The sequence below is a fragment of the Schistocerca serialis genome, chromosome 2, assembly GCF_023864345.2.
Source record: "Schistocerca serialis cubense isolate TAMUIC-IGC-003099 chromosome 2, iqSchSeri2.2, whole genome shotgun sequence".
NCBI classification, from domain to species: Eukaryota; Metazoa; Arthropoda; class Insecta; order Orthoptera; family Acrididae; genus Schistocerca; species Schistocerca serialis.
Window position 1 is genome coordinate 557956843 of NC_064639.1, and position 144179 is coordinate 558101021.

Here is a 144179-nt window from a genome sequence, read left to right on the forward strand (position 1 = left end):
GAGGAGGGGAGAGGAAGAGTAGGGTCAGAGTTGGAAGGAAGGATAAATATCGGAACAAAGCTCATCATCTGGGAGACACTGAAAGTTTCTTCGGGAGAGGAGATGGAGGGTGTTGAGATACAGAGAAGGTGGGAGACATCGATAAAGGTGTGGCAACAGTTGGGAAGTGGATAAGAAAGGAGATACCAGGGGTTGAGGGGGACAGACACTGCAGATGGTGTAAAGCATGTGAATGTGTTTAAGGAAAAGGAGATCTGGGAAAGTGATGAGATCATAGAGGATCCTCAAGGGAACGGGAGATGGAGGTGGAAAGCGAGGCAGAGTGCATGGCATTCAAGGATTTGGAGGGCTTTATAGAATTTAGGAGGGCAGAGATCCAGGCGGCACTGGCGTAACAAAGGATGGGAGTGATCAACGATTTCTAGGTATGAAGGATGGTGGAAGAATGCAATCCCAATGCCCAGCCAGAGAGGAGCTTCAGGAGGCGGAGTCTGTTCTGGTGTTGCGTTGGATGATAAGGACATATGGATTCCACGTGATGCCAAGATATTTCAAGGTGAGAGAAAGTTGGATAGTATGGTAACAGACTGTGAGGGAGAAATCATGGAACTGGTAAGAGAGGGTGGTGTATCCTATGATGATTGCTTGGGTTTTTGGAGGACTGATCCAAAGATGTACCAACTGGTAAACTCGTCTTGGTGGCACTGTTGAAGGGTAGGACAGAGGGTAAAGCATAGGTGGGGACGGTTCGGCCATATCAGCGGTGTACAGGAGACAAAGGAGATGAAACAGGCTGTAGCCTTGGGGCACACCTGAAGTAGGGTCACGTGCTGCGACGTACGTACCACCGCCTGCCTTTCTCGTAGGCCTCAGCACGCGCCATCGTGATGTGGGCCTAATCCATCGAATCGGGTGCTGTTCTGTGGGTATAGAAGAGAGGGAACCTTCCCAGTTCACGACAGTTTTAGCCCCTGACGACGGTGATTTGGGGAGGGGGGGGGCGGGGGGGGGGGACGGTTATTATCGAAAGCTGGGAATTTTATCAGAATTTGAGGCGGCAAGTGAATTGAGAACTTCGTATGTAAGGATTTCGTTGCAAAAAACTTAGTTTCCATATTGATTCGTTCAATAACGTTCCTGAAGTCATTACACGTTGCCACCTCTCGCCATATGGGGGTACATCGATCCTTATCGAACATGATCGTTTTGACGGTCGATGTGTTGTGGTATAGAGAGGTATACCGTTGTGTGGGCGTACAGATATCAAAATCTTTGAACATACTCACCTCTTGACATTATTATGAAACTGTACTCCTTTCCCATGTGCATCTGTTCGGGGGTACATTCAGATCTGATTTAATTTTCGTGAATAACAATAAGTGACCTCATCGAACTGTCCCTTTGAACGAGATAATATCCGGAAAATGGACTGGCCTGCCTGTTCCCTGATTCAAAACTCATTGAGAAGATGTGGGCTGTGCTGTGGAAACGTACAGCAGCACATACACATTCACCAGCGACCTCCTAGCAGGTGTCAACCACGTTGGTTGAGAAATGGAACACCCTACCACAAAGACGCCTCACCAAAGTTATGGGCTGCAGATCATGCATTGCCACCTGTGGTGATCAAACACCATATAGATATGAAAATCGATGTCACACCTTTTGTAATACCCTGAGAACCATTATAAATTGCGTTGTCTTAGTGTACTTATTATCTTTGATTATAACTGACATTTCTGTATTTCTTTCAGTTACCTTCTGTACTACACTATAGCAGTCCTTTTCACCATAAGTATGGTCCAAGTTTCACTGAAGTATGTTACATGGCAGCGACACATCATGTAAGTTTTACTTTCGCCTTTACGTTCGTTGTACCAGTGTGAGCAAGCCAGATTTACATTTACAGTACACTTCCGTAACGAAAAATCGCTTACATGGTATGCTAAGTTACAATTTTTGTAACAAATTTATAAGGATCTATACTTAACTGGTTTTGATCCCTCTCTCCCTCTTTCTTTTAAATTTTTTACATATGCACAGTGATTTGTTACGAATTGTGTTCAGGCTCTTTGTACCTCTGGTAAACACGCACACCATACTACTACACAGTGAGAAATGTGTGGAAGTGGGAAAGCCGATACGATTTTGTGTTTGAAGTTAATTTTATTACATTAATGGATAGATGGTCAGTGGCAACGGCCTTGCCGCAGTGGATACACCGGTTCCCATCAGATCACCGAAGTAAAGCGCTGTCGGGAGTAGCCGGCACCTGGATGGGTTACCGTCCCGGCCGCCATGCGCTGTTGCCATTTTTCGGAGTGCATTCAGCTTCGTGATGCCAACTGAAGAGCTACTCGACCGAATAGTAGCGGCTCCGGTCAAAGAAAACCATCATAACGACCGGGATTTCGGTGTGCTGACCACACGCCCCTCCTATCCGCATCCTCAGCTGAGATTGACCCAGCGGTCGGATGGTCCCGATGCGCCACTTGTGGCCTGAAGACGGAGTGCTAGGTGGTCAAAGATTTTTACGGCTGCGCCGTGCTAAGGTTGAGTAACGGATACTGTAAATTATTTCTCCTTCGAACTGATATATTCATGATTGCTGCTGGTGCTTTCGAATTGTTATTGGCTTCTAATATCGATGTCGTGGAATATTCCCACTTCATCCCCTGGTTTCAAGCTATTCCGATAGGTGACGGCGCTATATGTAGCCTTGAAAATGGGGTCAGTAACGGAGATGCCATCCAAGGAGAGAGCTTTCATTGAATTTCTTTGACGGAAAACCAGAGCATCACAAATGCTAGTAGGCGGTTTCAGAATTTCTATGGAGACAAAAGCACGGTGCGTCGTTGAGCGAGGTGTCTGTCATCATCGCAATGAAGTCGCACAAACCTATTTGCTCTCCCGCGTGCCGGCGATGCGATGTTGGAACGTGAAAACATTTTCATTCGCGCTGATCGACAAAACACAGTGCAACACCTTCTGCTCAACTGTAGGTCTCTGTAGGTAGTGCTGATACACTCGTCCACCAGTTGCAACACTCCACGGCGTGTTCCCGCTATGTTCCCCGTCACCTAAAGGAAGACCATAAAGAGCAACGTAGGTACCATCTGTGCGGGATTGTTTGCGCGTTATGAAGCTGATCGTGACAGGGAATAAAAACATGGGTTCTTCACTTCAAACTGCTGACAAAACGGCACTCCATGGAATGACGCAACCTCACACGTCCTCAGAAGAAAAAGTTCAAAGGCGTACCCTCTGCCGTTAAAGTATTGACGACAGTCTTCTGGAACACAGAAAAGGTTATTCCGTTTGATGACCTCTCTCATGGTCCAGCAGTCGCCCCGTGAATGCAAACGAACTCCTCAAAGACAGCGCAAGGCCTTACACAGGTCTGCGTTCCCGAGAGGAGCTCACGAAACTTCACTGGACTGTTCTTCATCCGCCCTGCAGACCGGATCTCGCACCTAAAGAATTTGGTCCAATGAAGGATGCACCCTGCTGGAAGCAGTACGTGGATGATGGTGAGGTTATTGACGCGGCAAGACGTTGACTCCAACGTCAACCTCTAGAGTGGTACCATGCGGGTATATGTGACTTCCTAGTAACGTGGCATAAGAGTCACATTGAACGGAGATTATGTGGAAAAATAGGGTTTTGTAGCCAAGAGAGTGGAGAATAATATGGTATACTGGAATCTTGAATAAAACCAACCTACATTCCGAAAAAAAGTGTTGCTTTTCTTATTGATCGCTCCTCGTACATGAACTGCGAGCCTGTTACCATAGTGTCTAATTTTGTAAAGAGCTGTCCGCTATACGCGCTAAATGCTAATTTGGCATCTCTCACAGGGAACACATCATCATCATCAGCCGATTCAATCATTAAATGATGTGGCCTCTTCGAGTCGTGGATTCAGGTAGTCCTTCAGCAGTCTTCTCCAAGTGGGACGGTCTTGGGCAGTTCTCTGCCAGGTGTTACCAGCGATCTTCTTAATGTCTTTGTCCCATCTGTCCGATGGTCTTCCTCGAGGCCTCCAGTGCTCTCTCGGACTCCAGTACTAGCTTCGTCCAACTGTTGTCTTTTCTTCTTGCGACGTGGCCAGCCCACTGCCATTTCAAGGAACCTACTGTCTCTAAGATCTCGTTAACCTTGGTCACAGACCAGATGTCATCTGCCCTTTTCCTATCCTTTCTTGTATAGCTCAGCATTGATCTCTCCATGGCTCTCTGTGCTGTCCTAAGTTTCCCTTTTGTAAATGAGTTCAGTGTCCATGTCTCGCAGCCATACGTCATCACAGGAAGAATGCATTGATCAAATACTGCTTTCCTCCAATTTACTGGTATTTTTGATCTGAATACTGTTGAATTCTTCCCAAATGCTTGCTAGCCAAGCTTGATGCGTCGATAGATTTCTGGCCTTATATCTCCCTTCATACTTATAATCTGGCCAAGGTAGACATATTCACTGACGTCTTCTAATAGACTGTCCTTGACTTTCACATATCCAGCTGGGACCCATTTGTTGGACATTACTTTTGTTTTGGAAAGGTTCATTTTCAAGTTAACCAGCTGTCATTCCAATGCAAGATCTGTAACTAAGTTTTGGAGCTCTGCGAAGTCTTTGGCCAGTAAGGCAATATCATCAGCAAATCTCAAGTTGGTAAGCCTTCTTCCATTAATTCTAATTCCCTAGCCTTCCCAGCTCAGCTTCGACGTAGCCATTTCCAATACATCAGAGAACAGTTTTGGGTAGATGGGATCGCCTTGCTTGACACCCCTCATGATGCGGAATTCTTGAGTTGATTCGCCAATGTTAAGACAAGCTGAAGAATTCTCGTAGATTTTCCTGAGCACTTCAATGTATGCTGCTCCCACTCCTTGCTCACTCAAAGCTTGGAGGACAGCTACATGGCTAACGGAGTCAAACGCCTTTTCAAAGTCAACAAAGGCAATGCAGAGAGGCAGTTGGTATTCATTCGCTCTGCTTATCACTTCACTAACGGTCAGAATGTGGTCAGTAGTGCTAAAATTGCTTCGGAATCCTGCTTGTTCTATAGGTTGGGCTGAGTCTAGGGTGGAACTAATTCGGTTTAACAAGATCGTTGTGAAAATTTTGTACAAAATTGAGAGCAAGCTGATAGGACGGTAGTTTTTAATATTGTGAATACTTCCTTTCTTGTGTATCAAAATAAACTTAGCCTTGTTCCACGATAGTGGGATTGAAGCATAGTGCAGGCAGAAAGAAAATACTTTTGGCAAGTGATTTATTACTACCTCTCCTGCCAGTTTGAGGATGTCAACACTGAGCTCATCATCACCCGGCACTATTCCCTTCTTCATGCTATCTAAAGCACACTTGACTTCCGATGTACACTAGGTACATCATTTAATTTAGATACACTCAAAATTTCCCTTGGATTGCTATACAAATTGCTATAAAAGTCTCTGATGAACTTCAAAACCTCCTCCTTTTCAGTGATTCGACTGTCATTTCCATCGAGTGCGATAATCTTCTTTTTACCGATTGTGAGTTTGTGTTTGGCTGTTTTAAACTTGTCTTGTTCTCCAAGTTTGCTCGTAAGGTGTCTTCAGTGAATTTCTGTGTCAGTTTTCATTTCTCTTCGCACTGCCTTACATAGTTCGGAATACGTCACCATGTCATGATCGGTTTGGATTTTCATTTCTCTCCTCTGTTGTAAAAGGGTTTCAGTTTTGGCACTGAATTTCTTGGGTTGTTTATTTTTTTTGGCATAGGCCACCGACTTCTTGTGCACTTGAAACAATCAGGGAACACATGGAACAGACAAATAGGCAAAGTTCGTTAGGGCCACTTCCAGCTGCTCTCACAACCACCGCCAGGCTACAGAGCGCGTACAGTCTCTGGTAGCTACGCTACTGTCACGGCAGTAACAGTATTGGATAGCAACTGGCCTGACTGCGTGAAGCAAAAGGCGAGGATTGATGTGCCGCCTTAGGGCGAGGGTCGCGCAGAGGGCGGGCCAGCCGTGCGGCGAGCGTTCCGCCCTCACTTATTGGTGGCAGCCTGCTCGCATTTTTCATCGCGGGCGCTCGCGGCAGAGCGAAGGATCAGGTGCGTGCGAGCGAACCGTTTTAATACGCGGATCTCGGCTACCGAAATATTTGCTCAGCTTCATCGTTCGCTATGGTTTAAAAAGAGGAGTTCAACTGCTGCGATACTCCCCTGCGATTCATGCTCCAGTTCTTGTGTGTGTCGCTGCGCATCGTAAACTGCAAAATGAGTTTACATAACGTTATCAATATTCCCAGAATACAGGAAATGGGCTCCCTTAATTTCAAGACATCGAGAAGTCCGAATTGACCAAAGCAATAAATTGATTTAAGGGACCTTTTCTATCTGTTGCCCGAAAAAAGCATGTTCTTTGAGCATTTTTTTCTCGGGATGTGTTATAGATATCAATGTCAAATTTGATCAATATGTTTATTGATATTTCCTCTACAAACTGGAATTTTTTCGAGCGGAAATGTCGGAGAGCAAAGGCGGAAGTGCTGCCGGATCGAAACAAAATTTCGATGTAGACCTCCACGCGCGGTATGTCACAGGTCACCCGGCTCGTCTGAAATCAAAATTGAGTTGACGTTAGCGAAGTATATAAGATTCTTTAGGAGTTGTACCTCGCTTAAGTTGTTTGGACCACAGGAAACAAAATGGCAGCTATTTGAAAAAAAAAATTCGACTTTGTCGACCAAGTAAAAATATTTATAGTTGATGGATCGGAATAAAAGTGGTACAATTCCTAGACAATTTAGTTAGCTTCGTTGGAAACAAAGGATCATGCCAATCAGTTCAGTATATTTGAAGTTAACATACCACGCGATAAAAAAAGTCATTTCGAGAAAAACGCATTTGAACTTTTGACTGCATATAAATGCAATATTATGCAACTTACGATCAGTCTGCTGTTCCGGGTCCATAAACTAGTCCTTCCTCTTCCTCATAGAGGGCGTTCTAATCGATCTGGGCCATCCTGCGCTGCTCCAGAGCCGCTTGTACGGCTGGTGACAAGCGGTTTTCGGCCGCTTGAATCCGGTGGTCGTCCGAATGCTTGCGAACTGTATCGAATAGAGTCCCAGGGTGACATCCATCGTTGTCATGGACTTCAGAGTTTCTGAACACCCTTCGTTGAAGCTGCTAACTGCCAGGAAAGTCGCAATCTCCACAGTCTTCGCACCAGAATGCAAATGCTTGGGGGCTAGCTTCCAGACACATGCGTTCAAACTTTCATTTGAATTTTGTGTGTTTCCGCCCAAGCACCGGCACAATAACTCTTCCTCCGAAAGGGCCTCGTAGATGGGATGAATCACTTTTTGAACTTCTTTGGAGAGCGGCTGGTCGTGTTGATATTCGTCCAGATGTCCGATAGCCTCCGCAATGCGCCACTTGCACCAACTAGTTTCCCCAGCCGGACAATGTTGGTGTTGGTGGTCATCCGTCGAACGCTTGTCGAAATACGTTGCCCAAATTGCCTTCTTCATTTGTTCCACCGAATTGGAATGCCGTAGGATTGCCAAGCCGTAATACGTCGTAAGCTCCATGATCACTTTATCAGTTTTAGTAATGGGCAAGCACGTAGAATAATTTTCCGCGGCTACAAAGTCGAAATTCCCTAAAAAACTGGTGCGTGTAAAAGGCCGATTTCAGACATGTGTATTGTTTTGTTCAACCGCGGAAAACAAATATTTCCGTCCCGTATTCGGAAAAACCGTTTCAATGGTGGATTCTGAACACTTTCATGGATCCACAAATGCAATTTTTAAAAAAATCGAATTTTTGAAGCAAAAGATAGTAAACCTCCCCATAGTAAACCTCCCCTTAACGCTGCCCTCTTTCATTATTGTGTTCTCTCACAGTGACGCATGCTTCGGCTTCTATGCATATCACAACACAACGTCAATTTACTGTTACCAACTTTCCATCCGCTAGAAAACTGACTACATCATAGTGCCTCGGATTGTGAAATAACAACTGACAGGTTTTGTTAGTCTCTTTATGCCATTAACTCCTGCTATTCACAATTTCATTCAGTATTTCTTCATTAGTTATCTAATTTTTCCAATCTTTAGCATTCTTCTTCTGCACCATACTCAAAAATCTTCTATTCCCTTCTCGTCCAAACTGTTTATTGTAGATAGTTCATTTCAATATAAGGCTACAAAAACATTCTGAAAAAAATTCCTAACGATTAAATTGATATTATATGTTATTTCTATTTTCCTGAGCGGCCTTTATTGCTGACGTCAGACTGCATTTTACATCAAATCTACGTCGGCTGACGTAAATTATATTAGTGCCCAAACAGGAATATACATCAGCAACATTTAATGTCTCATTTCTTAATCTAATGCTCCCAGCATAATTTGACTGAATACGACTTCACTCCATTATCCCCGCTTAATTTTCGTTCTTGTTCCTCTTATAACCTCTTTTTAATGGACTATATATTCCGTTCAACAATCCAAAGAAGAGCGGTGCGTTTCGTCACAGGGTTATTTGGTAAGCCTGATAGCGTTACGGAGATGTTTAGAAAACTCAAGTGGCAGACTCTGCAAGAGAGGCGCTCTGCATCGCGGTGTAGCTTGCTGTCCCGGTTTCGAGAGAGTGCGTTTCTGGATGAGGTATCGAATATATTGGTTCCCCGTACTCATACCTCATACCTCCCGAGGAGATCACGAATGTAAAATTAGAGAGATTCTAGCGCGCACGGAGGCTTTCCGGCAGTCGTTCTTCCCGCGAACCATACGCGACTGGAACAGGAAAGGGAGGTAATGACAGTGGCACGTAGGGTGCCCTCCGTCACACACCGTTGGGTGGCTTGCGGAGTATGAGTGTAGATGTAAATGAACAGATACTGAAAGTCTTTTTCCGCATGTGCCAGAATAACTACGTCACTGACAAATTTAAAGTTTTTTCTCCTCTTTGTAGATTAATTCATTTTCCAAATTCGCTGTACTTTTTTTTACGGTTTCCTTAATGTAGAGACTGAAGTATCCTTTCTCACTCACTTCTCAATTACCGATTCCCTTTCATGTCTTTTGACTCTTGTAGTGACTGGAAGCCTTGCGTAGAATCTGCTAAGCAAGAATTTCAAAACTTACTTTAGACAACACCATCGAAAGCTTTCTCTACAAATACTTTACGCGGATGTTGACAACGTGACCACGTAACGAAACACGTTAGCACTTTTCAACTACGTACATTCAAATGCGCTCCATTTAATTGTTTCTCTTATATGGATCCTTGTTTTTCATAGTTTAATCCACCTACACTACATCTATCGGAATAAGAAGAGTTCTATCGTCAATGAGCGAGCAGTTTCAGATTGCAAAGATACGATGAAGTGACAGGTTTTTATGTCCCTAGCCTAGTTTCGTAACTGTAAGAACAGTTCGTAAGCAGGTGTTTTATTTGGTAAGTAACAGTGTAGGATTTCTTAATGGAAGTTAAAGGACACTGCATCGACCTGAGTGCAGCTACGAAGCAACGTCGTTTTTTGTCTACTTTTCGTAAGAGTGGTCGAATTTAGCTTAGCCGAAAACTCTAAGGTATGGTCGACAGAAAAAAATGTGTGCTCTGTAAACATCGGAACTTCAGAAAAACTTAAGCCGAAGGACTTGGGCTTAATAGGCTCACAAAGTACCTTACAAGATTTAGTAGCTCGCTTATATCTTCAGCTTAATGCATTAAAAGTGTTCCCTCGTTCGAGAGACCCTTCTCAAATAGTTTGCAAATGCGAAACATTCGGTCTAAAGAAAAGTTAAATGAGGTGGAAACTTTCGGCGAGGCTGCACAGCGCAGCCTGTTCCGCCCTGCTCTGGCTGAAACAATGCCCAAAGTTTCGAACAAATTTAGATATAAGGAAATTTATTAGCAATCAGTGAAGAACTTCCTCTGTTCGGTAAAATATTGGAGACTTTATGAGAAAGCTTTAACATTGTTGCATTCATTGGAAACATATAGGGTATTAGGAAAAACATTGCCGTCTTTCTTCTTCCATGTTCAAGGCATACTTAGAGTTTCCGCAACTACAGTACATTCTTTGGAAGGAATTGTAGAAAATTTCAGAAGAAGAAGGAATACCTAAGCAGCTAATTTATATTCTACACAGTAAAATTACGCTTAAAATCATAACGAAACATACTTATTCAAATGATGGCAGAAATAACAGACGTATATGCCAAGGGTTAGCCTATCTCCAACACACATATTTATATACTTGTTAGCATCGTCATCAGCCATTTGAGATCTACTGGTGAGTAAGCACTTCCAGACTTCTCTTTGCAACACAGTCCTATGTCGTATCTACGGATCCATGTCGCTCCTTTTAATATCGTGCGCCTGCCTCCTTTTTCTCTGCCATCCAATTCGCTTCTTGTTATTTAAAGAAAAGTGTCTCATATTCCTGCAGCAGATAGTGTTTCTCAAAACTAGAAGAAAAGTTCCTACGATGTTACATGTCTTGGAACCAACATCTGTTGAGATGTGGGCTTTTTTACTTGTGGTGACTAATGTGGGGTATTCGGAGATGTACGCCATCTTACTGCTGGTTCTCTGCCCCACTCTCGAAGAATGTTATCCTTGCAGAAGGACGACGGCTGAGGCTTATGGACGACGGCGCACCACCTCATTTTGTACGGACCGTGCAACAGTGGTCACTGCCATGGGTGATGGATTGGTGAAGCGGTTCCCGTAACATGCCCTCCCTGTTCACCGGATCTGAATTCGTTGGATTTTTGACTATGAGCACATTAAAGGCACTATTGTATGTCCTATGCATCGACGACGTGCAGACATTACAGGAGCGAATGACCAATGCTTTTGACGCAGGCCAAATGGAGCCATGTACATTTGAAAGAATGCGTGATTCACTGTGAAGAAGGGTTGAAGGATGTGTCGGGATACAAGGTAATTACATGCAGCACTGCCTTTGGTGCCTACTACTGCGCAAGAAAGTCAGTTAGGAATGAGAGCACCAATATGACTGTATCTCAGCCGATATTGGTTTCCAGACGTATCAAAAATGGTTCAAATGGCTCTGAGCACTATGGGACTTAACATCTGAGGTCATCAGTCCCCTAGAACTTAGAACTAGTTAAACCTAACTAACCTAAGGACATCACACACATCCATGCCCGAGGCAGGATTCGAACCTGCGACCGTAACAGTCGCGCGGTTCCGGACTGAAGCGCTTAGAACCGCTCGGCCACCGCGGCCGGCCAGACGTATCGTTATAGGAACTGTTCTCCCAGTTTTGACCCATGCCACGTCCTATAGGAATACCTGGCACTTGTTTCAAACACCCTGTTTGTAAATAAAGCAACCGCAGAGAGACAGAATGAAGACGGCTAGTAACCGTCAACTAAATTAATTCGTGAAATCATGTTTATCTGAAAACGCCCAAGAAGATGTTTAATGTCTCGTTTTCTAATTATCGAAATATAGGGGAAGATTGGTTTGAATCGGACACGTAAGTCTTTTAGAAATTATAATTTTCTTCTGAAGATTATGTTGGAACACTCTTCAAACAAACAAAAAATACGGAGGTAAGTCAACAAATCAGTCAATACACGACGGAGTGTTGGAAAGTAATGCCTCCGAATTTTTTATGTGGAAACTCTTAAAACTTTTCTAAATGAAACAAACATTATTAACATTCCACAGATGTATTCTTCTGTCTACATACGAGTATTTGCCACACTCTGCCGCTAGAGGGCACTGAATTGTAAAGTGTAACATGGTGGTTTTGTAAAGTAACTATGTCGGTGTGTGAGGAACAATGTGCTGTAATCGAGTTTCGAATTCGAAGAGTTCGTCCACACATACAGCACCCTCTCCTTCAGCGTGACAATGGCCAGACCACACACGAGCGCTGCGACATCTGCAACAGTCAGACCCTTTGGCTCCACTGGCATCGAAGAGTCTCCGTAAAGTCCCGACTTGGCCTCAGCCGTTTTTCATATGTTTCCAAAACTTAAAGAATGCTTTTGAGGACTTCACTTTGATAGTGATGAAGCGGTGCGAGTAGAGATGAGGCTATGGCACCGCCAACGAAGTCACACTTTATACAGTGATAGTATCGCCAAACTGGTCTCTCGTTGGGAGAAATACGTACGTTGCCATGGTCATTATGTTGAAAAATAAAGATAAGATATGTCAGTAGCGTTTGTTTTATTTAAAAAGCTTAGAGAGTCTTAGTATTATTGTTACAGGTGACAAAGTTGTGAAGAGGGTCCCGATATTATTTTCCTCTGCACAAAAATCCTTTGTTGTTATAATGATTTTAAGAATATATTATTAGAAATCCACTCTCCTTAAGGAACTATATGGGTATTTTTTTTTTCTTTGGTAAACGACAGCTAGATCGAAAAAGGAGAACTAAAATGCCAAGAAATCTGTATTTCGTGTTACAAAGTCCGCTTTTCAATCTTCCTCCATTCAAATTCCTTCGTTTACCCTATATGCTTTGTGATCACTAATACAAGACCTCTGCTTGACAAACGAATCGGAAGTGTTTGATGGAACGCGTTCCCTGAAACGTTTTGCTGAAATCAATTAAGTTTCTTGAATAATTTGTAAATGATAAGACGCAAGTAGATTCTTTTCACGACTTCGCTTGACGTTGCACACGGTGGAACTGTGGTAAAGAGAGGCGCTGCCTGCTCTTAACAAAAAACACGGTAGCTTTCTAATCACCATGGAACATGACAGAACCTGCATTCCGTAAGATAGTTACTCAGATATGAAAAACAAATCAGGATTAATAATGGAAGGGTGGACTTTTAACAACCACGGGGACACGTATTAATATGAATGGAATATATCCAGCAAACAACTGAGAACGTAGGTTGCAAATGCTATTCCGAGATGAAGAGGTTGGGGCAGGAGAGGAATTCGTGGCGGGCAGTATGAGACCAGGAAGAAGACTGATGACTCAAAGGAAAAAAAATTGTTTTGAATGGAAACTTCCATTTCCTCCAAGATGTTCATTCTTTAACTTTTTCCGATTTTGTGCAAACTTTAGAAACTACCTTCGATTTTAAAAGGGTGGCCTGTGTCTCTAACGTGCGTTGCTACTACTTACTGATTTATTACATTTGTCAAGTGTGAAGCGATCTAAACGTTCTTTGAATCGAATTCTGAAATTTCTACCTGTTTGACCCATATAATATTTCTTATTTTGTAAATTCCAGATGCATCAAGATCTGTATCTGGTGGTTTTACGAGGGTGGGAACCTAAGAAGTGGCAACTACTTATTCACAACCGATACAAAAGATTTACAAGTTTTCTACTGTTACTGCCCTTCAGAGTAGTCGCCAGCGATATGGAAGGCGTAGTATGCCGTTAGTAGAGCCTGTTCTGTCGACGGTGCGAATGGAGTGGTCGAAAGTTATGGAGACTCCCGTGTACGACAGTGATGGTGTTATCCTAACGCATTACGTTCCTCCACGGCAGACCGTCAATGCACAGTATTACTGTTCTGTTGATGGAGCATCACCTACAGGTACGACCAGCTTTGCGAAAGAAGCGGCGACACTTTCTGCGCAACACACCCGTCATTTTGCACGACAGTGCGCGGGCGCATACAGCGCAAGCTGTGGCTGCTCTGTTCGGTCGATGGGACTGGGAAGTACTGTACCATCCACCATACTTCCCGGACTTAAGTCCTTGTGACTTTGAATTGATTCCGAAAATGAAGGAACCACTTAGTGGCTTACGCTTCAGAACTGTTCCAGAGATTCCACAGGCAGTACACGGCTCCATTCGCACCGTCAAAAGAACAGGCTCCGCTAACTGTATACTACGCCTTCCACATCACTGGCAACGGGTTCTACACAGCGCTGGTGACTACTTTGAAAGACAGCAACAGGTGCAAACATGTAACTCTTTTGTATCGGCTGTGAATAAATAGTTGCCACTATTTAAGTTCAGACCCTCGTATATTGTGAGGACGCTTTCTACTTAGGTTGTTCTTAGTGCAGATGGTTATTTCTACATATATGTTTTTGAATAGCCTGATAGCCTGGCTAATTTGTCAGAAATTGTATCAATGCATGGAGTTCTTACACATAACAGGATGTACGGAACTCTGTGATCAAACTTGCTAGGGATCCGTCCCCCCCCCCCCCCCATAAAAGCTTTAATGCAGACAGGTATTTAAAAAACTCGATAGTCTAACAACGGCCTTTCTTACTTTCTGAAATACTTGTTAATGAGAAGTAACATTTTGTGGATTCAGAAACTAAACGCTAGCAACATTACTTTACAACTGAATCTTATGCATTTACAAGAGCATTTATGCATCCACAGTAATGATTACCCGTATTTCGTGTGAATTGAAAATACACAGAAACAGTAGAAAATTTGTAAAAAACAAATAAAAACCAATTTTTTTTCGGTAATACCTTCTCCAGATGTGAATATCTGAAAATATTGTTACTTAATGTAAATATAGTTAAAATTGTTGTAAATGGTCAGCTTATGTTCACCGAGAAAATTATTATAATTCTAAAGCAGCGGCCATAATACCAGTACAGCTAGATGTTACAAACACACATATATTACTCAACTATCGAGAAAGAAACAGGCAATGAGCTGACGAGAGGGCCTAAAGATAGCTATTATTTTCTTGCCTGACTGTCAGTTGTTTGGAGATCGGAGTACCTTTCATATTATTTTCTTTTTCTTGTCAATCACACAAACTCTTGAGCGATTCTTCCAATTCTGGCTGTCCTGATGGAGTGCTTACACTCAAACGTTTTGAGGTTACACGACAGTTGCTGACATCCGTTGGTAACAGTAGCTTGTCTTTCTTGAAATGCAGACATCTCTACAGAAACATTCAGGGTATTACAATAGAGAAGCTCAATCGTGTGCGCATGGAACATTACTGAAAAGTCTAACGTGTTGCAAACTTGTCCTGAGGCATTTCTTGTTCTCTCGGCGAGGTTTTCATCCACAACCACTGATACAAACACCGTCACTAGGCTTCTAGGTCCTAATGAGGTTAAGCAGCATTCTGTGTCGGTACCGGAGAAACACTGCGCATTAAAAACTGAAAGCGGTGGACGTCAGCGGTGTTGCTCGCGGCCTGGCAAGCGAAGTTAATTACGAGATGGGTTAATTCTTCGCGCAGAGGCCGCACGTCGGCATTAATCAGGAGGACGGGCGGCGTGGCCGCAGATTTACGAGCAATCCCGCAAACCTGCGCTCGCTGCCATTCAGGCCAGCGCCGCATCCATCATCGCGGCAAATGGCTGGGATTTCCCGGCGACCACTCAAATTAACGCGTTCGTAATTTCGACAGCTCGTTCGTCCGTGCTGGCACATACACTTTACTTCATTTCGGGACTGGCATATCGATGCTATAGTGGACGTATATTGTAAAATCGGGGAAAACTTGAGAGCTATGCTGCCATGCTGCTGTCTTGACACTTGCAGGAATCGGATTCGTTTTCTGTGCTCCCATACAGTTGGTCACGGTGTTATTGGCTTGTGTTGTATGAAGTTTCGGTGGCCTGGAATAGAGACTTGACGTAATTTGTGCTACAAAAGAGCGAAGTTTCCAATGTTATCTCCCCTTGGCCCCCAAGCACTGTCGCCTCTAACGTTTCTTCATGTATTGCTCACTATTTAGGGTTGATCTTTAATGCTATCCATTTTTCGGGTGGGAGACATTGGGATCCCTACAACGTTAAGTTTTATGGGGTAGGCGCATACAATGAGGTGACAAGTCATGGGATAGCGACGTGCACATATACATATGGCGGGAGTATCGCGTACGCAGGGCACAAAATGGCAGTGCGTTGGCAGAGATGTCACTTGTACTCAGCTAATTCATGTGTAAAAGGTTTCTGACTTGGTTATGGCCACACGATGGGAAGCAACAGACTCTGAACGCGGAGTGGTAGTTGGAACTAGTTGCATGGGACATTCCATTGCGGAAATCGTCGAGAATTCAACATTCCGAGATCTACAGTGTCAAGAGGTTCAGAGAATACCATATTTTACTTATTATCTCTCACCACGAACAGCGCTATGGCAGACGGCCTTCATTTAAAGACTGAAAGCAGCGGCGTTTGCATGGGATTATCAAGCCAACAGACCCGCAACACTGCGTGAAATGAAACCAGTGTAGGACACGCAAGAAACATACCCGTTAGGACAGTATTGCAAAATTTGGTGATAATGGGCTGTGGCAATAGACGATAGCCGCGAGAGCCGTTGCTAACAGCACGACATCGCCTGCAGCGTCTCTCGTGGGGTCTTGACCACGTCCGTTGGACCCTAGACGACTGGAGAACGCTGGGCCGGTCAAATGACTCCGGCTTTCAAGGGTAAGAGCTAATAGTAGTGTCAGAGTGTAGCACATACCCCACGAAGTTATGGATCCAGATTGTCACTAAGGCACTGTGCAAGCAGGTGTTCGCTCCATAATGGTGTGCGCTGAGTTAACACGAAATTGACTTGATCCTCTGGTTCAACTGAACCTATCATTAACTAGAAATGGTTATGTTCGGCTACTTGGAGACCATTTGCAACCATTTATGGATGTCATGATCCTAGACAACAATGGTAATTTTATGGATGACAATGCACCACGTCTCGGGCGCACAGTTCTTCGCAATTTGTTTGGAGAACATTGTGGACAATTCGAGTCAATGATTCGGTCGCCCGGATCGCCCGACATGAATCCAATTGAACATTTGTGGGACATAATTGAGCGGTCAGTTTACGAACACAAACTCAAACTCCTGCGCCGGCAACACTTTAGCAATTATAGACTGCTATAGAAGCAAGTCGGATTAATATTTCTTCAGGTAACTTCCAAAGGCTTGTTGATTCCATGACACGTCGTATTGCTGGAATACGTCGGGAAAAAGGAGGTCCGAACGATATTAGGAGTTATCCCATAACTTTTGTCACCTCTTTGTAAAATCATTGCGTTTTGCGTAGTAGTATTTTAGTTGCTATTGGTTTATTTATCGATTGTCATTTTTTATTTGCAGTTCATTGTTTCTATTTTAGTTTCCATATTGTCATTCTGTCATTAGGAGATAGTGAGTAGAGCGGTGCGCGCTAGAAAATCGAACCCTAATTAGAGTTATTGGAGTATTTCCGACACATTCTTCTGATTGAGTTCAGTAGAGTGTTAACAGCAGCGGAAGCAGCGAGGAATATTTGCGCCGGGTTTGCGAATAATGCCATTGGGCAGTCCACTACAAGAAAATTGTTTTCTCGTTTTGAGAAGGATCGTTTTGACATTACTCTTCACGTTCAGGAAGACCTTCGCGGTTTGATGAAGATCGTTTAAAAGTACTGATCCAGAACGATCCAGTCAGTGTATTCGGGAACTGGCAAATGTGATGAACTGTGTTGTTTCCAACATCTCGCGACATTTGTATGCAAATGGGGAGGTTCAACAATCGGGTGCATGGGTACCGCACGCTCCAAGCCAAAATCACAAAAATGATCAGGTGGCGAAATGTGCATTTTTGCTTGCTCGTCGTCAGTTGGCTTGTGAGCAACGCCGACCATTCCTGTACTGTATCGTTACTGGTGACGAAAAATGTTGCCTTTATACTAACATAAGGAAAGGAAAGGAATGGTTGAGCCTAACCAAAGCAGCACCTACCCGTACAATGATCTACGTGCGTCCACAAAAGAAATAATGTCACGCACCTGGTGGAACAACGATTGTGTGGTGTATTACGGATTGCTTTCCCGAAGTGTAACCATCACTGATAACATTCGTTGTCAACAACTGCGACGTCTTGCTGATGTAGTCAAAGAACAACGACCAGGAAGCATGCATGGATGTCATGCTACTCCACGATAATGCCTGCCCGCTTTCTAACAGAGTGACAAAAAAACTGCGCAGGAGTTGGTTTGGGAATTATTCCGCAGCCATCGTATTCGCCTTATCTGGTTCCCTTAGGTTCCACCGTTCAGTTCTCTATCGAACAACCTTGAAGGAGCTTCCTATACGGATAAAAGTCAGCTCCGAACATGGCTCGACAAGTTCTTCACTTCAGAGCCACGTGATTTCTAAAGTCACATAATCGAAAAGTTACCACCGAGTAAGCATAATGTTGAAAATAGTGAAGGGGACTATAGTATTGATGACGAAACTCTGTTATGCGTATCAGTCGCGTTTATTAACTTATGGGAAAAGGCTAAGAACCTAAGCACCAACCAATACATTCGAAATAATGGTTCAGTCACGCGCACCTGCATTTCGGGCTCTGTGACTGACATTTTTAGTAATGACTTGCAAGTTTTAAAGTCTGACGAAACCGTAATGGCAAAAATGTCAGTTATAAATATTATAAACACGCAGCTACTTGTCTTACCCACCCAACCTCATTTAGGTATTATTCCAGCCGAACCTACCTCGTTGCCTTCAGACTGTTTGCTAGGATGTCTTTCTGCCATTAAACTATTCCACTAAACTCGTTAATTTTATCAGATCAACTCCAACTTTTAACAGTTATCAGGTAACATCTCAACTGCACTTAGCCTAATCGCTTGGGTGGAGTAACAATGGCCAACAAGTTCGCCAGACCGTACGCTATTAGAATTTTGTGTGAGTTTGGATGACGTCTGAGGTGTACAAACAGGTAAATACGCCAGATGAACTGCTTGGAAGCATCATTGACGCTGCTGTCCTCATAACAAACCTGCAGGGGCACTCAAGGAACACATGTTCTCGCAAGAGTGTACAAATGCACTCAAGTTGATGGTGGGGTATGCATATCAGGGATTTGATGAAGCAGTTATGGTACTAAAGCAAACTGATTACGCAAATACAGCAAAACTCAAGATCACTGACCACTCACAATGAGCGAAACCGATTCTGTTACTGAAAATGACGTCACGTAGAAAAGCTGCTCCTCAACGCCACCCGCTAGCCTAGCTAGGATCGAGGACATTCATGTTGTTCACACTCGATTCCCTGATTACTATGTTGTGTGAGCTAGATTCAACTTACATTTACATAAAATTCAAAACAGCAATTTCAACCAAGGAATAAAATTGAACAATAAATTACCAAAAGAGATTAAAGAAATGGCAAAAATATACTCATTTTAAAACGCAGCTAATTTTATGTATTGAAGGATTACTTAGATAAAACAGAGCAGGGGTATGTAAAAAAAGTTATACAAATAAATAATAATAATGATTATAAAACGTCGTACATTCCACATAACACCTTCACACTGTTTTTTTCCTTCTTTTTTCCTTTTCTAGAAAATCTTGCCCCCAAGCTATGCATAGCGCAATACTAACACCTTTTCCTCTTTCTAAGCTCAACGTCTCACTCATTATAGAGGGATGCTGATTCAGTTCTTCGGAATAGCAAATGGGAAGCTGCGGTACAGAAAATGGCCCAGTGAATACGAGTGTGTGTGTTTGTGCGTATAGTGAGTGAAGTGTTATGAAACACTATGTGTACAGTGTATGCAATGACTGATAGATATGAGTCAACAGTGTAGCATTACATTGTTTAATAAGTTATTTTACTTGAGAGTTAACGAGCATTTCACTCCCATTTAAGTATATGGCAGAAAGAGTCAGCCTTGAGGAATTGTGAAACGAATCCCGTCGTCCAGGACCGAATACCACAAAATCACAGATTCACCACGAGATGGGGAAACTCACAGGCGTCTATTGTCTATTGAGGCCGAAGCTCTGTAATGTGCGAGTGAGACAGACGAGAACCTATGTCACAGGGAAACCCTGTAGAAGGATTTTATGGCCAAGGAGACGTAGCAGTGTTAAATATGGCGGACCTAAGATCGGCCATAAAGAGAAATATTTATGAAAACTATTTAATACTATGGTAGTGCAGGGAATGAAGCCACAGTAATTTTAATCTGCCATCCTCAATAAAATTTCATTGTGATCCCAATAAAACTTGAATATTGATCAAATCTATAATAGTTCAGGATTTACTATTAAAGTGAAATTAACAAGTTTTGTAACAAAGACCTGAATGCTAAAATCTGAACGCTTTGGTCGATCTTAGCGATCGACATTTCATATAAAATAGCATGATTAAAATGACAAATGCTGTAAATATCAACTCTGTAACTCTGTGTTTAAAAGATATAGTAAATTTGAATTATTAGTATTTTCAGTTAAAAATCATATCATTATTTCCTCCACACAAAACACATTGAACGATGATAGCATGACACCTTATTGAACGATTAGGTAATAGAATATTTGCTGTAAAGGTTGGTGCATAATACTTACTTTTGTTCTTTATTTATTGATCAGAAAGCAAATTGGTGTAAGGCTACTGGTCGTGACATTCAAAGTTAAGAAGGAAACTGTATTGGTTTTACGTAAAAGAATTTAACATTTATTAAGTGATGGATATTATTGTTGCTTCATTTAGAACGTGAAACTGGTCAAGTTTTGATTATTTAAATATGTATTTAGAATAAGCTGTAGGCAATGAGATTGGCGGCCTCAGGAAAGGGAACGGCATAGTCAGTTGAGCCAGGATATTCGGAGCGCGGGAAAAATGCGGCCGGGGGCGGCCAGAGACAGTGCAGGTGCAGACGCAAAAGCGGAGATTTCGGCTCGAGATACCAAAGGGAGCAGTTGGGATTGAGCCACGAAAGCGGACAGTCGGTCTTTAGGTAGCTAGAAAGGGAAACGACTTAGAAAATTTCGCGTTGTGTGGTATCGCAGGACTTAGTCCGGGAGCGGTGAGCAGACGCGCTCCTGGTGTGAACTCTAACTTTTCACATAGTTAACGAGGTGGAATATTAGACCTGTATTTCGACATGAGATTGTGAATGATCGAATTGTCAAATGGATATGCACTCGAGTGTAATAGTAATTCTAAATACAACCACTTTCGCTATTAGTTGGCTTTCTGAATAAACATTATTCTAACCAAATCGCAAAAAAAAAAAAAAAAAAAAAAAAAAAAAAAAAAAAAAAAAAAAAAAAAAAAATTGGCTCTGAGCACTATGGGACTTAACTTCTGAAGTCATCAGTCCCCTAGAACTTAGAACTACTTAAACCTAACTAATCTAACGACATCACACACATCCATGCCCGAGGCAGGATTCGAACCTGCGACCGTAGCGGTCGCGCGGTTCCAGACTGTAGCGCCTAGAGCCGCTCGGCCACTGCAGCCGACACCAAATCGCAACTGTGTGGCCTACATCATTTATGGCCCGTTAATTTAGTTCCTAATGTTATTATTACTGTTATTATATGTTATGTTAACTCTGTATTTCGCAAACTTGCCATCAGCCAGACAATTTAACCAAAGGGTCACAAGTGTCTAACTTAGGGTGTGTAATGCGACATGTGCGCTTCAACAACTAGACGAATTTGAGCCAAGACATTCCGAAGAAGAGGAACCGCATGTGAGCCAGTACATCTATGGGATGTTACCTCGCATTCTACCACATCTTGCGTGAGATTGTTCCAGTACTGGTTTTCTTCTTGATACCTGATGGGATGACCACCGGTCTCTAGCCACAAATTAGCACAAACCATCATCCAGTACTGAACACACCACTGATGGTTAGTCCACGAGTCTACCAACACTATTCCAGTTCTGGGCGCCAACTGCTCTGAAACTTCTGCATTGTTCGCGTCAGATGGCTTACCGAACCAGTGAGCCAGGGTCAGTACTCAACAGGACATCGTGGCGTGTGACATGTTCTACCTGGTGGGATAGCATGTTCAGTTACATGAGAGGGACAGGTACTCTCAGGACAGCAAGTGAGCCAGACGCACACACTCCGTCTGCAGCAGCCTAGCCAACGGTTGGGGTTTCGTAACAAAATACATATCACTTTTCTGACAGTATATTAAAACTATACACAAAATGAGGAATCATTTTGTATATCATAAACGTCGATTAATATTCAGAAAATCGATTAAATTAATCTTCAATGTAACCATAACGAACTAATATTCCGTGGCAGTCAGATATCACCACAGGCTTGCCTAACCAGAGACTCGTTGTCTCGTAGGGGTGGAGAAATTTTCCGAGCCATGGCCTAAATAATCCTCGCAATTTGCAATTTTGCAAACAGCCCTAAAGGCTGTTCGAGTCGTTACTTTGAATTCCAGTCCACGGCTTCTTCGTGGCCGAGGGGCACCAGTCTCTCCCTCCCTTTTCGCCGAACTGTCACATCTCCTGGAGACCCAACCTCGGAACCGTGATATCGGGCCTTGTGGGCTGGAGAAAATCTGAACCGTCACTCTGGTTAGGTTGGCTACAGTATCCTATTTTTGTCGGTGGACGTTTTTGGGTTTCTATATGCAAGATTTTACGAGATTTGTATGACTTCTGGTCTGCAGAGTTCTACTGTTGCCTCCTACAACTCCTAAATTATCAGAAACCCCTGATAGAAGAGATGAGGTCCGATGCGGGCCACGGTCAGGACAGCAGTTTCCCTGTTAACTGGAAGTCGGAAGTCAGACAGACGTTTTAATTCCTACCTTCCCTATCGCCACGTTCATTTTTTTTGAAAAAGAAGCAACAGAAGTAGCAATGTCGAGAAAACAGCCTCTATCTTCAGAATTATTCGCTGTTAGATATTGAAGGCTTGCGTGAGGTAAGCAAGACTAGATTTAAGAGACGTTAATTGAGCCGTGACTTCCTGCCATGCTCTTGGCTGGATAGTTTCCCTGTCGAAGTTACGCGCTTTGCGGTGTCCTAGTTGGCTAGCGCCCTCTGTTTAGACGGCGCGGCTCGCCAGTTGAGACTCGGTCGGGGGCAGTGACAGAGGAAAGACAGCTGACGGAGCATTACGAGTAGTCAGTCGGCGCATGGTGTACTGCGAAGACGCACGGCGTTGACATTCCGGCGCCTTGGTCTGGCGGCGAGTGGAGCTGGAGAGCGGAAGCAGTCACCGGCCATCAGAGGCTCTGTTTAAGAGTCGTGTCTATCTCGAATCCTGAGGAGAGCGCCGGAGTTTACCCTGGGGTGCATGTTAACAGCGAGCTCCTGGACTAACTTTAAATGGTGAGCCATTTTGTGGTGGAACCTTTGGATGTCATTGCTCCGTGTAGCCACTCTGATTTTCGCTAGTCATTCCTGAAACCAATTTAACGTGAGTCCGGGATACTTGGTATTGCAATTCCATGCAACTGCGCTGTACCCTGGTACTGTTGCATTGCAAGTGTGGCCGATATTCGGCGATTCCTTTTTTATTTATTATTGCTAATATGTTAAGTGGTCAATTTTAGGAATCAAAGTTTATTCTCTGTATAAGACTTCAACTGTCAATTTAAATTGGAATTGCTAACTTCCTTTTTGTTGCCAGCTATAATAGTAGTAGTTTTGCACCGTCAAACGGTGCTTTAGTATTTAAGGTTGTGTACGGATTGCCTGGTCACTATCACCTTGAACTAGTTGCGGTTTTTAAATTTATCAAGTGAAATTTCAGTTCATTGGGGATTGTATAACGAACTATTGGTTTAGTAGTAACTGCGGTTGTCACACTACAACGTTTAACATCTCTTCCTGCATTTGGAGCCACCCAGTGCCTGGCTGTTGGTTTTATTATTTTAGTGAACTGTGTATTAATACTGGGTTTGTGTGTTCTAGAAGCCGTCTTGGTGTGCACAGGCCCTCCTGCCTGTTATCATTTGAGCTCTCGAGCACGGAATTCAGACGCGCGGCCGATGTGAACGCCTAACGTCGAGAATGTGCGATTGCTGTGTAGATCTTTCAGCCTAGAATAACATTACATAGCCGAAGTATTCCATAATAGTAATTCACCTGTTTATGACATTTTGGTATTTGAGCATTTTTTGAAACATAATAGCTTTTACAAATTGTTATTTTTCATATGGCTGGTTTAAATGGCTCTGAGCACTATGGGACTCAACATCTTAGGTCATAAGTTCCCTAGAACTTAGAACTACTTAAACCTAACTAACCTAAGGACATCACACACACCCACGCCCGAGGCAGGATTCGAATCTGCAACCGTAGCAGTCCCGCGGTTCCGGACTGCAGCGCCAGAACCGCTAGACCACCGCGGCCGGCTTATTTTTCATATTCACAAGGCCTAGCGAGCTCAGATCTGTAGTTATGTTAAGGTTATATTTGTGTAAAGTAATTTTGTATTAATTTAAATTTGGGGCCATAAGGCTGTTTTCTTTTAATTTTTTAAATTATTCTCATTGCTTTTGTACAATTGAATAATCGGTGTAGATCACCGCAATTTGCAAATACTAAATACACATTGTTTTGTTGCCAGCGCTCTGTTTTAATTAACGTGGTGAAAATAAATTTTTGGACCCTCAAATGCTGTTAGCATCCCACTCCGGCAGTCTATATGCCCTGCTTACCAATCCTAAACCTTACCAGAAAGTTATTTAAGTACCTTTCTGAGAAAGATATTGCATGAGGATGATTTATATCTTTTAATTTTGGAAAATATGTCGGAGAAAACAGGATATTTACTAAATAGAGGCGTATGAGAATTTCATCAAACCACTGACTAAAGCTTCTTGGAGGTTAAAGAAAGCAATATAAACATACAAAACAATGCAGGAAATTGATAGCTCTATTTTTTGTCTGACACTAAGACTTCCTCGTATGCTGGCCGTTGCAGGCAAGATTATTGTAATACAGAATGAACATCGAATTAACACGTAATAGCTTATTGTCCGCGTAACAAATCAAACTATATCCACAGCTTTCAATGTAAAATTTTACTGTGGCTGGTGCAAAACGATGTGATGACTAAAGTGAATTCGAAACTCTCCTATTCGCAATAACTGTGTGAAGGATTTTTGAGGTGGAAATGGAAGAACGTGCTAGGCATACCACTCTTAAAGTGCCCTAAAATAAATCGTGAGGTGTTTGCGTGGGCCATACTATATGACTACGTGTAAAAGAGAGATATTTTTATGCAGTTTCACCTACAACGACAATAGATATTCGACTTCCCTTTCTTTATGACATTGCAAAAGTTCTTAAGCATTGTAAGACACACAGTGCTAGGCAAAGAGAAACGAACATTCGTATTTTTCTTCCATTCCATTTCTGGGTTTGCATGTACAGCAAGTCTGTGGCTTTGATTTCAATAAAAATATTATTAGAGACGGAACGGGAGCCAAATAGTCGCGTGCGAGGTTCTGTTTGGAGGCAGAGCAGAACAGATAACACGCCTTATATTAAAGCTATCTCCATGCAGCATGGTTGCTGATAGATTGGATCGTGCGAAGCGGAATTTGACATTTCTGCAGCAATACAATGGTGACAGCGAAGAGATCTTCGACAAGATTGCGAAACTCTCATTTCATCCCGGAAAGCGAACTGAACTCGATACTCTGAAATCTTCTCAGTGGAGGGCAAATTCAGGAAGACTCAGTCAAAGTGGGGATAACTGAACCTCACTCGTTATCTTCCCTTCCAGGAGTTGGGACGGGTCACCACAAGAAGAGAGCGGACGCTCAGCACAAGTCCGGTGCATCAGGATGTTGGCCTGTCTACACGTAACACAACTTCTACAAATGTTGCACTGGGATATATTTGACCATCCATCCTGTCGTTTTGAATTCGTTCCCCATCTAAATAAATTACTATCCAGTCAGTGTTTCCTCAGGTAAACGGCGAATTATCAGACATAGGACGCAATTCCAAGTTCGTAACACTGGGTATCCAATCTTTACTCCACGGTATGCTAGTTGTCGTTTCTGATGGTTAGTAAAGAAGGAACTGTACTACACTTGTATCTTTCAGAAAAAAGGTTTAGAGGAGACTATATTTTCTGCCCATTTGCAGGGCTCACTAATCCTGTTTCCCAGATAACCCAGGTAGCAGCAGTGTCCTGTTACGTGGAACACAATGCTCACGTGCAGCACAATTGCTGCTAAACAGCTCCATAGCACATTCTCCAAAAGTGCATAGAAGTGTTCAGTGACTTCATTAACTTTATAACCGAGGAATTCGCCAGTATAACACTTCTGTTTGAAGTGCCAGCAAACCCACGAATCGTGTGAATCGGAATGACTGTTTAAGTAAGTTTGCTTAATAAGATACGCTATTGTTAATATTGCTAGTTATGATCATTTTGTTCGTCATTTTGAAGTGACTACCACACTTGTTACATCATAGAAAAGTACAAACTATGTAACGTTAAATGCCCGATCGTGTCGACGGACAATGTAGCACGCACTATTTCTGCATCTGAGGCCGCTAATAGTGTCTACAATACATTCATTCTGGTTCGTTCACTAGGTAATTTGGACAGCATCCGTCACAGTTTCGGCGTGGTGGTTGTGACGTGTCCTCGCCGTATCCATGAGCTCATCTTTCGACGAGGTAAAACAAGTCCGCAGGCCTGACCTTCGTCGATGCAAAGGATGTTGAGCTGACACCGGGGCCAGCGCTTTCATGCGGTCTCTCATCGAATGAAAACATCTGGCCGTGGGTCATCGACAGACTGGCATGTAACCACTTGCCAGTACTACGACTGATGAATTGACGCACCCTGTCAGATCAAGAACTTTTAGACTAACTAATGATAAATAGAGAAACGCTAAGATGGTTCTCTCAGTGTGTAAGGTGCTCTGCGTAGTCTCCCCCTATTTGAGTATGACGCACAGAACGTTCATGCAAGCCTGTGAAACGTCAGAAAAGTTATTCTTTGGAATTTTATTCAACTCACACGTCTATAATGGCATGAACGTCGGCTATGCCCTCATACTGTTGGTCCTTCACGTTAATTTCTGCGCTTTGTCGTTTTGCGGTAGGTTCGTGGTAACACCGAATCTCGTTACCTGTGGTGTTTCTTTCCAGAAAAGGATCTGCAAGAAGGACTAGGGTTGTCTAATCTGAAAGTATGTTAATTGGCCCTGATGTCTGGCATAAATTAATTACGTCCCCTCCAAAACAATGATTTAGCAATGCAGTGACTACAAAGAAACAAGATTCACAGTTAATTCGGTTTATTACATTAAAATGACTCAGAAATTATCTGATAAACAATAATAATTCTAAACTAAAACATCGGCACATCTAACAAGAGGGTCTGGCGCAAGATTCTAATAATCGCCTATAAAAACGAGTTATTGCGTTCGCGAAATTGTACCACGGTTGCCGTGATGTTAGTATAAAAGGCAGAGAGTACTAGAGAATGGAATGTGTTGCATCCGTGACTGGAGTTGAAAACAAACTGGTCATTCTAATCTGAAAGCCGAGTGAAGCCTGGGGTTACTGAAATTCTAGAAGACAGAGTTTACCATCCCTAGGGATCATCTCGCTGTTATGGCTCGATCTGACCGTGTGGATCTGTAGGTGGAACCTGAAGCACTTGCAGAATCAGTCACTGGCGACGCACCAAGACTCTCGCCTGCGCCTGAGTTCGCATCATCTCGAAATTTTTCTAAGTACTGCAAATCATCGGCTTGGAGATGGTGGGTGGCATTATTGCTGGCCAGTGGACAGGTCTGATGGTGAAGACTCCCAGACTTCAAGAAGGTGAAGAGTAGAAAGCCGAAAATCGAATGAGTCAGTGTGGTTCTCATAGCAGCAGCAGCGCATCAGAACACTGATACGACAAAGTTTCTCATAAGGAGAGACTTATTTTAAATTTCATCAGCTTCACCTTCCGTACTTCATGCGTGTCTGTGTATTTATGAAGCCGTCTCTGGTATAGATAGGAACTGTGATTGCTCTATTCAGATGTGAGGCAAGTTGGTGACCCCTTGCTCACAACTCCAGGGGGTGATGGCTTTTGTCACAAGGCTTGAGACTGTTGCCAATGGGCATAAATGTGAGGGGCCAGAGAGGGCTATGCAAGGGACTCAGGTGTACCTCGATCGGTCAACTACTGTTGAGACTCCAAGTGCTAACCTCACTGAGGTTGACTCGTCATCCATCATAGAGTGGCACTGGCTGTGGCTGAGAAGATCTCAGTTGACCTGTTCCAGAAGAAGCCTTTCGGCCCGCAGGTATGGGCATTCACAGAGGGTGGAAATTCTGGTAGTTGATAGCTCCAAGGTTAGGCGCATGATGGGGAACTTGCAGATACGGCCGCGTAGAAGGCGAAGGGTCGAATGCCGAAAATCGAATGAGTCAGTGGTACTTCTCGTAGCAGCAGCAGAAGCAGCACATGAGACTACCGTGAGATAATGCAGCTTCTCATAGCAACAAATTTATTTTAAATTTCTGTGTGCATACTGGAAGGAATGGGTGCTTCCAGATGCCATGAAGAGCACAGTTTGCACCTAAGTGGAGGTTGTGGCTGATGTTCGTACAAACGATGCGTGTCGTTTTGTACTGGAAGAGATTCTCTTTGGTTTATCTGACTAGCTGAAGTGGTAAAGACTGCCAGTCTTGCTTGTGAGGTAAAGGCGAAGCTCACCATCTGTAGCAACGTCGACAGAACCAATGGTGATCCTTTGGTATAGAGCCCAATGGAGGATCTGAATCAGTCTCAGACAGTTCCGCAACCGTGCACGTTGTCCGTGGGGTGCTGGGTTTCGGAGTTCCGCTAAATAGGTCAGACGTCCACTACATACAGGAAGTGGTTACACTGGTAGCAGTGACTGTGTTGTGGGGACTGGACGGTTGGAGGGTCTATGAAAGTGCAGAAAGTGCAGGACGAAAACAGGAAGATGGTAGACATACCAACAGTCAGTACTGTAGTTTGTAAACTCTTGCAGCTGTGTTGGGAAGGACCAGAACTCCAAACGCTAATAGATAGTCATGAATATCAAATCGTTATAGGTACGGAAGGTTGGCTAAAGCCGGAAATAGGTTCAGCCGAAATTTCCACAAAGGTTCTAACCGTGTTCAGAAAGGACAGATTAAGTACAGTTGGTGGTAGTGTTCATCGCTAAGAGAAATGGCTTACCTTATAGTGAAATTCAAGTAGACAGCTTCTGTAAGCCAATACGGATAGACATATCTGACAACGGGAATAAATTAGTTATTTGTTCAATTCACCGACCCATTGGCTCAGATGATACAGTTGTTGAACAGTTCAAAGGTAACTCGAGTTTCATTTCAAATACGTATTCCATTCAAGCAGTTGGTGGTGACTTCAAAATATCCTCGACATGTTTGCGAAAATACTCGTTTAAGGCCGGTGCTCGGGATAAAACGTCGTCCAAAATCGTCCTGAAGACTTTATCTAAAAATTATTTTGAACATTTACTTCAGAAGCCCACTCAAAGCGTAGATGGTTGCGAAAACATACTTAACATCTTAGCAACAAATAATCCTGACCAAACAGGAAACATCATGACGGAGATTAGTGACCACAAGGTTGCTGTAGCTAGTCTGAATACGTAACATCGAAATCCACTAAAAATTACCTCAAAATACATCTACTTAAAAAAATAGTTAAAAATTCTTTTTACACGTTCCTAACGGACAGTTCCACTCCTTCCAGTCTGACTACAGAAGTGATTTGAATTCGAAAGAATAGTATCAGTGGCAATTGAAATACATATACCAAATAAATTAATAGGAGATGGTACTGAACCTCCATGGTAAATAGAAAAAGTCACAACACTACTGCAGATGCAATGAAAGAAGCATGCCAAACTTAAATGAACGCAAAATCCTTAAGACTGGCGACGTTTAAGAGAAGCTCGAAATTTAGTACGAGCTTTAATGCGAGATGCTTTTAATAGTTTTCACAACAAAACTCTCTCTAGAAATTTGGCAAGAACCCAAAGATATTCTAGTCGTGTGTAAATACAACAGCGGCAAGACGAAATCGATATCTTCACTGAGCTATAACTATGGTGATGTTATTGATGACGGTGCCACTAAACCGGAATTAATAAACATGATTTTATGAAATTCCTTCACAGAAGGCAAAGTAAATATTCCAGAATTCGAATCAAGACAAATTTCTAACATGGGGGGGGGGGGGGGGGAAAGAGGGGGGTGGTGGTAACTTAGAAGTGGATATGCCTGGTGTTGCGAAGCAGTTTAAAACACTCCATAACGGCTAGGCTTCCTATCCAGGTTGAATATGTCAAATTCGCCCATTTTTGAGAAAACCACTCCTAAATTTCATGGTGGGCAGTCGTCTCAAAATTGATACAATCGATAGACTATTGAAAATTGAGCATTTTTCATCATCACTTATGGGGTTCACAAACATATGTTTTTCTAGAAACCGAGGAAGGAACTTTTAGAACTCTACCTTACATACCTGTAGGGTAGACCATGGTGAAGGAAAACGCCACTGGTGTAGTGACCAAGGCATTTGCCTAAGGAGCGGAGAATCAGTGTCCGATACCCAAACGAATTCTGCAGCTTTTTTTTTGTACTTGCTTTTGCATATGGAAATCACCAGCAGGAGGACGTTAAAAAAGGTAAGTAAATCGATAATAAATGGCGATAAGATAGGTATATACATTTTATCACACTCATTTAATCAGTAGAGAACCTAAATTTTAAACCTAATTGTATGAAAACAGTTCTGAATAAGACTGCTGCGAGGTTCTAATGCAGGACTAAACACATGCAACTGCACCATGCTTGTTTACAGTTAGGCACAGGGCAGAAATTTATTTCGAGGCTCCAAAATTGCAGTGTTTTTCTGGAAATCCAGCGGGGATTGCCCAACTGCGCGGACACAGTAACGACTCATAGCATAATTCATGATCAACTGTCAGCACTGATTTTCCCAGGGATGTTATCGTATGTCCGTTACGCATAAAAATCAGTTCCCGAAAAACAAATATTTTAAATGCTAACGAAGTCCGTTTTCCGCTAAATCTTGAGAAGGAACAAAACAGTTGCGTCAAGATAGCATTCATTAGATGTTCTCGATGCCGCTAGTATATTCGCTTTGAATGTTTGTAAGCGAACTTCCAGCCATGTAGATGTTCGAAGGAAAGTGAGGGCTTGTAACTGAGTGAGAGAGAGAGTCGTTGATTGACGACCAGGATTAAAATTTTTGTTCTTTACCAATCAAAGTCGTTTGAGAACATGTCTATTTGCGTATCTTGTTATTATTAGTTACTGTTTTACTTTACTTATTAACTCTCCTATTACTACAAAATTCGATAACGAAAAACACATTTTAAAAAACCCATCACAATTCGTGCAGGAATATGACACATTTCCTTCGCTCACCAGTGTGTACGAAATATGCACGTTAGGTTTACTGTTAAGTGTTTCTTTCGTCGATTTCTAGGAAGATACTCGTATGCGTTTGCGACCTTCATATATGATTACGAAAAATTCTAAATTTTCAATATCTATAAGATCTCCAATCCCACGATGAATCATGGACCTTGCCGTTGGTGGGAAGGCTTGGGTGCCTCAGCGATACAGATAGCCGTACCGTAGGTGCAACCAAAACGGAGGAGTATCTGTTGAGGGTTCAGACAAATGTTTGGTTCCTGAAGAGGGGCACCAGCCTTTTCAGTAGTTGCAGGGGCAACAGTCTGGATGATTGACTGATCTTGTGACATTAATCAAAACAGCTCTGCTGTGCTGTTACTGTAAACGGCTGAAAGCAAGGGGAAACTACAGCCGTTATTTTTCCCGAGGGCATGCAGCTTTACTGTATGGTTAAATGATGATGGCGTCCTCTTGGGTAAAATATTCCGGAGGCAAAGTAGTCCCCCATTCGGATCTCCGGGCGGGGACTACTCAGGAGCACGTCGTTATCAGGAGAAAGAAAACTGGAGTTCTACGTATCTGAGAGTGGAATGTCAGATCCCTTAATCGGGCAGGCAGGTTAGAAAATTTCCCCCCAGGGGGTCCACAACTCTTTAGTGGATATGTGCGTAGCGAGCACGGGACCCCGAGCTAATGTGGCCCTCCCTCCTTTCCGGGCTGCATACCCTCCCTTTCCACATCCTTCCCCGTCCCCCATCTTCGCCCCCCCCCCCTCACCCCTGGCTCTTTCCTTCCCTTTCTCCCCCTCTGGGAGTATGGTTTGTGCCTACGTCCGGAGACGGACGCTCGAAACTGTTACAAATCCTTGCTTTCTACACTTGCAAGTCTTCGTCCTTCCTCTGTCCTTCTCCTTTCCTTCCCTCTTCTCTTTGCCCTTTTCTCCGCTGCAGCGTTTGAGACCCCTCTTCTTTCCTTTCCCTTTCTCTGTTTTCCTCCCTGTGCGTGTCTGAAGGCCGACCCACGCACTTCCATGCATAGCCGGTGACAGGGTAACGCGTAATTCCCCGCCCCGGGTAGACAGGTAGGACACCTACGTACCCCCTGGTAACGGCCAGGCCCAGGGAGGGGTGGTTACCCGAGCTGATACCTTCCGAAAGTGCCGATTGGTCCCTCCATCCGTTTGTCGGGAGGTGTGACCTGAGGTGTGAACAATCACCTAAGGCAGGAGTGCCCTCAGAGAGGGCCCCCACAAGGGAGGAGCGAGCCATCGGAGACGCCGGTAATCATGGGGGATTCTTCCGCAATGGTTTCCTCACCTTCCACTATGTCTGATCACAAACGTAAGTTCACTGAGTCTCAGCCACAGACAGTTCTTCCATCGTTGCCACAGTTCCTTGTTGTTTCTCGGTCTGACGAAGGTCACGACTTCTCCACAGTCAACCCTTTCATTATTCAGTAAGGTGTCGACGCAATTGCAGGTCCTGTAAAGTCTTGTTCCAGATTACGGAATGGCACCCTGTTGTTAGAAACAGTCAGTGTCCCCCAGGCACAAAAATTGCTGCGTACCTCACCACTACACACCTTCCCTGGCCGGGTGGAACCGCACCATACTTTAAATTCCTCGCATGGAGTCATTTATACACGCTCCCTCGATGGATTGTCTGATGAAGAAATTCAGCACTACCTGTCTGACGAGGGCGTAACGGCTGTTCATAGAGTAATGAAAAGGGTTGACACGAACATCATTCCAACCCGCACTGTCTTCTTGACATTTGACAAAGTTCAACTCCCATCGAAAATCAAAGCAGGCTATGAGATAATTTCCGTTCGCCCTTACGTCCCAAACCCTACGCGTTGCTATCGGTGTCAGCGGTTCAATCACACCAGCCAGTCCTGTTCCAATCCGGCCAAGTGTGTTACGTGTGGCAAGGATGCCCATGAGGGTGCTTGTCCACCTCCATCCCCTCGCTGCATCAACTGTATGGGTGACCACGCTGCTTCCTCTCGAGATTGCCCCGTTTTTAAGGACGAAAAGCTCATCCAGGAAATTAGAGTGCAGGAAAAAGTGTCGACCTTTGCTGCTCGAAAATTATTCGCCAGTCGACAGCCCACCGTGCCTCAGACAGGAAAATACAGCACTGTCCTTGCTTCTCCTCGGCCAACAAAGGAGGCGGCCACGCAGACTTGCGACCTCACCTTTAGTGACACGGTCGTCAGATCGGCCAGCGCAAAGATCGCCCGTTCAACATCACCACTTTCGCCTGCCCACTCTCTGGCTCACCCTTCGTCGAGTTCTGCTAAATCTCGAGCCCAAAAGTCAGACACCAAGACTTCGAAAAAAGAGCATACTCGTGAAGAGTTCTTACGTACCTCAACCTCCCAACCGGCCGATCGCTGGTGGCAGGAGCTGCTCCTCACCGACCTATGGATCAAGATCTTCTGCCTTCGGCTGAATGCCATTCCATGCTGTCGGTCGCAAGCTCTGAGCAGTCGTTGAGTTGACAGCGACCTTGGTCACATTCCTTCATCTAAACATCATACTTCCAAGAAGGCTAATAAGAAACCCAGTTCCTCTCCTTCTCCGGCAAGGCGTGTCCCATCTACAGCACCACCTGGCGGAAATCGCCCTCGGCCGTCTTCTGTGTCGCCGAGGCGCACTGCTGGCGGCCGATCAACCGGCCGATCGCTGGTGGCAGGAGCTGCTCCTCACCAACCTATGGATCAAGATCTTCTGCCTTCGGCTGAATGCCATTATATGCTGTCGGTCGCAAGCTCTCAGCAGTCGTTGAGTTGACAGCGACCTTGGTCACATTCCTACATTTTCTGTTCACCCTACGTCCATTATCCACTGGAATATCCGCGGTATTCGAGCCAATCGGGATGAATTGTCGATCCTCTTACGATCCTACTCGTCGGTCATCTTCTGTCTTCAGGAAACAAAGCTGCGTCCCCATGACCGCTTTGTTCTCCCTCATTTTCAGTCTGTCTGATATGATCTCCCCTCTGTTGAAGGCACTCCAGCACATGGAGGACTCATGATTCTTCTCCATGAAACTGTCCATTATCACCCAATCCATTTAATCAATTCCTTCCAAGCTGTCGCCGTCCGTCTTTCCCTTTCCGAATACACGTTCTCTCTTTGTACTGTATACATTCCATCGTCCACACCAATGTCACGAGCTGATCTCCTTCATCTTCTTGGTCAGCTTCCACCCCCATATTTGCTGGTTGGGGACTTCAATGCCCACCACCCGCTTTGGGGATCTCCACATCCTTGTCCACGTGGCTCACTATTGCTAGACGTCTTCCACCAAGCAGATCTAGTTTGCCTCAACACTGGGGTCCCTACATTTATGTCTGCCTCCACGACAAATTTATCTCATTTGGACCTTGCGGTCGGTACTGTTCCGCTAGCTCGGCGCTTCGAATGGTTCGCCCTTGATGATACACACTCGAGTGACCACTTTCCATGTGTCCTTAGACTGCAGCCTCAACTGCCCTACATGCGCCCGCGACGCTGGAAGTTTGCCCAAGCTGATTGGACACTTTTTTCGTCTCTAGCGACATTCGATGACCGTCACTTCCCCAGCGTCGACGATGAGGTCACACATATTACCGACGTTATTCTTACAGCTGCGGAACATTCAATACCACGCACCTCCGAATTGCCCCGGTGCCCCCCAGTTCCTTGGTGGAACGAGGCATGCCGTGATGCAATACGTGAGCGGCGACGTGCTCTCCGCGTTTTCCGCCACCATCCTACTTTGGCCAACTGTATCCGCTATAAGCAGTTCCGAGCGCGATGCCGTCGTGTCATCCGCGATAGCAAGAAGGCAAGCTGGAAATTCTTTATTAGCTCATTTAACACCTTCACTCCCTCCTCGGAAGTTTGGAGTCGGCTTCGACGGTTCTCAGGCGCGCCTAGTTTCTCCCCGGTCTCTGGGCTCACTGTCGCGCATGACACATTAGTGGTCCCCGTCGCAATTTCTAACTCGTTGGGTCAGCACTTTGCTGAGATTTCGAGCTCTTCAAATTACCCGCCAGCGTTTCTCCCGAAGAAACGTGCAGCGGAAGTGCGACCTCTTGCTTTCTCCTCTCAAAATCGCGAAAGCTACAATACTGTTTTCTCCATGCGGGAACTCCAACATGCACGCTCTTCTTCTCGCTCCTCCGCCCCAGGACCGGATGGTATCCACGTCCAAATGTTGCTGCATTTGTCAACCCATAGTCTGCGTTACCTCCTTCGCCTTTATAATCGAATTTGGACCAACAGTACTTTTCCCAGACGATGGCGGGAAGCTATCGTCGTTCCTGTTCCGAAACCTGGAAAGGACAAACATCTCCCCTCTAGCTATCGCCCCATTTCTCTCATGAGTAGTGTCTGTAAGGTTTGGGAGCGTATGGTGAATTACCGTTTAGCGTGGTGGCTGGAATCCCGCAGTCTTTTAACACCTGCCCAATGCGGATTCCGAAAGCATCGTTCTGCAGTTGACCATCTTGTTGCTCTCTTCACTTATATCATGAACAATTTTCTCCGGAAACGCCAAACAGTAGCAATATTTTTTGATCTGGAGAGAACATACGATACCTGTTGGAGGACAGGCATCCTCCGCACACTGTTCTCTTGGGGCTTTCGAGGTCGGCTGTCCCTTTTTCTTCACGAATTTATGGCAGAGCACACATTTAGGGTGCGAGTGAACACTACTCTCTCCCGTACTTTCTCCCAAGACAACGGGGTACCCCAGGGCTCCGTGCTGAGTGTTGTACTGTTTGCCATTGCCATCAATCCAATTATGGATTGTCTCCTTCCTGATGTCTCGGGCTCCCTCTTTGTGGACGATTTTGCGATCTACTACAGCTCTCAACGGACCAGCCTTCTTGAACGACGTCTTCAAGGATGTCTCGATCGCCTCCACTCTTGGAGCATCGAAACCGGCTACCGTTTTTCTCTCAGTAAGACCGTTTGTGTTAATTTTTGGCGACGTAAGGAGTTTCTTCCGCCCTCCTTACATCTAGGTCCTGTCAACCTTCCGTTTTCAAACGTCGCTAAATTCTTGGGTCTTACGTTTGACAGAAAACTGTGCTGGTCCTCCCACGTTTCCTATCTTTCGGCTCGCTGTCTGCGATCCCTTAACACCCTCCGTGTCCTGAATGGTACCTCCTGGGGAGCGGACCGAGTGGTCCTTCTCCGCCTCTATCACGCCTTAGTGTGCTCGAAATTGGACTATGGAAGCATAGTCTACTCCTCTGCTCGGCCGTCTATTCTTCGTCGTCTCGACTCTATCCACCACCGTGGATTACGTTTAGTGTCTGGAGCTTTTTACACCAGCCCTGTGGAAAGCCTTTATGCTGAGACTGCTGAACCTCCGCTGTCCGATCGGCGAGCAGTCCTTCTGAGTCGTTATGCTAGCCATCTGTCTTCCATGCCTGCTAATCCAGCCCATGACCTTTTTCTCGACGCCTCCTTTGATGTAGGGTATGCAGGCCGCCCCTCCTCCCTACTACCACCGGGAGTCCGCTTCCGTCAACTGCTCCATTCTCTTTCCTTCCGCTTTCCTCAAACCTTCTTGACAACTTGGGGTACAGCACCGCCTTGGCTCTGTCCCCGGATCTGCCTGCTCCGTGACCTTTGTCGATTTCCCAAGGATGGTACCCCTTCACTTGTTTATCGTCGGGCATTTGCTGCTCTATGTGCACAAATGACGGACGCCACATTTATTTACACCGACGGCTTGAAAACATCGTTAGGTGTAGGGAGTGCCTATATTGTTGGCGACACCCCAAATCACTTTCGGCTTCCCGACCAGTGTTCGGTTTATACTGCGGAGCTTTACGCTGTTCTCCAGGCTGTCCACTACATCCGCCGCCATCAGCGGTTACAGTACGTTATCTGCTCAGATTCTCTCAGCTCTCTCCTCAGTCTCCAAGCTCTTTATCCTGTGCACCCTCTGGTCCACCGGATTCAGGACTGTCTGCGCTTGCTCCACCTGGGGGGCGTCTCGGTGGCGTTCCTCTGGCTCCCGGGACACATTGGTATCTGTGGAAATGAGGCGGCCGATATTGCAGCCAAGGCTGCAGTCTCTCTTCCTCGGCCAGCTATTCAATCGATTCCCTTCGCCGATCTACGGAGCGTTTTATGTCGACGTGTTGTTCATTTATGGCACACGCATTGGTCGACACTTACCCATAATAAATTGTGGGACGTGAAAGCTCTTCCTTGTGCTTGGACCTCTTCCTTCCGAACGCGTCGTCGGGAGGAGGTAATTTTAACTAGACTCCGGATAGGGCACTGTCTTTTTAGCCATCGACATCTTTTAAGCGGCGATCCTCCCCCACTCTGTCCCCACTGCTCTCAGCTGTGGACGGTAAGACACCTTTTAATTGAGTGCCCCTATTTTAATCCGTTACGCTCCGGTCTACAGCTATCGCCTGATATATCGTCGATTTTAGCAGATGACATGCGCTCAGCCGACCGCGTTCTCAAGTTTATTAGTGCCAGTGAAATGACGTCAGTCATTTGAAGCTTTTTTTGGGGACAACCAATCCCTTTCTGTAGTGGATTTTTAAGCCTTCCTTCTGCTTTTAGTTTCTCCAATTTTATGACTTTCGTTCCCATTGCTGCTGGTTTTCAATTTCGGTTTTTTACTGTTTCCTAAGCCACGGACCGGGCGCTAATGACCATAGCAGGTTTGCGCCCTAAAACCAAAACAAACAAAAAAAAAAGGTTAGAAAAATTAAAAAGGAAAATGGATATAGTGGGAACTTGTGAAGTTCTGTGGCAGGAGGAACACGACTTCTGGTCAGGTGAATACAGGGTCATAAATACAAAATTAAATATGGGTACTGCAAGAGTAGGTTTAATAATGAATAAAAAATAGGAGCGCGGGTAAGCTACTACAAACAACATTGTGATCGCATTATTGTAGCAAAGATAGACACGAAGCCCACGCCTACCACAGTACTACAAGTATTTATGCCAACTAGCTCCACAGATGACGAAGAGATCGATGAAATGTATGATGAGATAAAATAAATTATTTACTTAGTGAAGGGAGACGAAAATTTGATAGTCATGGGTGACTGGAATCCGATAGTAGGAAAAGAAAGAGAAGGAGAAGTAGGTGAATATGGAATGGGGATTAGGAATGAAAGAAGAAGCCGCCTGGCAGAATTTTGCCCAGAGCATAACTTAATCAAAGCTAACATTTGGTTCAAGAATCATGCAAGAATGTAGTATACATGGAAGAGGCCTGGAGACACTGGAAGGTTTCAGATATATTATTTAATGGTAATACAAAGATTTAGGAACAATGTTTTAAATCATAAGAACATAGGCTTCCGCGGCCGGTGTCGTAGTGATTAAAATTCTTCTGGGTATTATGCCGCGTCATTGCTATAAACTAACAACAATAATAAACTAAAACCGACGTTTCGGCCGAATTGCAACTGCCTTCCTCAGGGCACGACTGGTTTTGCATGGGGATAGGTGCTTCTATTTATTACAGACTCTCGATGTCTGACGTCACTATTGTAAAACTTTTAGTTGGCCCTCTAATATGATTGGCTAGTCATGACGTAAGGGAATATGGAAGGAAAGAGGCTATTCGTGGAAGTCCATGTCGTCAACGATTGGTAGCTGTCCGTCAATCAGCGTTCGGCTTCTGGTCGGCAAGTTTTCCTCCTGGTGTGCGCGGAGGTGGACTGACAGTTGCTCTACAGCTGTTTGTGCAGATACGCCCGTGTCCCGTGTAGTTGTTAGGTTTTAGCAATGACACGGCATAAAACCCAGAAGAATTTTAATCACTAAGGTTTTAAGTTGTAAGACGTTTTCAGGGGCAAATGTGGGCTCGGACCACAATCTATTGGCTGTGAACTGTAGATTAAAACTGAAGAAACTGCAAAAACGTGGGAATTTAAGGAGATGGGACCTGGATAAACTGAATGAACCAGAGGTTGTACAGAGTTTCAGGGAGAGCATTACGGAACGACAGACAAGGATGGGGGAAACAAATATAGTAGATGAAGAACGGATAGTTTTGAGAGATGAAATAGTGAAGGCAGCAGAGGATCCATTAGGTAAAAGGACGGGGGCTAGTAGAAATCCTTGGGTAACAGAGGATATACTGAATGTAATTGGTGAAAGGAGAAAATATGAAAACGCAGTAAATGAAGCAGGCAAAAAGGAATACAAACGTCTCACAAATGAGATGGACAGGAAGTGCAAAATGGCTAAGCACGGATGGATAGAGGACAAATGTAAGGATGTAGAGGGAATATCGCTAGGGGTAAGATAGATACTGCCTACAGGAAAATTAACGAGACCTTTGGAGAAAAGAGAACCACATGCATGAATATCAAGAGCTCAGATGAAAACCCAGTTCTAAGCAAAGAAGGGAAAGCGGAAAGTTGGAAGGAGTTTATAGAGGGTCTATACAAGGGCGATGAACTTGAGGACAATATTGTGTAAATGGAAGAGGACGTATATGGAGATGAAATGGGAGATATGATACTGCGTGAAGAGTTTGACAGAGCACTGAAAAACCTGAGTCGAAACAAGGCCCCAGGAGTAGACAATATTCCATTAGAAACACTGATATCCTTGGGGAACCAACCCTGACAAAACTCTACCATCTGGTGAGCAAGATGTATGAGACAGGCGAAATACCCTCAGACTTCAAGAAGGATATAATAATTCCAATCCTAATGAAATCAGGTGTTGACAGATCTGAAAATTACCGTGTCAGTTTAATAAGTCACGGCTGCAAAATACTAACATGAATTCTTTACAGACGAATTGAAAAACTGGTAGAAGCCGACATCGGAGAAGTCAATTTGGATTCCGTAGAAACGTTGGAACACGTGAAACAATACTGACCTTACGACTTACCTTAAAAGATAGTTTCAAGCATTTGCAGACTTAGAGAAAGCTTTTGACAATGTGGACTGGAATGCTCTTTTTCAAATTCTGAAGGTGTAGGGTCAAATACAGGGAGCGAAAGGCTGCGTACAATTTGCACTGAAACCAGAAGGCAGTTACAATAGTCGAGGGTCAAGAAAGGAAAGCAGTGGTTGGGAAGGGACTAAGACAGGGTTGCAGACTATCCCCGATGTTATTCAATCTGTATACTAAGCAAGCAGTAAAGGAAACAAAAGAAAAATTCGGAGTCGGAATTAAAATCCATGGAGAAGAAATAAGAACCTTGAGGTTCGCCGATGACGTTGTAGTTCTGCCAGAGACAGCAAAGGACCTGGAAGAGCAGCTGAATGGTATGAACAGTGTCTTGAAAGGAGAATATAAGATGAACATCAACAAAAGCAAAACGAGGATAATGGAATGAAGTGGAATTAAATCAGGTGATGCTGAGGGAATTAGATTAGGAAATGAGACACTGAAAGTAGTAGATGAGTGTTACTATTTGGGGAGCAAAATAACTGATGATGTTCGAAGTAGTGAGGATGTAAAATGTAGACTAGCAATGGCAAGGAAAGCGTTTCTGAGGAAGAGAAATTTGTTAACATCGAATATAGATGTCTTTTCTGTAAGTATTTGTATGGACTGTAGCCATGTCTGGAAGTGAAACATGGACGATAAATAGTTTAGGCAAGAGTACAATAGAAGCTTTCGAAATATGGTGCTGCAGAAGAATGCTGAAGATTAGATGGGTAGATCACATAAGTAATGAGGAGGTATTGAATAGGATTGGGGAGAAGAGAAGTTTGTGGCACAACTTGTCTAGAAGAAGCGATCGGTTGGTAGGACATGTTCTGAGGCATCAGGGGATCACCAATTTAGTACTGGAGGGCAGTGTGGAGCGTAAAAATCGTAGAGGGAGACCAAGAGATGAATACACTAAGCAAATTCAGAAGGATGTAGGCTGCAGTAGGTACTGGGAGATGAAGGAGCTTGCACAGGATAAAGTAGAATGGAGAGCTGCATCAAACCAGTCTCTGGATGAAGACCACAACAACAAGATCCCCAATACCTGTAAGATCCCCTTTTCTCAAAAATGCGAAGCGTTGAGCTATAACATCCTAAAGTTTATCATTTCAGGCTGCACACGAGCGATGTGCTCAGTATGAGCCGAGCCAGTTGGCCCTGTCTCGGGCCTTCCTCCTATAAGTAACAAGAATGACTGGAGGAGTTGTTGCCAGACGTGACAGCTAGGTGCAAAGTTCCACACCACGCATACTCTCCAAATCACCTACAAATTTAATCGTGTGTTGTGCTTTCTACTCTGCATACACAAATTTGCTTCGTTTTTTTACCATCGTTCCTGGACTTCCAAATATAATGGTCGACAGTGTACGTCCTTTTGTTACGCCGATTTCTTGTCTGTCTGTTCGGTACAAATTTGCAACTGGCTTTAAATTTCATTAGAACAAATAAGCCCTCGCTCACAAAAATTAAATCAAAATTGAACAGGTTTCGACGCTACTATGAGCGTCGTCTTCAGAATTAAACTAACTATTCTAAAACATAGTAGGTATATAAGACATTAACAAACTAAAGTGTGTTCACTCAGGTACGAGCAGCCCTTAGCGGCTTCCACTTTATCTAATTTACAACTTTTCATCTTTTCATGATGTCGCGTTTCCGGCTTAATTTTTATTTTTTTTATTTTTTTTTAGAATGTGACTTGTAAGTATTGCATCTCTTTCAAGTCAGTACACACTTCAGTTTATTAATGTCTTATATACCTATTATGTTTTAGAACAGTTAGTTTAATTCTGAAGACGACGCTAACGTCGAAACTTGGTCAATTTTGTCTTAATATTTGTGACCGACGGCTTATTTGTCCTAATGTAATTCTGACACAGTCACTGAACCTTAGCAGCTATGTCAAAAGTTTTATGGTTTTAGACTAACTTCCCGATGAGCTCGATACTTGGAACTTTCAACATACGCCGGAGCTGGACGGCGCCGCGATATTAACTCGCTTTCGTGTGCGGAATGTGGCGGAGGGTACTTTGCTTCTCTGTCTGTATGTGCTAGTATTTTATAGACTCGAAATTTTCAACACAGGTCCTAAGTGGATGATAATGCAATATTAACTCGCTTTTCTGTCTGTTGTGTGCGGAGAGTAACACTGCTATATTCCTGGTTTCATGTTCCAGCCGTGAGAGCTTTGTGATAAGAATAATTGCTGGTATGCCACTGTATGATCTTAAATTCCTCTATTTTTTTACCGGCATGTTCTTTTCACGAGCTTTGTATAGGAGGAAGCAGTGTATTGTTTGACTCAGACGTAGAGAAAGTGGAATAAACTTGGAATTTAGCACGTGTCTCTGTTGCCTCATCAAAAAGTTTTAAATGTCATAGACACACAAGGATAAAAAGCAGAAAATTATTATTAAAAAAACTAATTCTGACATATTCTTTAATACAGAAATGAAATGATAATACACAATAATGAGTGCAGAGAGTATCTGGTAACTGTGGCTGAGAAATATCGTACTCAATATCATTTATCAATGCAATAAAGTTGTTAGTGACTTTGGTGTGCTTTTCATGCATCAGTTATCTACCTGTGGTGACAAAAAGTTATGGAACACCTCCTAATATGGTGTCGAACCTTCTTTTCCAGGGTGTAGAGCAGCAAATCGATGTGACGTGGCAACAAGTCGTTGGAAGTCCGTCCATAAATAGTGAGCAATACTGCCTCTACTGCCGTCCACAACTGCGGAAGTTTCGCCGGTGCAGGATTTTGTGCACTAAGCGAACTCTCGATTATGTCCCAGATTCATGTCTGGAGATCTGAGTGGCTAAATCATTCTCTTCAGTTGTTCAGAATGTTCTTGATTGGCATCCATAAAGTTTTCATCGCCGTTTCGGAACATGAAATCCGTGCGTGGCAGGTAGCCGAACATAACCGTTTCCCGTCAATTATCGTTTCAATAGGACCGACGGAACCAGTCCGTTCCATGTAAACACCGTCAACACTATTATGCAGCCACCACAAACTTGCGCAGTGCCTCGTTTAACAACTTGCGTCGAAGGGCTCGTGGGGTCTGCGCCACGGTCGAACCCTACCACCGGCTCTTACCAACTGAAACTGGGACTCATCTGACCAGGTCACGGTTTTACAGGCGTCTGGGTTTCATTCGATATGGTCACCAACCCAGGATTGGAGCTGCAGGTGACGTCATACTGTTAAAAAAGGCACTCGCGTCGTCGTTTGCTTCCATAGCCCATTAACGCCATATTTCGCCGCACTGTTCTAACGGAAACGTTCGTCATACGTCCGACATTGATTACTATGGTGATTTCACGTTGATTGTCTGCTTGTACTGACAACTCTAGACAAACGCCGCTGCTCTCGGTCGTTAAGCGAAGGCCTTCGGCCACTGCGTTATCGTGATGAGAGGTACTGCCTGAAATTTTCTGTTCTGGGCACACTCCTGAGACACTGAATTCCCTAAAGATTTTCGAAATGGAATGTTCCATGCGTCTTGTAACAACTACTATTTCGCGTTAAGTCTGTTGACTCCCGTCGGCCTGTGTGGCTGAGCGGTTCTAGGCGCTACAGTCTGGAACCGCGAGACCGCTACGATCGCAGGTTCGAGTCCTGCCTCGGGCATGGATGTGTGTGATGTCCTTCGGTTAGTTAGGTTTAAGTAGTTCTAAGTTCTAGGGGACTGATGACCTCACAAGGCAAGTGCCATAGTGCTCAGAGCCATTTTTTTTGTTGACTCCCGTCGTGTGACCACAATCGCGTCGGAAACGTTTTCACGTGAATCACCTGAGTACAAATGACAGATCCGCCTGTGCACTGCCCTTTCACACCTAGTCTACGTATTACTTCTTTTTCATACTTAGTTGACACAGTACTTATCTTTTCCCCTCAGTGCTTTGGACGTGACCCACAAGTTTCGTTTTAAACTCTGCAAGTATCTTCATAGCTGTCAAAAATTCACAAGCAGAAATTTTTAGGTGTATGTGTATGGGATCAGAAATCTATAATTGGGTATGTGAAATTATTTTATACTTTTTACTTCGCTTTAAAATGTATTCCATTACAAAGTTTTTATTTATGTAATAGTAATGTACTATAGATAAAGGTTAGAACGTTGTTTCCGTCTCCTCCGCCAGAAGCCGTATCGTATTCAAATGCCACCTTGTGTCCTGCTGAGTGCTTCGCTTTTGTTTTCTGTGGCAGTGAGCGGCTTCCAGCTTGCTGACCGCGCAGCGGCGGCGCCTGCTGGAAACCCCGGCCCCCGGTCCCGCATTTGTCTCCCGCTTAAAACGTGGTCGCTGGTGGCTGGTGGCTGGTGGCTGGTAGCTGGTAGGTGGTAGGCCGGTGTCCGGCGCTCGCGGGCAGCCAGGCGCAGCCGGCGGCGTTTAATCGCCGACCTGCCGGAAGGCCGCAAATCCCTGTGCGCTGGCCCGCGCGCCTCTCGACAAGGCCGACAACCCTCGCCGATAAATTTCCCTCTGCGGCCCGGCGCCGCTCGCAGCTTCCAGAGTACGCTTCGGCCGTTGGCGTCGGAGCAGAGACGAAGGTAGGCGGCCTCGCTGACGTCGCGGAGTGAAGCATACACAGGGCACGGAGCAGTTCCTACATCACAGACCAGTCTGTATTAACTCACTATCTTCGTCCTTTTCCAGTTGTTACAGTTTCAGCAAGTGGCGAGTGAAAGGGGTAGGATGAAGTGGGTGTGACATTTAAGACAACATCCATTTATTACAATATTAAAAGTCAACAAACATTTCGTAAAGATAATTTTCAAACGTTTTAAAATCTCAACATTCTCAGAAAGTTTATTGTTAAGGTGACGACGAACGAATCGTCGCCAATGTGAATGACTGGTGGTCAGTGCTAAATAGTCTCTTTTTTGCTTATGCAGCAGGTTTGTCTGCATGCAGCAGCTGTTTGCATGGTCTACAACGACTAAAATAATTAGAAGTCGTTAGTAAAAAAATAATATATTGTACTTAATTGGTGGTACAGGAGTGTTCATAGTCAGGAGGAATATAATTACAAACAGAGAGCTATAGAGACATCACATAGGCCATACTTCAACTAAGCGCCTTGTTAGAGGTTGCTTCCTATCAGCTGAAGGCAATACTACTTTCCTACTTGACGTCCCGAGCAAGATTCGCCGAGTGCACGCTAGACACTTGTTGCAAGCCGCGGAGCGACGCTAGTCTAGACTCGCGGGTCCAGCGATACTAGTACGGACCGCGGTCGATAACCGCAACCCCTAACAAGTGTAATATCGAACGTTGATACCACGCTAATGATCCCTCACGCAATAATAATAACGAATTTGCGAATATTTCAAATAACTTCTCACTCAATAATATCAATAATAAGGCAGAATAGAATTATTAACTACAAATAATGTCTCACACAATTATAGCGATGTAGAATTTCTAACACTTACTTCGAACCAAAAGAAACTCTGATATAAATTTATGACGTAGGTTTGCATGCTGGCACAGAACATTAATGATTTTGAGAGCGCACCCCTTTTCAAATGAAAATTTTTAATTGAACGGTACATAGCCATATACGCAGTTTATGAAGAACGTGCCTGGATAACCATTCTGCAAGGCACACAGCTAACACTGCCGATCTACTTTACCAAAAGAGAAAACGTCATAACACCACTTTCACAGCGACCAAAATGTGTTCTTCCACAGCAATTTCTAGCATCTACAATCCAGTCAACATTACTTGCTTCATGGTAACATAACCAGCACAAAGGCTGCACGGACACATCGGCAACGTCGTTTAAGCTTTCTTGACCGTGGTTATCGGCTCGTACACCAACGACAAGCGCGACTGTGGCCGTCACTGTTACCGATACCGATCAAGTCGACAAGCTGCGTCAGTGTAGCCAACGGCGTGCTGCAGGGAGAGCGAGGCGATAGTTATAAATATATTTGTTCTAACAATTAAATTTAATTAAAAATAATAGATACTCAAATAACCTGAAATTCACTAAAATTTCATGCACGCACACATGGTTTTTTAATTGTATTACCTCTCAAATGCCACATAAATTAAAAATGACCAAAGACAATAATGGATTTAGTTGGTGGAACTGTGTATGTAGCCGGCCGCTGTGGCCGAGCAGTTCTAGGCTTATCACCGCTTGCAGACTCCATCCAGACGTCAACTCCCGCGATGTGTCCGGTAAACTACAGCTGCAGCTGGGCGGCGCCACACACTGCAGCGCAGCGAACTCAGTTGAGAAAATGAAATCCCTACAGCCGTCCTTATGATTTTATTTACTTCGTAGCCGCGAGTTTCGGCGCTTCAGGCTGCAGTTGATGCTGAAGCAGTTCACATGATCCCTATACAGGGTGATTCAAAAATGCATGTAAATATTTTAAGGGTGTATTTGTGAGGTAAATATAAGACAAAAATGTTCTATAAATGTTTTTCCATAAACGTTTAATTCCAGAGTTATCGTTAAATACGAAAGTCATGTCCGTATCAAAACGACGACAGTGCAAGCAGCAGGATGCCATATTCTGGTACGTAATTCACATACGTATCTCCCAACAGTTGATTCGAAACTGCATGAATAGTGTTTGTTTTTGTTTGCACGTGATGTTTACTTCTACTGTACGGAAGATGGCGCTGATGTTGTTGGTAACGGAAAAGTACGTCCTGTCGTTCATTCATCGTCGGAAGGCTAAAGGTTTCGTGCACATGATGTACTCAAACAGTGAGTATGCTGATATGCACCTTGTGTATGGTGCAGCAGATGGTAATGCACTTGCAGCAAGACGAAGGTACAGTGAGCTGTTTCCAGGAAGACGGTTACCAAGTCATCAGACGTTTGTATCTGTGGACAGACGTATGCGGGAGTATGGCATTCGTCCTGGGCCACATTCAGGTCGACCACTTGAGCATGCAGTGAACGTCGAGGAACATGTTTTGGACCTGGTAGACCAAGATCCATCTATCAGTACGAGACAAATTAGTGCAGCTGTACGACTTCCACAATCTACTGTATGGCGGCTGCTTCGGAGACAACAGTTGCATCCATTTCACCTGCAAAAAGTGCACGAATTGACACCTGAAGACTATCCTCGCCGTCAGCAATTCTGCCAGTGGTTACAAGAGCGTCATTTGAATGATCCAATGTTCATTCGGCGGATATTATTCACAGATGAGGCCATGTTTACTCGTGCGGGTGTAATCAATTCGCATAATATGCACCAGTGGGCTGTCGAGAATCCTGGCGCGAGAATTGTGCGTGGATATCAACATCAATTCTCCATAAACATTTGGTGTGGTATTGTGGGGAATTACTTACTCGGACCTCATGTTCTGCCTCCAAGGCTGAATGGGCACGCGTACTGTGAAGTTTTGGAGGGAGAATTGCCTGGATTGCTACAGGATGTCCCTCTTGCAACACGAGCCACCATGTGGTTTATGCACGATGGTGCTCCCGCCCATTACAGCCGCAACGTAAGGGCGTACCTCAATTCTGCGTATCCACATCGATGGATAGGTCGCGGAGGACCAATTGCTTGGCCAGCCAGATCACCTGACCTGAACCCTTTAGACTTTTATGTATGGGGCCGACTAAAGACATTGGTGTATTCTTCTGCAGTACCGAACAGAGAAGTGCTACAACAAAGAATTGAAGGTGGTTGTGAAATTATTCGTGGAGAGTTGAACGGACTGTGTAATGTGCAGAGATCATTGATGCGACGAGCACGGGTCTGTCTGCAAGTTCAGGGACAGCATTTTGAACATGCATTGCATTAAGATTTGTGCAAATACAGTACAGTACAGTACAGTCTGTAAAATGCTTCAATTTTCCTTAGTTATTGTGCATTGCTGTAGTTCAATCAACAGGACCTAAATTAATACAGTGTTCGCGAGGAATTGTTTCAGTTTGTTACGTCACGTTTATTTATCAGTTTGCGTTGTTAGTCCAAATGCACTGTAATTAAACTGTGAACTCTGGGAATTAAATACCTTACGTTGTATTGAATGTATTATCCTGTTTTGTTCATAACTCTGTAATAAGCCAAGTATGGAAAAAATTGTATAGAACATTTTTGTCTTATATTTACCTCACAAATACACCCTTGAAATATTTACATGCATTTTTGAATCACCCTGTATACAGGGTGAGTCACCTAACATTACCGCTGGATATATTTCGTAAACCACATCAAATATTGACGATTCGATTCCACAGACCGAACGTGAGGAGAAGGGCTAGTGTAATTGATTAATACAAACCATACAAAAATGCACGGAAGTATGTTTTTTAACACAAACCTTCGTTTTTAAAATGGAACCCCGTTAGTTTTGTTAGCACATCTGAACATATAAACAAATACGCAATCATTGCCGTTTGTTGCATTGTAAAATGTTAATTACATTCGGAGATATTGTAACCTAAAGTTGACGTTCGAGTACCACTCCTCCGCTGTTCGATCGTATGTATCGGAGAGCACCGAATTACGTAGGGATCCAAAGGGAACGGTGATGGACCTTAAGTACAGAAGAGACTGGAACAGTACATTACGTCCACATGCTAACACCTTTTTATTGGTCTTTTTCACTGACGCACATGTACATTACCATGAGGGGTGAGGTACACGTACACACGTGGTTTCCGTTTTCAATTACGGAGTGGAATAGAGTGTGTCCCGACATGTCAGGCCAATAGATGTTCAATGTAGTGGCCATCATTTGCTGCACACAATTGCAATCTCTGGAGCAATGAATGTCGTACACGCTGCAGTACATCTGGTGTAATGTCGCCGCAGGCTGCCACAGTACGTTGTTTCATATCCTCTGGGGTTGTAGGCACATCACGGTACACATTCTCCTTTAACGTACCCCACAGAAAGAAGTCCAGAGGTGTAAGATCAGGAGAACGGGCTGGCCAATTTATGCGTCCTCCACGTCCTATGAAACGCCCGTCGAACATCCTGTCAAAGGTCAGCCTAGTGTTAATTGCGGAATGTGCAGGTGCACCATCATGCTGATACCACATACGTCGACGCGTTTCCAGTGGGACATTTTCGAGCAACGTTGGCAGATCATTCTGTAGAAACGCGATATATGTTGCAGCTGTTTGGGCCCCTGCAATGAAGTGAGGACCAATGAGGCGGTCGCCAATGATTCCGCACCATACATTTACAGTCCACGGTCGCTGTCGCTCTACCTGTCTGAGCCAGCGAGGATTGTCCACGGACCAGTAATGTATGTTCCGTAGATTCACTGCCCCGTGGTTTGTGAAACCCGCTTCATCGGTAAACAGGTAGAACTGCAACGCATTCTCTGTTAATGTCCATTGACAGAATTGCACTCGATGATTAAAGTCATCACCATGTAATTGCTGATGTAGCGACACATGAAACGGGTGAAAGCGGTGACGATGCAGTATGCGCATGACACTACTTTGACTCAGTCCACCGGCTCTCGCAATGTCCCGTGTACTCATGTGTGGGTTCATGGCAACAGCAACTAACACACCAACTGCACCCGTTTCTCCTGTGACGGCCCTGTTACGGACCCGTTTGCGTGCTACGACCATACCTGTTGCATACAGTTGGCGGTAGATGTTTTGCAATGTGCGGCACGTTGGATGCTCTCTGTCCGGGTAGCGTTTTGCATACACCCTGCAGGCTTCAGCTTCATTTCGTCGACACTCGCCATAGATGAGCATCATCTCCGCCTTTTCAGAGTTCGAATACACCATGGTCACAATTCCTACAACACTACACTATCACAGACGTCTGGTAACACTGTGTACTACAGTTGGTCTGCGTGCGGAGACGAATGCAGAATAACAATAGCAGCAAGCGCTACATGCGACATTGCGACAACTAGACCAAACCACAACAGTGCACTACAGCCACACTCGTAAACATGGTCGTCATCGTAAACATGTCCCTGCAGATGCTGCTCGCCGACTGTGGCCAGTGTTTGTTACAACACGCAACCGAACGTCGGAGGTTTCAAGCGTCAACTTTAGGTTACAATATCTCCGGATGTAATTAACATTTTACAATGCAACAAACAGCACTGATTACGTATTTGTTTATATGTTCAGATGTGCTAACAAAACTAACGTGGTTCCATTTAAAAAAACCTAGGTTTGTGTTAAAAAACATACTCCGTGCATTTTTGTATGGTTTGTATTAAACAATTACACTAGCCCCTCTCCTCACGTTCGGTCTGTGGAATCAGTTCGTCAGTATTTGATGTGGTTTACGAAATATATCCAGCGGTAACGTTAGGTGACTCACCCTGTATACCGCATCAGTGGTCAACATAACTGATTACGCAGACTGTCATAACTGCGAAACGAGTTATGTTGGCCACTGATGCGGTATATAGAGGGATCGTGTTACTATTATTTACGACGACCGTCGTCCCCAAGATCTCCTATCAAAAGGATGGACATACAGAAAGGACGACAACGGCTGGCACACCAATAACATGTACCTCTTCCTTTGCCTTAATTAAGATCTAACTTAAATGTAGATATAAAGTTAACCGTTAACTTGCCGCGTCAGATTATACGAATTTGATGCGCAAGTTAACTGGGAACTTTCCATTCAAGGACCCCATCGCGAAAGACTTCGCCACCAAAGTTCAACATCTGAAAAAATAATCAGGCGTTTCATTCACACTCGCAAACAGGAGCCACAACCTGATTGAAAACCCAGCTGCTCCACGTAATGAAGTTTACCTTTCCCAGGAAAAACGTTTTTACATGGTTCAGCTTTCCCACGTGATAACTGCTAACTTCATCTGAGTTTGTGAGAATTATTAAGCAATGTACAGAACAATTTTTAACTGCCGTTTTGTTTTATTTGAATTTGACAATAAACATAATTTGATATAAATACATACAAACATACTTACATAATGTAGACTGTAGTGTTATACATTTGGTACAGTAGGAATTTAAGGGTACAGATGAAGTAAATCTCACTTACAGACTTTATGACATGAAAACGAATAAGAATTTGATACCTCTGAACCCTACAGCTCTAATTCCCAAGGAAATTTCATAAAACAGTTATTTTTTCACGATTCGAAAGTGCGCATTACACTTCTCACAGTAAGTGAGACCCTTTCATTTACTTTCAGCGTTTTGCATCTGCCTCTCTTCTCGGACACAACTAGCCAAGACATGAAAATGTATTCGCAGATGAAAATGTGAAGCACTTCCAGCTATATAACGGAATGACAACACTGAAAATTCGTGCCGGACCAGCACGGAGTTTCAATGTCTCATTCCATTATAGTTCTGCATGTGGTTTATATTCGCAACTGCTAATACATCTCATGTCTTTCATTGAAGCTGCAGCCTCAGTGCATGTTGCTTTGAACATTACATCATACTTATTCACAACACAGGCCTTACAATTTGTTACATATGCCCAACATCACACATTGTCCTGGGGTACACCGTGGTTCTGGAAGTTACGGGAAACGTCCACAGATCGATACCATTCGAAATCTGCTACTAAAGAAACGGCTGTGCACATTGTTGCAGTATTAGTCAAGAGTTAAAAGCTAAAACCTTAACATCTTCAGATATGCCTGATGCTCCATCCTACGTTATTGGCATACAGTCATCATATCACCAGGTGCTTCACTCACGCAACTTTAATCATTCTGTCACGTGACCGAATAGTTTCTTTTTTCCACAGGCCTACATTTTCAGGATAACACTATGCGTTTCTTCATGTTCTTGTCGATGATTTGTTAAAACAATTAAATTTAATTAAAAACAATAAATACTCAAATAACCTGAAATTCACTGAAAATTCATGCACGCACACATGGTTTTTTAATTATATTACCTCTCAAATGTCACATAAGTTAAATATGACCATTGATAAAAAAACTAGATTAAAACACATGTTTGAGTGAGAGTCGAACGGTCGCCTCATACACGTTCGTCTTCCATAGCTAAGCACTTTCTCTCTTTTCTAGTCTCATTTTGTTGTTATTGTTCGCTCTGTTTGTTCGGGACGGACGCCCCATGACGCTTGTTGAAGTTCATCGTTGATCAATTAACTCAGTAATTTATTTATTTATTTCTCAGATGGTAGTTAGTCCTCTGACCGAACACGGTCAGCTACCGCGCCGGAACCCACGTGCCGACAAGGAACTCTAACAGACATTGTAAGAGGTCCATGACTAAGGTATTTATTTCTAGCGCACTCGACCAGATGTAATTTCGATGGATTGCTCACGCGCTGCCTGCGATATGTAAGCTACAGTAGAATCGCAGACCAGAGGGCAGTGTCGGCTGCAGTAGGTTATTATTGCGAGGTTACACAATAATAAACTGTTGGGAGGTTACAACATCTCCTACGCACAGATATATCCGGTACACAATAGACGCGCAAAACTTCTCTTGCGATTTTCTCGGAAGTGCCAGAGTACTGCACCTTACTACTTACACAGTATGTTGCTTTAATGGCGTACTAATATTGTACAAAGTTTGAAGTATATCTATGATCTCAACGTCGTGGCCCCCCTTGAGAGTCATTTTCCGTAGGTATTTTATAGGACAAAGACGTATCGAGGGTTACTCCTAGATATTTACGGTACGTACTGTGCCTTGAGATGACTCCTTCGGAGTATATTCTGAGTCGAACATAGGCTTGTATGCTATTCAGACGCAAGGCTGAAACTTCTGTTCCATTCAGATTTGCATTACGTCCACATTTTCTAAAATATTGATCTATTATTTAGAGGTTTTGCTTGAGTGTGTTCTTTGTTTTGACTAAATGCGCCCTTTGTATGACTATGGTTATATCACCTAAATACATAAACTTTCGCTACGTTATGGTTGGGACATCAATGGGTAGATGTTGAAAAATAAGTGGTGCCAGGACGAAGTCGGGACGAAAGCCGTTCTGCAGGCTTCGAAACTTGTGTTTGCTTCCGTTTAACATTACTTGAACGGTTCTGTCACTGTTTTTTTTTCAGTCACAAGCTGGAGGAAAGGCTTTTAGGGAACTGGGTTGTAGAGTTCTACCAATAGGGCGTCCTTAAAGACCGTTTCGTAGTTGCAAGTGAAGTCAATGAAAGGTACCACTTTCCTGAGCTTCTTCTGAGAACCATTTTCTACGTGAGTTGTCAGATACGGTAGTTGGTCGCAACAATTTCCTCTAGCATAGAGCCGAACTGTTTGGTGGGAGCACACTTTTCAGTGAAGGGTCTCGCGCAGAGTTCTCTTTCCAGTATCTTGTTTCACACGCCATGGAGAGCGATTGGAGTGTAGCTTTCAGAGAGCACAACATCTTTCCCTGGTTTGGCAATAACTATAACTTTGCTATTTTAAACAGAAATGGAAGTTTTTGCGTCGTAATTACGTCGCTGTAAAAATAAACAAGCGACAAGTGCGCTTTGGGGCCAGTACGTCTTGCGAATTCGGGGAATATGTAGTCATAATAGCTGTTATCTGAGACTTCTTTCAGGGCATCGTCCAGTTGTTTGGCTTGGATAAGGTGCATAATTGATAGTGTTTGTTACTGACTTCACTGAGCTGGTAAGTGCCGTGCCTTTAGTGCTTCTTGTCGATCGTCGGCTTTGAGAGCGGTTTTGTTCGTTTAGCTATGGCTTCCGGTCCGGAAATGCAACCCTGCTTTGTACAGGTTGTACACCACGAATCTAATTATCTGGGAAAGCTGCCAGTCATTCCGTTGTTGTGGGTGAAATTCAAATTCTCAGAGTTTCCTTCCATCTGGATATTCTGTTGTTGGTTAGTACTTCTAAGAGTTGTACTCCACCATCCGGTTCTGCCTTTCTTTCATATTCGGGGCGCAGCTCCTTACATTCCTCCCTCCAACATGGTTAGATTTTCTGACACCACGGGGTGCGTAATTCTTTGCTGTGATAATAACTAGGGCAGTGATCCAGGAATAGATTTTTAGCTTTTGGTTCTATAGACCGATTGCTACCACGAGTGAAAGTGAAGAAGAATTACAGGATTTGTAGAATGGAATGAACAGTCTAATGAGTACGGAATATTGATTGTGAGTAAACGGAAGAAAGACTAAATGAGTGAGAAATAGTAGAAATGTGAACAGTGACAAACTTAACAATAGCATTGGGGATCACGAGGCAGACGAAGTTAAGGATTTCTCCTACCTAAGCGGCAAAATACACTTCTGGAAATTGAAATAAGAACACCGTGAATTCATTGTCCCAGGAAGGGGAAACTTTATTGACACATTCCTGGGGTCAGATACATCACATGATCACACTGACAGAACCACAGGCACATAGACACAGGCAACAGAGCATGCACAATGTCGGCACTAGTACAGTGTATATCCACCTTTCGCAGCAATGCAGGCTGCTATTCTCCCATGGAGACGATCGTAGAGATGCTGGATGTAGTCCTGTGGAACGGCTTGCCATGCCATTTCCACCTGGCGCCTCAGTTGGACCAGCGTTCGTGCTGGACGTGCAGACCGCGTGAGACGACGCTTCATCCAGTCCCAAACATGCTCAATGGGGGACAGATCCGGAGATCTTGCTGGCCAGGGTAGTTGACTTACACCTTCTAGAGCACGTTGGGTGGCACGGGATACATGCGGACGTGCATTGTCCTGTTGGAACAGCAAGTTCCCTTGCCGGTCTAGGAATGGTAGAACGATGGGTTCGATGACGGTTTGGATGTACCGTGCACTATTCAGTGTCCCCTCGACGATCACCAGTGGTGTACGGCCAGTGTAGGAGATCGCTCCCCACACCATGATGCCGGGTGTTGGCCCTGTGTGCCTCGGTCGTATGCAGTCCTGATTGTGGCGCTCACCTGCAAGGCGCCAAACACGCATACGACCATCATTGGCACCAAGGCAGAAGCGACTCTCATCGCTGAAGACGACACGTCTCCATTCGTCCCTCCATTCACGCCTGTCGCGACACCACTGGAGGCGGGCTGCACGATGTTGGGGCGTGAGCGGAAGACGGCCTAACGGTGTGCGGGACCGTAGCCCAGCTTCATGGAGACGGTTGCGAATGGTCCTCGCCGATACCCCAGGAGCAACAGTGTCCCTAATTTGCTGGGCAGTGGCGGTGCGGTCCCCTACGGCACTGCGTAGGATCCTACGGTCTTGGCGTGCATCCGTGCGTCGCTGCGGTCCGGTCCCAGGTCGACGGGCACGTGCACCTTCCGCCGACCACTGGCGACAACATCGATGTACTGTGGAGACCTCACGCCCCACGTGTTGAGCAATTCGGCGGTATGTCCACCCGGCCTCCCGCATGCCCACTATACGCCCTCGCTCAAAGTCCGTCAACTGCACATACGATTCACGTCCACGCTGTCGCGGCATGCTACCAGTGTTAAAGACTGCGATGGAGCTCCGTATGCCACGGCAAACTGGCTGACACTGACGGCGGCGGTGCACAAATGCTGCGCAGCTAGCGCCATTCGACGGCCAACACCGCGGTTCCTGGTGTGTCCGCTGTGCCGTGCGTGTGATCATTGCTTGTACAGCCCTCTCGCAGTGTCCGGAGCAAGTATGGTGGGTCTGACACACCGGTGTCAATGTGTTCTTTTTTCCATTTCCAGGAGTGTAACTCATGATGGAGAGAGCAAGGAGTGAGAATGTACGGTTGGAGCACACCATTGCATGGTAGTGAAACATGGACTGTGGGAAAATCGTAAAAGAGGAGAATCGAAGTATTTGAAATGTGGCTACAGAAAAATATTGAAAATTAGGTGGACAGAGAAAATAAGGAATGAGGAGGTTCTCCGCAGAATCGAAGAAAGAAATACGTGGAGAACACTGATAAGAAGAAGGAACAGGATGACAGGACATCTTTTAAGGCATCATGGTAGTTGAGGGAGCTGTAGAGGATAAAAGCTGTAGAAGCAGACAGATATTGGAATACATCATAGTATCATGGTCTAATTGTGTGTTAAACTGTTGTTACTTGGATTTTCTATAATTCCATGTGGTGAGAGGAAGTATGTGGGTTATAGGAACATTTGTGCCAACGACGGTGATCACTGGTCCATGTGGTGCTTTTAGAAGCGGTGAGGGACTTCTCTAGGAGCATTGACTCTGCTGGAGGTGGTGAATATGAAAATACGATCCAGGTTGTACCCTCTATTCCATCTCGCAGAGTGGAAGGTGGACTTTCGTTTTGTGTCGTAGAAGAAACATCAGTTCTGCTTTCTGCCAGTCTTCATCGCTTTAGTTGTAGCTCCAGAGCCGGCCGGTGTGGCAGAGCGGTTCTCGATCGCTACGATCGCAGTTTCGAATCCTGCCTCGGGCATGGATGTGTGTGATGTCCTTAGGTTAGTTAGGTTTAAGTTCTATGGGACTGATGACCTCAGATGTTAAGTCCCATAGTGCTCAGAGCCATTTGAACCATTATGTAACTCCAATTCAGGGTATGGGAGTTCAACTTTCCAGTATAAATACACAGGTGTGAAAACGTGGGGGGCTTGTCTGTACGCCATCTTGTTTTCGGAGACTTCTATATATTCACAAAAGTTACTGCTTTCACTTTCACTGTGTAACTGAAAATTCCTTGGGCTGAGAGAGAGTGAATGGTCCAGATATATGCGACTTCAGCTCTCGTGCATTCAGCGATTCCATATTGTGGGTAGTTGATGGAAACGGCAAGTTTGTACCCTGGCATTTTGCCTCTGGATTAGAATTCATGGTCGTCTGATGTGTGGCCCTTCTGGATTGTGACATCGTCAGTTTTTTGATCTGCTTCAAGTTTTCCAAGAGATTAATATTTACTACAGCTTATGCCTTTTATTTTTGTTTGGCATATTGGGATATTTGTACCGATTGTCAAAGGGGTTGGAGGACAACCGTCGTTCAAACGAGTCAACTGCCTTTCTCAGGGATTTATCATCGCAAAAATATGGTTCAAATGTCTCTGAGCACTATGGGACTTAACATCTGAGATCATCAGTCCCCTAGACTTAGAACTACTTAAACCTAACTAACCAAAGGACATCACACACATTTATGCTCGAGGCAGGATTCGAACCTGCGACCGTAGCAGCAGCGTGGTTTCGGACTGAAGTGCCTAGAACCGCTCTGCCACAATGGTCGGCCCTTTATTATCGCAGTGCGTACGCAAAGGGATACATGTAGAAGAAATTTATTCATATCTCCATGTAACAGAAGACCACAGCATAACTTCAGGTGCCAGTCATAGAAACTGGTAAATTAAAGAAAAAGATCTGTGTGAACCAATGAGAAGGTTACACATGAAACTCCTTTCTAAAAGCATTATCGTAGCTACAGTATGTTTATTATATTATTCTATGATATGAGATAAAATTCTGTCCCATGTGACGTACGCTACAGATTAAAGAAGACTCCACACACAAAAATCCTTGGCCTTCAGACCAGGTGATTTTGGAGGCCACTGTGCTGTTCTTCCCCTCCCAATTCGTCTTTGGCCTTATCGGCGCCTCAGACGTCTCAACTACCGCAGCAAAATGTTCCCGTGCTCAGTCATGCGTATACCACAATGCCTGACGTTTCCCTAAGGGACCTCCTCAAACAATCCTGCAGGATGATTTTGCACAAACAGAAGGTAATTCCGTCCGATGAGTCTGTTTGTCAATATTTACGGGACAATAAGACGATCAGCTAGTACTTCTAATCATACATATAACAATAAACGTCTCTGATGCGGTGACTTATACATATCATGTGTGTTATTGCCTAGCTGAATTCAAACGTGAGAACTGTGATAATTAAACACACCACCACAAGTCAACCTTGTTACTGCCAAACGTAAGATTGTCCACAGCTTATCGTTGCATCCACTGACAGAACGTTAATCCAGGACCAAAGTCTACCTCACTAAGATACTGAATTCAATTGCGGTGTTATGGATACATTGTACTGCGATGCATTTTTCTCAAAACACTACTGTGGTTCGTTCGAGGAATTTGTGGGGCAAGTCTCCTCGTCGACATTCCTGGAGAGTGCGACTGTTTCCAGCATCACATCTTCAAGTACAGGTGTAATTCTTGCAGGCCTACCCACTCCCACAGCTTCCGCAAAGCTACCAGTTTGTTGGAGACGTTGGCGGACCATTGTAAACATTCGACTCATGGGCTACCTTTGGGCAGAGTAGGCTTCTTGGTACAAGCGCACGGCCTCCCGTGCATTGCCGTGAACCCTGCCATAGATGACATTTACACCCGCATACTCCCTGATACTGTAATGTTTCATTTTACCAACAATACTCTTACAATACAACCGACGCTCCGCAAACATCCGACATAAGTGGCACTCCGAATGTGTACTGCACTGTCGTATCCATTCTGTTTACAACTCAAAGTCTCGAAAATATAAACAAAGATCACACCACGGATCGGGATGCGGTGTTTACAAAGAATCACAACAAAGTCACAATTATATCGCAAACAGTTCGTTTGCGGACCAGTGTTCAGTGACACGTTTTGTTTCTAGTATCGTGTACTTCAGACTGTACGCGTTTACGCAATTAATTATGATGCAGGTAGAATAAGCATATTAAAGTGTTTCTGGGTGAAGTTGACGTTACCTTCAAAACCAGCCATCGCCAATCACTGCTTTTTGTGTCTCGTTCTGCCTCTGCTTTCCTCACTGTGTCCTACAGTGCTCGTGCGGCGGTAGCTGTTGTCGTTGCGGAGATGTGGGCTGTCGCCATCAGATTATGGCGGTAATCAGGTCAATCGAAATGTTTCTACAATGTTCTCGAACTTTTACGAATGTTCTCGAATGTTCTGAAATGGTCTCGAATAATCAAAATACATGTTGCAAAGGACACAAATGGCACTGATGCACACCCCGGCTAAATCGTGCCACATAGAGAAGGCAGGGGAAGAACTCTTCGAAATAGGGAAGGTGGGTTTGTGTGAGCGAACAATTTTGGGAACAAAACAGTGAATTAATTCCACAAACAAATGAGAGAATACAGAATATGACACCAGTGGCATAAGAAGTTAAACCCTATACAATGATGAAACCGTAAACTTCTTCAGGAAACTCCTAAAACGTCACAGTGTTCCTCCTGTTACGCTGAAAAAAAAGTTACTGAGCTACATCATACAAGCGAAAATATTAAACGGAGGGGGGCCGTTAAAGATCACATATTCATGTTTGTCTTGAATAATTCGAAATCACGGCTTCTGCCGAAAACTTTTCAAAGCAGAAAATTAAACTACGTTACATTTCCTCCAAAAAAAGTCCAAAATTTTGCTGAAGGGCTAATACTTTCTGCATTGCAGGGGAGAGGAAAATCGCAGATAATTAAAAATAGTGCTTTAATGATATAAAATTCACTTTTATTATTAAATAAAGTAGCTTAAGAACGAATATTAATTGTGCGCACCACGTCTGAATGAAGTAGAGCCATATTAAGAAATAAATTTGTTCTGGAGGAGTAACATGTTAAAGGGGCGATGGAAGACAAAAGTGTAAGGGAACGTCGGTCGCCGGATTGTGGTCATGCTCTTCTGGCCTTCATAGTCCTCCAGACTGAAGTGCCCCACTCCATCTACTCCACTGCTTCACAAGAAGCAACGACAGGGTGTTTCACAAAGTTGTACCAGGCCTCCGACTTCGCCTTATAACTCGCTGGCGACACGGTGTACAGACATGAGAGGGTGATGTTTATTTTCGACATAATACGTTACCACTACTGGGGATACGGATAGCAGTTACTAATAATACTGGTAATAGAAACGCATATTGACAGATTCGAGGTAAATCTTTACACGCTGTCCCACGCTGCTAGATGGGAAACTGATTTTCAGCCATCCAGTATGGCAGTTGTGTCGTTCTTCCGCAAAGGCAACATTCCCCTCCATGAGCGCTGCTCGTTTTTCAGCTTACAAACTATACCTCCCCAGCATTTCGTGTCCAGTAACCTAATGAGAGTAGATTGTAAACTTTACTGAGGACGTATTTATACGAGGGTTTCCCAGAAAGTAATGCACCGTATTTTTTCTCTTAGTCGAAAACAATACTACGAATGCGAAACGTTGCGTATGTGTTATTTGAAATCTTCTGAGTCAGCGCGCCAAGTTTCCGTCGCTTCCGACAGACAGCGTAGTTGCAGGACATTTTCAAAATGGCGTCTGTAGGTGATGTACGTTACAAGCAACGTGACGTCATTGAATTTCTCACAGCAGATCAAGAAATGTTCACAAACGCGTGTGCCAAGTCTACGGAGCATCTGCTGTCGAGAGAAGTACAGTTAGTCGCTGAGCACGTATGGTGAGGTCACCAGAAGGCGGTTCGGCGGAGCTCCATGATTTGCAGCGGTCAGGGTGACCATCCACGGCTGTCAAAGCTGACACGCCTGACCTAGCCCCCTCGGACTTTCAGCTGGTTGGGGCATTAAAGGATGCCATTCGTGGAAGACATTTTGAGGACGATGAGGTGGTGACTCACACAGTGAAGCACTGGCTCCGCCACCAGGACAAGGATTGGTAGCGACAGGGCATACACCCCCGTGTATTGTGCTGGGAGAAAGCCATCGAGCGGGATGGAGATTACGTGGAAAAATAGGGTGTGTAGATAAAACTCCATTCTTTCGTGTGTGTAATCCTCATTATGTTCAATAAAGAAGTGTTGAAGGAAAAAAATGCGGTGCATTACTTTCTGGCAACGATCGTAAATTAAGGCACTCAAATGATAACGTGGTAGATGGAAAAAAGTAAGTAAACTTTATTTTTCAAAAGCAATCGCAGTAACTCTTAATACGCTTATCTCACTGTGAAACGTTATGGTGAAGACATTCACGAAAAAATTTTAACGTTACGGAAACATTATTGCAACCAGGCGTGCACCTCTTCGCCAGAAGAGAGTTGACGGCCGGGAATACCTTTCTTTAGTGTTCCAGATTTATGAAAATCGGATGGGGTGAGTTCGGAACTATGTGGAGAATGCGTAGGAGCTTCCCAGCGAAACTTCTGTGTTGTAATCGAAAAGGCATCATTCTGTTGCGGGAAAATGCCCACCCACATGTTGTCGAGGTTGTTACGACTACACTGCAGTATTTCTCTGGGAAATCCTTGCACATCCTCCACATTGTTCTGATCCCTCCCATGCGATTAATATATTTTTGATGCCATGAAGAAAGACATTCGTGGCGGTCGGTTTCCTTCGGGTGAAGAGGTGGAACCCTGGGTACCATCACGGTTCCGTAAGGAAACGCAAAGACTTTTCCATTACGGTATTGACCGTCTTGTCTCCAATGGCATAAATGTTTTAACAGTTATGGTGATTACTTTTGAATAGTAAACAGTTTACTCACTTTTTTCCAACTGCCACGATTTCATTTGGCTGCCCCTTATTGTAATTATCAGTTCATTAAATGAGTATTAATTTCCAGTTGTTAAGTGAGCCTCAGTTATATGAGTTGAGGGGCATGAATGGGAGGCAGTGGTTGGGAAGGGAGTGAGACAGGGTTGTAGCCTCTCCCCGATGTTATTCAATCTGTATATTGAGCAAGCAGTGAAGGAAACAAAAGAAAAAATCGGAGTAGGTATTAAAATCCATGGAGAAGAAATAAAAACTTTGAGGTTCGCCGATGACATTGTAGTTCTGTCAGAGACTGCAAAGGACTTGGAAGAGAAGTTGAACGGAATGGATAGTGTCTTGAAGAGAGGATATAAGATGAACATCAACAAAAGCAAAACGAGGATATTGGAATGTAGTCGAATTAAGTCGGGTGATGTTGAGGGTATTAGGTTAGGAAATGAGACACTTAAAGTAGTAAAGGAGTTTTGCTATTTGGGGAGCGAAATAACTGATGATGGTCGAAGTAGAGAGGATATAAAATGTAGACTGGCAATGGGAAGAAAAGCGTTTCTGAAGAAGAGAAATTTGTTAACACCGAGTATAGATTTAAATGTCAGGATGTCGTTTCTAAAAGTATTTGTATGGAGTGTAGCCATGTATGGAAGTGAAACGTGGACGATAAATAGTTTGGACAAGAAGAGAATAGAAGCTTTCGAAATGTGGTGCAACAGAAAAATGCTGAAGATTAGATGGGTAGATCACATAACTAATGAGGAGTTGTTGAATAGGACTGACGAGAAGAGAAGTTTGTGGCACAAATTGACTAGAAGAAGAGATTGGTTGGTAGGACATGTTCTGAGGCATCAAGAGATCACCAATTTAGTATCGGAGGGCAGCGTGGAGGGTAAAAATCGTAGAGGGAGACCAAGAGATGAATACACCAAGAAGGATGTAGGTTGCAGTAGGTACTGGGAGATGAAGAAGCTTGCGCAGGATAGAGTAGCATGGGGAGCTGCATCAAACCAGTCTCAGGACTGCAGACCACAACAACAACAACAACAACAAGTGAGCCTCTTTGTAAAATACGTTCCTTTAAGACATGGCTGAAAAGTGTTTAATTTGGAAGTGTAATGTTTTTGGTGACTTACGTAATGCTGGTGGGAAAGGGATTGAGTCGGTAAATGTCGGTAAATGTGGCATCTTGCTGCTGTCTATCGCTGACAGCGAAATAAAAACTCCTGTTATTGTGTTATAGTCACTTGGTGGTGAAATAATGAATAACCAGAAAGTTACTGCACTTCTCTCAGCATTAATTGTGTTACTGGTAGATAGTGTAAATGTCTTCCATTGCTGGCATTTGTAGAGTGGGCTGCAATGAGTGGAACCACTTAGCACACATCCACAATACATTTTGTAAGATGTATGTGACTGTGTCTGATGTAATTCATTACTTACGTTGAAATATCTCAAGTTCCATAGCAGCTAGATGACGTCCTTCCGTTGCAGAGGGAGGCAATTTAAGCTAATGGGCCTCTTCAGATGTTGGGAGAGCTAAGGTTGGGATGATGCATTTGATACCCCTCAAGTTGGGAAAAGTATTCCAAGGAGTGACGGTGGAGACAATGAAATAAGCGTTGTCGAATGCTTACTGACAGGGTTTCACACGTGGGAAACGCTCTACAGTGTGCTAGACAATTGATAGTTCCAGCTGTTAAGCTTGTTTACATTATACAGTAGCTCAATTAAGAACTGCAAGTAAGTACTGAATAAACTTAAAACAACTCCACTACTTAAACAGGAGCTCATTGAAGTATCTTTGGCTACTCACATGAGAGATGGAACAGAATGTGCTGGCGAGGTATAGTTTGTCTGTAAATGGAAAAGTGACCAGCGCTCGTGGTGGGGAATTTGTCTTTCTCGGAAGAATGATACAGCTGCCATACAAGATAACTAACAATCAGTTTCCCCTCAAGCAGTGTGGAACTGTGGGCAGGCATTTTCACAGATTCTCTCCATCTGCGTTTCTTGCGCTAGTATTGTCAGTAACTCACATCTGCTTTCACTGCAGTGTTAACGCATTTTGTGGAAACTAAGCACCACCCGCGGATGTCTGTGCATTGCGTCGCCAATGATTCATCAGGCGCGGTGTCAAGATTCGGGTTAACTTAGCCTAACACACTGTAAGTGCTTCTTGTGACGTAGAGAGGTAGATAGGTGTAGGAATCACACAAGTTATTCTTCAATTTACAGAATTATGAAGGAGGGATCTGGCAACATACCTTCCCTTCTGCTTCCAGCCTCTATCCCCATCCACCCTGTTACACGCCAGAACACAGTTTAGCTCTTAAACCTGCTATACTGCACTTAGACTTGAGACACAAATTTAATATTTGTTCTCATCCCAGTTAATTTAACAATAATTATAATTTTATACCATTATAACGTTATTTACACAACTGGTCATTAAAATTACTACACCAAGAAGAAATGCAGATGATAAACGGATAAACGGGTATTCATTGGACAGATATATTTTGCTAGAACTGACATGTGATTACATTTTCACGCAATTTGGGTGCCTAGATCCTGAGAAACCAGTACCCAGAACAACCACGTCTTGCCGCAATAACGGCCTTCATACGCCTGGGCATTGAGTCAAGCTTGGATGGCGTGTACAGGTACAGCTGCCCATGCAGCTTCAAAACGATACAACAGTTCATCAGGAGTAGTGACTGGGGTGTTGTGACGAGCCAGTTACTCGGCCACCATTGACCAGACGCTTTCAATTGGTGAGAGATCTGGACAATCTGCTGGCCAGGGCAGCAGTCGAACATTTTCTGTATCCAGAAAGGCCCGTACAGGACCTGCAACATGCAGTCGTGCATTATCCTACTGAAATGTAGGGTTTCGCAGGGATCGAATGAAGGGTAGAGCCACTGTCGTAACACACCTGAAATGCAACGTCCACTGTTCAAAGTGCCGTCAATGCGAACAAGAGGTGACCGAGGCGTGTAACCAATGGCACCCCATACCATCACGCCGGCTGATACGCCAGTATGGCGATGACGAATACACGCTTCCAATGTGCATTCATCGCGATGTCGCCAAACACGGATGCGACCATCATGATGCTGTAAACAGAACCTGGATTCATCCGAAAAAATAACGTTTTGCCATTCGTGCACCCAGGTTCGTCGCTCAGGACACCATCGCGGGCGCTCCTGTCTGTGATGCAGCGTTAAGGGTAACCGCAGCCATGGTCACCGAGCTGATAGTCCATGCTGCTGAAAACGTCGTCGAACTATTCGTGCTGATGGTTGTTGTCTTGCAAACGTCCCCATCTGTTGACTCAGGGATCGAGACGTGGCTGCACGATCCGTTACAGCCATGCGGATAAGATTCCTGTCACGTCGACTGCTAGTCATACGAGGCCGTTGGGGTCCAGCACGGCGTTCCGTATTACCCTCCTGAACCCACTGATGCCATATCCTGCTAACAGTCATTCGATCTCGACCAACGCGAGCAGCATTGTCGCCATACGATAAACCGCAATCGCGATAGGCCACAATCCGACCCTTATCAAAGTCGGAAACATGATGGTACGCATTTCTCCTCCTTACACGAGGCATCACATCAACGTTTCACCAGGCAACGCCGGTCAACTGCTGTTTGTGTATGAGAAATCGGTTGGAAACTTTCCTCATGTCAGCAAGTTGCAGGTGTCGCCACCGGTGCCAACCTTGTGTGAATTCTCTGGAAAGCTAATCATTTGCATATCACAGCATTTTCTTCTTTTCGGTTAAATTTCGCATCTGTAGCACGTCATCTTCGTGGTGTAGCAATTTTAATGGCCAGTAGTGTATATTAATCTGCGATTTTCCAACCCCTGCAATGCGGGAACTGTTAGTCCTAGGGAAAAAGCAAACAAGACGTTTCTTGGAGAAAATTTAATCTTGCTCATTTTTGTAAAAGATGGTGCTACTTAAATATTCTTTTTAAGCTCAAATTCCATAGATCGATGAACAGTGCATTTACAGTGAATCAGATACTACAAATATGTGTTAAACGATCTCGAAAAATTTCATTTTGGTACAACATCTCAAATTTGCTACAAAATTCTCCATTATTCTCGTCGGGGGAAGCAACTGAGTCGCAAAGAAATGTTGGAAATCCACAAATTCCTGAATCAGTCTGACAAGACAGGTCGCCCGAGAACATGTTACATGGTATATTTCTTGCAAGACACTTCATGGAAATAAATCACCTTCTCTCAGTTTGATGCTCTTTTAGTAGGTTCATTAAATGTTGAGGAATACATTACTCTCAAATTCAGTATTCCTCTTCAGTTTATCGGTTCCGAAACGCCCAACACAAGTGCAAGCGTGCCGAAGGTGACTGACATACACGATACATTCGTGTGAGGTTTTCTTTTTATAGCTTTTGAGTGACTGTAGGTGGCGGTTAAGTTGGGTTTTATCTGCAGCTTAGTTCGCGCCACGTGCGGTAAGTCACTACGCTCCGTAAACACGCTCCCTATAATTTCCTGTTGTACAATTTGTAATCAAACACTTGTTCAGCACGCTCAGCTATTGGTCGTCTGGAGCAGTAATTCTAATCCACATGTTATGACGCCACTAAGAACAGGTCCTACTTTTGTTTCATTTCGATGTTCTTCTCGAGTGAATGGCACATGGAAGCTAGCTAAAATATTGACAGCATTCGCTGGTTTTTGCCAGTCACAATATTAAATATAATTCTCTCTTAAACTTCTAGTCGCTTCAACTGCTTTAATATAGAGTGGCGCGTTTCTCTCGGGATCGTTTAGCCGGCACGAGAGCAGTACAAATATGTTCAACAAACTCCTGTGGCGGACTTATAAGAGAGGTAACACAACGTGTTAGCCGAGAGGTTCTAGGCGCTACAGTCTGGAGCTGCGCGGCCGCTTCGGTCGCAGGTTCGAATCCTGCCTCGGGCATGGATGTGTGTGATGTCCTTAGGTTAGATACGTTGTTGGGCGCTTCCGGAGATGCGGTGTGCAGCCATGATCTCAGCATTGTGGTTGGCTACAATCTTCTAAGTTCTATGGGACTGCTGACCTCAGAAGTTAGGTCCCATAGTGCTCAGAGCCATCTGAACCATTTTGAACAACGTGTTACTTTCCTCCTCGAACATCTCTCGAAAAGACCAGGACGGAAAACTTCAAGACATTGGAGCTAATATAGAGACTTACCGACAATCATCCTTCGCAGGCGATATTCGAGAGTGGAAGAGGGAAGGGAGGATCAGTTAGTGGTACCAGATGTACCCTTTACTACACACCGGTAAGTGACTTGCGGAGCATGATGTAGATGTAAGTAAGGGATGTTTTAATCGCAAGACAACCGCATCCAGTTCTATCTTCTGATGACCGTGTCCAAAGTTGTGTTTAACCGTAAGCTGCCGTCTTTATTGAGAGTGTTGTCAGAATTTTTTCTCTCGATCACTTCTTTCATAAAGCTCTCCGACAGACCATTTGTCTGTTTAACTCTATATGTGTCGTCGAATGCATTCAGGTGACCATTTTCTAGCTTATTTTCTGCTACCGTTGATTGCTCACGATGCCGTAGGCGGAAACATCTCTCGTGTTCTATACAGCGCTGCCCAACAGCGCGCACGATCTGCTCAGTATAAAACTGCCCACACCCACAAGGTGTTCTGTGTAATACTAGCTTCCTGAGACCTACATCAACTTTCGTATACCTCACGAATTTTGCCGGGTGGCCGAAGACTGAATAGACTTCATGCCTCTTTTAGAATCGGCTAATCTTTCATCTTACTGAGCCAGAGCAAGTACGTTGGTGTCCTCCGAGGGGGATATCTACTTACGAGTCTTCGGTGAAATAGCTTGCAAAATTTGTTAATCTTTGCACACTTTTCTTAAGCAGTTCAGTTCTTTCCAATCGATACACTTAGGTCCTCGGAACAGAACGTTTGTATGCTGGGCGGTGTACCAGTCCATGTCGGTGAGTTTTAGATAAACACTGGGGCTGAGGAATTCGTTTGCGTTTCGCCGGGCAAGGACTTGAAATAATGCCAAGACACCTCCACCGTGAACTTGATGCCGTCGTGAATGTTACTGATGAGGTCCAAGAGCTCTCGTCCACGACGCCATACAATCAATGTGCCATCGACGTAACGATAAATGCAACTAGACTTCGCAGGACCCATAACCAGGACGACGTCCTGATACTCCATTAACAGGCTCGCTATATCTGGAGCTAATGGGCTTCCCATTGCGAAGCCGTCCTTCAGTCCGTCTTTCTCCATCACGCAGAAATTACGATGACGTTTGATTGTGATTTTTGGTTTGTATGTGTGTGTGTGTTTATGTATGGTAGAAGGGGGGGGGGGGGGGCGGAGAGAGCGGAGGATGCAGGTTCCGCTAGCGTGTGTGCACACCCTACCGACCGCCCAACAAGCAAAATCGGTCTGTCGGTTGCCGCACAGGCCTACCGATATACAATTTGTACCTCGGCTGATAAATCACAGCGTTCGTAGATCCGTTTGTACAAACTACTTGCAACTAGTACCTCCTTCTCCCGCCAGGCAGCGGTTAATGCTGCGATAGCCCTACCTATTGACATACGCAACAGAAGCGAATATCTCGACAGGTTGGTCGACGTACACTGCCTGAAAAAAAAGAAGAAAAATGCAACATCCACAATAGGAAAAGGAAGCGAAACGGACTTCACGGGCGGAGGTGATACGTCATGTTTGTTCAGCTATTACAAAACTGAGTCTAATGTACATTGAAGTTGGCAGTATGTGTTGCATTCCTTCTGCCCTGGATTAATACACTTATTCGTTTGGGAGGGTTGTAATAAACCCGTTGTATTCTCTCTTGAAGCAAACTGGTCGACAACAAATTCAACTGACCCTTGGTACCATGGATCTATGGAATGGGATGGCGTAGACTTGCAAGTTGGTCCAGCTCATATTCTGCTGGGAGCAGTTATGAAGATCTCGCTGGACAAGGAACACCCTAGCATCAAGCAGACAGTTCAGTGCCGCGTCTGGAATGGCATTGTCCTGCTGAAAAATATCACTATTTTATTAGAACAAATAAGCCCTCGGTCACAAATATTAAGTCAAAATTGACCAGGTTTCGACGCTACTATGAAAGTCGTCTTCAGAATTAAACTAACTGTTCTAAAACATAATAGGTATATAAAACATTAATAAACTAAAGTGTGTACTGACTGGAGAGAGATGCAGTACTTACAAGTCACATCCTAAAAAAATCTAAACGGGAAGGCGACGTCATGAAAAGTTGTAAATAAAATAAGATGGCGAGCCGCTAAGGGCTGTTGATGTGTAACCTCCCCATTCCTAATTGGCCAACTGGATAGCGATATAACTGACCATGATCGCATATGCCTAATGATAGCGTGTGCCTAATGAAATTTTAGAGTGAATAGGCCATCGTTACCGAAGGAAAATAACACTGGTTAGTTGGAGGAAAGTGTTCAACAGAATCCATTCTAAACCTAATGTAAATACTGATGGTAATCTGGAAATGCTAGGCATATACTGCAATCGCTCACGAACCACACGGAGTGGTGGGGGGATGGAGGGGGGTACTGATAATACAAAGAATTAAAGGGGATAACTAAACGGTCGCCAGCCTGCTAGGGCAATGGATCTTTAGAATCTTAACAAAAGTAATGGCAAAGAATTTGAAGCAAATAATCACTGGCGTGGGAGTGAAAACAGTTCACGAGAAAATGAATGAAACAGAAAACACTGAGACTCCAGTTACTTATTCTGAAATACTAAATTTTGAGTAGAGTAAAGGAATAACTGGCTTAAATAAAACTTTGTTATGAAAAAAATGACTTTCAGTAACCTCAGAGTTGCATAATGCAAAATTTATAAAAAGGCAACTAATTTACTTTTGATTATTGAAAGGTTGAATTGAATTTACTTTAAGCAAATGAGCAACTGATCTTAATATGTCGAAAATCCGCCTCAGTTGTGAAATGTTACTGGTCTTTAACCGGGTTTCAGCTAGAGTAATCTAGCCTTCTACAGAAGCAATAAATAAATACTCGTGCTGAAACGTGGGTCAAGACCAGTAACATTTAGCAACTGAGGCGGATTTTTGACATATTTGTTTATCACAGTTGCTGACAGGGCTGCAACATGTTAAAAATTCTCAACTGATTTTACTTTTGAAGTAACAGCAACAAAATACATATCAAGCCAGCAGAAGTGGCTCGCTAAGCTAAATACAGAATAGATGAAATTGCACACTTTGAATTTGTTCTGCATGTTGAGTTATTAGTTTTGCAAGTGAAATTTTACGTTAATTTAAGAGAATGAAGTTAATACACAAATTGCAAATTAGTTCAGCCTCTGTTATGAAATACAAGAAGGAACAGTTACCGAGGCAGAAAATTTAGATCTAAAATAGTCATTAACAAACATAAAAAACTGGCAGTAAATAGTTAATCAATTTTCATATTCTTACTACACTCGGTGATTGCATGAAAACGGAAGGGACCCTTCCTGGTAATAATGTCTGAGGATAATCACAACAAAGGGGCCCTGCAAATTTTAAGTGTTGCAGGCTATTATTCAAGTTAGTCATACTTCGTGAAAGAAATGCAACTGGGTAAAGCCTCTACAGTACTAAATCTGTCAGTTAACGGTACGATGTTATAGCTGTGCGGACGACGAAGATTGTAGCCGACCACAATGCTGAGATCATAGCTGCACACCGCATCTCTGGAAGCGCCCAACGAACACACACTGTTTCGTCACTCAAGCTGCTCTCCTTGCTCTCTGCTCCCGACGCAACAGAGACCCTCCTTAGGCAAAGATAAACAACGGCACAGTTACTGCCATTTCGTTGTTTCTATCAATACATCTAAATAAAGTTCCTTCTGCTATTACCCAGCAATTTACAATATTTTCTAATAATTACGATCAATTATATACAGTCAGACATAAACACACTATTAGATCCATTAAGTATTAAATATAATTACGTATTACGTATTAAATATAATAAAGCTTACAGATTAAGAATTAGAAGTACAGTACATGTTATCAACAGATAATAAACGGCGAAAATTTTGGATGGTGCAGAAGGTGTTTTTCAGCATTTTCGATGTTACACATGGAGAGCGTGAAGCGTAGTCAAGGATGGAAAGGCGTCACGAGAGTTTGCAATCATGCATTTAATGTATGGTGCGACAGGATATAGTGACCAGAAAGCAGTACGAATGTACAGAGAATGCTTTCGTAACAGGCGTCATCCTAATTGGAAGATGTTAATTTCAATGGATACCAACTTATGACGGAGAAGATCGTCCATGCCACAGATAGCCAGCCAAGGTTCCCGCCAAACAAATGTCCGAACTGAGTCTTTGAGAAGATGATGTTGGATTGTGGCTGACCATCGGGCAGTAAGCAACCGTCAACTTGCCCGTGAAATGCGCTATTCGAAGGGTACAGTGTGGGGAGACTGGTGGAACAGGTACTATTCGACCCTACCATACAGAATGTGTTGAAGCACTGGGACCATCGGATTTCGAGCCCCGCGCTTACTTCTCTCAGTGGATTATCCACTACACTGCTGTAGTGCCGAATTCCCACAGTTTGTTTAGTTCACGGATGGGACCTCATTCACCCGCGATGGTGTTTTCAACAGCCGCAACAGCAATGGCTGGAGTGAGGACAATCCACACATCACCCACATCGTTGTCTCTGCGGGATTTGCTGCCACAGTTCTTGGACATTGCACCCCTTGTCCATGAAAGGATGCGGTTTCAACACGGTGGCCAACCGTCCCACTTCACTGTTAATGTCGGCCAACACCTGTACAACACATACACTCACTGTAAGATGGTTCAAATGGCTCTGAGCACTATGCGACTCAACTTCTGAGGTCATCAGTCACCTAGAACTTAGAACTAATTAAACCTAACTAACCTAAGGACATCACACACATCCATGCCCGAGGCAGGATTCGAACCTGCGACCGTAGCGGTCACGCGGTTCCAGACTGAAGCGCCTTTAACCGCACGGTCACACCGGCCGGCACACTGTAAGATCCATGTGCTGTAGCCGCGTGGTATAGGACGTCTTTCTACGGATCACGCACCTTCCCCCGTCGGAGCTTCGAGTCCTCCCTCGGGCATAAGTGTGTGTGTTGTCCTTAGTGTAAGTTAGATTAAATAATGTGTAAGCTTCGGGACCGCTGACCTCAACAGTTTGGTCCCATAGGAACTTACCACGAATTTCCAAATTTTTGCACTGTTGCATTGGAAGGGAAGTCTTGTCCCATGACCAATGTGATCGCTAGATATCACAGCTGTGAACTTTTACCCTCTGGGCTTGCGTCAAGATGTTTGTGTGAAACATCCATAGTAATGGATGTGGACGAGCCTGCCTCCTGGTACAATAGACACCAGAGATCTTTGAGAAAGTGCGGCAGAACTTTTTGTGCCCTTGCCATACATGCATTGTGCGTCGTCACTTTCAATGGTTGCTAGAGATTAGTGCTTAACTTCCTGCTAATACGAGATCAGTACACACGAAGCACAAGCCCGGACTAGAGAAGGACGGAGAAGGAACTTGGCCATCCCTTTTCAAAGGAACCATCCCAGCATTTGCTAGAAGCGACTCAAGGAAATCATGGAAAACCAGAATTAGGATGGCCGGACGCGGGTTGGAACCGTCGTCCTCCAGAATGCGAGTGCAGTGCGCTAATCACTGCGCCACCTTCCTCGGTGCTGTGTACGTCGATAACGCAATAAATAGGCATTTCCGACCAAAGGTTTCCTACCGCCATAAAATCGTTTATGGACCCTCTATCACCTATTTCAATTTGACCCAAAACACTTGAGATATCGTGTAGAAGGGGAATGTCCTCAAGAGAGATGTATTCATGCGAGTGAAGCAAACACAGCGGCACACGAGCGCATCTGAAATATTACGTGTCCAAGATCCGCAAAACATCTCTTTGCGTCGCTTTGTGGCCACTGTCCGGGAGACAAATTTCAGCGTCTGCTTCTGTTGTGGATACACCAGACAGCAGCAGGCAGCGGGCGGGGCTGGGCCGTATCGCCAGCAGAGCGAGGTCAAATAAAGGGAGACGGGGCGGCCATCTGCAGGCGCGGCCGCTGCGTAAACAAAGAAAAGCGAAAAATGTCTCGGTCGTGGAGACCCGACGGCAGAATTCCATTAGCAGCCACAGCGGGCCATAAGCCAGGCCTGCAGGCGGATGGGATGCGTCCGAGAGGAGCCGCCGCATAGCCACAGCCAGTTCGAGGCGTGATAGGCGGCAGCCTCTGGAACCGCTCCTGCCGAAAGAAACCAACACCTTACTCGAACGGCAGCGCTGTTTTAATGCTGAATACTGTTGAGTTGGCGGAAGAGCGAACACCGTGTTATGAGTGGAAGTCGAAATGCACGCGTTTTTTTAGCACACGCAGGCTGGCGTGAAGAGGGAAGAACTATACTGACGTGAGGTCTGGAACATGACAATGAATGAGAATTCAGAAAGCGGACATAATTAGTTTGATACTTAACTTTAATCCATTAATGATGAACGTAGCTCTTGACAGTATATGATTCACAATATTAACCTGTTCAGAATACATTCTTGAAGAATATGGCTCCTTGCTAGGTCGTAGCAAATGACGTAGCTGAAGGCTATGCTAAACTGTCGTCTCTGCAAATGAGAGCGTATGTAGACAGTGAACCATCCCTAGCAAAGTCGGCTGTACAACTGGGACGAGTGCTAGGGAGTCTCTCTAGATCAGACCTGCCGTGTGGCGGCGCTCGGTCTGCAATCACTGATAGTGGCGACACGCGGGTCCGACGTATACTAACGGACAGCGGCCGATTTAAAGGCTACCACCTGGCAAGTGTGGTGTCTGGCGGTGACACCACAAATACTACACTACTGGCAATTAAGATTGCTACACCAAGATGAAATGCAGAAGATAAACGGCTATTCATTGGACAAATTTATTATACTAGAACTGACATGTGATTACATTTTCACGCAGTTTGGGTGCAAAGATCCTGAGAAATCAGTACCCAGAACAACCACCTCTGGCTCTAATAACGGCCTTGATACGCCTGGGCATTGAGTCAAACAGAGCTTGGATGGCGTGTACAGATACAGCTGCCCATGCAGCTTCAACACGATTCCACAGTTCATCAAGAGTAGTGACTGGCGTATTGTGGCGAACCAGTTGTTCGACCACCATTGACCAGACGTTTTCAATTGGTGAGAGATCTGGCGAATGTGCTGGCCAGGGCAGCAGTCGCACATTTTCTGTATCCAGAAAGGCCCGTACAGCACCTGCAACATGCGGTCGTGCATCATCCTGCTGAAATGTAGGGTTTCGAACGGATCGAATGAAGTGTAGAGCCACGGGTCGTGACACATCTGAAATGTAACGTCCACTGTTCAAAGTGCCGTCAATGCGAACAAGAGGTGACCAAGACGTGCAACCAATGGCATCCCATACCATTACGCCGGGTGATACGCCAGTATGGCGATGACCAATACACGCTTCCAATGTGCGTTCACCGCGATGTCGCCAAACACGGATGCGACCATCGTGATGCTGTAAACAGAAACTGGATTCATCCGAAAATATGGCGTTTTGCCATTCGTGGATCCAGGTTCGTCGTTGAGTACACCATCGCAGGTGCTCCTGTCTGTGATGCCTATCATCTCGACTGCTAGTGATACGAGGCAGTTGGGATCCAGTACGGCGTTCCGTATTACTCTACTGAGCCCACCGATTCCATGTTCTGCTAACAGTCATTGGATCTCGGCCAACGCGAGCAGCAATGTCGCTATACGATAAGCCACAATCGCGATAGGCCACAATCCGACCTTTATCAAAGCCGGAAACGTGATGGTATTCATTTCTCCTCCTTACACGAAGCATCATAACAACGTTTCGCCAGGCAACGCCGGTCAACTGCTGTTTGTGTATGAGAAGTCGGTGGGAAACTTTCCTCATGTCAGCACGTCCTAGGTGTCGCCACCGGCGCCAACCTTGTGTGAATGTTCTGAAAAGCTAGTCATTTGCATATCACAGCATCTTCTTCCTGTCGGTTAAATTTCGCGTCTGTAGCACGTCACCTTCGTGATGCAGCAATTTTAATGGCCAGTAGTGTACTAGTGGCGTTCAGTGCGCAACGTAACATGTGGTTTTTTTTCTGAAACCAAGTTGGTTTTATTAAAGATCACACAATATTATTCAACTCTCTTTGGACTACAAAACACTCTTTTTCAACATTAGCTTCGTTCATTGCAACAGCCTTACGTCACCTAACTGGGAGGACCTGTACACCCGCTTTGTACTACTCTACTGAGCGACGTCCAAGCCAACGTTTTGCTGGGTCAATAACCTCCTCATCATCCACGTGTTGCTTGCAGTGGAGTGCATCCTGGGCCAAACAGATGGAAGTCAGAGGGTGTAAGTTAAGGGCTGCTCGGTAGATGAGGAAGAACAGTCCAATGAAGTTTTGTGAGCCATTTTCTGGTATGCAGAGATGTGTGACCCCTTCCATTGTCATGGAGAAAGAGAAGTTCGTTTGCATTTTTGTGTTGACGAACACGCTGAAGTCATTTCTTCAATTTCCTGAGGGTAGCAACTTTTCAGAGTTGATCGTTGCACCATGAGGGAGGACATCAAACGGAGTACCCCTTCAGAGTAACAGAAGATCATTGCCGTGATGTTACCGGCTGTATGTGCAGCTTTGAACTTTTTCCTAACAGGAGAGGTTGCAACACTGCACAAGTCACAGTTGCTTGCGAACAGCCGCCACGTTGGAGATCGGACAGGTTTGTGAGACCTTATTGTGATGATGACAGACACCTCGTCCAACGATGCCCCGTGCTTCTACTCACTGCCAAGTCTCCGTAGACATTCTCCGATGCTCTGGTTTTCCGCCACAAGAAGTTCGATGATAGATCACTGCTTGGAAAGCTCGCTCGTGATAGACGCCATTTTGAAGGTTACATATAGCGCTGCGACCTACCGGAATTTCATGAAACTGTATGGGCTGAAGCGAAAATGTCCCACGATGTCCCACAACATATTCTGCACTTTTTCAACAGAAACTGGCTCAGGAAAAGGATGTTGAATTACTTATTGAACACCCCTCGTGGAACTGCTTCGTCTTGGATCGATTAATGCTATTTTATACGTTGTTCAGTTTCTTACACCTATGCACTTGAGGACAAGTTACATTCGTATATGAAAATGAGCCAAACCTCAACACATTGACTGGTAACTCATTTGAAGAGGAAAATCAGTTGCTCTCCTACGTGTGTTATTCCTCGTAAAACAATACAGTATCTACGTTTATTAAACAGTGACAGCCGTATCGGAGGTTGCTCACCCTTGTCTTCCTCCGAATTCTGAAATGACACACAAACCATTTATATGACACAGTTTGAAATTGGATCCAAACCACGGCCAACTCGGTATTTTTCTTGTTAAAGAACGTTGTGGGACCTGAAAGTGGCATGTGTGGCCGGGATCGAGCGCCAGACATTCACATCCATAGTGTCGCACCGAGGCACCGAACCGTATTCAGCAGGCTGAAGTTATTGAACCGTATTGAAGGGAAATGTATATTTTCCAGTTCTTTAGAGCAGAAAGAATGATAAAGCTGATCAGTCTCAATATCATTTAGGAGTTAACTCGATATTCAATATTCTTATACAGATATTACGCCTCTTGTAACGTATTATTTAATTTGAGTAGACTGCTGTAGCCGTTCTATAGATGCTAGCGATAACAAAGTGTCTAAACGTTTACTTGTAAGTAATCGTATCTAATAAATTGTACCATGGCATAATGTTTCATTTTTTCTTTCAGTGTACATTTTGAGGGCATCAGCATTAGACACGCACGCCCCAGTATGGTGTGTTCTTCATAGAAGAAGAATTTGCTGTGCCTCATCAGAGGGGCTGTAAAGGTTCCGTACTTGCCTTTAATTAATTTTCGCAGCTGTCTGACGCATCTATGGGATACTTCACAGAGAGGACATTTTGTAGCTAAACAGACCAGACCTTGTGTCTTAGTACGAACAGATGGCTCATTTAGCTTAAGAGAAGTGAAGGGTCGCAACTACAAAAGAGTCAATCTGAAAGAATAACAGTACAAATCATATTACTCGTAGTTCATTTTATTAACCTTGACACGTAACACACATGCTAACAATGCCTGCGCTTAACTGCACTCATAATGGAAGTTAGGCTTATTCCTCCTTCATGCAGAAGTTGCCATTGCTGCATTGTGTTCCAGAAATACTCTATGTTATCAATGTTCTAATAACAATATGTTCCACAACGTAATCAACTGAACAACTACATAGATGCAGTTTCACACTCATTCTTCATAAATAATTACTCACACCTTTAGTGAACAAAAGTATCATTAATCACTTACACCCCAGCACCCTCGAACAATACTTTAAAACTCTTAACTTACAATCTTAACAGACTCATAAGACAATCTGTGCACAACACGACTGCAAATGAATGCTCCTTGCGAAACCCGAACGACGACTCCCTAATTCACATAAAAGGGCATTGTTCATGTTGATAGAAAGACAATTCTCTCGCCAGAAGGAAGAAAGACGTTGCATGGGGGCTTAATTAAATATATAATGCAAATAATTTTAGTAGCTGTATGTCCGATTACGCTGTTTCGTAAACGGTTGGCCCTGACTAGTATTATTACGCTATCTGACTGCAAAGAACAACAAAATTTTCGTTAACACAATTAATTAATTAAGTCCCCAGCAACTATGAAATCCACGAAACCAAAGCAGAAGTATAACTGTTCTGTATGTGGAAGTATGACTCAACGCACATCTGGCACGGTTCTTCTTCAACAAGACAAGAATTTTTAAATACCAATTTTACTGACGTGATAAAAGAAAATTACAAATACTATAATTGCGTAAGGAAAGCAGAATTAAACTCTAATACAAGAACACACTCCAGATGCTTTGTTGACTGAACCTGTAATGACGCATTATTTAGGACACTAAAATAATGAAAAAAAAAGAAACGGAGTTTGTTACCTCATTTATATTGATGAAAATCACTCTAATCCTTACAATATATCTCCACACCGACTCTCTACTATCACATCTGAACCAGAACTCTCCAATATCACATCTCAGCAAGCACTGCCTACAAACACTCTCTGCTACGAGTTCTTAACAAGTACTGACTACCACGAGACCTCGACAGGCACTCTACTACGAGCTCTGGACAAGCACTGACTTCTACGAGTTCTCTCCAAGCACTGTGGAGGCGGCAGAATAATACTCTTTGGCGCAATCTCTGGCGCAGTGGCTCAGTGTAGCCACCTTTCATATGCCCCTCCTCCACAGGCCAGAATTTGATGGTATTTTTGCCAGCATTGGTGGTGAAAATACCACCAAATTCGTCCACAAAAATGCAGACAAAAATAAAAGATAATATTAATACCTAAATATCACATAATTCGTTAAAATTTTGGCTTTGCACTGACCTTTCAATAACCTAACACACTCCTGGAAATGGAAAAAAGAACACATTGACACCGGTGTGTCAGACCCACCATACTTGCTCCGGACACTGTGAGAGGGCTGTACAAGCAATGATCACACGCACGGCACAGCGGATACACCAGGAACCGCGGTGTTGGCCGTCGAATGGCGCTAGCTGCGCAGCATTTGTGCACCGCCGCCGTCAGTGTCAGCCAGTTTGCCGTGGCATACGGAGCTCCATCGCAGTCTTTAACACTGGTAGCATGCCGCGACAGCGTGGACGTGAACCGTATGTGCAGTTGACGGACTTTGAGCGAGGGCGTATAGTGGGCATGCGGGAGGCCGGGTGGACGTACCGCCGAATTGCTCAACACGTGGGGCGTGAGGTCTCCACAGTACATCGATGTTGTCGCCAGTGGTCGGCGGAAGGTGCACGTGCCCGTCGACCTGGGACCGGACCGCAGCGACGCACGGATGCACGCCAAGAGCGCAGGATCCTACGCAGTGCCGTAGGGGGACCGCACCGCCACTTCCCAGCAAATTAGGGACACTGTTGCTCCTGGGGTATCGGCGAGGACCATTCGCAACCGTCTCCATGAAGCTGGGCTACGGTCCCGCACACCGTTAGGCCGTCTTCCGCTCACGCCCCAACATCGTGCAGCCCGCCTCCAGTGGTGTCGCGACAGGCGTGAATGGAGGGACGAATGGAGACGTGTCGTCTTCAGCGATGAGAGTCGCTTCTGCCTTGGTGCCAATGATGGTCGTGTGCGTGTTTGGCGCCGTGCAGGTGAGCGCCACAATCAGGACTGCATACGACCGAGGCACACAGGGCCAACACCTGGCATCATGGTGTGGGGAGCGATCTCCTACACTGGCCGTACACCACTGGTGATCGTCGAGGGGACACTGAATAGCGCACGGTACATCCAAACCGTCATCGAACCCATCGTTCTACCATTCCTAGACCGGCAAGGGAACTTGCTGTTCCAACAGGACAATGCACGTCCGCATGTATCCCGTGCCACCCAACGTGCTCTAGAAGGTGTAAGTCAACTACCCTGGCCAGCAAGATCTCCGGATCTGTCCCCCATTGAGCATGTTTGGGACTGGATGAAGCGTCGTCTCACGCGGTCTGCACGTCCAGCACGAAGGCTGGTCCAACTGAGGCGCCAGGTGGAAATGGCATGGCAAGCCGTTCCACAGGACTACATCCAGCATCTCTACGATCGTCTCCATGGGAGAATAGCAGCCTGCATTGCTGCGAAAGGTGGATATACACTGTACTAGTGCCGACATTGTGCATGCTCTGTTGCCTGTGTCTATGTGCCTGTGGTTCTGTCAGTGTGATCATGTGATGTATCTGACCCCAGGAATGTGTCAATAAAGTTTCGCCTTCCTGGGACAATGAATTCACGGTGTTCTTATTTCAATTTCCAGGAGTGTATATGAAATACAGTAAGCAATACAACTTCTTTTCATACATGTGACTTTACATAAGAGTTCACACAATACACAAAAATCAGTTTATACAAATGTTCACATAAAATGCTTTCAATGATTAGTTTATACAAAAAATGACACCAACAGGTGACGTCTTTTCAGTAGAAGCAGTCCATCAGTGGCACCCAGTAAAGTTGAGCAGGCACACCCAGCAACAAGTCACATTTCTCAGCAGAAGCAGTTCCATTAGTGGCACCCAGCAATGTTGAGCAGGTGCAGACAGCAACAAGTGACATTATTTCAGTAGAAGCAGTTCCATCTGTGGCACCCAGCAATGTTGAAGAGGTACACACAGCAACAAGTCACATTAGTCCAGTAGAAGCAATCCATCAGTGGCACCCAGCAATGTTGAGTAGGTGCAGACAGCAAGAAGTAACATCATTTCAGTAGAAACAGTTCTAACAGTGGCACCCAGCAATGTTGAGTAGGTGCAGACACCGGCAAGTGACATCATTTCCATAGAAGTAGCTTCATCTGTGCACCCAGTAATGTTGAGCAGGTGCAGACACCAACAAGTGACTTCATTTCAGTAGAAGCAGTTCCATTAGTGGCACTCAGCAATGTTGAATAGGTCCAGAGAGCAGTCCATAATATTCACTATCACTGATCACACTGTTCATCAGAGCTTATAAGCAGAAATTAAACATGTCCTAGTGGCACCAATCATGTAGAAAAAGTACAAGTAACAGTCCATAATATTCACTGTCACTGATCACACAGTTCATCAGCAGAAATTAAACGTTTCTAAGTGGCACCCATTATGTTGAAGAGGTGCAGGTAACAGTTCATAATATTCACCATCACTAATCAGACAGTTCAGGCATGAACAATAGTTTGAATACACATACAAATGCTTTTACACACTAGACATATAAATTCTAATAAACACACAAATGATATCAGATAATTGTCATATTAACTATTACAAATACTCAAATATCAGTAAACCTATAATATTTATGGGTGTCAGTGCAAGCCACAACAAACAATAAAATAATATTTAGGAGATAGGTGGGTAGGATTAGGAAAGGAAAACACACAAAACACACTCACTCATCTCTCATCCACATTAAGTACTACTGTGTAATTGAATAGTGTTAACTGTGTAAATGTAATTCTGTCAAAATTTGATGTTCATCATGTGTATCAAGTAGTAGTGGCAGCAATGTATAACAGTCAATAATAGTTAAGTCAACGACATAGTCATCATGTCAAGACCAATGTTTGCCAAGCCAGATCAAAATGTACTGTTGCTGAACAACTGTCAGTGAGCCAAGATATGCAAATACTTCCTCTCTCCAAAAAAAAGTATGTACTGCTTATTGACTTAACAAGTGTGTGTAGACAACCTTCCTTCCACTTTAGTGTTCTAGTCTGCTATCTTCATCCTCCTTGTTCCATATAGACCAACAAAAAAAAAATATGCACCTCACTTACTTTACCTCTTATCCACCAAAACTCCAATAATCATCAGCATCACATAATCTCAACACTTCAATAATACCTCTTACGTCGATACATATAAATCTTTTCAATAATCGCATTTACCTTACCTATTGTCCACAAAAACCCCAATAATCATCAGCTTCACATAATCTCAATAATACCTCAATAATACCTCTTCAATACGTCGACACATATAAACCTTATCGCCAATATCATTTCACTTCCATAACAACTCTTTCCTCTAGTCAGTCTCCTCGAACAAGTACAGATAAAATCCTAATGCAAACCTCATCATCCCATACAATCCGAAGACACACTGTCAACACACAACCTCTGTGTAATCCATCTGAGTCAAATCTTCTACTCATTATGAATTATAAACAAAGAAATGCATACATGACCTCTAACAGACTTAGTTCGAATAACTCTCAGTAATTAAGTACGATTACGGAGTGTGAATGATCATAATATTTCACAGTGTGTACACCACTTCAAGAATTATGGCAAACAGAAGCAAACATGTGGAGTATTTCTTGTGTCAAGTGTCACTTCCTATTTCAATTGCTCACGAAAAATGCAGTGTAATAACTGTCAATGGTCTAAACCTAGTTTTGGTATGTCATGTCGTTAGCTTCCTTCCTATTAGCATACATTTATACAGCTTTCATAAAACTTCCAGCTCATGTGACTTCTATGAAGTTTCTTGTACTAACGTCGTTTACATCGAATTTAGCAGTTCATTTTCTTATCTTAAAAATATAAGGCACTGAGCGTAAGCAAAACAAGCAATAGCGAGTAAATATACCAGTAGAGAACAGAATGTCAACAAGTGGATGCAGCACAATTCTTACAACGAGGCTCTGCCAAGCGAACAATCTATAATTAATACAATAGTGTGAACTAAACTCTCTGTTCGTACACAGTACATCAGCATTTCTATATACCAAATTAAAGAGTAGTTGTGACGACAAAACAGAAATGTGTAAATATGCAATCTCTACGCATAGTAGTAAACATATATCTTACGTAATAAACAGGTCATTAGCATCATATCAGCATAAGCAAATAAATATTCATATGTAATCTTAATAAGTAAACATGAAGGCGCAAGCAGATAAATGACAAAGTATAACTTACATACCTAACCACATCAGCACAATAAATCAGGTGACAATTATAATATAAATAAATAAGCACAGCAGGCACATAATAAAAAAAATATGACATCAGTGAAAAAGCAGTGCAGCCAAGCGATGCGTAATATATACAAATAACAACCCTGTTCATTAATAAAACATTGACAAAAATCAGCAAATGTACGCAAGCACGTCGCTTCACAAGTAAATTCATAGAACATAAAATTAGCACAAAGTATGAATCACGTAATTGCGAGCAGCAAATTACGTCTAAAGTACGTACCTAAGTGGAAATATGTTACCTGAAAAATAAACTCAATTAATAGTTACCTTTTTAGTTTATTAGTTTCTTCTTGGAAATTACATTCTTCCTGAAAATTTCTCGATAGCAAGTCGTCTTAACGTCGGAGACACACCGAATTTACCTGAAGTTCTTAAATATTTTATAGAACCGTATCCTGAAAAATACTGAATGTTAATAACATAATTCATCAAGTCACTCTAGCTTTATACTGAATTTAATCGGACAAATTAAACTGTGTATTTGTCTACGGCTGTCAGTGCATTCGCACTGAGCGCGCGATCAGCTGTAGGCGCGTGACGTAGGAAGTAATTGTTTGCGGTCAACGACTGCCTTGTGCGGCGCGCAGACTTGACTGTTGCTTTGAGTATGTGCCGCCGCCAAAACGCAGCGCGGTATCCTTGTACTCTCCGCATGTTTACATGTAGCTGTTAGTTTCTCTAAAGTATGTCATTCCACAAAAAATTTTTAAAAGTATATCATTCCACAAAAATTTCGGAAACTACGAACCTCACGTTTTGTGATAGGAACAGCATAATTACGAATAGCGTCTAGTTTCCCTGGATCAGGAAGAATACCTTCTGTAGAAATAATGTGACCGAGAAATTTCACCTGAGAACGACCAAATTCAGATTTTTCTAAGTTCACTGTAATGCCAACTCTTGCAAAGATACGTAATAATGAATCCAAAATTTTGTTGTGCTCACTCCAAGAATGTTTAGCAATAAGAACATCGTCGACATATTAAGTAATATTGTCACGAAGATAAACAGGTAAAATTTCATTTAAGCTACGAATGAATGCTGCTGAAGATACAGTAAGTCCAAACGGTAATTTCCGAAACTGGTAACAGTTACCAACGGCTAAAAAGGCCGTGTATTTTCTACAATCAGGGTGGAGTTCTATTTGCCAAAAACTTGCGCGCATATCAATCGTGGATAAAACTTTAATTCCATGAAAATGTTGAAGAAGTTCATCTAAATTTGTGTGGACGGTCAGTTTCAGGAATGATGATATTATTTATCTGTCTGGAATCCAGAACCAAACGAATTGACCCATCCTTTTTAAGAACAACGTGTAATGGGCTAGTATAAGGACTGACTGCAGGCTCAATAATGCCCTGATCTAACATGTATTGAAGTTCATTCTTAACCTTGTCTCTGTAAGCCAAAGGAATAGCGTACGTTTTCCCCCGGAATGGTGTGTGTTCTTTTACTTTAAATAAATATTGTAAGCCTTGTATAGTTCCTGTGTGATGACTAAACACTGTAGCATGTGAGGTCAGAATGTGGTACAGCTCTTCTCTTGCAACGTCATCTGGCACTTCAGCTTTCTTAACCTTTTCATTAATTAATTCTTCACTATTAATTATATCATCCATCGCGTCTCTGTATCTATTGTCATTGTCATGAATAAACACATTGTCGTCATAATGCTCAACGAAAACATCAGAAGTAAGAAACCTTAAACATTTTGTATCTGACTCAGATCTTGTTAAACACTCGAAAAATTTCAAAGTTTTCGGCATTCCGGCAACAGTCAAATTCACACTTCCTTCTTTAAAGTTCAAAATTGCCTTATGTGCGTTAAGAAACTCCATACCTAATATAATTTGTGTACTGAGTAATGGAACAATAATAAAATTAGCAGAAAATTCGTATCCTTGACAAATGAAATTTAAATTGGTCTGTTGTTTGACTTCCACACTTTTTCCAGAAATCGCTCCTCGAATTGTAGTTTTAGAAATAGGTAACACAGGACAAGCAATAGTTCTTACACATATACGAAAAACTGATTCACTAATGACATTCAGTGGGCTCCCAGAATCTAAACCTGCAGTGAACTTATTCTTACCCACACATACTTCAATAACAGGATGTAAAAACGCGTCTACATTATTTTCCTTTTCGTCTAACAAAATGTCTCTCATGTCTTCCAGGCGTACGTAGTGTAAAGTCGTAGTGCCATTACTTTCTGAACCGTCTATATTGCTGCCAGAAGCCGAAGCTGCATGTCATTGTCGATTGTTTGCGTCACGTCTTTGATTATTCGCGTCATTTCGCGGATCAATTTCTACTATTTGCACTTGTCTCTCTGAAGTTCTGTCACGTGGAGGATGCCAATTAGGTCCCTCCTGTCTGTTAGATGCAAATTCTGGGTTGTGTCTGTTATTAAAATTTCTATTTTCCTGTCTGTCTGCATCACTACTTCTTGTATAATTTCGACTGTGACTTCTGAAATTATTGTTGTATCTACTACCCTGATTATTTCTGTAGTAAGAATTTCTATTACTGTTTGAATAATTTCTGTCTTGATGATACCGATTACTGTTTCCGTATGATTGATCATTCCGGTACGAATTACCGTTATTATAATTGTCTGTGTAATTTCTGTTAGAACGTCTGTTATTGTCATAAGGCTGGTATCTATTGTCCTGTCTGTTACGTCTGTCATACTCAAAGTTACCCATATAACGCCCGTTCCGATCACTATCTCTTTTCTCTGAAAATCTATTGTAAATACTGTTACTGAAAAAGTTGCAAGAAGTCCCGTCGTCGTTGTCATACTCAAGTTCTTGCAACAAAGTCTTAAAAGTCTCGATGTCGCCTTTACATCTTCCGGCTAAAGCAATTTGTCTTATGGATTGTGGCAGCTTAGTTAAACAAATGCAAATTAATTCAGTCGGGCTATAAGGGTTGGAAAGGAACTGATTCTTTCGAATCATGTCTTCAAAATATTCTGCTGGCGTGCGGAACTCAGACTGTTTAAAATCACGCTGCATAATCAGACTATGCTTGACTCTGTCTTGCGTGTTTTCGGACCAATATGCCGATAGAAATGCATGATAAAAATCATTCAGATTATTACAATCTCTAATGAGTGCGCGCATCCGCGTCGCCGGTTCGTTTTCTAAATATCCACACACAAATTCCAGTTTGTGACTTAGTGGCCAATTTGGTGGAAGTGCGTCCATAAATTGATCTAACCATTCACATGGATGTATGTCATTCTTAGAGTTGCGAAAGATCTTAAATTTCCGAACAGTCAAAAAGTGTTTATAGTCAAAGTTTTCGCCTCGTGGCGACAAAGACCTACCGCGTCTGTCCCAGTCCCAATGACGATTATTGTCAAGTTCGTGCGCCTGGCGCTCTCTTGTCGCATCCCGTAAATGAAAGAAATTATTTTCTTCAAACCCCTCTGCTATCTGTGATTCCAAATTTCTTTTGCTGTATTTTCCTACAATTTCGCCTTCGATCTGTTTAACTTGCTTTCGTAATGCCTCAACTTCCCTTTTAACGCGTTCATTAAATTTTCCCTGATTTTCAACATGCTTATTTATGTTCTGGTACTCTTCGGTTTCTGCGAATGGTAATGGAGCTGTATCATCCGAATCTCTGTCCCCATGTAAACTAAGATTTGTCAATTTATCTGATATCTCCTCAACTCTTTCCGCTAAATCACCTATTTTTTCTTTCTGTTTATTTACGTCTTCCGTAAGTGTCGCGACTCGGGTTTTAGTATTGACACATTTGGTAGTTAACTGTTCATATTGTTGTGTTAGATTATTTATTCTGTCGTTTGGTACGGATTCCTCGATTCTCTCAAATATTTCTTTCTTATCGTGTGCACGTTGTAAATTTAACTCTGAAAATTTTTGTACTATCACGCGATCTCTTTCTTCCTGTTCTCTATCCTGTTCCCTTTGTCTAATCTCTACTGCAATTAATCTATTATTGTAAGAATTCAAAATCAGTTGTACTTTTTCTCTGATTTCTTTCTTTAACTCATCATTCATATTTTTGAAACATGTCCCTATTCGTGAGTCTAACCGTGTTTCCAGTGTTCCCATCTCAGTTCTGATTGTTACTATTTGTGAGTCCAACCGTGTTTCCATTGTTCCCATATCAGTTTTTAATTCAGATCCCAAAGTTCCCATCTCGGTTTTAATTGTTCCTATCTCTGTTTTTAATTCAGATCCAAACCGTGTTTCCATTGTTCCCATTTGTGATCCCAGTGAGTCTAACCATTTTTCCATTGTTCCCATTTGTGATCCCAAATTTAATATTGCACTCATCAACTGCTCCATGTTAACTGTTTCAAAATTCTTTTCGCCTCTAACATTTCCCGCAAAACCAGCTTCCTTCGTCATAGCTGTAAAGCTATTTGTGTTCGATACTATTTCAGAATCTTCTATCGTTAATCTCGTATTCTGTGAATTTTCTGATTGAGAAAAATTTTGAAACGGTTCTGGACTGTCTTCCCGACTTATTAAATTGTTTTCAACTCCATTATTCATCATACTGTTGTCCTGTGTTGGTGAGTTCGCCATGTCAACAATTTCGTCATCCTCACTATTCATCATTTTCGCCATTTTCATCGACCGCGTAATCATTTACAAAACATAAAAAAATTCGTCACTGTACGAAAATTACACACAATGACTCTTTATCTCCAACAATACCATTTACATGAAATGTTTCCCTCAAACACGATAAACGAACAATTGAAATAATTGCACTAAATTGTCAAACCCATAGACAATACAACAAAATTAAATTCTGAAAAAAAAATACCATTAGAGGAATGACAATTACCAAATCTACACATGCAAAATAGACTACAATTGCTAAACTACAAATTACTACAACAATATTACTGTGTACTATTTTTACAATCAGAAGAAATCCAAGGGACGATCCGAAGCAGCGGTCGCCACGTGCATGAGGGCTTAATTAAATAAAATGCAAATATTTTTAGTAGCTGTATGTCCGATTACGCTGTGCCTCGTAAACGGTTGGACCTGACTAGTATTATTATTACGCTATCTGACTGCAAAGAACAACAACAAAGAATGAAATGAAAATTTTCGTTAACACAATTAATTAATTAAGTCCCCAGCAACTATGAAATCCACGAAACCAAAGCACAAGTATAACTGTTCTGTATGTGGAAGTATGACTCAACGCACATCTGGCACGGTTCTTCTTCAACAAGACAAGAATTTTTAAATGCCAATTTTACTGACGTGATAAAAGAAAATTACAAATACTATAATTGCGTAAGGAAAGCAGAATTAAACTCTAATACAAGAACACACGCCAGATGCTTTGTTAACTGAACCTGTAATGACGCATTATTTAGGACACTGAAATAATGAAAAAAAAAGAAACGGAGTTTGTTACCTCATTTATATTGATGAAAATCACTCTAATCCTTAAAATATATCTCCACACCGACTCTCTACTATCACATCTGAACCAGAACTCTCCAATATCACATCTCAGCAAGCACTGCCTACAAACACTCTCTGCTACGAGTTCTTAACAAGTACTGACTACCACGAGACCTCGACAGGCACTCTACTACGAGCTCTGGACAAGCACTGACTTCTACGAGTTCTCTCCAAGCACTGTGGAGGCGGCAGAATAATACTCTTTGGCGCAATCTCTGGCGCAGTGGCTCAGTGTAGCCACCTTTCAACGTGCTCAGTTACGGGGCTCCGAAAAGTTTCAGAAACCAGCGGTATGTAAAGAGTACAGTTTATTACTTCAGATTATTATCAGTAGTACCAATCCTTATAAGGTATGACTGGAGCCCTGTGCAGCTTTGCGAAGATTCCAGGAGTGGACAAGTGCGAGAATTGTCACACATTTAACTTAATAGTTCATGCATCCAAGTTGCTGACAAAAAAAATATAAATAAAATGGAAACGAAATTGGTGTATCTGTTAGATGTAGATCTATTTGGCTTTACAAAAGGTAAAGGCACTAGAGAGGCAATTCTAACGTTGTAGTTAATAAATGGAAACGAGAATGAAGAAGAATAAAGACACGTTGACAGGGTTTCTCGACCTGGAAAAAGCGTCCAGCAATGTGAAATAATGCAAATCCTTTCATATTCTGAAAAAATAGAGGTAAACTATAGGGAAAGACGGTTAATATATGATATGTACAAGTATCAAGGAGGAAAAACAAAAGAGTGGACGACCAAGAACCTAGGTTTAAAAAGGGTTTAAGACATAGATGTAGGTTTTCGCCCTACTGTTCAATCTAGAAATCGAGAAGCAATTAAGGAAATAAAAGGAAGGTTTGAGAGGCAAATTAAAATTTAAGATAAAAGGATGTCAATGATAAGATTCGCTGATCAAATTGCTGTCTTCAGTAACAGTGAAGAAGAATTACACAATGTATTCAATCGAATGAATAGTGTATTGAGAGCTGATTGTCGAAGAAACGCGAAAGAAATGTGAAGTAAGAGAAATGAGGACAGCGAGCACTTAATATCAGAATTGGTGATCACGAAGTAAGTGAAGTTAGGAATTCTGCTACGTAGGCAGCAAAATAACACGTGACGGACGGAGCAAGGAGGACGTAAAAAGTCGACTAGCACTGACAAAATGGGCATCCTGACCAAGAGAATGTTGCTAATATCAAACATGCGCTTTGACCGAAGGGAGAAATTTCAGAGCATGTACGTGTGAATCATAACGTTCTATGGCAGTAAAACATGGACAGCGAGAAAACCGGGACATAAGAGAATCTAAGCATTTGAGTTGGGTGCTACAGAAGAACGTTGAAAATTATGTGCAATGATAAGGTAATGAATGAGAAGGTTCTCTGCAGAATGCGAGAGGAAATGAGTATATGGAAAATACCGACACGAAGAAGGGAAAGGATGAGATGATATGTCTTAAGACATCAGGGAATAACTTCCATGGTACAAGAGGGAGCTGTAGAGGGTAAAAACTGTAGAAGAATACAGAGGCTGGAAAACACCCGGCAAATAATTGAGGACGTAGGCTGTAATTGTTACCCTGAGATCAAAAGATTCTTTCTTCTTTTGCTCGTGCCTTTGTCCAGTATTTTCACAGGGTAGGCATGGTTATGGTCGAATTTGTCATGGTTAATTTAAGGGGTGACCTGATACCCTTCCTATCGCCACCACATTGGATGAGATAAAGATGATGAAGGCAACACAACACCGAGTCCCTGAGCAGAGAAAATCTCCGATCCAGCCGGGAATCGAACCCAGACCCCTTGGCATGGCATTCTGTCGCGCAGAGCACTCATTTTTGTCTCATTGTGCTCTATATTGTTCGTTGAATTTGTTCGGGGCGAGCGTCCAGTGACATCGGTTCTTCGTTGATCCATTCTCTCGGTTTTTTGTTACAGAGGGTAGCTAATCCTCTGACCAAACACGCTGAGCTACCGTGCCAGCAACCATTCAGCTATCGGAAAGGACTCTGAGATCAAAAGAGTATTTTCCATTATTCATATTAGCACAGAAATGTTATATGAACGGGGATCGAAGAGTAGGTGGATATAACAAAATGGAAATGCATACTGGCTGAGACATTATAGAGAGTAACAGTAGACTCTGCAGCTTAACTACTACGCCATTTCGCTGCTAACTTTGTTTGACGTGTTTGATGAATCCATTTTCACGATAATATGTCATGCTATCCAGGTCGTCGATATCATTAACAGTTAGTGTTCTTAAACATGAGAATTCGTTGTGTGGTAGACTAATTAAAGTAAAGCATCTGAATGAGGAATTTGGAATTAACTAAGTAATTAGTGTCTCAAGTTGAAGCAGGAATGTAATTAAAATACATCAAAACTGATTTTATATCCACGTTGTACCTCATTTTAGACCATATAATTGTTTGTAGGAGGGAACTTCAAGAACTAATTTCCAGAGTATTACGGCAGGCCAAGACACTTTTACTGAATGCAGCATTGCTCTTCAAAGTGACACAGATACATGACTATTTTTCACCACAATCATCAAGTGTTTGTAAACAACGATCGGAACGTTTTGACAATCGTTCGATTCGTCCACGATAGAAATTCGCTCCTTGGTCACGGAGAAACTCGAGAACCGCTGTGTGAACTTCCACATCGTAGGAAAATCTGCGACTATAGCGAATCAGATCCTCGATTGCCTGGATGTGCTCGATTTCGTTGGCCTTCCTTCCCGACCAGCATCACCCTCATGTATATAGTCTTTGTCGGATTGGAAATTTGTGGTAAGGACTATGGGACCAAACTGCTGCGGTCATCGGTCCCTAGGCTTACACACTACTTAATCTAACGTAAACTAACTTATGCTAAGGACAACACACATACCAATGCCCGAGGGAGGACTTTAACCTCCGACGGGGGTAGCCTCATGAACCGTTACAAGACACCCTAGACCACACGGCTATCCCGCGCGACTTTGTCGGATTCTGGGCGGCATTTACCTACTGCTGGACGCGACGTTGCATTTGGTCCATATATCGTCAGAATGACACCGTAAATCTGTGTGCCGTTTAGACGTCTTGCCGGCAAGAATTGTACTGTTCCGCATATTTCAGCTTCAGAGTACGTTTCCAGTTGCTGCGCCATTTCAATCCCACACTCTGATGCACCTGTTAACTGCAGCGCAGTAGAACTGCGTGTCCGGGAAACCCACGGCATGTGCTCTCTTCTGACAATGCGCGGCTCCTTTTGCGCAACATTTTTAACGTGGGACGATATATGGAACTTACTTTGGAACTTACTTTTAGAAGTCCCTTCATAATTACTCTCACATATTTACACTTTAATCAAAGCTTTTAAATCAAAATAAATAACATGTTTTCATCACACAGTAAGATTTAAAAGCAATGATATGCCCGTTCTTCTGATAATATCCTCAGCACGCCTTTCTTGGTTTATAACTTTCAGGCAAAGAACGCACTGCAAGACGGAATTTTACTGGTGCACTTTAATGCAAATCGATGCCAGACGATCCGGCGGCTGTGGCCGAGCCTTTCTAGGTGCTTCAGTCCGGAACCGCGCTGTTGCCACGGTCGCAGGTTCGAATCCTGCCTCGGGCATAGATGTGTGTAATGACCTTAGCCTAGTTAGGTTTAAGTGGTTCTAAGTCTAGGGGAATGATGACCTCAGATGTTAAGTCCCATAATGCTTAGAGCCATTTGAACCATTTGGTACCAGACGAGAGTGGGTGTAGGTTTCGTTAGCGGCATTCCAGCTGCACAAATGAGATGGCACCTGGATGCTGATACTTGCCCATAGATTTGAACCGGCCATACTGAATTACTATGTTTAACAGCAATGTCTTTCACTGATTGCGTTTCACAGCGTATCCCTCTTTGATAAACTCTCAGAAGCCATTAAAATGGGTCAAATTAAACTCTCTAAGCACAAGTAACTGAATTACTGCAACATAATCAACCATTCACACGCGTTGAGCTGTAGTTTTAATGCAATAAATTAGTAAAAATCTGCTCCTAAATGCGGATAAATGCAAAAGTACTACCAAGTGCATCAGCACCAATCAGTGATCATACATGTTATCCGCTGTAACTATGCTCTCACATTGATTCTTTTTGGGGGTTGGACTGAATAAATGTTTATTAAAGTTACGTTATGAAACTAAAACAGTAATTTCTGTGTATTATATATACGAATGTGCCATGCAAAAATCAGATTGTCTATAAATTAATTAGCATTTGGTTAAATATCATATATTAATTATACTTCCCATTGTCTCTCCGTGCCGGCCGGAGTGACTGAGCGATTCTAGGCGCTACAGTATGCAGCGCGACCGCTACGGTCGGAGGTTTGAATCCTGCCTCGGGCATGGATGTGTGTGATGTCCTTAGGTTAGTTAGGTTTAAGTAGTTCTAAGTTCTAGGGGACTGATGACCTCAGAAGTTAAGTCCCATAGTGCTCAGAGCCATTTGAACCATTTTGTCTCTCTGTTTGGGTCCTCGAAGTCTACCCGTCTTCCATAATTGCATACTTTTCATATTGCACTACTCACGTTAGTTGTCAGCGACATACGTCAAGTGCAGGAGTGGAATCCATGTTACAAGAGTGTGGTGATGCGAGGCCACGACTTTCTATCCCAGTCTTTCCACTTCCACGAGAGCTGCTGAGAATAAAACTTGGTACCTGAAGAGGTGCTCAACTGGAAGTCTCCATGTAATATTAACTTCTTTCACTTCATGAACGTCCATCATACATTGCCTTGGTCTATGTATCACTCTAATTGGTCAATTTATTCCATTTGTATAAATGTCCATTATGAAATTGGCTTTGCCAAGCTGATTCTATTTCCAAGCGGAAACCGATGTGCTTAACGGTAACTGGGAAAATTTCCATTTCTATTCCAGTTGGTGGCATAGATTGCCCTATCTTCAGTCAAAGATTGCTAATCTTATCGGTCATTCTGCCGCTTCTTCGTAGAACAACTTCATATATTTATAGATTATTTATTTATCGTAGGGCGACAACAGCAAATACTGGGAAGTACGAACATTTCACAATTATAGATTTAAGAATTTTGACACAAAGTTAATGTGTTCAAATTCATAAAGTTAATAACTGAATATCACTAAAAGGACGACACTTAAACTATAAAATTAAGACTGTTAATTAAAACAGATACATCTAGTCAAACAGATTTCAACATCTGTTGAATGAAGCCAGTTGATAGCAGAGGAAGCAGCGTTAATAAAATTACTGAATGGTCGTAGGTACTTTCTTTGAGGACAGGCTCTGATAATATGCTGAAAGGTTTGTTCTTGACACTACAGTCACAGGCTGGAGAGTCCCGGAGACCCCAATTGGGCATCAGAGAATAACACCTCACGTGACTGGTCCTTATCCTGTTCAACTGCGTCCACTCACTTCTTTTCACGTCAAATGCAGGTATACTGGCAGATGGATTGTATCTGGGTTTTCTCTTTTGATGTTAGTCAGTTGTCAGGATGAGGATTACTGCAAAGGGCATTTGGTTCTAAAGGATTATGTCAGGGTGAAAATACTAAATAAATTAATTTTTCTCTCTTAACAACATGTGGGCAGGGTGGGTTCTTCCTTGCCTCGGGTATGAGGTAGAATGAAACAGCATTTTTACATAAGATAACTTTTATTGCAAGTTTTGTACAACTGTTTCCTTATTGAATGTTCTGGCTCGGAGAGCGGCAGCTGTGTCGTTCGCGAAGCCTTCTGCTGCGGCAGCGGCGGCGTCTGATTACGCGTGGCGGTGTGTATCTCGTGTCGCCGTCTCGCCCAGTTGACTGGAGACGCGTATCGTGCTGTGGCCCGTTTAATTATTGATAACGAAGTCGTGAATCGGATGGTGATACTTTGGATGTGGCGTCCCAGTGTTTCTCTTCTCTAAGCGGCCGCGTGTGTCATTGTTGTGCGTCGGCCAGTGGAGCGGTGCGGCGGGGGAGGACCAGTGTCCCGGACTCGAACTACGGACTCCCGCTTGCCAGTCTTCGGCTGTCAGATCTTCATCCGAGCTTACAGTTGACTGCTGATGTGAGGCCATCTACTTCCCGTCCTCACGAGTCACCCGGGTACGTCAAAATCAGTCTTCAAATACCTTTTAACGTCTGTCTTCTGGAGCCGAAGCTGCTGCTTTCTATTCCATTACAGCGGCGGACTTGGTGTGTCTGTGTATAATGTTGTCTCTTCTTGCATGACGGTCTTCAGCATCGAAACTGACTGAAAACTACTGCTACTCTTGTCGGGCCCACTGCGTCTCGCGTATTTATTCACTTCAGTTCACTGGAGGTGAACGACTTCACAGTCATTGCCTCTTCTGTCACGTTGAAAAGCTTCTCGAAGAATCTTCTTAACATCGTTCATTGGCTCTTGGAATGTAGGCGAGGCGTTTGATCACATGTGACAATTGAGAAACACGTGAGCCGGTCTGGCGATGCCCTGACGGATGAATCGACAGCTTCCGCTTATGTGGGGAGGGCGATGGCTTCTCCTGAACTTGCTGACTTCAAGCGCCGGCGGTTGCCACGGCTGCTCTGCCCGCTGTTTGCCAGTGTGTAACTACTCTAAACTAAAGTAAGTTTTTCATTTATTTTCTAATTTCTAAAAAAATGGCTCTGAGCACTATGGGACTCAACAGCTTAGGTCATAAGTCCCCTAGAACTTAGAACTACTTAAACCTAACTAACCTAAGGACATCACACACACCCATGCCCGAGGCAGGATTCGAACCTGCGACCGTAGCAGTCCCGCGGTTCCGGACTGCAGCGCCAGAACCGCTAGACCACCGCGGCCGGCTTCTAATTTCTACTTCACATTGATTTCACTAATTTATTTACCTATCTTAAGTACCACTCAACAGGATCTTGAACACCTCGATGTTTCATTGTTGCAGCATTCCACCTTCTGCACCACTCTTCTCCAAGGTCAGACTTGGTGTTCTTTTCTCCATTATGCCACAATGGAGTGCGTGATATCAAGCGGTCTGGAAGACTGTCTTTTAAGACAGGTCTTGGGGATAGTCGGGGTGATGCAGCTTCCTCCATTCTCGATCCGTTGCTTCTTGGAGTCGCAATTTAGGTGGTGGAATGTCACTGATCGTGTACAGCCAAGGGATCGGTGTGGGTTTCAGTGGACCCGTAAAAAGTCTCATTGATTCGTTCAGATGGATCGGCCACAGTTTTGAGTTACTGGGTGTACTATTGTCAGAGCTGCAGTCCGTAGAGTGGAAGCTTCAGCACCCCAGGTTTTGCCAGCCAGTTTCTTTATTATGTTATTTCGATTTATAAATGAGAAGCACAATATTTTGCATGTTCTACGCTACTGATTTATTTAGTTAACCGGTTTTTGGCTTACAAGGCCATCTCGAGACTTTAACTGACAATCGTCGTCACTTATGAAGATGGCCTTGTATGCCGAAAACCGGTTAACGAAATAAATTCTGCGGATGATCTACAATATTTTGCTTTCAGTTATATTTACTAAACTTTATTCTTCGCTGACCCTGCACTTCATAAATATGTATAACCTTCGCTTTCCATAAAACGGCGCTGAAAAGTTGTTAATCTCATCTCTTGTGTTTCGTTCTATTTGAGGTACAATAGCGTTTTCCTAGATTTTACTTGTCCTATCTTTATTTTATCCATGACTATTTGTAAAGTACTTCGCACATTTCCAAATCTATATACGCCTCATGCCATGACCTGACATGGTAAAGAGCCATTACAAGTATTTATGCATGAACTATACAGCAAAATACATTGCTTTTTTTTTTTTTTTTTTGAAATCATCATTTCAGTTTGTGATGTGCGTTCACATCTGAGGATCGTCTTATGTCAGTGGTTGCTAAGCTACCTGAAAACATTACCCCTGAGTGCAATCAGATATTAGTAATCCCCTCCCCCCTCCTCCCCCCTCATCATCACTCCAACCACCGGTATAAACATTAGAATCTAATTAAACTTTTAATGAAAAAGAATTTCTTTCAGCACTGTCACTTTTAAAGTGACGAAAGATAAATGATAGTTACTTTTTGTGGGTCTTTTGTTAAACCACGAACTGACGAGTAAGTGAGAAAGTTGGTATTGTTTCCTTCTAACATCATTTTTTCCATAGAATGTTGAGGTAATTCTCAATGCATCCGTAATGCTAACTATAACTCCTTCTCACAAAGAAAGCCCTGCACCATCCATCTCCCTAGCATCATTTGCTTCACCCACGCACTGCACCCCCTTTTGAAAACAACCTAGTTAAACTATGTGCTGTACACTTAGGAGAGCTAGTACAAATTGAAAGACTTTAGGCTGTCAATACTTTACGTTTGACCACTTTCACTAATAATAATAAACATCATCATCATCATATAAACTTAACAATTAAACTGTGAAGGCTCTAGAGGAGACAGTAGCCGTTAAACTGTTACTGTGGTGTTATATTGTGAATTAGTTCGTTTATTGCTCCGATTTGAATGATAAAGCAATTTCTGGTGTGTTGCTAGAACTACCACAACACGGAGGAGGCCTTTTCATGAGATACTTAAGCATAAGTGAAGTATATGTCTCAATTTTACTTTCATAGATACATTGTGAAATGTACAAAGTACGTGTTTAGTGGGTGGATTACGTGAGGAGGGTGATATTCATACATACGCTTACCTAGCTGTAACCTCCGCCACATCTCGTCACTCGTTAGCGCTAGTATTTGAAAAACAAATACCTATTGAGTGGCAACATATGTAATCATATCACATTTTTAGGAAATAGTGAAAATACTAATGCGCTTTTAAAAGTATTTTAATTTCATGACCGGAACACAAATGTAATTACCTCCAGAATGAGAACCACTATCTTAAACGTAGTACCTGAGTAAACAAGACGTTACACTTGACTGTCCGAGTCTTAAACAACGACGTTCTTTTCTTAGATTTTCGTTAACAGTTTTATCTACGGTTCCGAGAGGGACTGAAGTCTATACCGTAATAGTCATTTTTCAATAACTTTGAGGGAAAAGGTAGATAAATAAGTACGTAACAAAACAACTGCTGAACAGCTGTTAACGTTTTCCTTTTTATTGACACTGAGAATAAATTTCGTTTCGACTGCTGCCATGGAGTAGACGTAAAAGACGGATATTGTTTCGGTTTCCGATAGTCTCCGTACACTCCCATATTCGACATGACATTCGATATCTCTGCGGTTTTACAGAACAAAGCTTTACGAACAGTTCAGCTATTACGATTTCTTAAGATCTGAAATTTCAACGGCTGTCAAGTTTGTGTTGCTAAGGACTGCACCCCATGTCAGAGTAACGGCTTCTTAAGTATTTTTTTCACGTCACTCAGCAGTTGGAAGGAACAAGAGTCGATACGCAACGAAAGAGATACGAGCCCTCTCTGTGGGAATCCTCAACTAGAGCCGCGGGCTGCAGCGTTACCTGCGCCAAGAAATAAGATACATTTCTGTTGGCCTCAGACGTCTGCTGTCAATATACCGACTTCGTTGAAACTGGCTTCTGATGAAAAACCGTTATGCAAAGGCCGATCCGTTTAACTGTTAGACTGTTATGAGGATTAGCGCTCACATTGTATGCCAGTCGTCACGCTTAGTTTGTTAACATATGCGTAGCATTTTAGAGCTGCAGCTCTGTTCTTGATACCTGTGCTCTCTTGTTTTATATTTTGGTTTAAATTATTGAATATCGAATTCCTTTATTACGAGGGAGACATAGCGAAATATCATAGCCTAGATTTCTATTCGTTGCGAGCTTCACGTTTTCTGGAGAAGAAGATGTTTCAACACCTTGCTTCGAGGTGTTTCTATAAAGATCTGCATCTACATCTACATACATACTCTTCACGCTATCGAGCGATGTGTGGCGGAGGGTACCCTGTACCACTACTAGTCGTTTCCTTCCCTTGTCCAGACGCAGGTAGAACGAGGGAGAAATGTCTGTCTATATGCCTCCGTACGAGCCCTAATTTCTGGTATGTTATCTTCGTGGTCCTTACGCGAAATGTATGTTGGCGGCAGTCAGCTTCAAATGCAGGTTCTCTAACTTTTCGCAATAGTTTTCCTCGAAAAGAATGTCGCCTTCGCTCCAGGGATTCCCATTTGAGTTTTCGAACATCTCCGTAACGCTTGTGAGTTGTTCGAACCTACCGGTAAGAAATGTAGCAGCCCGCTTCTGAATTTCTTCAATGTCTTCCTTCAATCGACCTGGCGCGGATCCCAGAGAATCGAGAAGTTCTCAAGAACGGGTTGCAATAGCGTCCCATATACGGTCTCACAGATGAACCATAATTTGCTAAAATCCTCCAAGTAAACATTTGCCTTTCCTGCCACAAATCTCAATTGCTCGTCCTATTTCATATCGCTACATTACATGTTTGTTTTTCCTACTGACTAACTAATATTTTTCTATATTTAGAGTTAGCTGCACTTCTGGCATTTGCCTTACAACCAAAGAAAGCTTTCCGAAACTTTGGTCAAAACCGGGAGATGCGTTCTATTTATTTTTACTGAATTCTGGGCCAATGTGCTTCAGACAAAAAGACTAATGTATGTGTAACTGTTTTTATTTATGTGCATGAAGAGCGAGGTCGTTGACTTCATCAACGTGGTACCTGTACAGATGTCTCTGCCTACAGCAGCTGACGCAATCTGCGGTGTCTGGATCGTCAGGTGATCGACTTCACCGGATTAAAGTTTCACATCCAGTGCGAGACAGGCACTAATCTCACATCTGAAGAAAGCGACTGCTACAGATGTACTACAGCGTTGTGTAGGTAATGTAAGGTGTACGGATGGCAAAATATATGGTGACTAGCGAAAAGAACATATGCTCTACCCCTTCGCATGCTTCTTCCGACAGTATAATGCTTCGATCACCCACGACGTTTTACGATGCCTACATGTTTGTAAAATGTATGACCGGAAGATCATTCGCGACGTTTCTCTGTCCCGAACTACCGTGGTGTTAGATTATAGTTGCGCTTTAAACATGGTGAATGATATAAACGACTACATATTTTCAGATGAGTTGTTCAGTGTTCTTGGTTTGTCATGCTATTACAACAATAATAAAATTAGATATTCCTTAGATAGAGAATTGAAGATTTTATTTTCGTGTCTATCACAAAGTTACTAATTTTGCAGTTACTGAATGACGACAACTCTTTGATCTATGAGGAGGGATATCGTAGATACAATCAACAACGAACTAAACATTCACGTCGGACAATTTATTCCTTATCTCAAGGTAGTCGGTTACGGATCCCGTAGCAAACGAATATTTACGTCCTAAGGAATTCATACCCTGTGTGTACACGTATATTAAATGCGAATGAACACCACCGGATCACACAAAGCTGTTATGTTTCAGTCTTCAGAGTTTCAGAGCAGCTCTGATATTTTCCACGTGCATTTATTTTATTTCTTCAGTCCACTTCGTCCTTGGTCCGGTGACGACTTCATTCTCTGGCAGTACTCCCATTCTCTATATTTTTGTTTCTATGAGCTTCTGTTAAAAATGTCTGAGGAACTTACATGAGTCACTTTTGAATCTTTCCCGAATGCTAGATCCAGCTTATGCTTTTGAGTTGCTCTATATAAATACTGCATGTAACCTTCAAATAATTTGGTCAACTCGGTAGGTCGCTCAGCTCTCTGTTTCATATAAACAATACAAGAAAGGTAATTCGTCAATTTACCGGTTCTGCCAACACCCATACGAGGAACGCCTGCCCCAAATACATTACAGTTTCCCAGAACAGACTCGACATTATCAGCTGTAGTCATTCATAGAATTTCTATATAACTCTGTCACAATATCCCCGGTATAGCAAAACTTCGCTTTTTGCGTAGCATTGCACTCCCAAACAAAATTACAGAAACAAAGTACGTTACCAATCCCATCAGAATTCTATGCAAAACGTATTCATTTGCAAAAGCTGGCAATTCAAGGTATCATGATGTACCTAAATGGAAGTGTTATGTATATTTCAAAATGAAAATCTGAAAAAATCACAAATCGGCGTTCTACATCCGGGAACAAGGTGCGCTTACGGGGAATTACAACGAAACAATATATGTGTTGAGTGCAACGTATTAGCCAAAGCGAACACTGAAACTGCGTTCGCAAAATGCTCAGCATATTGTGTAAAATATAAAACTGGTTTTAGTCTATACAGAGAAGTAATGTCACGCTGGAACAGTAGGCGGACCGTACACAAAGAAAAGTAGTTATCAAATTTTATTTTTCTTATTTTTTTCACATGGCCATATCAGACAGCCCCCTTCGCATTTCCCCTCACTACACAATAAAACTACAAAATTTCCTTTTCCTGATCATACCGTTATGTTTAAATCAATATATTAAATTCACACAAAAATTTACGTAATGATTTAGATCTTCGGTTGATGTTCCATTATCTTCACATTATGAGACGTCAATAACACTGATGCGCAGCGATTGACCAGGAGATTAACGTTGGTTAAATATCATCTGTATTAACAATGTTCTTGAAGTTGTGGTTCTGTTAAACGAAGTAAGCCAAGGTTTTCCGGGAATATCTGCCGGTTCTTCTGAGTTATTTTTGTCTGCTATAATTTTAGATTAATTCCACCAGTTATCTCACTCTTGAAAAGCTCTATTTAAAAAAAGATATGTATATTACTCATTTTAATTCGTGATAGTTCGACATGAAGTGTTTGCGGTATATTTGATATTATTGCTCGGTGGAATGTAAGTTGAACAGGAATACAAGACTATTTTCAAAACTCAGGGCAGGTAATAGTGTTCCATACTGACATTTATGGCATTTGGATGGCGTCTGTGCAACATGTAGCAAAGGTCACGGTTTGGAGCTCCTTGTATGCTTATGAGACGCTTTTGATGAAAAATAGAGAAAAATTAAGATGTTTTAAACGCTTCACGTGTTCTGTACAGTCTCCCCATACTTGGGTGCAACACACGGAACGTTAGCACAACCATTTTTGAGCTCTCTGCCACGACAAAATATAAAATAACAGCCTTGCTTTGTGGAGAAACGTGGAGTGCATCCTCAAATTAAAAACACATATGAGATTTTTGAGCCCACTGTCAGCAGCAAATTCAGGGCTAATAACCAAGAGGAAACCAGCGCTCTGATGACTGAGCAAACAACCGAGACCGAATAGGCTCGGAGCCATCAACAACAACAACAACAACAACAATTACTACTACAACTACTGCGACCATTACCACCATGTAGTGCAGAGCAAGCTTCGCCGCAGCTGCAACCGCTGAATCCATCCTCAACTTCACGTCATCCCGAAATACAATATTCTTACAAAAATATGGATCCCTCAGAACAAATCCCCACTACTTTAAATTACGGCCAAACTGTCAGCTCAAGCCGAAGCGACGGTAACGGGCGATAAACAAGGTTTATTACTTCGACTCTTCGGAGAAAAATGCAAAATGCAAAAGATGAGGGCACAGACAGAAGAAGAAATCCTATATGTAGGACGGAAGCGTCAAAAAGCAAGAAAGATCTTTAAAAACAGAAGATACCGACTCAGCTGATTCAAAGGCGGAGGGAGGAGGGAAGCAACAGAGGATATTGTGACCTCCAGACCTCAAGAAGTACAAGAAGAAACGATGGATACAAACCACCAACACCGTCCGGGTCAACCCATTATACGGTCCGAGAACATGGAGGATTACAAGTACTGACTTCAATATAGAATTACATAATTACAACTTCCAATATCGATAGGCTGGTACGGGCCAGAAGAGAACAAGCTTTGAAATATTACTTTTTGCTGTGGATATTGACAGACTAATGCTTCAGGAGGTGTGCACAGCGAAAGGTGTGTACAGCGAACAACGAGACTACAAGGCAATTGGACTTTTGAAATTTTTTATGTATATGGTATGTGGCAAATACAAATCTGCCGCAACCGTTCTATGTAGCTTTCAGGTGCCTCAAAAGAATAGACTTTAAAATTTTCCGATATTTCTTTAATACGCAAAGGTAAGATCATTTATTCGACAAGAAGCGTGCCTTAGTGGCGTTTTCATTAATTGGTTGACAGGCTAAATAAATAAATAAAACAGAGTTGTATAGTGCTCGCTTGTGACATTTGGGACCTGGGTTCAATTCCTGCCTGATTCAGATTTTTAAGCCAAGTTACATGTTCTGTAGGATTTACGCGAAGCCCACAATATATAAAGATGGAACAAAAATAATGTTTGCATCTTTTTCCAATTTAAACTATCTTTAATAACTATATTTTAAAAAGATCGACAATTTAGAATTTGTATTTGGAATGAAAACTAATTTTTTGTGTGCAGTGTGTAATTAGAAATTAGGAATCGTGCGTTTTTCATAAAAATTTACAGTTAAATATCTGGAATTAGCATATGTTTGATGAATTGTACATATAAATGATGTAGGTGTTCGAAGTGAACGTTTCAAAGAGAAAAAAATTGACCGAAACGACACTCCAACCAGCGATTACCAGTCTCGACTGATAGTGATTTTATCTTTCTTTGAGTATCTTACGCTTCACTGAAATGCTCGAGAAAACGCACCTTCGTTTAAAACTTGCGAACTGCTGGGAACCGAACGTAGTGCGTCAACATGCAAGGAGGCAATCCTGCACAGACTCACACTGCTTGTCCAAAAACCGACCCTGGGGTATTAAACACAGTCAGAAACTTGAGAGTCGATTTTATCGAGAATTTTTGAGAGTTTCATTGAGCTTCTTTTGGTTGACTGATATTTGAGTTTAGAACTTCACGTACCATGCGAACTTTAATACGGGTTAATTAAGTGGAAGTATGGTATTGGTATGACACGGCGAACAACAAGAAATGAAAGCTCTACTAGAAAACGGTCGAGACACTACGCTTCAGATACAAGACCTTCTCTAGATTAACATCGACGATCAGGTATCAGTGGTAGACACAATAGAAGATCGCTTTACTGGGAAGAACTGGTCCACCTTACCAGAAGTTCAAACTGGAGTATAATTTTAGGGGGCGATTTCAATTACGTTTTACGGAGAGACCAAATTCCCGATTTTAACCTAACCCTCGAGTGGGCATGCCTTTTTTGATAACCTGAGTGGGCGAGCAGCGCATTTTGTGCACATGTAAAGAATAGCTTCGCATTACCAAGGTAAACATGTATCAACAAAATTCCAGTTTTCTCTTTGTTTCATTAGTGATGAAATAAACTTACATTATTTAAGCTAAATTACTGTTTAATTACACACTAATAAAATAAACTTCTCCTTACATCAGTGTGTTGCTTTCAAGTGTTGCCCGCTTGAAGCAATAAACAGTGTAGTTGCGTTAGATCCCTGTCAACTACTTATTTAATTACTGATTATCTCTAGATAACTATCCGATTGCGAGATCGTGCTGCTAGCTCGAAATCTGGGTCATTCTCTTATACGGATCATAAATTTCTTCTTACCTAGTTCGCTGTTTATTTTATATAGCTGTTGTTTACTGGGACATATGACAACACCACTTATTACTTCGTAACCAGTAAACGTAATGAAGTAATAGGTACCGGCTCACAATTGTAAAGAAACATTGGAACTGTATAAGACAATATATTTGTTATTGGTGCACCTTATACATAGGCGCAACAGCTAGTGTTAATTATTGTGGTTAACTTAAAGTTTTAACGGAAATACACCTGGACAAGTACTGAACTCCCAAAGATGTATCTTCGTCAGTGATACGTAGACTAATAGATTGGACCGTTTTTACTGTACGCCAGACCTTTCCCGCTTGGTGAGCAACTACGAAGTATTGCCTGTCAGTTTCTCAGACCACTGCGAGTATCACATATGGTTCAGACAAGCACAACAGAAGACTTGGCTCTGTAGTTGAGTGTAGCAGTTAAATCTTTTGCCCTGTTGCCTCCCAATGTCGAAGTTTTACGAGGTGACACGACTGACACATGGAACAAATGCGTTCGACTCCAACCCCGACATCAACAACGGGTGGTTTGGTGCATTAAGTATGCCAACACACAGATATGGAAAACTGTAATCAATATGCCAGACGGAAAGCTGCTAGTCGAAGAGGAAAATAGTATTTTATTTTACCTGCTTAAGGGAGTTATATAAGAATACGATCAACCCTCGGACAATATTGTTCGAACTGAACGTGTGAAAGCCAAAACGATATCCTTGAATATTCAGTCAGGCAAGAAAGAGATAGTAGGCGCTTCTAATGCAAGCGATGTCCACAGTGAAAGAGCGTCGGTTTTTCATATCATTCGAGAAAGTAGCAGAGCGAAACAGGAACTAACAACCGACATTAAAGGTGAGCGAGGTAACGCTTACAGCGATCAACGACCAATACAACATTACGTTTTAAACTGTTTTGGAAACCTATACCCCTAACCATAAGATCAGACTGAGGCAGAAGAGGAACTTTATTCGATGTCACAACTAAGTTAATTGACGAAGATAATGCCAGTATTTTAGAACAAATTACTGACTTAGAAGTCAAAATAACAAGCAAGCACGCGCCGCGTACTAAGGCAACCGGAACGGATGGTTTGTCACTTGAACTTTATACGTCCCTCTGGCACGTCATTGGTACGGAACTAACCAACATGTATAATGAGATCTCGTTCATTAACGAGTTACCGGCATCCTTCAGTGAGAGCGTGATTGTTCTCATGCCCAGTGCACCGATTGGGAATATGGTGAGGCACTACAGACCCATTACTTCTTAATGCAGATTTTAAGATATTTGCTCTTGTAATCGAGGACAGGAAAGGCAAAAGTTTTAGGACCACATCAAACACTTCCTGAGGGGAACAGTATGATACAGAAGGCAAGATGCCATAAAATACACCAGGAAACACCACGAGCCCTAAGACAAGAGAAAAGGGAATAATACACCACTATGATTACAGTAGCAGAGGATAATTTCAGGCATCACAGATGGCAAATTTCTATAAGGGAACAGTTTATTATGGATCAGCAGAAGAAAATAATGACCAACAAGAGTGACATACAAAAAGAGATGGAAGAAATACTTTTCACAACTTCCCAACTGTACTAAGCCACAGGCAAGCAATAAAGAAACTAACAAGGTTTGTAGTGAATGCCAGATATACGCCGAGTTATCAAAGAATGGAGGACAGCAGCTTGAATTAGAACTACAATTTTCAATAGAAATAATTTTGGAGACAGAAGCTATACCTTCAGACCGGAAAACTGCAATTATGTGCCCAGTATCCAAGAAGAGTGATCTCTTGTGTGCGATAACTACAAACGAACTGCTTTATTAGATGTCACTTATAAGGTCCTATCGAAGTGGCTGTTAAACAGATCGATCCCAATAACTGAAGAAATAATTGGTGATTTCCAGTGCGGTTTCCGCAGATATAGATCCACATAACATCCTTTACTCACTATAAGAGAAATAACTGAGTTGGTATAGGAATTCATTGTAGATGTACACATATTATTTCTAGATTTCAAAAAAGGCCTACGATAGTATACACCGATAGATACTACTAAATATAATGAGGGAATCTGATATACCATTAAAGTTAATCAGATTAGTTGAAATCTGTATAGACGGAACTTTATTTCATCTAAAGACACCTGTAGGAGAAATTGAAAATTTTAAGGTATTCACGGGACTGAGAACGACGGAAAATAGACTATCTAAAATAGCATTCGACACCACAATAGATTTATTTCTCATTCGATCTGCCAGATACATTTTTCAAGGAACAGATAAGATCCATATAAATCACAATAAACGTTTGGAACTTACAATGTGGAAACAAATTATATGAGTTATTACATTACAATTATGTCAGGGAAACTACATTATTACCTTAAATGGAACAAAAATCACATAAATTGAAGACAATTAATTACACATAACATTAAAATTTAGGAGCCATTTCCTGGCATTGTCCGTTAACTTGTGGAGCGACATCAGAGAGCCGTCTCGGAAACCATGAATCTTACAAACCAGATGATGGTCCATTGTTTGTTCCTCACCACAGTCGCAACACAAATCGTCTGTATAACCCCATTTGGTTGTCTGCTGTCTGCATCGTCCAACTCCCTTGCGAAACCTGTTGAGATTGAAGCCTTCAACCCTTTTGGTTGGGTCGTGGATTAGGTGATGGTTTTCCGCCACGCCTCTTCTCTCACCCTGCCATGCATTCTTCCATTCAGCATCGAGACCCTCTGTGCCCAATGTTCTGCTCCAGACGATAGGTTTCCTAGACTTGAGTCTCGTATGTCCTCCCATGTCGGCATGGATGGGTAGCCTTGGGTTTGCTTCGATTTTTTTTACTATGTCCTGGGTTGCTTTCTCTCTACGTACGGAAGCAGGAGCGATGTTTGCCAGCATCGGAAGCCACTCAAGGGGGCTTGGCCTGAGAGTGCCGGTGACGGTTCTCAGAGTGGCATTTAGTTGTGCATCCACTTTTTTGGCGTGCGGGCTTCTGCTCCAGACTGGGGCACAGTATTCTGCAGCGCTATACACCAGTGCCAGTGCAGCAGTTCGTAGAGTGGCAGCATCACATCGCCTAGGTGGCGAGATAGTATTCGGGAGGACACAGCTAGAATGAACACCAACACCAGATGGACGAAAAATGCACTGAACAGAAACAAATGGAAGAGGCTCGTAGAGGAAGCGTGTGGTCGATAACGCACTTGCCTCGTGCTGATTAAAAACTAAAGTCATGCGCTTCCGGCCACTGGAAGGTCGATGGCATACGTTCTGGCGGAGTATAGGGATATTACACACCTTAAGTTGATCAGTAATAGCAAGCTCTCAGTTTTCTTTTTGGTTTCTGAGAAAGCTTTGACAGAATCAGCCAAAAGTTCTTATTAAATACGATGTTTAGTATGGGATAAAATTAAATCAGTAACATTATTCATGAGTCGATAAGTAACACATGCTCGAAATCCGAAGTACGTGGACAGTTAACCGCCTCTGTGGAGCTTCAGCGAGAGGCATGACTAGGCTGTCCTCTATGCTAACACTGTATGTAACTGGCATTGAGTTGCTAGTCGGGAGGTTCCACGTAAAGCTACATGGTCTCCTAACACTGAACGCTAAGACAGTGTGGCATGCATACGCCATCAACTGCTGCCTCATCGTTAATAAGCCAGAAGCGATGGGCGCAGCACGGCAGGGTGTAGATTAATACACTAGCGTTAGTGATGCTGAAGTCAACACTCAAATGCCCGGAACCTTGATGTCACACCATCAGCCACTCACAGAACAACCTAGATGTCTCCACGAAACTAAGAAACGGACACTACTAGAGCTTAAAATCACAGAAAATACATTGTATATGTGCAACATTAATTGGGCGTTCTTATTTAGGCTTAAAGAACACAGTGCACATATACATTTACAGAATTTCTCTACAATTCACAATTAAGTGCCTTGCAGAGGGTTCATCGAACCACCTTCAAGGTTTTCTCTCCAGTTCCACTCTCGAAGAGCGGGAGCAAAATACGAGCACTTAAATCTTTCTGTGTGAGCTATGATTTCTCTTGTTTTATGATGATCATTCCTCTCTACATAGGTGGGAGCCAATAATACGTTTTCACTCTCTTAGGAGAATGTTGGTAATTAAAATTTCATGAGAAGATACTGCCGCAATGGAAAACACTTTCGTTAGATTCTTGGATAGATTCCAACACCTACGTATTGTGTAAAATGTATCACACAGCTACAGTTTTACTCTTATCTCCTAAAATAGCTGATAGGATCTTAGCCGTTGTATGTTACTTTATTTGGAGAGGGGAAATCTTCAAACCTCCTTCCGTGACTGCAACGTTAGTGCGCCTCCAAGGAGGACACGGCGTTCAAAATATTCACTCGCAATGAACGAACATCATTCTTCATGCGACAAACAAAATGTAACAAAGCAACCACGACAGCATAATTGTTGCGTTGGCAGAAGAGCCAACACCGTGTTACTAGTGAAGGCCGAAATGCACGTATTTTAGCTCACGTAGGCTGGCGTGAGGAGGGAAGGACTATACGGATGTGAGGTCTGGAACATGACAAGGAATTAGAATTCAGAAAGCGGACATAATTAGTTTGATACTTAACTTTAATCCGTTAATGACGAACGTCGCTCATGGCGGTACATGATTCACAATGTTATCTGTTCAGAATACATTCGTAGTAACTGAATATGGCGCCTTGGTAGTCGTAGCAAATGACGTAGCTGAAGGCTATGCTAGACTGACATCTCTGCAAATGAGAGCGTATGTAGACAGTGAACCATCGCTAGCAAAGTCGGCTGTCCCACTGGGGCGAGTGCTGGGGAGTCTCTCTGGACTAAACCTGCCGTGTGGCGGCGCTCGTCTGCAATCACTCATAGTGGCGACACGCGGGTCCGACGTATACTACCGGACCGCGGCCGATTTAAAGGCTACCACCTAGCAAGTGTGGTGTCTGGCAGTGACACCGCAATAATACCTATCTGTTTGTCTAGATCCAGAAGCTAGAACACCATCGACGTATGTAGATCATGTAAACAACAACCTAACCTATGTTCGAAATTATTTCTTGGAATCAAGTTACGGAGACGTAGACTTTCAGAGTCGAAAAACGAAGGGTTTGTACCTTGAAATAACAAAAAGACAGGACGTTCGCCAGATACAGGCGAAATGTCAAGGCTCTCATTTGAAGAATATATGGAACAATATCCATAACCCAGTGCTTCCGTTTAAAGTTAGCGCAGTCAGGTACGAAGCTGTATATGAGATCATCTCCACCGACGATAAATTACATAAAGTCAATCGCCATACTGCGATAAATGTCATCTCGTTGACTAACTTGCAGAGAAATATGATCCCGCACAAGAAAAAAGTGCCGGCCGCGGTGGTCTCGCGGTTAAGGCGCTTCAGTCTGGAACCGCGCGACTGCTACGGTCGCAGGTTCGAGTCCTGCCTCGGGCATGGATGTGTGTGATGTCCTTAGGTTAGTTAGGTTTAAGTAGTTCTAAGTTCTAGGGGACTGATGACAACAGAAGTTAAGTCCCATAGTGCTCAGAGCCATTTGAACCATTTGAAGAAAAAAGTTGGCACTAGTACATCCTACGTAACAACTTCAAACACACATTACACCCTGACTGGAGTTTCTATCCTACTGCAAAGAATAGTTACGGCTGGCTCATCGGACAATATGTGTACTACATCGTCATATCTATATGCGACTTTATACAATACTTGCCGGCTGGACATCGGTAACTTACTCCAATGTCCAACATACAAAGATCTGTTTAAGAAATTCTTTATTATTCCTGTATTATCGTAAACCAAGCATACGAAAGAGCTAATTTCCGCTTAAAGGAACACGGAGTATCTGAAACGTTACCTTATTTATGTTATTATCCGTTATGTGAAACGTTGGAGGAAGTGAAGCATTACACCACATGAGACCGGTGTAAAGAAGTTTGCGTCCGGTTTGGGGAGTACTCCAATCTGGCTAAGTTTCAATTTATGGCTGAGGAAGCCGAAGTCGAAGAGACCGAAACATTTATTTATTATATATTCTGTGGAATATCTAACCGGGAAGAAGAGAAGCATTATACAGCAGAGGACTGATAACAGGAATTTTACGTACGCTTGGAAAAAAACATTTACTCTATTTGGTTATGATTAATCAGTGACCGACGAAGCCGACGCCGACGAAGGTGAATATAAGAAAAATAAAAAATAATGAAAATAGAAACAACACCGGTTCCCATCAGATCACTGTGGCTAAGCATCGTCGGGCACGGTCAGTATTCGGAAAAGTGACCGCCCAGGTACGGTGCTTCCTGTTTGCAATTTTCTCCTTGCCGTACGGCGGAGGAAGTGAGAGATGGTGGCGTAAGTCCCTGACCACCAGTCTTTGTGCCAGTGTCCTGCATTTGATTTCAACCTTCTCCACAGTGTCTCACGAAATGAGAGCATGCGTTAAGCGCGACGGCCCCCCTGGTGCTCTTCGAGAGGGTGACGCTAAATGCCGGTTTCATCCTCTCCCTTCACTCATATTCTCCGAAAGAAAGGTGCAAAAGGACGCGGAGAACGAGGAAAACCTTTCCAGTTAGGCACCTGAGCCTGCCCTTCTGTGTCTCCCAACCATTCATGCCATCGTGTAATCTGGACTGCGCAGAGATACAAAATTTTATCTGCTCTTGTAGTGGTCAAATGCACGCGCTTTCACTTTTCTAAATAGGGAAACTATTCGTGATGGTAAATTTTTTAGTCAAGTCTACTGCACACGCAGGGAAACAAGTGAAGTTGGAACTATGGCATTTTCCTTCCCATTTTCGCAGGCTTAGTGCTCTCTGTGATGGCTAAGCTACTCCTGCCATTGGTATGATTAAAAATTATTGATCAAGTACTTGAATCCATGATGGGACACTAGTTAAGATCTTTAAAAAGACATGGGTATCATTTTCATTCCTTATGATAATAATAAGAAACAATGTTTCAATAATAAACGAGTCACAGTTAATTCCTCTGGTTTAAAATTAATATATACTGCGCATGTTTTACCTTTTCATTGCTAGACGCGTGACTTCTATCTCTACAGTTCATTTTAATGTAGGTGATCGTCTGCGTTTGAACGACAGCGTCAACAGAATGATAAATGTGTCGATGTGAACTCTGAAAATTAAGGTCGAAAGCCTTATGAAATGCATTTGGCTGTTTTTTTTCCGAACTTATAGCATTGGAAGCCCAAATTTCGGCGGGAAACTCAAATTCTGAGCTTATGAAACTCGTTTTCAAGTACCCAACAAGACGTGCAACACCTTCATTTTCCGCATTAATGCACATCAAATATCCAACAAAAACAAAGGCGGAAGAATCATCAATGATCAACAGCATGAGGATGCAGCAGGCAATGGAAACCACTATATTCGTTATGAATAGTAAGGTAGGGCAAAGAGTGTGATACTGTGAACAGTTCAGTGATAGAATTGTTGTTATCAGAATCGACGGCAAACCAAGACCGACAACGATAGATCAAGTATACATGCCGACGTCGCAGGCTGAAGATGAAAAGATAGAGGAAGTATACGATGATATTGAAAAAAAGATTGGAAATTTATGGTAAGGACTACGGGGCCAAACTGCTGAGATCATCGGTCCCTAGGCTTACGCGCTATTTAACCTAACTTAAACTAACTTACGCGAAGGATAACACACACACCCAAGCCCGAGGGAGGTCTCGAACCTCCAATGGGGGCAGCCGCGCGAACGGTGACAAGGCGCCCCTTGACCGCACGGCTACCCCGCGCGGCATGATGTTGAAGAGGTAATACAGTACGTAAATGGAGATGAAAATTTAATAGTCATGGGGGACTGGAATGCAGTTTTAGGGGAAAGAGTAGAACGAAAGGTTGCATGAGAATGTGAGTTTGGGACAAGGCATGGGGGAAGAGAAAAACTAATTGAGTTCTGTAATAAATTTCAGCTAATACAGCGATTACTCTGTTCAAGAATCACAAGAAGAGGAGATATACTTTGAAAGGGCCGGGTGATACAGCAAGAATTCAGTTAGATTACACCATGGTAAGGCAGAGATTCCGAAACCAGATATTGGATTGTAAGGCGTACCCAGGAGCAGATATAGAGTCAGGTCACAATGTAATAGTGATAAAGAGTAGGCTGAAGCGTAAGAAATTAGGAAAAATCAATACCCAGCGAAGTGGGATACGGAAGTACTAAGGAACCACGAGGCAAGCTTGAAGTTGTCTGAGGCTATAAATACAGAAATAAGGATTAGCTCAGTAGGCAGTACAGCATTGGTACAAAGAAGGTAACTCCGAAGAAACTATGGGTGACAGAAGAAATACTTCAGTTGATCGATGAAAGAAAGGAGTACAAAAATGTTCAAGCAAATTCACAAATACAGAAATACAAGTAACTGAGGAATGAAATAAATAGGAAGTGTAGGGAAGCTAGCACAAAATGGCTGCATGAAAAATGGGAAGAAATCGAAAAAGAAATTATGGTTCGAAGTTAGGAAAGTCAAAACAACATTTCGGTGAAATTAAAAGCAAGGGTGTTAACATTAAGAGTGCAACGGGGAACCCGTTACAAAATGCAGAAGAGAGGGCGGATGGGTGGAAAGACTACACTGAAGGTCTCTATGAGGGAAAAGATTTGTCTGACGTGAAAGAAAAGGAAACAGCAGTTGATTTAGAAGAGACAGGGGTCAAGAGAGAGCTTTGGATTACTTAAGAACAAATAAGTCAAAAGGGATAGATAACTTTCCACCAGAATTTCTAATATCATGGGGGAAGCGACAATGTAACGACTATTCATGTTGGTCTGTACAATATATGATTCTGGGTAGGTACCATCTGACATTTTCAAAATTTCACCCACACAATTCCGAAAACTGCAAGAGTTTACAAGTGCGAGGATTATCGCACGATCTGCTTACCATCTCACGCATCCAAGTTGCTGACAAGAATAATACACAGAAGAATGGAAAAGAAAATTAAGGATGAGTCAGATGACGATCAGTTTGGCTTTATGGAAGGTAAAGGTGGCAGAAAGGAAATTCGGACGGTGCGGTTGATGACGGAGCCAACGCTAAGGAAAAATCAAGTCATGTTCATAGGATTTGTCAACCTGGAAAAAGCGTTCGACAATTTAAAATTGTGCAAGATGTTCGAAATTCTGAGAAACGTAGGGGTGAGGTATAGGGAGAGACGGGTCATATACAACATGTACAACAGCCAAGGCGGAATAATAAGAGTGGACGACCATGAACGAAGTGTTCGTATTAAAAAGGGTGTAAGACACAAATGTAGCCTTTCGCCGCTACTGTTCAGTCTGTACATCGAGGAAGCAATGGTGGAAATAAAAGAAAGGTTCAGGAGTGGAATTAAAATTCAAGGTGATAGGATACCAGTGATACGATTGGTTGATGACATTACTATCATGAATGAAAGTGAAGAAGAGTTACATGATCTGCTGAATGAAATGAACAGTCTAATGAGTACAGAATATGGACTGAGAGTAAGTCGAAGAAAGGCGAAAGTAATGAGAAGTAGCAGAAACGAGAACAGCGAGAAACTTAACACCAGGATGGATGGTTACGAAATAAATTAAGGAATTCTGCTACCTAGGCAGCAAAATAACCAGTGAGGGACAGAACAAGGAGAACATCAAAAGGAAACTAGCACTGGCAAAAAGGGCATTCGTGACTAAGGGAAGTTTACTAGTATCAAACATAGGTCTTAATTTGAGGAAGAAATTTCTAAAAAATTACGTTTGGTGTACAGCATTGTATGTTAGTCAAACATGGACTGTGAGAAAACCGGGGCGGAGGAGAATCGAAGCATTTGAGATGTGGTGCAACAGACGAATGTTGAAAATTAGGTGAACTGTTCTGCGCGGATTCGAGAGGAAAGGGATATATGGAAATCACTGACAAGGTGAAGGGAGAGGATGATAGAACATCTATTAAGTCATCATGGAATGACTTCCATGGTAAAAGAATGAGCTGTAGAGGGCAAAAACTGTAGAGGAAGACAGAGATTGGAATACATCCGGCAAATAATTGAGGTCGTAGGTCGCAAATGCTACTCTGAGATGAAGAGGATGGGACAGGAGAGGAATTTCCGGCAGGCCGCATGAAACTATTCAGAAGACTGGTGACACAAAAAAACAAAAGAAAAATTACACTGATCAATATTTTTGACGCGTGCAGCAGCAATGTTAGGTCATCTGTAGTTTGAACACTCAGTGACATTTCCTTTCCTCGGTAAGGTGACAGTCCTGCTTTTAGTAAACTCTTCTGGGATTTTGAAATTGTAATAGCTTCTTACAGTAGAATTGTACAGTACTTATTTCATTTTTTTGTCCTTTCCTCTCACAGGTTCTGCTGGTATTTCGTCCGGTCCTGTTGCTTTGTTGTCCTTTAGCACCTTAGGTGCTAGTTCAATTTCTTCTCGTGTGGTTGTTGGTCCTTTATTATTTTCTTCCATCCCTTGCTCGGTTTCAAAATAGCCTTGAATTCCCAACCCTTCATCATCGTACTAGATGTCTTCAAGATATTGCTTCGAACGTTCAGTAAAAGCTTATCAATAAGTAGTTGTTAGTTCCTATATTTCAACACGGTAATAGGTAACTGATCAGTAGTAGCGCGAGATCGACACAAGGAGAAATATACTGGGTGTCCACCGTAGCTGCTCTATCTCTGGTGTTCTTAAGACCTTTTAAAATTTTGGTGCTTGTGACTTGTAAGTGGGGAATGTACAAACAAAAGCTGGTCATGGTGTGCCCTGTACGACATTATCTACACAGAACATTTATGTTCACATTGCAAATGAAATATTGCTGAAATTGCACTTTTCGACATCTATTTTTCAGTTAAATACAACCAATTTTATTTTAGGCATTTGATGTCTTATGAAATATCCGTGAACAGTCTTTGTTTAGGATGATTCCACCTACATATTAAAAAAATGCAATGGAAATAAGTTAAGAAACATAGCAGAAAAATCGCTGGTGCCTCACGGGAGTGACAGCTGCTGTGTAATTTGGTACCGAAATTTATTATGCTTTACATCTGTGATGCAGATGATGATGATAATAATGTTATTGACAATGACAATAGCACAGTAATATAATTTCTAACCTTATAGGTAGAATACTCAGCTAACAGTAAAGGCCATAATAAAGGTATTACTCTGTCTCTGTACATGATAATGCTTTCCCATCGCCAGTGAACTGGGAAATGTTTACTTTCTAATTAGTGCTGAAAGATAGCGCTTTAGGCTACGGAACGAAAAACCCTTCAGAAAATTTTCAGCGAAACTATAACGGAGAAGATGCCAAGAGCTCGCTTTGTGCTTCTGCGGCGCTGTCCGCTCTTTCGAGGGTCTTGTACGGAGCTCCGGAGCTGGGCTTTCTCTGTGTGGAGCCTCTGAACAGCCTCGAGAGCCCTCGAGTCACTCAGCTGTGTTTCATTTCACTCTAATGTAGCCGACAAGGCACTAAGTTAAAGTTATCACTTGTTGTTTTGCGAGCTCTCTCAGAACTTAACGCTGAGGTTGCTGTGAAGTGAGCTTTCCGCCTCACACACTCCTCTCTCTCTTCCCTTCCTTCTCTCTCCCTCTTTCTCCGTCTCTCTCTCTCTCTCTCTCCCTCTCTCTCTTTCTCTCTCTCTACCTTTCTCTTTTTCTCTTTCACTCTCTGTGCCTCCAGCTCTAACCGTCTTCATCTGTAACTCAGCAGCGAACAGTTGTAGGAGAGCTCCATCTTCCATCTTCGCCTGGTTTTGTTTATGTGTGCTCCTGCCATTGTACAGACGAGCATACTTAGCTTGATGACACTAATTGCGACGCGTCTGCCTCCATGTAGCACAACTTTTCTGTAACTACTTCAGCTAACTTAAGAAATGTGAAAACATCGTAGTGTTTCTGTAGCTGTGATTCAGGTTAATTATTTCTGAAAAGAATTTTTTTGAGAAAACTGCTTATTTTGTTTGCATCCAAGATTCCCCACAAAACTACACTAAAAGACATTGTATTACCCGGATATATCGACCGCAGTTGCTACTTTTTTATAACCTAAAAAGCTTTTATTGATAGTACGGAGGAGGTTTTACTTTCCTGTTTCGTTTGTACTACAAAATCGCTTTGTTGGATTGACGGTTCTGGTGACATTTCACTCCTTGGCACATGGTTGGGGATGGAAGTGGGAAAAGGATGAGATATAAAAGTAATCTAAAACCACAGGTATTAGCTTTGGATCCATAGTTTCCAGATATTTTCCAGCACTTTCAGTTCTGAGAATTTTTTTTCATATTCCCAAATACATACCTACAAACGCGCACATTTATACGTAGAAACTGGAAGGGTCGATAAAATGTGAATGATTAGGTGCCGTAGTTTACTGTTATAGAACTTCAACACTTATACTGGAACATGAAAACATACGTTCATTAGTTTTTGTTATCTTGACGTCCGAACGTGGGTCTTACTGGAACACGTGATGTACAGCAACCACATTCGCAGAATTCTGTTTGCTTCTTTTTAAATTTTCTGCCTAAAATTGTCGTGTTATTTCTCCTTCGTTTTGGTCTTCTCCAACTCCATCAATCTATTTTTTTGTTCGTTTTTAACTTTACTATGATTTTCGTACAGTTACATAATGTTGCTAGTTAATGTGACAGGTGTGGTGGAATGCGAGCCTGTGTCTCTTCATCTTTGAATAAACGTTGCAGTATTTTTCAATTCCTTTATTTGATCTTAGTCCGTAGTTTCCTTCTACGGTATTATTTAGACATAAAACTTTCCTGATTACTTCTTGGTCTCATTTTTGAATTTCTTCACTGTCTCTTGTTTTGTTTAAAATGAATGTTTCAGCCACGTAAACACACACCGGTTTGATGACTGTGTCTACTGTGTCAGTTTTTCGTATTTTGATATACATTTTCATTGTAGATATCTTTTATGGATTTGAAGGCTGTTTTCATTTTGTGGCAATGAATTTCGTAACCATTTTTTTTTTTCCAGGTCTCCTGAATCGTTTCACCAAAATACTTGAAAAGATGCACTCACTCGATGTTCCTGTAATTAAGTTTTAGGATTTTTATTATAAGTTTATTGCTAGACTTGTGTCTCGGTTTTTGAATGGGGCAGCTAGCGAAGAGCTGGCAGCAGTAAGACGCTGGGAAGTGAAATCGACATTTGCACCAGAAAAGACATTTACTTGTACACATCAATTAAAATTAATTACCTTAAAAATTCAGATATTTCGCTTCGCTTTTTTTTATTACGAAATGCCTTGTATGTCAGGAGAATGAATGACTCTCATTTGAAAGAATTTTTAAAAAGTTAGAAGTCTGAGAATGCCACTTAGTGGGTAGTAATAACTCAACAAAAAAATTTCTCTATTGAAAGAGTATCAAGCAAATGAGCAAGATTTAGAAACTTTGATATATCAAAAACATGATTACAGGAGGTACATACAGGTGAATTTAATTATTTGTAGTCTTTAATTATTTGTAGACTTTGCTACCCCTGGTCCACTCTACATCAGCAAACAATACTAAAGCAGAGAAAAAAATTTACATTAGACGTATGACGAGAAGTAACATTCAAGAAGGTTTAAGAAGCGGCCAAGCTCAACCAGTGAGCCGTCATGACCGATGACTTTATAAACAAGTGGGCGTAATACAACTTACAGTAACGATTAAGAAAACTGGGGCCGCAGATATTGTACGAAAAAGTGCTCTCAGAACGTAAATTGAGGGTGGAGAGGGAAGAAAGGAAGATGCATCGGGACTTAATGCCGAAGAGTGAAAATGTGTGGCGGAGCGAGATTCAAACCGGGGATCTCGCGCTTAATATGCAGTTTCTATTACCACTGCACCATCCGGACACAGTGTTAATCGGCTCCCGGCCGACCCACATTCCCACCGAGGGCCACCTACACGCAGTCTCCGTCCATATCCTCAATGCTGGTTATTTTGAGATACCCACACGGGGTCGAACGTAATTATGCATCCGCACTGAAGATGGAGTACTCATTGCACATTGAGCCGAATCAGTTGTATGAGTGCGCGCTGTTTGTTCTTGTTTGTATTGTACTGTATGTTAACTGGGGACCTAGAAACGACGGAGAGGCTCTGTCCCCGCCACAGCCGCAGTGGTCCGCATCCCCACGACGACTACCGCAGTCCACTTCACCCCTCCGCCACCACACACTGAACCCAGGGTTATTCTGCGGTTCGGCCCCCGGTGGACCCCCCCAGGAAACGTCGCACGCCAGACGAGTGTAACCTCTATGTTTGCGTGTAGAGTAATAGTGGCGTACGCGTACGTGGAGAACTTGTTTGCGCAGCAATAGTCGACATAGTGTAGCTGAGGCGGAATAAGGGGAACCAGCCCGAATTCACCGAGGCAGATGGAAAACCGCCTAAAAACCATCCACAAACTGGCCGACTCACCGGACCTCGACACAAGTCCGCCGAGCGGATTCGTGCCGGGGACCACGCGCTCCTTCCCACTCCTGAAAGCCGTGCGTTGGACCGCTCGGCTAACAGGGCGGGCTGTTTGTTCTTACTGACACACTCATTGATATGGTCTCAAAATACTTAACTTCGATCAAAGCCTGCTCTACAGATTCAAGAATATCTTTTCAATAATCGTAAATGTCAAGCAAATGCCAACAATACGCAAAAAAAAGAAAAAAAATTACTTGCCAAATAAAATTTACACTCAAAAATGATTTTTCAATTTAAAACATTTTTAAACAAATAAACAACAGATTACAAAAGGTAGCAATGAATTAGAGCCCGAAAGATTTAACTGGTTCACGCTTAACATTTTACCTCGCCTAGCACACGTAAATGTCGTCAACACAGACCAAAAAACTTGAGCTTACCGTGGCAGACACTAGTTAAACACGTACACGCCAAAAGCTAAGTGCTGCCAAAAGAATCCAATAACTCAACAATACCACACTTAATGGACCCAAAGCAGACCCATATTATGTCACCGCGGCCAATTGCGCGCATATCTCTCTCCAGTCGCCTGGAATGAGGTTGCTTAGCGACCTCTCTCTCGTCGCCAGGAGGGAGGTTGCTTAGCATCTGCCAAAGATGTAGCCTCTCGCTACCGATGACTAAGCGATGGAGCGCATGGCTCAGATTTTGCAAATGATATTTGTAGATCTACTCTTTCCACTGTTTCCTTAAGAATTTCTGATTGCTTTTGTGCTGTCTCAGTGTCCTCCCATAGAATCGACAGGTTGTCTACAAAAGGTAAGCAATCTGTCCTTGTACTACTTCTTCTTAATTCGATTGGTTTGTCAATTTTAAGTCACGATTTTAGTTTCTGCCTGTTGTAGTGGGACGAAATTAAGCGTCACCCATCCACCAAAGTCAGCCCAGTTTGCAGGTGACTATAAGTTTAATTTAGTTTTTGTTTATGTGTTTTCTTATTATTTGTAATAAATGTGAATTATCTAAAAGTTTGTATTTTTTTATGTGTTTCATGTACGGAGAGGTCGGCGCAACGAACGGGGACAGCATCTTCGTTGCCGCGACCAGAGAGGAAATTGCTGGCCGCTATACGTCGCGGGTCGACAGCCAAGGAGCAACAGAAGATCCTGGAACCGAGTTGTTGCGTCGTGCTTCTAAAAATTAAAAATGAAGTTTTATACTCTTTTTGTACAACAATGACATCATGTAGATCTTAATCTTATTGAAATGTTAGTCACTGTCTGTCAACGCTCAAGTTCACATCTGTATGTGTAGGAAGCTAATAAAATAGTGTATGTTACTAAAGGTGAAACACGTGTCTTGAAGATTTATTTATGAAGAGTTATGTGAACGGATTAATAATATATTTGACAAGATTATTGATTCAGACAGCGTTGGCCGAAACTTTGAATCTGAAAAGTTTATTTAATGTGTGATTCTGATATCGATTAGATCAAGATAACGTGTGTCGATATAATTTTCTGAGGAGAAACAAACGAACTTTAAATTCGAAAAAGTTACGAAAACCAATTGGCCCAAGTGATGTAATTCTCTGCACACGACTCAACTGATGTTTTACAGTTTCGTTCAAGAACCATTCTATGACAATTTAAAAAGAATATAAATAATTTTTTAAAGTGAGTGTAACTGACGTGGGTGACGAAGTCTGCACATGGTCATACATATAACAAACGAAAACCTAATAAATACGTAACGTTACACCGCACCGTGGCGACCTTAGAAACAGGACTTGTGTGCAACTAAGGCACACAGGTACGAAACAAAGCATCAAGAGTCCTTCGGAAGTCAACGCGAGTTTTCGTGGAGCCTTCACCAGCCAGCGGCGACTTCGCGGGGGTGGGCATCTGACGGAGTGCAGCCAAGCAGTACGGTCACGCAGTTGTTCCACGAGAAGGCGCGTCTGTTGGGCAGCAGCTGAACGCTGCAAAACCCGACAACCTTTTTTCTCACTAAACTAATAGGCCCAGTACGTCAGCTGCGGGGTGTTCCTCCGGCTGGTATTAGAGGTGTTGCTGAGGGCTTCGCCTGTCTACGGCGGTGCCGGGCGTGGTTGCAGCCAGCGACGTTTCCGGTGTTCGACTCAGCGTCCTGCCGGTTGCGGAAGCGGGGTCGCAGCATCTCAGCGGCTGCATCGACGGCTGTTACATCTGCAGCCCATAGCAGCACACTGATCATCGAGAACTACAAATTGCAATATTAGTGTCCGGTGAGTTTGTTTCAAGTTGGAAGTGGAGTGTTGTACATAGGAAGTGTGCTTTTATAGGATTGTTGATTACAAGTCTGCGTGTGTAGATAGTTAATATTTTACAATAATGTCGGGAAGTGAAATGTCAGACGAAGAGCAATCTATGTCCGATAGGAGCATGAGAGCCCTTTTTAGGGCGATCGCTAAATTAAAACAGTCTAACGAAGAATCTATCGCTAAATTAAAACAGTCTAACGAAGAATCTACTGCTAGATTAAAAGAGGAACTTAAAGGGGAGCTAACAAAATCGACAGACAGGTTACAGGAACATCTTAATGAAACCAGTCGAGAATTAAGTGATAAAATAGAGTCTTCTAAAGTTGAAATGCAGGAAAAATTAGTAGGACTTAGTAATAAGATTGCTGATAATTGTAAAAGGTTAGAAGAACATATCCAGGAATCGCGCGAGGAAAAAGCTCGCATGCGAAACGATATCACTGACTTATCCGAGAGACTAGATAGTGTCAATATCTTAGTTGTAAATGAAATACAGAAAAATAACAACATGTTACGAGATGAACCTTCTATGCAAACGGAAACGGTTCGTAGAGAATTAGTGGAATCTATTAAAGAGGTCTCTACCAAACCTGTAGAGATTTCTTCAATAGATAATGTAGAATTAGAGACATTAACTCATCAAGTAGAAAAGGACCATACCGAAATCGAAAACATGAAATTTTTAATTACTGAGATATGCAGTAATCTTGAGACTGCCAAAGATAATAATATTGACGAAGGTACCGAGCGTTCACATCGTGAACACAGTGAAGAATCGATATTAGCTAATCGCGTATCCAATACAGAAATGCGGATACAGGAAATTACTAAACGATTATCGGAATTAGATAATAACGAGAACATTTCAGGTAGCAGAGGTAATAACATAATCAGAGACAACAGTCGCATCGAATTTGCTAGCACGGATGACAACAATATGAATAAGGCAATCACGGCAAGCCAATCCGATGCAACTCCGTCTCTGCCAGCTAAACAAAATCCGACTATTTCTCTCGCAGAATGTCTGGATGACATAACAACAAATTCAAATGTAGCAAGTCGATTTCCTGTATTCAAACCAGGAGGCGAACTGCACCCTATAATCTTTATAAAAGCTTTTGAAACATCATTATCTCCTAAATGGAGTAATGAAAAACGCATTCAATTTGTAATAGGACATTTAGAAGCAGAAGCTGCGGAATGGGCAGTACTGCATAGAAATGAATTCAGGGATTGGGATGATTTTGTTAAGCAGTTTAAACAAAATTATTGGTCAAGACGAAAACAACAACACTTAACTTTAGAGTTGTTAGCCCCTCCTCCATATTCTAAACGGTGGAAAGGTTATAGGAATTATTTTGAATGGAATTTAAACCGTGCTAAATTAATTGAAAGTCATCTAATACGAGTCCTAAGTAGTAGGTTACCGTATTACATAAAGGAAAGAAAAATGTTATTCTACGAATTATACAAAACCTTAATAATGGGGACGAAGCAGTTAACACCCGGGGTGTGTGGTTATATTTTAACGACTTGTTGTATTGGAAAGCACAGAGGGAACACCAGAGATGGAAAATCTGCATTCCGAAAACTGTTGTGGACGAGTTAATTACTTATATTCATGAAGGTTACGGGCATTTTGGAATTCATAAATGTATTAAACATCTAATGAAGTATTATTATTTCAAAAATATGTCCCGTATTGGGAGAAGTATTATTAGGGCTTGTGAAACCTGTCAAAAGGTTAAAGTTAATAACAAATCCAAGCGTCATAAATTATATGCTGTAATTCCTCGAGGTTTGTGGGATCTACTATCATTAGATTTTTTCGGCCCTCTGCCTCGGAGTTCAGGAGGATTAACATATGTGTTTGTTGTAATGGAATGTTGGTCCAAACATGTGAAACTGTATACTTTGAAACGAGCGAATACAGCAAGCGTTATACGCTGCCTCACCCGAAATTACTTTGTTAACTGGGGCATTCCTAAACGACTTATGTCTGACAACGGTAGTGCCTTTATTAGTCAAAGATTTCAAGATATGATAAGACAATATGGAATCAAACATATATTAATTTCGAAATATCACCCTCAAAGTAATTTAGTAGAAAGAGTCATGAAAGAATTAGGACGATTATGTAGAACTTATTGTGCACATAAACATACTCGGTGGGCCAAACTAATGCCTGAATTCGAAAAGATATTAAATGAATTGCCTCACCTAACGACGGGATTATCACCTATAGAAATTTTAGGCAAACGAATTATAGGTGAGCCTTTACTAGCTGCTTTACCTTGGCCACCAGTAAATGAGATACAACAAGATATTCCAGACGAAAAAGTTTGCGAACAGATTGTAAAAAATGCCGAACGGAGAATTAAAAGTTATAATCAACAGGCTATAGAACCCTCATTTCAGGTAGGAGATCTTGTGTTAGTACGATCTCATCCTAAAAGTTCTAAGATCGATAAGGAATGTAGAAAATTCTTCTTTATCTTTGAAGGTCCATATGTTGTACATAAGATTGTACATCCCAAAGCATTACTTCTTATGGAACCTTCATCAGGTGTAATTAAAGGATTATATAGTGTTGATCAAATGAAACCCTTCATTCCTAAATAAGTTAATATTTAGTATATGTTATACACGGAAGAGCGTTCATAGTTTATTCATGTGAAGTTTTTCGTGATAGTTACGTGTTATTTTAAATAAATGATAGAAAGCTTAAACATGTGTTCTACAATAATCTACTGGTACTTCAAAAAGAGAAAGATAACCCAAAGGGGGATTTATATGGAAGAAACTTTGCTCTTAGGTCAAAAGGAATTTTGCATATTTTAAATTTACTCGGATAGTAGGAACCAAAGGGGATGGTTAATAGTTTTAGGGACCATGGGCGTCCAGAGCTATATGGCTCACGAGAACATAGCAGAGTGCCTTTAATAGAGGTTTGCAATAGTGTTAATATAGAACACACCAAACGGGGCTCTCTCGCTTGTTTCTCCTAAATAAATGGCCATTACCCAACAAGGTGTCCGAAGGTAAAGAAAGCCGTGCCGAGATTCCAAAGAAAGTTTTGCTTGATTTCTTCTTGACCTCAGGCATAAATAAGGCATTAGGGAAGAGGATGACGTAAAGTAAATAGTACTATTAGTTATTGTGAGAAACTTATTAGTAATATACATTCTTGAAAAGAATAACTCTAGTAAATAAATGAAACTGAAACTAATCTATCACAATTTGAACGCTCTGTCCTAATGTAACAACGTTAAAGAACGTACTAAATTAGTATTTATTAGCCACTATTAAATGAAGAGGGGCAATCTCCCTATATTCGGTTACGAATTACCATAAGAGCACAATTAAGAGTAAATGACAAATAGTCACAACGATATCGTATTAAAAGGATTAAATCTATCTAATAGCAAGGACTCTAGGTTACGTAAAATGTGAGGAAAATGTATTAACAGTTAAATATTGTATATTGAACAGTTTTAATTCCGGTTAAAACCTGACAAACTGAGCTTGTGGGTGGGGTATGTAGTGGGACGAAATTAAGCGTCACCCATCCACCAAAGTCAGCCCAGTTTGCAGGTGACTATAAGTTTAATTTAGTTTTTGTTTATGTTTTTTCTTATTATTTGTAATAAATGTGAATTATCTAAAAGTTTGTATTTTTTTTATGTGTTTCATGTACGGAGAGGTCGGCGCAACGAACGGGGACAGCATCTTCGTTGCCGCGACCAGAGAGGAAATTGCTGGCCGCTATACGTCGCGGGTCGACAGCCAAGGAGCAACAGAAGATCCTGGAACCGAGTTGTTGCGTCGTGCTTCTAAAAATTAAAAATGAAGTTTTATACTCTTTTTGTACAACAATGACATCATGTAGATCTTAATCTTATTGAAATGTTAGTCACTGTCTGTCAACGCTCAAGTTCACATCTGTATGTGTAGGAAGCTAATAAAATAGTGTATGTTGCTAAAGGTGAAACACGTGTCTTGAAGATTTATTTATGAAGAGTTATGTGAACGGATTAATAATATATTTGACAAGATTATTGATTCAGACAGCGTTGGCCGAAACTTTGAATCTGAAAAGTTTATTTAATGTGTGATTCTGATATCGATTAGATCAAGATAACGTGTGTCGATATAATTTTCTGAGGAGAAACAAACGAACTTTAAATTCGAAAAAGTTACGAAAACCAATTGGCCCAAGTGATGTAATTCTCTGCACACGACTCAACTGATGTTTTACAGTTTCGTTCAAGAACCATTCTATGACAATTTAAAAAGAATATAAATAATTTTTTAAAGTGAGTGTAACTGACGTGGGTGACGAAGTCTGCACATGGTCATACATATATCAAACGAAAACCTAAATACGTCGTTACACCACACTGTGTTGGATTAGTTTCTCTATGACGTAGCTGAAAAGCAGTGCAGAGAGTCCATCACCTTGTCTCTCGCCTGTTTCACTTTCAAAAAGATTGAAATTCCTTCCTATAATTTCATTTTAGATTCTTTACGTTTCAGTTTTTCGCTAATAATTGCAATGATTTTGAGATCCAGACATTGTTATTTCATAATATGGAACACAGATATTCGGACTACTGACTGATAAGCTTTTTAATTTATCATAGTACAATCTTCATTCTTATTATATTTTTTTGATCTTTCAGAGTTTGAGAATTTAAATTAGGTCAAGGCAACAACTATTTGGTCTGTAACCACCATGTTATTCGTCAATTTTGCCTTTAGAACTCGGCACAGCATACAGTGAAACTGAATTTTGTGTGGGAGGGAAGAAGAGAAATACCTTTATAATCATCAATAATGTCTCCTCTCTTATCGAATGGATGTATCAATGCATTTTTCCAATCACCCCACATTTTCCCAAAACGTTTAGCATGATGAATGAAATTTCTTTTAAGGTTTCTTTGGCCAGCTAATTTTAGGACTTCTGCCGAATTCCATCTTCATTAAACGCTTCGATACTTTCTAGACTAAGATTGTCTAACAACTTCCTTTTCAAATGGCTCTGAGCACTATGGGACTCAACTGCTGTGGTCATCAGTCCTCTAGAAACTAGAACTACTTAAACCTAACTAACCTATGGACATCACACACATCCATGCCCGAGGCAGGATTCGAACCCGCAACCATAGCGGTCGCGCGGTTCCAGACTATAGCGTCTAGAACCGCTCGGCCACTTCGGCCGGCGTGTAGATTGTGCTTGTAAATCTGGACTGGCAGTAGGCGAATTTCTGGTGTAAACCCTTCTGTCGGCTCAGGAAAATTTAGAACTTTTTTAAAAATATTTACCAAGTTCTCTGCAAGTATCGGTTGTTAAATTCCAACTGTCCATTTTCCTTCTTAAAGCTAAGATTCTGCGGCTGGTACCCATTTAGATCATTTTAAAGATCTTCTAAACAGTGTTAGTGTTGTGTTTATGGAAGTCATCTTCAATACCACTTACTGTTCCCATATTGTCGTTTTGTTTGTCTGATTAATTTTTATGCTGCATTTCTAATTGCCAGGAACGTATTAGGTGCAATTTTTGATTTGTTGCTGTTCCATGTTCTGAATACCTAATGTCGTAATTTTATTGTCTGTTCACAGTCTTCATCACACTTAGGGCGTTTTCCGCCTTTCGTTTAGGACGTTTTGTTAAAATTGTGTTGAGTTGTTTCTTTCAGGTTCAGTTGTTTCTTTTCAGCTTTCGTTTAGGGCATGTGTTCAGTTGTTCAAATTTTGACTACTGCAATCAAATGGCCCCTAGCACAGTAGCTCGTCTGCTTTCAGCTCCTCGGCTCGAGACGACTGATTTGGTGTCGTGACAGTTGTGTGTGTAGCGTGGAGTTTCCTCGCTTCCGATTTGACACTGAACCCTACCTGTGGCCCCTCCTGGGAATCAAGATGAACCTCGCACGTGCAGCCGAAACTGTATGTAGTATAGTCCTGATTCACTCTTACCGCGTACCCCTCCTCTCAGACGAATGGAAAACATGAATCGCCGGCCGGTGTGGCCGAGCGGTTCTAGGCGCTTCAGTCTGGAACCGCGTGACCGCTACGGTCGCAGTTTCGAATCCTGCCTCGGGCATGGACGTGTGTGATGTCCTTAGGTTAGTTATGTTTAAGTAGTTCTAAGTTCTAGGGGACTGATGCCATCAGATGTTAAGTCCCATAGTGCTCAAAGCCAAACATGAATCCTCAATCGGCGTCGTGTCCTCGCTTTCTTTCGGAAGTCAAACAATGTGAGATCCAAGAATATCGTGTGCCAAGAATGCGATTTAACGGTACTCACCACTTGATGCTAGCAGTGCAATGATATCTCGTTGCATTTCTTCATCAGTCCTCCCGCTGATTTGATGCGCCAAGCCACAATTTCCTTTCTTGTGTCAGTCTCTTCATCTCACAGTAGAATATTCAAACAATGGTCAAATTCATTTGTCTTGTGATTTCCAAACTTTGCTTTCCCTTTCGTGTTCGCTTGCGGCTACTTCTATGACCAATTGCGGCGACACGGCTCCTTTCGTCCATTACCTGTACCTACCTGTGAAACCGTTGCAGCAGATCGCCGGTAGGAAAGCCGAGCCGAAAACCTACCGTACTGCAACTCGCACCAGGCTGCATACAACGTAGCTATTCCAAGATCGGGAAAAGGTCTTAATTTTGATTGACAGGTGGAAATACTGGCAAAACTTCGGTATATTATGAACCCTGATAATGTACACGTTCACTGCCAAGGCCGTGCTAACCTTAACACAGACAAGTTTTTGATCACCCATCTACTCAACGTGCAAAGCGGAATTGCTGTCTTTCCTCATGCACAATGTTACTTAAAAAATCCGTGCTTTCTAAAAAACACTTTTGAAATATGTAGCACAACTAAAACCGGCAAATTATAACTTCCTTCGAAGCTCATACTACACACGACTGTACCATTGAAAGGCTGGTCTGCATTGAAAGGCTGGTCTCCGACTATTTAGACTGGTGTACGCATTCTGTATCTCCAAGAGGAAAAACCAGCGAAGAATACTCCGTTCTGACTGGTCAGTTTTCTTGAAGGCCAATAGAAAATCATTATTCTCCTGCGTTAATCCGCGCTTTTCACGACTAACCAACCAACAAACAACACGCTTTCGAACTGTACTTTTTCCCGAAATAAATATTTAACATCCTGATATTTTATTTATACTTTATGTTATTAACTATTTTTATTTCCACTCGAGTTAGCTTTCCTTTTACCACAAACTTACTTAACATATTATGATACAAAATTCCCCGTGTCATAACGTTCATCAGTAGAACAATGATCTACATATTTAGTTACCCCACATTCACACATCATTCATACCACTACAAGCATATACAAACCTGTAAAAACATAAATAAACAAAAAATCCTCGAAGAAATAAACAGAACAATTCACAGAAACATTCTCTTGGACTGTTTCTTGAATGTCTCTGTGCACTCATGAGTCATTCTCCCGACATACAGGTTCTACACAGGGGCGAAATAAGGCTCCACGCCACACATTGCTTCACTGACGTCTTACAATGCAGCCTATCATCTAATGTCCTTTCCTACTTTTGTGGAGGACATCTTTTTTTATCTTGAATTGCAGCATCGTGCTGCAAAACATGTCTTCTTTTCCAATTTTCCCATACAGCAAGCTTCAGTTTTGTATAACACTGTACTTACGACGGAAATTCTCAGTAGTTTCTTTCTCAAGTCAAGACATGTTTGATACTGCTGAACTTCTTTCAGAGAGAGACGTTCTCTTTGCGTTTGCTAGTTTGTATCTCATATTGTGCTTACTTCGCCCGAAATAGCAGAATTACACAGGTTGCACTTTGTGCCATTTCGGATTGTAGTGGTAGCAGTGTGTCGATCTCCGCTACTTGGCGTCGTATTTATTCTGCGCTGTTGTAAGTGTGCAATCGTAGCTGTACCATGTTAGCGCAACGAGCAAACTACATGAATATTTTGGTTCCTAAAATTAAATGTTCAGTAAGAAAAGTGAAACTAGTAACATGGAGAGGAAAAGATTACACAATTCACAGGTGCTGTAGCACATAAAACTATGCCTGAACCCGGTGCTTTCTCACAGACTTCAGCTTGTGTTATTTTGGATGAAAGGGGCCTGCTCGTGAACTTTTGTCTTGTGCTTTCAGAGTCCATTACTCCTAGCCCTGTAACAGATGCTGCTGTTTTACTCCAACACTCAAGGGCACTACGTTAAGTAGTAGCATAAATTGTATTTATTTATTTATCAATGTTGTTGTTGTGGTCTTCAGTCCAGAGACTGGTTTGATGCAGCTCTCAATGCTATTCTACCCTGTGCAAGCTTCTACATCTCCGAGTAGCTTCCCTCCAACTAAATTGGTGATCCCCTGATGCCTCAGAACACGTCCTACCAATCGATCCCTTCTTTTAGTCAGGTTGTACCACAAATTCCTCTTCTCCGCAATTCTGTTCAATACCTCCGCATTAACTACGTGATCCACCCATCTTATCTTCATCATTCTTCTGTAGCACCACATATCGAAAGCCTCTATTCTCCTCTTGTCTAAACTATTTATCGTCCATGTTTCACTTCCATACATGGCTACACTCCCTACAAATATTTTCAGAAGAGACTTCCTGACACTTAAATCTATACACGATGTTAGCAAATTTCTCTTTTTCAGAAACGCTTTCCTTGCCATAGGCAATCTACATTTTATATCCTCTCTACTTCGAGCATCATCACTTATTTTGCTCCCCAAATAGCAAAACTCACGTACTACTTTAGTGTCTCATTTCCTGATCTACACGCCGGCCGAAGTGGCCGAGCGGTTCTAGACGCTACAGTCTGGAACCACGCAACCGCTATGGTCGCAGGTTCGAATCCTGCCTCGGGCATGGATGTGTGTGATGTCATTAGGTTAGTTAGGTTTAAGTAGTTCTAGTTTCTAGGGGACTGATGACCACAGAAGTTAAGTCCCTTAGTGCTCAGAGCCATTTGAACCATTTTTTTTTTTTTCCTGATCTACTTTCCTCAGCGTCACCTGATATAATTCGATTACTTTCCATTATCTTCGTTCTCTTTGGTTGATGTTCCTTCTTTCAAGACGCTGTTCATTCCGTCCAACTGGTTTTCCAGGTCCTTTGCTGTCTCTGACAGAATTACAATGTCATCGGAAAACCTCAAAGCTTTTATTTCTTCCTCATTGATATTAATTCCTACTCCAACCTTTTCTATGTTTCCTTTACTGCTTGCTCAATATACAGATTGAAAAACATTGGGGCCGCGCAGGATTAGCCGAGCGGTCTCAGGCGCTGCAGTCATGGACTGTGCGGCTTGTCCCGCCAGAGGTTCGAGTTCCCCCTCGGGCATGCCGCGCAGGATTAGCCGAGCGGTCTAAGGCGCTGCAGTCATGGACCGTGCGGCTTGTCCCGGCAGAGGTTCGAGTCCTCCCTCCGGCATGGGTGTCTTTGTTTGTCCTTAGAATAATTTAGGTTAAGTAGTCTGTAAGCTTAGGGACTGATGACCTTAGCAGTTAGGTCCCATAAGATTTCACACACATTTGAACAAAAACATTGGGCATAGGCTACAACCCTGTCTTTTTCCCTTCTCAACCACTGTTTCTCTTTCATGCCTCTCGACTCTGACAACTGCCATCTGGTTTCTGTACGAATTGTAAATAGCCTTTCACTCCCTGTATTTGACCTCTGCCACCTTCAGAATTAGAAAATGAGTTTTCCAGTCAGCATCGTCAAAAGCTTTCTCTAAGTCTACAAATGCTAGAAACGTAGGTTTGCCTTTCTTTAATCTATCTTCTCACATAAGACATAGGCTCAGTATTGCCTAACGGGTTCCGACGTTTCTACGGAATCCAAACTGATCTTCCCCGAAGTCTGCTTCTACCAGTTTTCCATTCGTCTGTAAGTAATTCGTGTTAGTATTTTCCAGCCGTTACTTATTACACTGATCGTTCGGTAATTTTCATATCTGCCAACACCTACTTTCTTTGGGATTGGAATTATTGTATTCTTCTTGAAGTCCGAGGGTATTTCGCCTGTCTGATACATCTTACTCACCAGATGGTAGAGTTTTGTCAGGGCTGGTTCTCCCAAAGCTATCAGTATTTCTAATGGAATGTTATCCACTCCCGGGGCCTTGTTTCAACTTAGGTCTTTCAGTGCTCTGTCAAACTCTCACCCACCCATTTAGAACCAACGCGCTCTCGCGGCGTGCCAAAACAGGAACTCCAATTAAAGGTGTCACGTAAGCTTGCTCAAAATACATCGATACGAACGCTTCAGAAAGTTCACATTATCCTATTTTCTAAAATAGTATAATAGTAGTATGATAATAGTATTTTGAGTAAGCTTACGCGACATCTTGAATTGGAGTTCCTTTTTCGGCACGCCGTGAGAGCGCGTTGGTTCTGAGTGGGCGGGTGAGAGACGGCTCGCCAGCGCTAAAAAAAGGAGGGAAACGAGAGAATGGCTTGGACAGTAAAATTTGGAGCAGTCGGCTGGCAGCCACAAGTACACTAGGATTTACCAGGACAGGGGTGAGTGTTACCTTGCAAGGACGGTAAGATTTCCTGTCCGGAGGGGTCTATGTGATGGGTAGTCACAAAGGAACACGTCTGTTCCGCAGCGACACTTGTTGGTTTGCAGCATTTCCACGGAGGAGGCTACTTCCGGTTCCACCGTGAAATTACTTCACTGAGATGTACTTACTGCTAGACGTCTGTGCCGGTTATCATCAAACTTAATGGTGAGATCCCGCCTGCTCTACTACATCTTAGTTGGGGACGAGGAAATGAACTTATTTTGATGTGATTCAGTGTTGACGGTACTGGCGTGAGTTCGGCCTCCTCAGCATTTAAGTATTTCCTTGTTTAAAAGTTCCAGAAAGCGCTGCAAGTTGTAAGTTGTGTGTGCCTTCGGTGTTTCTAGTAACTGTAACTACATACTGTCTGGGCAGCACCCTACATTAGGCTGTTTTCGTGCTTAATCGTTTGAGCTGGCGCTCGGTTTTTTGGTATTTTCATTTGCGTTTTTGTGTGGTAAGAAGAAAAGGGTCCAGAACTCATACCGTATCTTAAATTACATGTATTTTTTTAAAGATGCTATTTTATGTAAGCTAACGTTGTTGTGACTTCTGAAATTTTCCCGGCGTATTTCTTCTCCCAGTAATTTTCGGGTTTTGCAGCCGGATACCATAACATTCTGCCATGATATTTCGGCCCTGAGACGTCCTTCAATCCTCAGGTGAGTAGACGAAGTACTGAAGATTTTCCGTTTTATAACTCTGAAACCAAAATGTACTTCATCCATGCAGAGTTGATGCAGCGGCCTCTCGCTCCGGAAGCTGAAAGTAAATAATGGTTTCCGATAAACTTTTTCAGGTCGAGCCCTTGGGTTTTAATTTCAATAATTTTCTATTACTGGTATTTTTAAAATAATTCCTGATAAGCTGTATAAATTGCTATTGGGGAGCATTCAAATAATTCTTGAGTTTGGTATTTATTGGCGCCACTGAAACTATGTTGTTTTTCTGACATTTTTAAAATAGTTTTGATAAATGATCTAAAACGTTTTGGGGGAATTTAAATCATTCTTGGTAGCGTTACTTATTGGCACCTCTGAAACTATTTAGCATTCCTGGTGCTTTATGTATAATTTCTGAAAAGTGGTCTGAGCCTGTTTTGGGCGCCTTTAAATAATTGCTTCATATTGTTCATTATCGGCGGCTTTGTAATAAAGGGTGTTTACAAATTAGTTATACAAAAGTAACCTTTAATTGTGAAAAATATAAGTAACTACCAGATGTGTTTAATACAGTACCGAATGCACTATATTTTCAAGTTTTATTTGCAAATGTTCAATATTGCTGCCTTTAACACGACTAATGTCCCTTCTATAATCAGTTTCCTGCCAGATCTTATGAAGCAAGTCTTGATGTATGGTAGAAACTGCTTGTGTTATCTGTTGTCGCAGTTCGTCGACGTTACCGAGAAGTGGAGGAACAAACACTCTGTCTTTAATGTAACCACATACAAACAAGTCCGTTGTTATTAAATCAGGTGATCATGGTGGCCAGGATAATGTTTCACCACGTCCACACCAAGTCGGCACGTTCCTATAGACATACGCGACAACTTCACGATGATAACGTGGTGTCGCGACATTTTGCTAGAAAATAAATTCTGTTGCAGTTGAAGCAAGAGATAATGTTCAAGCATGTCTAGCAACGATATGCCAGTTACGGTTGACTCAGCGTTCTATGTGATAGACAGCCAGTTTTGGTGAAACGATTGTACCAATTAATAACGGTTCGTCTTTGTTGATGTGGCTTGCTGTGTTCAGTCCTGAACTGTCACTGAACCACAATGGAGGATTTGGATTCATGAAACGTCGAACAACACTGCCCACGCTTTGCACCGGTGAAGTCATTATACACCACCATGATGACTGTTAGAGTAACTCATTCGCACACGCCATCTAACGGAATCGTCGGGAACTAACAGTGTTAGGCGTGAATAAAACTTGAAAATATTCTATACTCAGTGCTATATAAAACATTTATAAAACTTATTTATTCTTTTCACATTGAAGGTTAATTTATAAACCCTCTACGTTTCAATGTTGGGGCCGTTACAGTCCAGTAATTTTATTATGCAAATAAAAATGCCGAGATAATCGGTGTGTCCGTTAGGTAAATTTCTGGTACTAAAATAAAGTTCTTTAATTTTTCTGCTGAGTCGGGGCCCTTTTGTTTACCACTCCCAGATCCCTGCATACTTAACCTTTTCACCTACAGTGAGCAGGGTAATAGCGAAAAGGATTCTGTAATGGTTTACAGTGAATGTAGTGTATGTCAACAAATAACACAGGTTAGCACAGGGTGTCCCATATATCTTGATTACCCCAAATACCTTTCTGTCCAGAAGCAAAATAAAAATATGTGTCAAGCAAATGTTGTTTAACTGCCATGGGAGCATTAACGGACTTGATTGCCTTCCATGTAACTTTGCTGCAGTAGGTTGTTTTCTTCGTTTCTTCTTCTTTAAATAGCACCCTAGATCTTCTTTTTATTTGGCATCAGTTTCCGCTCCTCAGGATCTGTACAAAAATCATCACGTTAATAAATAATAGAAACGGGGACTTGTAATGCCATTTTGTAGTACATTAATGTGTGAATACTGAAACGAACTGAACATTGGTTCAGAAGTCTCTGAGCACTATGGGACTTAACTTCTGATGTCATCAGTCCCCTAGAACTTAGAACTACTTAAACCTAACTATCCTAAGGGCATCGCATACACCCATGCGCGAGGCAGGATTCAAACCTGCGAGCGTAGCGGTCGCGCGGTTGCAGACTGTAGCGCCTAGAACCGCTCGGCCACCCCGGCCGGCGGACTGAACATTCATAGGAACTCAAAGGTGTATTAATGGATAGAGATATACATTGATCCATGCGTTCTAAGGCATTTTTGCCTGTAGAAGTGAGTTTCAAGCAAGTGTGACACGTTCCACATGTTCACTGGAGTTGTGGAAATACCACGATACACAACTTTTTTTTATGGATGCCTAAAGAAAAAGGTCTACATGAGTTAAATCGAGAGGCAGGGCCTGCCACTCGACAGCTGTCAGCAGCTTGTGGTCTTGTGCTTAGCGTTGCTGACTCTCGACCACGTGACCCTAGGTCCAAATCCCGGCCAGGTTGTGCATTTTCTTCCCTGGGGACTGGGTGTGTATGTGGTTCTCATCATCATTTCTTCATCATCGACGCACAAGTCGCCGAAGTGGCGTCAGATAAAAAGACATGCATCAGGCGCCCGAGTTCCACAGAAGAGGGATCCTGGCCACAAATGTCATATGCAAATTTCGTTAGTCTACAGTTCCTCCACGACGGTTCCATCTAGTAGTAAACCTTCGAATTAGAAGACAACGGGCACAAAAGATATTATATACTAGTCGTGTTGATTTGACCCAAGCAATCTGCTTTTTAATGGTAGAACTCGCGTAAAAAATTTTGAATGTGCCCTGTTGTTTTGGTTACTATTCATAAAATAAAGATCAATCATTGCAGTCATTAGATCTGGGGTGGTTGGCCTCTCCAGTGATGTGGCACAATAGAGTGATGAGTGAATGGTTCAAATGGCTCTGAGTACTATGGGACTTAACGTCTAAGGACATCAGCCCCTAGAACTTAGAACTACTTAAACCTAAGGACATCACACACATCCATCCTCGAGACAGGATTCGAACCTGCGACCGTAGCGGTAGCGCGGTTCCAGACAGAAGCGCCTAGAACAGCTCGGTCACACCGGCCGGCGATGAGTCAATTCCTGGCTGTTGTTAGACGCGTTGTCACGAAAACGTCGTTGTTAAATCATTTAGATGTTCACCAACTACAGTAATCATGATGATACTCGGAGAAATCAACTCTCCCAGGCCATAAGCTGTGCACAGCCCGTGGGGAGATCCGGTGGCCAGCGGGCTGGTGTGTGATGACGGCAGCGATTATGCACGGATGCTGATTTCAACAAGGGCCGACGGCTCGTGTTGCTGACTGAAGACTGCCTGGCAATGTAGGACGGGGCGCGCAGAATCACACAATGGACCGAGCGTATACTGGTTACATCAGCGGCAGTGTCTTTACACATGAGCAGAGGCAGGTAGCAAGACGTTACCACACGCGAAATGGCGGCTGAATGTGGCAGAGCCACAGGCTCAAACTGTAGAGGTCCAAGGCAGGAGGACGACAAGGGATGACGTACGCCCACAGGTAGCCCAACGTTCGGAGGGCATAGAGCACTGGACTCAGTGCGAGATATAGAACCACAGCTAGCAACAGAGGTGGAAACTTATTGATCCGTGTGCACATATGGGCTCGGAGACTGTTGTAGGTAAACAACTAGTGGCTGCCACACTGCAGTATATTTGACTATAAATGAGTACTTATAAGGTTTTGACCCTTCCTTGTTTTGCTAAACCGTCTGTTTCTGTTATGTAACCCATAACTCGACCATAGCTTGGAAGTGAAGCAATGAGGTTTTAATTAATGTCGTGTGACTAGGGTTGGTTGGTTGTTTCGGGGAAGGAGACCAGACAGCGAGGTCATCGGTCTCATCGGATTAGGGAAGGACGGGGGAGGAAGTCGGCCGTGCCCTTTGAAAGGAACCATCCCGGCATTTGCCTGGAGCGATTTAGGGAAATCACGGAAAACCTAAATCAGGATGGCCGGACGCGGGATTGAACCATCGTCCTCCCGAATGCGAGTCCAGTGTCTAACCACTGCGCCACCTCGCTCGGTCTGTGACTAGGGCCTCCTGTCGGGTAGACCAATAGCCGGGTGCAAGTCTTTCGATTTGACGCCACTTCGGCGACTTGTGCGTCGATGGGGATGAAATGATGGTGATTAGGACCACACAACACCCAGTCCCTGAGCGGAGAAAATCTCCGACCCAGCCGGGAATCGAACACGGGCCATTACGATTAACATTCTGTCGCGCTGACCACTCAGCTACCGGGGACGGACAAGCAATGAGGTGGTTGCACCAGAGCAGCTCTGCTTGTCCACTGTGTCACCAATATCACGACTCCATGTCCTCTCCTGTACCAGGCTGTGTGGTAAATTCTCGGTGCCTCAGGGACAGTACTTTTCATATCAGGTGACAGCCCCTCAAGTAATCACTGGGTGGAATGAAGTGCCTCGCTTCTGTAGTCTTCTGTATCAGCGGTGGAGGGAGACGTAGTTTTACTCAACCGTGGCCAGGAAATTATTTGCGGCACAACCGTAGTATCACACCTCACAGTGACTCTCAGTAATGCTAGTGTTCCACTTGTCTAAACAATGCATGTTCTGAGAATGAATTTTCACTTTGCAGCTGAGTGTGAATTGTTACGAAACTTCGTGGCAGATTAAAACTATCTACCATATCAGGATTAAAACCCATGTTCGAATCCGACTTCGAGTCCCGATCCAGGACACAGTTTTAATCTGCCCAGAAGTTTCAGATAATGAATGTTATTTGATAATGGATGCTCCTTGTATTTAACTGCTCTTTGTTTGGGATGGTACGTTCATTGGTAAAAAAAAAAAAAAAAAAAATCCCGCGGAGAAGAAATTGTGTTGTGGTTGGCGAGGATTTTCCGCTCTGTCCACTGAAAGAACTGTATGTGATTCTGGAAATAACTCCCATGCTATTCTTCGTCTAAGTGTACATAATAGACATGGGAATGTCGAAGTGGTAGAACACGACGTTCAAGCAATCGTGTTCATATGTGTGAATTCATTGCAACAGAAGGAAGATCAGTAACTCCCGCAGCTTCGTCCGTGCGAATTCTATGACGATTACGTTGCCTTGGGTTGAAACTTCCGTTTACTGAAGCGTCACAACAAGACGACAAAACATCTGTCGGGAAGACGGGTTCTCATACAGATAATTTTCTCTGTACAGTTCGTCTATCTGAGTAGCATCACAGCTTTCCCAAACACGCTAAAAGAAAGTAATGATGATATAGTTTTCAATCAGGGACTGGCTGTAAATAACAGAAGTAGTGCGGTACTGCATGCCAAGTACATGTTTTGTAAATGAGGAACCATTTCTGCACCTGTTCTGATAACTTACATTCGCTATAGATGTGCCAAATCGACCTTCCCTTTGTTGGGGTTCAATGTACTCAGACAAACCTTCAACAGAAAACGGTTAACTACGTGACCGGTGTGCATCTCCATTCTATTTCCATACATTTACCGTCAGTTCCAACAAGAGGAGATACGTCACCGCCGGTACCTGAAATGTGTACTATAGTGTTACAGGAGAGTCGAACCGTTTTGTGTTACGTTTTTAATAACGCCATGTTTATGTGTATGGTACAGTGACCTTTCTGTGCCTCATCGACCTGATTACAAAGAAATCCCTACACTCTATGCGAGAGCACCACAGTCCTTGTAGTGTGAACACGTAAGTTTTGTATAAATGATTTTCTTTTGACATATGACCATGTGCAGACTTCGCCACCTACGTCAGTTACAAACACTTCAAAATTATTTAAATTCATTTTAAAATTGTATATGAATGGTTCTTGAACGAAACTGTAATCAAAACATCATCATTTGAGTCGTATGCGCAGAATTACGTCACTCAGTCCAGTTGGTTGGCGCAAACTTTTTTCAATTTAGATGTCGTTTGTTTCTTTTCAGAAACTATATTAATGCAAGTTATCTACTTTAATGAATATTAGAACCACATTGAATAAACTTTCAAGACTCAAACTCGCGATGAACGTTGTCAAAATTAATAATCTTGTCAAATAAATTAGTAATTCATTAACATAATTCTTCATAAATAAATTCTCGGAACACGTATTTAAACTTTAGTAGCATCCACTAGTTTATTATCTTCTTACATATAGACGTGAACCTGAGCCTTGACAAGATAGGACTGAACATTTACAACATGATTAAACTCTCTATGACGTCATTGTTGTCGAAACGTTACAAATTCTTATTTTTTCAGTTTTTAGAAGCTCGGCGCAACAACTCGGTATCAGGATCTTCTGTTGCTCTTTGGCTGTCGACCCGCGACGTATAGTGGGCAGCAACTTTCTCTCTGGTCCCGGCAGTGAAGATGCTGTCTCCGTTCGTTGCGCCGCCGTACATGAAACATAGAAATAAATACAAAACTTTAGACAATTCACAACCATTACAAATATTACAAAATACATAAACAAAACACTAAATTAAACTTATATTCACCTGCAAGCTGTGTGGTGTCACCACCAGACACCACACTTGCTAGGTGGTAGTTTCAAATCGGCCCCGGTCCATTAGTACATGTCGGACCCGCGTGTCGCCACTGTGTGATCGCAGACCGAGCGCCACCACAAGGCAGGTCTCGAGATACGGAATAGCACTCGCCCCAGTTGTACGGACGACGTGGCTAGCGACTACACTGACGAAGCCTCGCTCATTTGCAGAGCAGATAGATAGAATAGCCTTCAGCTAAGTCAATGGCTACGACCTAGCAAGGCGCCATTAGTAACATTGCATGTATCTAAAGAGTCTCACTTGTATCGCCACAATCTCCAGACGTACCAAAAGGATGGATTAAAGTTAAGTATTCCAGAAGCTACGTACTTTTCTTTATAGCATTCATTACGTATCCTGTTTCAGACCTCACGCCCATCTGCGTGAGCGTAGCGCGTGCCTTTCGGCTTCCTCTCATTGTGTCTAGGCTGTCTTGTCTAGACACAACAAGCTGGGCTGACACTGGTGGATGGGTGACGCTTCAATTTCGAGTCCCACTACATACCCCACCCACAAGCTCAGTTTGTCAGGTTTTAACCGAAAATAAAACTTCTTCTATATACAATATTTAACTGTTAATATTATACATTTTTCTCACATTTTCCATAATCTAAAGTCCTTGCTCTTAGATAGATTCAATCCTTTTATGACAATATTTTTGTGACTATTTGTCATTTACTTTTAATTGTGCTATTATGGTAATTCACAACCAAATATATGGAGATTACTCCTTGTCATTTAATAGTTGCTAGTAAATAATAATTTAGTACGTTCTTTAACGTTGTTACATTAGGGCAGAGCGTTCAAATTGTGATAGATTACTTTCAGTTTTATTCATTTACTAGAGTTATTCTTTCCAAAATGTATATTACTAATAAGTTTCTCACAATAACTAATAGTACTGTTTACTTTACGTCGTTCGTTTCCCTAATGCTTTATTTATGCTCGAGGTCAGGAAGAAATTAAGCAAAACTTTCTTTAGAATCTCGGCGCGGCTTTCGTTACCTTCGGACACTTTGTTGGGTAATGGCAATTTATTTAGGAGAAACAAGCGAGAGAGCCCCGTTTGGTGTGTTCTGTATTAACACTATTACAAATCTCTATTAAAAGCACTTTGCTATGTTCTCGTGAGCCATATAGCTCTGGACGCCCATGGTCCCTAAAATTATTAACTATCCCCTTTGGCTCCCACTATCCGAGTAAATATAAAATACACAAAATTCTTTCTGACCTAATAACAAAATTTCTTCCATATAAATCCCCTTTTAGTTATCTTTCCCTTTTTGAAGTACCGGTAGATTATTGTAGAACACTTGTTTAAACTTCCTGTCATTTCTTTAAAATAACACGTAACTATCACGAAAAACTTCACATGAATAAACTATGAACGCTCTTCCGTATGTAACATATACTAAATATTAACTTATTTAGGAATGAAGGGTTTCATTTGATCGACACTATATAATCCTTTAATTACCCCTGATGAAGGTTCCATAAGAAGTAACGCTTTGGGATGTACAATCTTACGAACAACATATGGACCTTCAAAGATAAAGAAGAATTTTCTACATTCCTTATTGATCTTCGAACTTTTAGGATGAGATCGTACTAATACAAGGTCTTCCTTTTCTCGTTCGGATGGACAATTCGTAGAATAACATTTTCCTTTCCTTTACGTAATACGGTAACCTACTAATTAGGACTCGTATTAGATGACTTTCAATAATTGGTTCTTCAATTAATTTAGCACGGTTTAAATGTCATTCGAAATAATTCCTATAACCTCTCCACCGTTTAGAATAAGGAGGAGGGTCTAACAACTCTAAAGTTAAGTGTTGTTGTTTTCCTCTTGACCAATAATTTTGTTTAAACTGCTTAACAAAATCATCCCAGCCCTAAATTCAGTTCTATGCAGTACTGCCCATTCCGCAGCTTCGGCTTCTAAACGTCCTATTACAAACTGAATCCGTTTTTCATTACTCCATTTAGGAGATAATGATGTTTCAAAAGCTTTTATAATGATTATAGGGTGAAGTTCGCCTCCTGGTTTGAATCCAGGAAATCGACTTGCTACATTTGAATTTGTCGTTATATCATCCCAACATTCTGCGAGAGACATAGTTGGATTTTGTTTAGATTGCAGAGACGGGGTTGCGCCGGATTTGCTTCCCGAGATTTCTTTATTTGTGTTGTTGTCGTCCGAGCTAGCAAACACGATGCGACTGTTTTCTCCGATTACGTTATTACTTCCACTACTTGAAATGTTCCCATTATTATCTAATTCCGATAACCGTTTAGTAATTTCCTGTATTCGCATTTCTGTATTGGATACGCGGTTAGCTAATATCGATTCTTCATTGTGTTCACGATGTGAACGCTCTGTACCTTCGTCAATGTTATTATCTTTGGAAGTCTCAAAGTTAATGCATATTTAGGTAATTAAAAATTTCATGTTTTCTATTTCAGTATGATCTTTTTCTACTCGATGAGTTAATGTCTCTAATTCTACATTATCTATTGAAGAAATCTCTACAGGTTTGGTAGAAACCTCTTTAATAGATTCTAATAATTCTCTACGAACAGTTTCTGTTTGCATAGAAAATTCATCTCGTAACTTATCGTTATTTTTCTCTATTTCATTTACAACTAAGACATTGACATTATCTAGTCTCTTGGTTAAGTCAGTAATATTATTTCGCATGCGAGCTTTTTCCTCACGCGATTCCTGGATATGTTCTTCTAACCTTTTACAATTATCAGCAATCATATTACTAAGTCCTACTAGTTTTTCCTGCATTTCTACTTTAGAAGCCTCTATTTTATCCCTTAATTCTCGACTGGTTTCATTAAGATGTTCCTGTAACCTGTCTGTAGATTTTGTCAGCTCCCCTTTAAGTTCCTCTTTTAATCTAGCCGTAGATTCTTCGTTAGATTGTTTTAATTCCTCTTTTAATCTAGCAGCAGATTCTTCGTTAGACTGTTTTAATTTAGCGATCGCCCTAAAAAGGGATCTCATGCTCCTATCGGACACAGATTGCTCTTCGTCTGACATTTCACTTCCCGACATTATTGTAAGATATTAACTAGTTAAAACACGCAGACTTGTAATCAACAATCTTATTAAAAGCACACTCCCTATGTACAACACTCCACTTCCGACTTAAAACAGACTCACCGGACACTAATATTGTAGTTTGTAGTTCTCGGTGACCAGTGTGCTGCTATGGGCTGCAGAAGTAACAGCCGTCGATGCAGCCGCTGTGATGCTGCGACCCCGCTTCCGCAACCGGCAGGACGCTGAGTCGAACACCGGAGACGTCACTGGCTGCAACCACGCCAGGCCCCACCGTAGACAGGCGAAGCCCTCAGCAACACCTCTAATACCCGCCGGAGGAACGCCCCCGAGCTAACGTACTGGGCCTGTTAGTTTAGGGAGAAAAAGGTTGTCGGGGTTTGCAGCGTTCAGCTGCTGCCCAACAGATGCGCCTTCTCGTGGAATAACTGCGTGATCGTACTGCTTGGCTGCGCTCCGTCAGATGCCCACACCCGCGAAGTCGCCGCTGGCTGGTGAAGACTCCACGAAAACTCGCATGGACTTCCGAAGGACTCTTGGTGTTTTGTTTCGTACCTTTGTGTCTTAGTTGCACACAAGTCCTGTTTATAAGGTCGCCACGGTGCAGTGTAACGACGTAAGTTCTGTATAAATGATTTTCTTTTGACATATGACCATGAGCAGACTTCGTCACCTACGTCAATTACAAACACTTCAAAATTATTTAAATTCTTTTTAAAATTGTATATGAATGGTTCTTGAACGAAACTGTAATTAAAACATCATCGATTGAGTCGTATGCGCAGAATTACGTCACTCAGTCCAGTTGGTTGGCGCAAACTTTTTTCAATTTAGATGTCGTTTGTTTCTTCGCAGAAATTATATTAATGCAAGTTATCTGCTTTAATAAATATTAGAACCACATTGATTAAACTTTCAAGACTCAAATTCGCGATGAACGTTGTCAAAATTAATAATCTTGTCAAATAAATTAGTAATTCATTAACATAATTCTTCATAAATAAATTCTCGGAACACGTATTTAAACTTTAGTAGCATCCATTAGTTTATTATCTTCTTACATATAGACGTGAACCTGAGCCTTGACAAGATAGGACTGAACATTTACAACATGATTAAACTCTCTATGACGTCATTGTTGTAGAAACATTACAAATTCTTATTTTTACAGTTTTTAGAAGCACGACGCAACAACTCGGTTTCAGGATCTTCTGTTGCTCTTTGGCTGTCGACCCGCGACGTATAGTGGCCAGCAACTTTCTCTCTGGTCCCGGCAGTGAAGATGCTATCTCCGTTCGTTGCGCCGCCGTACATGAAACATAAAAATAAATACAAAACTTTAGACAGTTCACAACCATTATAAATATTACAAAATACATAAACAAAACACTAAATTAAACTTATATTCACCTGCAATCTGGGCTGACACTGATGGATGGGTGACGCTTCAATTTCGCGTCCCACTACATCCTCTTGGCACAAAACAGTTACAATGAAGACAAAATAGACACCAAAATGGAAGGTGTCAACATAAGCACAGAAAACTTCACATTAGGCTGCTGAACCTATCCCCTGATTGTTACTATTCTACTGAGATTGAAAGTGTCGCATATTACTAACGGTGCGGCTAGCCCTTATTTTTGTCACTGTCTTCAGATTTGATTTGAAGCGTAAATTTTTTCTTATCTTCTTATTTCTTATCCGGTCAGTCCAAGTAATTTTCTTCATCCTTCCGGAACACAGTATCAACAAACGTTTCGGCTTTCTTGGTATTCGCATTTTTCCACTGTCCGTGATTCACTCCCATAGAATCCCGTACTCCAGACGTACATTCTCAAAAATGGAGTTTACATATCAATTTAATGGAATAATGGGACAAATAATCGTTCGATACTCTGTCGAAACATCACTCCCTTGATTTACTGTGCATTTCTGAATGGAAATAGTCACACGGAAAGTTACCTCTTCTATTCTTCAGTACACCAATTTCTTTTTTTGTATTCTCGAAATTCTACTTTGTCCGCTTAGAGACCAGAACCTGACGAGAAAAGGCTATGAGAGTCCGTGTGTCGGCTGCTGGTTGAGGAGTGGTCGTTCCGGGGAGGGGACAGTTCGGTATAGTTGGAGGGGGGGGAGGGGGGGGGGAAGGGAAGGAGGGGAAGCCGAGGGTGAGCCGCCACAGCCGTTACAGCTTCGCGGCTCACCGCCCCGGAGCGGCAGCCAATAAAAATCTGTGCCGCCCCAGAGGAATTAATAAATTGCGCCTTGTGTGTGACCCCGCTGAAAGCGATTCCCCCAGCCCTGACAGTGACCGCAGACGTGTGCTACTGCCCTTACCGAAAACATCGGCCCTACCTGTTCATTCCTAGCAAACATAATCTCAGCGGATAGCAACTCAAAGCGCACCTTTATTAAGGTTCGTCGTTCATGGATGAACTGCCTCTCATCTTATGTAAAGTGGTGTACCGAAAATACATACTAACGACCGTTACTAAGTTCTAAATTCCCACTACTGTGCAATAAATTATCTTAAATGCGAGAGAGTCGCTTGGAATATTGGTGCCACCAATCTCCACGTTATTAACGATGTTTAAACAACGATCAACAGTTTCCATCCTGTCGGTGGAAGATGGACAGAAAGCGGGAAAACGCACATGCTTTCCAAGACGTTAGGTGTTTCTCGTATAATTGCGTGCTTACAGTACAACGTAAAAACTTCATCGTCATTACGGTGCTTAATGTTTAGCTGGGATTTAAAAAGAAAAGGAAAACACTTCAAAACTTACTTTTGTGGTGGTCCAATTCCCAATACCCACATGAGATAACAAGAAAAGCAGCCATCCTAATAGATAAGTCACACGAACTTCTCTGTGAACACTTGTTTATGTTGGTAGTGACACGAGACAAGGTTAAAAATCAATGGTGACATCGCTGCGCTTGTCACGCAGGGCACAGTGTGCGGTAATTAATTCGAGGAAGAAAATCGTGTAGCCTCAAGGCAGGTCACTGTGAGTGATCGAGAGCGGAGAAGAAATTGAAAAATTCCTCTGCAGAAGCATTTAACACTGATGAACCTACTGGAACTTATAGGGAACAAAAGTATAGAAACAAAATATAGACAATATACATCTTTAATATTGTTTATATAGGTCCTCATTATTGTATTACCACACGTTTTGTCACGTGGACCCACATTTGTAATCGATCCGTGGATGACATTCCTGTACCAGCAAATTCTAAAAAACCGCTCGCGGTAATGTGGTTTTTCAGGTGTTCGTATCTCGGTAGCGATCCTAAGTATACCCACAATAAAAATGTAGACTTTTTTTCATTAGGTGCGGTCTATGGCTAACCTTAGGCGGCTTTTAAAAGCACAATTTGCCCAGGGGCGGTTCCTGAAGA